The sequence below is a fragment of the Heteronotia binoei genome, chromosome 9 (assembly GCF_032191835.1).
Source record: "Heteronotia binoei isolate CCM8104 ecotype False Entrance Well chromosome 9, APGP_CSIRO_Hbin_v1, whole genome shotgun sequence".
NCBI lineage: Eukaryota > Metazoa > Chordata > Lepidosauria > Squamata > Gekkonidae > Heteronotia > Heteronotia binoei.
Window position 1 is genome coordinate 28,546,195 of NC_083231.1, and position 144,179 is coordinate 28,690,373.

Genomic DNA, 144,179 nt, shown 5'->3' on the forward strand with positions numbered 1-144,179 from the left:
AGGAGATTGGCTTTATATCCCACCCTACATTTGGAGTCTCTTATAATCTCCTTCCCTTCCTCTCTTCACAGATGTAGGTGGGGCTGAGAGCTCTGAGAAAACTGTGACTGACCCAAGGTTGCATGTGGAGGAGTAGGGAATCAAACCCAGTTCTCCCAAATTAGAGTCCGTGCTCTTAACCACTACACCATACTGGCTTGCAACAGCCAATTCATACAATCTTATTTTAGCAAACAAAAAAAATTAAAACATGTTCCTGGGCTACTCCTGGACCAGCAAGCCTTCTAACACAACCTTCGGCGGGGGGTGGGGGGAGTAGAAAAAGAGGAGGTGCAGGAGGAGGAGGAGACTGAATTTATATCCTGCCCTTCACTTACAACAGATACCCTGTGAGGTTGGTGGGGCTGAGAGAGCTCTTTCCAGAACCACTATTGAGAAAGCAGCTCTTTCAAGAACTATGACTGACCCAAGGTCATTCAGCAGGAGCATGTGGAAAAGTGGGGAATCAAACCCAGTTCTCCCAGATTTGAGTCCTTGCACTTAACCACTATACCAAACTGGCTCTTGGACAATGGACTCTCACCCTTCAACTTTCACCCAAGAAGTCATACCTGTGGCCTTGGCCAGGCTTTAATAACTGTTAAGTGCAGGAGAAAACAAACACACCCCTGAAGGAATTCAGCTGCTACTGGCAAACCAACAGGACCTTTCTCCATTTCCTCCCCTGCCCTGATTGCTGATATGGCTTCCTCTACAGTGTTTTGAAAATTCTCCAGCAAATATAGTATATATGAAATACTCCGAACATTTAATAACATTGAAGTCAGGAAATTAAAAAAGCTAATGGTTCACAGTACTGATCTTCTGCTGCTGCCTATTCGTGAACATACCTGATATGTTTACAAGCACATAAAATATGAAAATAGACTTAGCAGTAGTTACATTCCTGAATTTCCTGAGGGCTGCTTGTTTATAGATTCAGTCATCATTTCACAGTAATCTGATTTTTCAGATTTGCATTTCACGATTTTGTGTTGTATTTCTGTGTCATAATCACACAAAGTTATATTCTAGTGTAAAGGGGAGAAATATCCACTGCTGCCTGGCTTGATTGGATACAGGAATTAGGGGACTCACTTTCGGAAAAGGTGTTTTTAAGCTGCTCAAAACAATCGAAAAGCCATACAGAATGGATGTCACACTATGAAACTACCTATTTTCAGCCTTGAAACTACAATAAGGGAGGCATTTTGATATAAATAAACAAACAGCAATTTGATTAATGAGATAGCTTATAAAATTTCTGGGCCTTCCTAGCACAACCATATCTTGCAGTACATACATCACTTCTCCTTCCAAAATGGAGGTAGTATCCCCCCCTCCCCGCATTGATGAAGATACGATCGGCAGAGCAAATTGTATTTTGCAAAACTCACCCAAAGCAAAGTCAAGATATCCACAGGCAGCAAAGTTTGTTATAAAATATATAGGGGGGGGGAGGCGCTGCCGCTAGGCAAACTGGGCAATTTCCTAGGGTGCCAGCCTTCTGGGAGCACCAAATTGAGCACCCTCAAGTGAGTCAGTGATATTATCAGTGTGGGGTGGGGACCAGAAGTTAACCTTGCCTAGAGTGCCAGACATTCTATGGCCAGCCCTGAATATATAGACCCAGAGTTGCTGTCTGGCCAGTGTTTGCTTACCTGACCAACAGAACTGCGTTCTGTCAAGTAGTTAGCATAGAGAAGAAGATAAGAAGATATTGGAGTTATATCCTGCCCTCCACTCCGAAGAGTCTCAGAGCGGCTCACAATCTCCTTTACCTTCCTCCCCCACAACAGACTCCCTGTGAGTTGGGTGGGGCTAGAGAGGGCTCTCACAGCAGCTGTCCTTTCAAGGACAACCTCTGCCAGAGCTATGGCTGACCCAAGGCCATGCCAGCAGATGCAAGTTGAGGAGTGGGGAATAGAGGTCTGAAAAGCTAGTAAACTCTTCTTGAGAAAGTACCAGTCATAACGTGGCCTGCTACATTCTTCAAGGCACTACCTGTCAAAGGTGAGGAAGAATCGCACTGCTACAGCACCAACCCCAAATCAGACTTTTCCCTGCAGCCACTGTGGCCGGATCTGCCTGTCCCTCATTGGTCTTGTCAGCCACCAGTGAGCCTGCAGCAGACGTGGACTACTGCACCCTTCTTAAATCTTCGTTCGCCAAGTCAAGCCGAAAGAGAGAGAGATCTGTCAAAGGCCAAGCAGTGCCCTTATGCTGTCCCTGACTTTTCAGATCCCTTCGACCACTGATTTGTAAGATCTGCCCTGGCTTCACACCTGCACGCGTCTCATGACCTTGCTAGGGAACCAGTATTTGTGGAACAAAACATGAGTAAGTCTCTTTAGCACTGATTTGCATTGATTTATTAATTATTTTATTTATAAAATTTATATCCCACCTTTCTGTCCTAACAAGGGCCCCCAGGACATCTAATACTTTAAAATATACCATTTTAATAAAAAATAATCACCACTCAAACACACATCATAAAAACAATTAAAAACAGCTAGGATACATACAAAACATAAAAACAGCCATTAGAACATTAATTGGTAAGGAGGGATGACTGAGGGAATGTCAATGAAACAAAAGTCTTCACACCCTGGCAGAAAATGGCAACAGAAGAGGACAGATAAGTCTCCCTGGGAAGAAAGTTCCAGAGCTTTGGTGCCATGGTCGAAAAGGCCATCTCACAGGTTGCCATCTAACTGATCTCAGAAAATGGGGGGGCACCTAAAACCAGGCCTCTGCAGATGACCGGAGTAGTCGGGCAGATTCATAACGAACTTGCAGATCCTTCAGGTCTTTCTTTTCCCTGTGCCTTCTTTGGAAAGAAATTCTTCCTTTGTTTTTCCCCAAACAACTGCACTTTCCATGTTGACCTCTCCCAACTTGGCGACATTCAGATTGGAAGAAACCATCCTCTCGATTCCCAAGATACTATATACACTATAAGTGTGTAAGAGAGAGAGAAAGAGTGTTCGTGTGTAGATGAGGCACGTTACCAGATCAGCCCAGACACATTATGTGTGGATCCCATATTATAATTTGGAGTGTGGCCTCATTGAAAGAAATAGTGAGCTATGACCTGGAACTGTACTGGCACAATATGAATGACATCATTAATTATATAGATAACTAATTGCACTGCATTGTGCCAACCTATATTCTTCCTTGTTAAGAGAACAACCATAATAGTACATGGTGGAAATCTTGGGAGGAGCATAGATTGCCAACCTCCAGGTGGTGGCTGGACATCCCACACTATTACAAAGATCTCCAGACAACACAGGCCAGTTCCCCTGGAGAAAATGGCCACATTGGAAGGTTATGACCTTATACCCCACTGAAGTCCCTCCCATCCACAAATCCCAGCCTCCTCACATTTTACCCCCCAAATTTCCAAGTATTTCCTAACCTGGAGCTGGCAACCCTAAGGAGCTAAATCTTGACATACACAAACACAGAGATATTTACAATAAAACATAGTAGACAGGCAGACAAACCATATCAGATTAAAACTGGCCTTGAGCAATGAAAGTGTAGTAGGGAGGTTCACACATGCAAATTTGCCTCTTGATGGGGACAACATGGCCATTTTCCCACTGACCTTACCCCGGAGCGACGTCCCTCTTCACCGCGCAGCGTCTGCGCGGATTTCCCACCAACTGCTGCGCAGAACCAGGAAGTGCCGCGGCTTTTGTGTCGCAGATGTAAACCGCTAAAAACCAGTTTACATCTGCGATGCAAAAGCCACGGCTCTTCCTGGTTATGCGCAGCAATTGGTGGGAAATCCGCGCAGACAGAGGGACGTCGCTCCGGGGTAAGGTCAGTGGGAAAATGGCCCATGACTCTCATTTGGAAAACGGCCATCTCAGATTAAGAATCACAGTGACAGGACTGCTGACGTCATCACCTTAGACACAAGACTTTTAAATGAAGGCTGTTCACATATTCATTTACAAACCACTGAGTGATAGGTTATGGGTTTAGCTTGCCCAAGCATGCAAATCACTCACTTTTTTCTACAGCTGATGGCAGTATCCTTCACAACCGGCTTTCAGTGCTGGATTAAACCCTGTAGAGGCCCCTAGTTAGTCGAAATCTTGGGGGACCCTTGGCAAATTATCTCAGAGTCTGAGTGCCCGCCCCAGCACAGCCCCTGCTGCAGCCTGCAGGCACCTTCTTAAAAGCCCTTTCACTAAGCTGCGAGGGAGAGGCAAACTTGGTGACAACTCCAGGAGCAGCCACACCAGGCAAGTCAGACAAAGAGCAGCTGAGTTGCTGACTGCTCATGCAGGCTGGAAGGGCTGCAAGCAGGGGGGAAACCAGAGGGGGGGGGGAAGCAGCCTGGGGCCTCTAAGGCCATGGGGGTCCATAGGCCAGTGCCTACTTGGCCTAGTTGTTAATCCAGCTCTGCCAGCTATGAGTACGGCCTCCAATAAAAAACATTGTGCTTGAGTTCTTCCTGTGGTGTAGGGTTGCCAGGTCTGTGTTGGAAAATACCTGGAGACTTTGGGGGTGAATCTGGGAGAGGGTTGTGTTTGGGGAAGGGGAGGGCCCTCAGCGTGGTACAATGTCACAGAGTCCACCCCTCAAAGAAGCCATTTTCTCCAGGGGAGTTGATCTCTGCCAGCTGGAGATCAGTTGTAAACACTCTCCTGATATCCAGGCCCCACCTGGAGGTTGGCAACCCTACATGTGGTGTTAAATCTGTGACAGACCATTCACACATACAAGCTGTCATTTGCTGTTGTAATCTTCAAATGCTGTAACCTTCAAATGATAAAATTTAAGGCATATGAACCAGCCAAGCAAATCCGTTGAGGAAAAGTACGTAGTTCCCGCGATCATATTTCCATTTTTTTTTAAAAAAAAATTGAGTTGGACCAGCCTTCTTTTTTGATCCTGTGCAAATCAGCCACCCTGACCTGGATGGCTCAGGCTAAGCTGATCTCATCAGATCTCAGAAGCTAAGCAGGGCAGTCGTGGTTAGTATTTTGATGAAAGATTGCCCAGGAAGTCCAGGTTTGCGATGCAGAGGTAGGCAATGGCCCCGAACCTACTTGGTCACCAGGGGTGGAATTCTAGCAGGAGCTCCTTTGCATATTGGGCCACAGACCCCTGATGTAGCCAATCCTCCGCCAGCTTACAAAAAAGAGCCTTGTAAGCTCTTGGAGGATTGGCTACATCAGAGGTCTGTGGCCTAATATGCAAAGGAGCTCCTGCTAGAATTCCACCCCTGCGGGGGGGGGGGGAGGTCACCATAAATTGGCTGCAACCTTATACCACTTTCCCACCACCAACCCAGCCACAAAGTTCTAAAATTTCCAGCAAGTTGCATGCACATGCAAATTACTTCAACAATCCCCTCCTAGCATTATCAAACAAAGCCACTCTTATTTCTGCAAATGCAGAGCGCTGTTTCACCAATTAAGGTTTTATGTGGAACATCACACAATGCATTCCTTAAGTACATTTTCTACAGGGATTTGAGTGTATGATTTCAAATTTCTCCACGATGGCTGTTTATATGTCAAATATTTCTTCCACTGTATATTCACTGTGGTTTTCTTCTTGCTGGAACATCTACTTTCCCACAAGGAGTACAATGTTTTTTGAAGCTGGCTAGGATATGGCTGGAATTCTTGTTTACTTCACTGATTGGGGAACAAGGAGTCAGTCTGTGGGCTTTTTGTCATAGTAACACTTTATTTCAAAAAAACCCTTGTTACTGTGTCAATAACAAGACTGCGGATCTCCCCTTATTTGCTCTGCCCTGATCCCTGTGGCAATTATTATCCTCGCAGTACAGCAGGAAAAGGCTTTAAAATAATAATAATAATAATAATGGCAACTAACATATCAATATACTATATATTTTGATATGCCAATTGCTACTTTTTGAAAGAAAACTTCAAAATGTTCCATGGCAGTTGGGGAAAGAAATGGTTACCGCAGGGGCAGAGAAAATGGCTGTTGTGTGCGTAGCACTTTGAAAACCCAAACCTTCCTAGACAGATGTTGGCCACTCTGACTTTGTTGTGATCTCTCCCGAAATATTGCAACAGAACAGGTTTAGGAAAGACCACAGAAAAGTTGAGATGGATCAAGACGGTTAGTATGCCTTTAGCAGTAGAAAGAGCAAGAGTCCAGTAGCACCTTAAAGACTAACAAAATTTGTGGCTTTCAAGAGTCATTGCTCACTTCTTCAGATACAGCTAACATGTGAGCCATCTGTCCTGTATATGGGAAAATGCATTGATTTCAGATGCCGAATGGCATTAGCAGGCAAAAGACAATAACAGGTGTAATTGAATTAGGTGCAATACGCAGAAGGGTAATAGACGTGGAGAAATCATCATTGGTGATGAAACAGGAAACTTGTGTCTCTGTTCAGTTCAGGAGGCTGCAATGTCTTGAGCTTCATTATCAGTTGCAATTCAGCAATCTTTCTTTCTAATCTCCCTTTGAAATTCCTTTGTAAGCAAACTGCTACTTTCATGTCTCTTATTTGTAAGAGCATTCTATAGCATTACTGCGTCTACATTAGGCTTCCCAACCCCCCCCCCCCGCCCTGCCGGGGGACCCCTGGATTAGCAGCCTAATCCCCCGCTCTCTAAAAATCTGATAGCGGGGGTGGGGGGGGGTGGAACGGTGCAGTGTCTCTTTCCCTGCCTGGCTTCAGGCTTCTCCCTTCCTCCAAGTCACAAAGACCCGCCAACCGCCGGCCTGCTATTCGCTCCAGTCCGGCCTCCCTTCGCGAGGTGCATGCTGGGACTTGTAGTCCTTGCATCCTCTCTGGCTGCCGGGTGGCATCTCCTCGGGGAGTCTGGACCATATGCGTTTCTACCTCCGGAGGCTTCAGTCGCTGATTGAAAGGCTTCCTCTTGGGATGGTGTGTCTGTGTTACTTTGAAGAAGTTGGCAGCAACTCGTGAGTAGAAAGGCCCATCACCTTCAGAATTGCCAGAAATGGGGGGGGACACGTCTGCTGAGCATTATTCTCTACGTGGAGATTGATTCTCATAGGGTATAATGGGGAATTGACCTGGAGGTTTCAGGGGCTCTGGGGGAGCTGTTTTTTGAGGTAGAGGCACCAAATTTTCAGTATAGTATCTAGTGACTCTCCCCAAAGTATCTCCCAAGTTTCAAAACGATTGGACCAGGTGGTCCCATTCTATGAGCCCCAAAAGAAGGTGCCCCTATCCTTCATTATTTCCTATGGAAGGAAGACATTTAAAAAGGTGTGTGGTTCCTTTAAATATGATGGCCAGAATTCCCTTGGAGTTCAATTATGCTTGTCACACCCTTGTTCCTGGCTCTGCCCCAATGTCTCCTGGCTCCACCCCCAAAGTCTCCTGGCTCCACCCCCAAAGTCCCCAGATATTTCTTGAATTGGACGAGGCAACCCTAGTCTACATATTCATTAAAGCCTTTGATAGAAAAGTAGTATATCATGGTGTAAAACAGGGGTGGGGAACCTCCATCCCGAGGTCACTTGGTGTGGCCCTCGGGGATTGCTGGGCCGAACTCAGCCATGTGGCAGCCTCCCTGGGGCCTAACTGGCCAGCGAGGATCATGGGCCCCAGCTGTGCTATGCAGCAGCCTCCCTGCGGGGCCTGGAAAAGTTACTGTCACAGTTCAATTTGCACTTGATTATCCCAGATGGTGTGGCCTAATATGCTAATGAGTGTGTGACCAAATATGCTAATATTAGGGGATGTGGTCTATAGGGTTGCCAAGTCCAATTCAAGAAATATCTGGGGACTTTGGGGGTGGAGCCAGGAGACTTAGGGGGTAGAGCCAGGGGACATCGGGGCAGAGCCAGGAACAAGGATGTGACAAGCATAATTGAACTCCAAGGGAGTTCTGGCCATCACATTTAAAGGAACAGCACACCTTTTAAAATGTCTTCCTTCCATAGGAAATAATGAAGGATAGGGGCACCTTCTTTTGGGGCTCATAGAATGGGACAACCTGGTGCAATTGTTTTGAAACTTGGGAGATACTTTGGGGAGAGTCACTAGATACTATACTGAAAATTTGGTGCCTCTACCTCAAAAAACAGCTCCCCCAGAGCCCTCGAAACCTCCAGGTCAATTCTCCATTATACCCTATGAGAATCAATCTCCACATAGAGAATAATGCTCAGCAGACGTGTCCTCCCCCATTTCTGCCGACTCTGAAGGGGGATTGGCCTCTCTACTCACGAGTTGCTGCCAACTTCTTCAAAGTAACACAGACACACCATCCCAAGAGGAAGCCTTTCAATCAGCGACTGAAGCCTCCGGAGGTAGAAACGCACATGGTCCTCCGGGGGCGGAGCTCCCCCCCCCTCTGCTGGCCAGACTCCCTGAGGAGACGCCACCCAGCAGCTGAAGAGGATGCAAGGACTACAAGTCCCAGCATGCACCTCGCGAAGGGAGGCCGGACTGGAGCGAATTGCAGGCCGGCGGTGGGCGGGTCTTTGTGACCCAGAGGAAGGGAGAAGCCTGAAGCCAGGCAGGGAAAGAGACACGGCGCCGTTCCACCCCCCCACCCCCACCCCGCTTCCAGATTTTTAGAGAGCGGGGGATTAGGCTGCTAATCCAGGGGTCCCCTGGCAGGGCGGGGGGGGGGGTTGGGAAGCCTAGTGGTCTAATATGCTACTGAGTTCCTGCTGGGGTTTTCCACAAAAAAAGTTCTGGACCTACACATTTACCTACGGTGGTGAACCGTGTGTGCGTGTGCGTGCCAGATTAGGCTCTCCCCACATGACTTCAAATAGAAAAACAATTATTTCATTAATTTTGCTGGGCTGAATCATTCTCCTTGGTGGAGCACTGTTTTTTAAGTTGATAATTTTTTATGGCCCGCGAATGATGTTATAAATATCCATAAGGCCCTTGGCAGAAAAAAGGTTCCCCATCCCTGGTGTAAAATAAAGTCTTTCTATAGAACCCATTTATATTCAGGATATTACCACACACTGAACCCAAATCTCCAGCAATTTCCCAAGGTGGGGTTGGCAAAAGTATCAGCTGCCTTCTCTCTACACACCCAGAGGTCAGCCCAGAGGAAAGAGAGAATAGCAGCTGTGGTGCTGTTGGTGACCATCTGCTTTGAATGATGGTTGGGCATTAGGGTTGCCAACCTCCAAGTGATGGCTGGAGATCTCCTGGGATTACCACTGATTTAGATGAAGGTACCCCTAGTCCAGAGCAAATCTCTGTTCACTTGAATGTGTCATTGAATGGGTTGTTGTGAGTCTTGACAATAAAGCTGTGGCCTAGATTTTTTCCCCTAGCATCATCAAGAGAGGGGGCGAAACTGCATAATTTTCTAGGTATGCTTGTGTGGACAAGGCATGCTTCCTAGCTATGCTTGCCTGGTTTTGATAAACTCTGCTCAGAAGAATTGTCCCAAGAGGGTCCTTTCAAAGCTGTAAACCTTGAGTGCCCCTCCCAGCAACCATGGGCCTGTGTTGTACCCAAACAGCGTTGGGTTTTAAAACATGTTTTCTACTACTTATTTTTACTTTATCTTGGTGTTTTCACTGTACACACCGTATTTAGGAGTGAGGGAAAAAACCCTAAAGAAAGAGATCTTACCATCTGATATATAGATCTGTTTTGGGTTCTGCTTTCACATTGATGAGATATTTGACAGCTTTAGTGCCTTGATATTGCTTAAAAACAGGTCAAGATTATTCATCTCTATGACCCACCAAACGGAATGCAGTTCACTGGCCCTTTTTGTGGCTTACCAAGCGCTTGACAACTCCTGTGTTGTTGCCATTTCAGGCAACATAAACAGGAGATTGATGGGTTATGGCTGAAGGGCTGGGCTGCATTTTGGACACAAGGTATGTGGGCATTTTTCTAAAAGAGCAAGTCTTCAGAATGGTGAGGTGTAGTGATTCCCAAGATCATTTGTATTATGCACAGAGAGACAAAAGAAAAGTACCTGATTGGCTTGACTTCAACAGTACATTCTTATAAAAGTAATGCAGATTTCTGCAAGGAGGAGGAATTCTCTGCTCCCCTGTGATTGTTGCTCTTGCTCAGGGTACAATATTCTAAGGAGGATTCTCAAGTGGTTTCTGCGGATTTTGAATAGGTAATCATAATGTAGGATCAAGGACAAATAGCCACAAAATGCGGGCTTATCATAGCTCTAAAATACACAAAGACAGAGAGAGAGCACCATATACACACTCCTCATTTTGTCATAGCTTTGTGTGCCCCTTCCAGCAGACTGAGCTTGATGTGAAAAGTGTTTCCAATGTATACTATCTGATGAAAATGGGCAGGACTTTTTTTGAGCAGGAATGCACAGGAACACAGTTCCGACTGGCTTGGCATCAGGGGGTGTGGCCTAATATGCAAATGAATTCCTGCTGGGCTTTTTCTACAGAAAAAGTCCTGAAAATGTTGTGGTTTTTTTTAAGCTCTGGTAACTGTGTGCTGCTTTACTGGAAAAATAGATGGTGTTGTGCCACTGCAGAAGAATCCCTTAAGGGAGAGTAGGGAATGGTATCGTCAGGAAACCTTTTCTGAGCTTAGAGTATATTGCCAGATTTTTTTAAAAAGGTAAAGGTAGTCCCCTGTGCAAGCACCAGTCATTTCCAACTCTGGAGTGATGTCGCATCACAACGTCTTCACAGTAGACTTTTTTACGGGGTGGTTTGCCATTGCCTTCCCCAGTCATCTACACTTTCCCCCCAGCAAGCTGGGTACTCATTTTACCGACCTCAGAAGGATGGGAGGCTGAGTCAACCTTGAGCCGGCTACCTGAACCCAACCTGCTGGGATTGAACTCAGGTTGTGAGCAGAGAGCTCAGACTGCAGTACTGCAGCTTTACCACTCTGCGCCACGGGACTCCTACATATTGCCAGATAGCTTCCATCTAAGTGGCTACAAGTCACTCTTAATAAGGGAGTGACAGGTACAAGCCTTTTAGAACCTAACTCAGCATGATGGCCAGGTGATACTCATACTGTGAGACATCATCTAAGCAGGCTATGGAAGAGGAAGCAGTAGAAAGTGGGCTTTATTAGAGACCTGGAGCAGCTGGAAACCTTTGCCACTGTCAGAAGCCCCTGGTGAGGAACCTTCTTTCTGTACATTGTACGTTTGTTTTATTTTCTGCAGTTAAAGTATAGTTGTGTACCTTGCCTTGTTCAGCTTCCTTGAGTCAACCAAATCCATCAGAAAAAGCCCTTGCCTAAGGCAAGAGAACGGCACAACAGATGGATCCACCAGGCAAAAGAGATTCACTGTCAAAGAGGAAAGCAAACAAAGCAACAGCAAGACAGCCATTTTAAACGCACAAAGCAAGACTTCCAGCTTCTGCCAGAGCATATGAGATAACACTGTTAACCCGGGCTTTTTTTTTTAGCAGGAACGCATAAGAATGCAGTTTCAGCTGGCTTGGTGTCAGGGGGTGTGACCTGACACCAATTGCTAGTCGAGGATATGAGCCAAGTGGCCCCTGAGGCCGTGACAGAGCTGATGGGGCTTGGTCATCAACAGCTCTCTAGGGCAGGGGCCCATCTGGGAACTTCCCTGTAAAGTAAATGGCCAATCCATCTATTTTGCACTGATTTATATGGATGACTCCACTGTTCTGACACAGACTATGAGGACAAGATGCCATGAGATTATTCAGGTCTCTGCCCTGTTCACATTTAATGTGGAGGTGGAGTGGGGATGGTGCTGATGTTGGAAGTGAGGTGGGAATAGCAAAACAGACTGGAGCTGCAGGCTAAAGTAACAGTGAATGTGTGTAATTGAAATTTCCATCCCCACTCCTCCACTTGCAGCTGCTGGAACGGCCTTGGGTCAGTCATAGCTCTCGTAAAGGTTGTCCTTGAAAGGGCAGCTACTGTGAGAGCTCTCTCAGCCCCACCCACTTCACAGGGTGTCTGTTGTGGGGGAAGGAGATAAAGGAGATTATAAACCGCTCTGAGACTCTGATTTAGAGAGAAGGGCAGGGTATAAATCTGCAGTCTTCTTCTTCTTTTGCTCTTGGTCCTCTAGTGATATCTTTTCTACCCTGTAAGAGCAGGGTAGACAGGTGTCTGCAAATGAATGGTGTCAGCACACGTACAGTACTGAAAGTCCCATGCTCTTTGAGGACTTTGGCATGTGACATGGAACCATCAGACACGGCTCCACCACATCATGCCGAACTGTGCATGTTTCTATTTAACTCACTTTCTCAGCATGCACATTTGGTGGTCTTGTCAGCTGACAAATGAATTCCTGCCCTCCCACTTTTTAGACGTTATGTGGCTGTTCATCAGGATCACTGATGTCTTTGCCTGATACTCAGGGGTGGAATTCTAGCAGGAGTTCCTTTACATATTAGGCCATATTACACCTGTAATGTAGTTTTCTGTGGATATTCCTTTAAAATTATGGACTTTGTAGATTGGCTGTATAAGCATTTTACTGCATGGTCATTGCAAGAGGCTATACCATTACTAAAAGCTGGATTAATTTGTGTTCTAAAGAGTATAATGGTGCCCATGATGAAGTAATTATTTTTGTGTTAAGGAAATGACCTTTATTATAAAATTTTCATTGTAACATATTATATTGTAAGGCAAAATATGTAATTTTTACTATATTGAATATTGTGGCTTTTTCATAGGTAGACTTAAACAGACTAAGAAGTATTATCACTCTGGATAGTAAGGCATATCATATTCAAGTTGGGTAAGACAAATAGACTTTATTTCATTATGTTTGTGCAAATATATACATTTCATACAATACATTATTGTCCTATAGTTCACTGAAGAAGGGGACTGAAATAAGATAACTATTGCCTGGGATTTCTCATGTGCCTGACAACTGTTTACACACTTGAAGATTATTTATGATTGACATGACTTCTGTATGATATTGAAAATTCTTACTTAGACGGATCCTGTTGAACTAGAGAAGCAGACTCTGGAAATCTTCTTTGGACTTTTGATAACTTTTGTAACATATGGTGAATGTTGCTAATTTTGATATGATTTTTTTTGAACTTGGCACATTTCAGTTACCTTCCACCCTTCAGTCCCAGGACAGACAACGATTGAGCCACTGCTTTGCAGAGGAGAGAGAAAAAGCCTTCCCTCGATTAGCTGTGGGAAGGAGGAGGAGGGAAAGAACCAGAGAAAGCCTTCCCTTGATTGGCTGAAGGAGGAGGCAGAAAAGAGCCAGAGAAAACCTTCCCTCAATTGGCTGAAGGCTCCCTCTCTTCCTTCGGAAGGAAAACAGCCAGAGACAGGGGAAATAATGGTGGCAAACCAGATACAGAGAGAGGGAAATGGAGGAAGAGGGGAGGCAAAACAAGAGAGAGGAACAGAGAGAATTAAGTCCTGTGCTTAAGACCAACAACATTATCGGACAAACAGTGCTGGTCTGAAAGGTATCACTAAAGGCCTTTGCGGGAGAACTCATTGGGGCCAGTCCTGACTAGGGATGCCAGTTCAAGGATGGTGGGAAATTCCTGGAGATTTTGCGATGGAGTTTGAGGACAGCAGGGTTTGGGAAGAGGAGAGGCCTCAGCTGAATATAATGTCATAGAGTCCACCATCCAAAGCAGTTATTTTCTCAAAGTGGGGGAGAGAGATCTGTTGCCTGGAATTCAGTTGTCATACCAGGAGATCTTTAGGCTCCACCTGGAGGCTGGCTACCCTACGCCTGGCTGCTTGCTACTGTTCAGCAGCAGCCCCACTATGACACCCAGTGTGGCATAGGAGTTAGGGCCTCAGAGCAGGGTCTGCCAGACCCAGGTTCTTGCTGGGGAAGTTAACTGAGTGATCTCAGACTAGTCACAGGCTTTCAGCCTAACCTGCCTCACAGGGTTGTTGTGCGGATCAAAGTGGGAAAGGAGAATTATGTAAGCGGCTTTTGTCCTCCCTCCCACTGTGGAGAAAGACTGTGCTTTCCTAGATAGAGGCTGCAGGGAGGGGGGAGCAGATGGAAAGCTGAAGTCAGGGGACAGATAAAGGGAAGGCGATAGGGTTACCACTCCAGGTTGGGAAATTCCTGGATATTTGAGGAGTGGATCCTGGAGAGGGTGGGGTTTGAGGAGAGGTGGGACCTCAGACAGGTACAATGCCATACTCTCCACCTCCAAACCAGCCATTTCCTCCTGTGGAACCACCGTTGCCAATCTTCAGGTGAGGGCTGGAGATCACTCAGAATTACAGCTGCTCTCCAGAAGGCAGAGAGTCATTGCTGAGGTCACTTCTCTCCTGCTTTGGTCCACACTGTGATTTTGGACCAGTCACAGACTTTCAACCTAACCTACCTCACAGGGTTGTTGTGCAGATCAAAAGGGAGAGGGGAGAATGATGTAAGCTGTTTAGGTCCCCACTGTGGAGAAAGAGGCTGCAGGGAGGAGTTGGAAGTCTGAGGTCAGATTAATTCCCATACAGAAAATGGCTGCCTTGGGTAGGTGGGAAGACAATAAGGACGGGGGAACACTTGCCCAGAGCCTCTTTCTAGAGCCCGTTGTATTTTTCCTTGCAACAGGCCTTATTCCTAGCTACAACATAATTTTTTTAGTGTTATAACCTCCAGGTTGTAGCTGGAGATCTACTGGGATTACAACTGATCTTCAGGCAACAGAAATCCCCTGGAAAAAATGGCCACTTTGGAAGGTGGACTCTATGGCATTATACCTTTTTTGAAGCCCCTCTCTCCCCAAAGCCTGCCGTCCTCAGGCTCCTCCTCCAAAATCTGCAGGTATTTCCCAACTCAGAGCTGACAACCCTATCCAGATCCTAGTCTGATCCTCTAAGTACTGCACTGCTCTGCTTAGCTACTGTGTTGGCTAAAGGTAAAGATAGTCCCCTGTGCAAGCACCAATCATTTCCAACTCTGGGGTGACGTCGCATCACAATGTTTTTGCGGCAAACTTTTTACGGGATTTTGCGGCAAACTTTTTGCCATTGCCTTCCCTGATCATCTACACTTTCCCCGCAGCAAGCTGGGTACTCATTTTACCGACCTCGGAAGGATGGAAGGCTGAGTCAAATTGGAGCCAGCTACCTAAACCCAGCTTCCACTGGGATTGAACTCAGGTCATGAGCAGAGAGTTTGACTGCAGTACTGCAGCTTTACCACTGTGCGCCACAGGGCTCTTACTATGTTGGCTGACTACTATTACATACCAGGGTTTTCAGCTCTCCTACCATCAGGAAACCTTTTCTACATAGCTATCTGCTAAAGAATCTCTGCATTGCATAGCGCAGCAGTCCCCAACCTTTTTGGCACCAGGGACCGGTTTTGTGTAAGACAATTTTTCCATGGACTGGGGATGAGGAGAGAGTGATGGTTTTGGGATGATACAATTGTGCACTTTATTTTGGTGTGGTGGTTAAGTGTGCAGATTCTTATCTGGGGGAACCGGGTTTGATTCTGCAGTCATCCACTTGCAGCTGCTGGAATGGCCTTGGGTCAGCCATAGCTCAGAGTTGCCCTTGAAAAGGCAGCTTCTGGGGAGCCCTACCCACTTCACAGGGTTTCTGTTGTGGGGGAGGAAGATAAAGCATATTTTGAGCCACTCTGAGATTCAGAGTGGAGGGCAGGATATAAATCCAGTGTCTTCTTCTTCCTGCTACTACCACTACAACTACTTTGCAATATATAATGAAATAATTCTACAACTCACGGCCCAGTTGCTAACAGGCCACAGACCAGTATTGGTCCAAGGCCCAGGAGTTGGGGACTCGTGGCATAGCGGATCCAAAGTGCTGTGTTTCAGCGTGCCCTCTTGGTTCACATGGAGCACCAACAGACTGTTATGTTAGTGTTAGGCCTGCCTTCCACATTGCACTGAGAATATGTGGTTTGCACTCTTCAGCAGTTGCACTTTACAGGGAAAGATCAGTAATGCTAGACTAAGTGCCTTGGGGAGCTTATTGCTACAGAAATGCTCATAAACCTCTGAACAACACCAGGGATCCTAGGAACACAGTTTGAAAACACTTTAGAAATGATTAGGTGGGTTTATGTACTACACATGCATGCCAAAGGCACAAATCCATTGCTTCAAACAAACAACAGGGAGGGGGGAGATTTAATCTTGCTACAGTTACCGTGAAATATAAAAAAGTAATCAACAAATGATCTTCAAGAGCTCTGCTTTTTAAAAGGGGACAATTTAATCTTAAATCTTCCCCCTCCGCCTTGCCAAAATCGCTCTGTTTATTACATTTCAACACTGCTGAGAGTATTTTGGGACATTCTGAAGAAGGAATCATAGAAGAGGAAACAAGCCTGATTTCTTCTGACTGTGTGTCTGCATTCCGAAGTGTGTGTGTATGTATATGTGTGTGTGTGTGTGTGTATATATATATATATATATATACACACACACACTAGAAAAAGCACCAATCATTCAGCCTTCCGCACTTACCATACTTTTGGAAGCAGCAAAAGTGACCCAATGAGCAAACATCAGATAGCATATAGTCTTTTAATCTATTGAAAAAAAAAAGCTATGTGATGCAGGAGATGTATAGCAGCAAGGCACTGGTGCAGTAAGCATCCAGTGCTTTGGCATGTGGTGCAAAGCTATCCTACATGACTCGGCCATATCATTTCAAACTGCACGTGCATTCATTTGGCTCATTCTTAACATGTCCATTCGGTGGTCTTGTGAACTGGCCACTCTTTTGGAACATACAATGAAAAATAATAGCATCTGTAAATAGTAGGCACAGTCCATTTTAATCCCCACTTGTTTCAGCAGGAGCAAAGCGCATGTTTTTCATTTTCCATTGACATCAGTGAGACAGTGGCGCACCAATGGTTGGTTGGATTGTTCCAAATATGGTTTTCTTCCTTAGGCTCATTACCTCATGCAGACCCAAATGACTTGCCATTAAAAATACTCCTCAATCTTCAAAGAACAACAACAATTATAATAAATGTTGTATTGAAAAATTAAATTAAATTAAAAAATTATAGACTTAGGTAAGATCCAAAGGTGGATGTCATTGTATTAGAGGCACTTTTGCATTCTGTGTTTCCTCTTCCCATAAAATAAAAACTTTAAAATTAAAAACTATTTATTGAGAGGCTTGGGGAAAGTCGGCAAAGAGAAATTGGTTTTTTCCCTCCCCTTTCCAGATTGCTCATATCAAAAAGAAATGCTTTCTCTAACCGCCCATTAAAACCCTTCCAAGGAGAACAACCCACCGCTGCCTCCTCCCCACATCCCCCGCCCTTCTCCCCACAAGCCCCTGGAGTTCGAAGCTCGAATATTGTCTGGCGGAGCCAGTGGAGAAACGGGGGCGTGGCCGGAGGAGGGAGAGGCTGTGTGTGCGCGAGTCGGGCTCCCAGCGTGGAGTGGGGCTTGGCTTGTTTTCTCCCGCTCGCTCTCGTCCAGTTGCACGCCGGGGACGCTTCGCCAGGAAGGTCAGCCTTGAGAGGGAGTCTCCGGCCAAGAGGACCCGACGCCGGGCGAGCCGCGGCACCATGCGAGGTTCTTGGGCGCTGGGAATCGCGTGGCTGGCGCTGCTGTGCGCACCAACAGGTGGGGACCGAGCGAGCGCCTCGGCTGCTGCTCCTCCTGCTGTTTCTCGGGCGGTTTGGGGAGTCCGTTGGCTTCACCTGGAACGCGGAGAAAGGGTTTCCCTCGGGCGAAAGAGGAGAGGGGCGCTCCCGCCATGTGGGGGCGCTCTCCTTTGAGGGTGGCTTCGGGGCTTGTGTTTGGGGGGAGGAGGAGGGTGTCGGTGACTACGAGACCCGTTCCCACCTGAAGCCAGGCAGGGAGCGGGGGTGGGGAGGGGGTGGGGACAGGCGGGGTGGCTTCGCAAGCGACGGTGGTGGAGAATTTCCGTGGACTTAGTGCAAGTTTTGGATGCAGGCAGTTCTGCACCTGGAGACTGGGCTTGGAAGACTTTGGTGCTCTCCCCCTCCCCATTATTCAAAAAGTAATCAACAAATGGTCTTCAGGTGCTCTGCTTTTTAAAGGGGGGGGCAATTTAATCTTAAATCTTCCCCCTCCTCCTCGCCAAAATCTCTCTGCTTGTTACGTTTCAACACTGCTGAGAGTATTTTGGGACATTCTGAAGAAGGGACCATAGAAGAGGAAACAAGCCTGATTTCTTCTGACTGTCTGCACTCCGAAGTGTGTGTGTATGTACATGCATACACACCGAAAAAAGCCCCAATCATTCAACCTTCCTCACTCACCGTTCCTTTGGAAGCAGCCAAAGTGACCCCATGAGCAAACATCAAATAGCATATAGTCTTTTAATCTCTTTAAAAAAAAAAAAAAGCTATGTGATGCAGGAGATGCGTAGCAGCAAGGCATTGGTGCGGTAAGCATCCAGTGCTTTGGCATGTGGTGCAAAGCTATCCTACATGACTCGGCCGTATCATTTCAAACTACACGTGCATTCATTTGGCTCATTCTTAACACGCCCATTCGGTGGTCTTGTGAACTGGCTTATTCAGTGAACTGGCCTTATTCAATTGTGTGTGTGTGTGGGGGGGGGAAGGCCCGTTCGAGCCCTGTGTTAACTTGTGGGGCGTGGATGAACTTTTCATCCCAGCCTTGCAAACCATGGCAGGCTCGGGGTGCGCTCTCTTTTACGCACAGCTCAGACTCGCAGCGCCGTTGAGTTGCGCGGGAGAGGCGCTTGGGACGCGGTTTGCATCCCTGTCCGCTTTACAGCCAAATCCAAAGGATCGCGCCCCGGGCGATTGTAGCAGTAGGGCGAGCTCAGGGTTGTGCTAAATGTTTTGGGGAAAGGGGCTCTTTTGCAAGACGCGCGTCCGCCCCGAATACATTTCAGTGTTAGCTCAGTTTGCAAGCGGTGGGTGTGCAATAGCGATTAGCGAGGCTGCAATAGCGAGGCTGGCTTTCCTTGAGTGGGATTTGCTGCCCAGGAAGCCTGCGGAGGGTTGCTGTCGGAACACAATTGTCGCGTGTGTCACTTTCAAGTGGCATCCTGGGGTTCTGAAACCAGGGTCTGGGGTTTGGCAACTGGGCTAACTTTGGGAAGAGAACATCTCCCCGGAGGACGCTTTGCTGGTTTGTCAGGATGCCAGATGAATCGTGTTGCCTTTGAACATAGAGATCTTAGAAATGCCAATTCACCAGATGAACAGGGCCGAACTCCCTGGTTGGGTGTTTTTGCAAACAGCACCCCTTCCTCCCTCCCCACAGCAGGTGTGCAATCGCCACTTGACTACTTGCTCATGTCCACGTTCAACCAGCCATATGGAATCAGTGCCACGCGGATAGGATCCAGCTTCAGTCGTGCCGTTGCAAAGGTTGCTTTCTGAGTGTCTGGCAACAGTGCCGGAAGCTAAAGTTGCTCCTGCGGGAGGATGTGTACAATTAAGAGCTGGTACATCACAGAATGTGGGGTGTGCGTTCCTGTGGCCACTGTTTGCCGCTGGTCAGAGAGACCCGCTGTTGCTCCTTTGCCCTCAGCTGATATTTCTCAAAGTCTATGTGAGGGGTAGGAAGAATCCAATAGTTACCGGTTGTGGACAAACATATAGGAACAGCTAATCTGCATTTTTTAGCCTCCAGTGTGTGGACTTCATGTCTGGAAAGTGCATGTTCACAGACACATGAAGCCCACGATGAAAGCCTCATTACAATGAGAACCCCGAAAAAGATGCTTCTCTGTTTGTGTGTGTGTGGACCTCTCTGAGATGACTTTGGAGAACTGACCACACCTTCCATAGGGAAGGTTCCTTGATTACGGTCAGTGTGATTAATCTTTATTCATTTGCACCCTGCTTTTCTACCCAGAGGGCCCCCAAAGCAGCTTGCAATATTCTGCTGCTCCATTTTATTCTCACAACAACTCAGTGAAAGTGGGTTAGGCTACGAGAGAGAGAGAGAGAGAGAGAGAGACTGACTCAGGATCACCTAGAGCAGGGGTGGCCAGATTTGCTTAACATAAGAGCCACGTAGAATAAACATCAGATGTTTGAGAGCCGCAAGACAGGCAGGGAGGCAGGCAGGCAAATAAATGAGGGATGGAGAGGGGGGTGGAAAGAAAGCAACTTTAATTTTCAAATGCATTCTCCAAGCCACCAGCTGGCTTGACTTGGAGAAGTGATTTAAAGAGAGAAATGCCTTCTCGAACCTGGCCAACCAGGGCATTGGGGGCTTCAAAAGCCACACAATATGTGTGAAACAGCCACATGTGGCTCCCGAGCCACAGTTTGGCCACCTCTGACCTAGAGAGTTGCCATGGCAGAGGTGGGGGTGTAAACTGGGGCTCCTAGATCCTGGTTAGTATCTAACCACTACGCCGGGGTGGCCAAACTGCGGCTCTTTCACACATATTGTGTGGCTCTTGGAGATCAAGGAGCAACTTAATGTAGGCTTACTCTCAAGTAGTGTGCTTACCATAAGGACCTCAGTCAATCCCTGAGGTGACTATTTCTGCCATGTGTGAAGTGGAGGAGGGAAAATAGGCTTGGAAGCTTTTCTCCTCCACCGCAGAGGTTGCTCGGAGACCTAGAGGAGGGAAAGAGAGTATAAGAGCTGAAGGTACCACTGGAAGGAGGGATGGAATTAAAGAGGATAGTTCAGGGTTCTCCCTTAGTTTCACAGCTCTTGTAGGAGCTATATTTACTAACCTTGGTGTCAAGGCAAAAAATGATGCATAAAGTGGTCAGCGATTTATATAGCATATATATGTGTTTCCTTTTCCCACTGGTGTTAAAAAATGTCCCTAACCTTTCCCTAAGCTGTTCTTATGGGGACTGTTATCCCCCTGTTTTCGTTTTTCAAAAAGTCTTCATCTATCATGGTTGTGTTGTAGAGTGCAAACATGCATATTTGATCTTTCTGTGCAAAGAAAGTATTAAGAGTTTTAATAAAGATGTGTGTGTAATATTTGCTCATGTCTTGTGTCTCTCAAACATCTGATGTTTATTCTATGTGGCCCTTATGTTAAGTAAGTTTGGCCATTTCTGCACTGTACCATGCTGGTTCTGCACTACACCAGTAAGCGCATGCTTGAAATATCCAACTGGTCATATGCTTAAAGTGATTTGCAACAGAGAAACAAAACTTGTGATTATTTTTACAGATCAGTGAAAGTGGTTCCTTGGCAGTAGTTTCTTCTCACCAGGGACGTAGTACTTCCAGAAGTCACTCTGAGCACATACAAATGTGTTTAGGTTCAAGTTGCTAGTCAGCAAAAAAAAAAAAAGGATACTCAAAATTTTACTGGAAAAAAAATGTTTTGGAATACAGTAGTGGAGGAGAAGTTTGCCCAAAGTTAGCAAGGATCCCACTTTAAAACACTCTGGAAAAGAAATTGTTGCATGAGTAGAATATTAGATATTGTACGAAAAAAAGTTCTCTAGATACAAAATCCTTCTAACATGAGAGTTGGGTTAAGAGTATGTTTTAACTGGAAGGCTGGACTTGGAAGCATTTCTGCCATGCAAATAAGTACTCTTGTGCAGGTTTTAAAATAGCTTAATATGTGGAAAGACTTTTGGGTATCCGCATAGTCTGCTGTTTTATGGAAGAGGCTGTGCTACATGCTGAGTAGACTGCAATAACAGCATTTGCCACAGAGAGGAGACGTTAGCAACCATTCACAGTTATCAGACCTGAGCACCTGAAAAACTGCCTATACTAACGTGACTTCTTAAACCTCCTTTTTTAGGTTTGGGATACTTATCTTTCATAGTGAGGGAATGTGGATTTGGGCTCTGCTGTTCTGAGGCTATCTTGTAATCATTACAGAACATCTTTGTGGTTAAAGTGATCGTTTAAAAATATAGAACCAACAAAAGTATGCACGAGATTGAGGCCGTCTAGCTCTTTCCAGCAGAGAGGAAACCAATGCTGTGTGTCTGTTCTTTTTTAATGTACATGGGTTTGTTTATTCTATATTTGCCTGTGAACGGTTATGTGGCTTAGTATACCATTAGGCTTTCCAGCCGAGTATTTCTCCCCTTGTTGATTAAAGCATCCGCGGTGACATTTTGTCCACCTGTAGCTTTGGGTCTTACCTGTTGGTTTCCATGCTTGACCTTGCAATGAACCTCTCTGTGGATTGCCTTTCACTGCATTGTGTTCTGTACCTGCTTGGTGATCTGTCTGCATCTGCATCACCGGTTTACATCCCAATTGTGGAACCATTATCCTGGAGGTAAAGGACCCCTGTGTAGATCCTTTTAATGTGCAGTTCTGTGCAAGTAAAAAAACCACACATAAACAGCATCATCCATGAATGTTGTGCACAGTTATAATTGCACCTTTTGCCACAGGGTGAATACAAGAGAGGGATTCAACACTGAACAGGCCATCACTAACATGTATTTTGCTAGCAAAACCCACAAATGTGCTCTCCATTAATAAGACAACGACAACAATGACTGCAGATTTATACCCCACCCTTCTCTCTGAATCAGAGACTCAGAGCGGTTTATAATCTCCTATGTCTTCTCCCTACACAACAGACCACCCTGTGAGGGGGGTGGGGTTGAGAGGACTCTCACAGCAGCTTTCAAGGACAACTCCTGCAATAACTATGGCTGACCCAAGGCCATTCCAGCAGGTGCAAGTGGAGGAGTGGGGAATCAAACCCGGTTCTCTCAGATAAGAGTCCACACACTTAACCACTACACCAAACTGGCTCTATTCAACAATTGGTTCCAGCAATGCAGGAAGATGTTTCAAAGGATGGGTAGGATTTCAGTTCGTAGCTTGATCCAGAGATCATCTCCAGCAAATGTGTTCGGATTGGCACATATAGAATGTTGTAATTACACTATGTCACAATTCATAGAGTTGGACCGCTGATTAGGGGTGTGCATTCAGTTTGGCCGAACTGAATAGACCGCCGAATGCCCCCTGATTCGGAAGTATATGGCATCATATACTTCCAAATCCAATTAGAAGGCCGAATCAATATTTGGAAGTTTACGGAACTCAATGTAAAAGGCGGGAAAGGAGCTTCTGCAGCCTCAGGGAAGCTGCTTACCTCCTTTCCTGCCTTTGGAAGCCTTTTCCCGCCTCTCCCATAGCCTCCATGGGGTCAGGAAGGGAGGGGGAGGGGGAGAGGAGCCCCAGCAGCCAATCCAAAGCATGCATTTGCAAAATCAATTGCAAACGCATACTTTGCAGGGCTGTTGTGTAGCTGATGGCTGGGCTAATCCCCCAGCCATCAGCAGCATTGTTGTTCTTTTGTTTACTTGGGTATCCAAGTAAACACTGTTCTCTGGCCAATCACAGAGCAGTGGTATTTTTTGAAACTGCTCTGTGTAGGGCCAGAGAACCTTTTTAAGCGAGTCTGCCTGGCTGGACTCCATTCCATTGCTACTGTGTTGGTGTTGGTGTGAGAGAGAGATTGTGCTGCGCTGGCCCTTGGCCTCAGCTGCTGCTGCTCTCTCTCAGCTTTTCCTGGAGAAGACATCTAAGGTAAGACAGTCTTGGGGTTCTTGTTTTTATTTTAGTTAGGATAAAAATAAAAGGGCTTTTTAAGACTCCCTTTATTTATCCAGATTTGGGTGGGTGGGTAGTTTACTTGGGGTTAGGGTTAGGGGGTTCTGCTGGGGGTGGGGGTCTGGGGTAGGGGGGTTGCCAATTTGCCTAAATCTAACTTTAGTGAGAGGACTTTTAAAAGTTCAGTGTCCTTTTACTTTTGTTGATTTGGGTGGCTTGGATTTCTTGGGGTTAGGGTAAAGGTTTTTTTGGGGGGGGGAGGGGTTGGTCAAGTTCCTGTATTGTTAAAAGTCAAGTTTTTTACTGTTTTAAAAGGGGAGGGACGGTGGCTCAGTGGCAGAGCATCTGCTTGGGAAGCATGAAGGTCCCAGGTTCAATCCCCGGCATCTCCATAAAAGGGTCCAGGCAAATAGGTGTGAAAAACCTCAGCTTGAGACCCTGGAGAGCCGCTGCCAGTCTGAGAAGACAATACTGACTTTGATGGACCAAAGGTGTGATTCAGTAGAAAGGCAGCTTCATATGTTCATATGTTCATATATGATTCTGTGGTTGATTTGTTGCTGCTGTGTTGTGCTGCTGTTGTTCCTCTTATCTTTTGGTTCTTGGTGGGGGGGGACTGTTTTTAACAGTTGCGTTTGTTGGCCTTTTCTCAGTTGGATTTGTTTGGATCTGTTGTTGTTGGTTTTGCATCCTGTCCTGTTGTCCCTTTTTCTGGGGTTTTTTTTGTTTTTTTGTTTTTTTGGGGGGGGGGGAGGTGTTGACTGATTTGGCCTGAGGTTTTTTATTGTTAAAAAGTTCGGTTTTTTAACTGTTGAGTTTGTTGGCCTTTTCTCAGTTGGATTTGTTTGGATCTGTTGCTGTTGGTTTTGCATCCTGTCCTGTTGTCCCTTTTCCTGGTTCTGTTTTTTTTTTTTTTTTGGTGTGTGTGTGTGTTAAAAGTTAAGTTTCTCTCTGTCACTTTTTTTTAATTACTTCTGGTTGGTGTGAGAGGGTTGGCATGTGGGCTGTGTGGGGTGGGTCACTTTCATGTTTTTATAGAGCTATTTTCGGAGTCTGAGGGTTCCGTGCAGTTTTGGGGGCTCTCCCTCAAACCCCCTGCCCCCCAGTAGCCTCCGATTATGCCCTATGTTGCCATTGAGTTCAATGGCCCATAGGGTATAATGGTGGGATAGGGGCACCCTCTTTGGGTTCCCCTGGAATGGGAACCCCTGGCCCAATCTTTTTGGGACTTGGGGGGGTTCCTAGGGGAGAGTCCCCTGCAGGTCCCTTGCAAATTTGGGGGCTTTCCCTCAAACCCCCTCCCAGCGGCTTCCATTGATTTCAGTGGCCCACAGGGTATAATTGGGCCATATATTCGGAAATAGTCGTATATCTCCCATATATACAGCTATTCCGAATACCAGTATTTGGAAATATATGGTATTCTGAATATTTTGGCCCCGTATATTTCCGAATCCGATTAATTCTGAATTTATTTATTTTTTTTGCACACCCCTACCGCTGATGCGAGAGAGCCAGGATATTGTGGCTGATTTTACACTGGGCAAAAGATCCAGTAATACTGCACTTTCAAAAGTGATAATCTACATTACAAGAATTCTGTCTTGCTCCAGTGTTTTGACTGTCATTTACATTTAAATTCCTGAATGGGCTCTGACACTGGAGTTGCCCCTGACTTTCCAAGACTACTTTTGAATGACGGTTTTCCAGGAAGTGCATTCCACAGGACCATAAAGATGACAACTTTCCTGGGAAACAGGGCAATAAACTCATTTCTCAAAAAAGAACAAAGGCACTCTTAAACCTGCCCCGCCCCCCCCCCCCCCCAGTAAAGCAAGCAAGTGTGGAGGGGAAATCCAGGATCAAAATTTTGAGTGTAGATTAAAAAAATATACTCCGGATTTCTAGAAGGTGATTTTAGTGCTCAGAAAATCAGACCCAAACATGAATGTAGAATCAGCCTGTGTTGATGCAATAGAGTATTGGCAGGGGGGTTCCATTATTCTCTAAGAATGAGACAAAGTCATTGAAGCCAGGTCTGTTAGTGATTATTAGCCCTGACAGCCAAACGAGAATGCCAGGTTCAGAAACAATTAAAAAAAATCTAAATATTCTGAGGAAGAAAACAATGCCCAGAGAATAACCATCTCCAACATGCTCTGCTGGGAGCTTCTGGAGGTGCCAAGTTTTGGCTACTATTGAGAACAAAATGCTGAGCTGAATATACCTTGGTCTGATCCCACAAGGTGGACCTACTAGCAGCAACCAACAGAGTTGCTTTGTGGCTTAGAAGTCGCCAATTCAGGGCTGGTGGTGGTGGTGGTAGACTCTAGAGTAGAGACAATGTGTGACTCTCGATGGGTTTGGGCCACACTGCCTTCAGCTAGATCACCAGACAAACAGAAGTGTCTGTTGCATTGCAGCAAGGTATTAAAATTGGATTGCAGTTGTCAGGTGGTGGTAGGAGGAGAGAGATTGCACTCCTCTTCCCTTGCATTTCACTGGATGCTGGTAAAACACTGTCTGCACGAGGAGATCCAGAGAAAATCAGGGGTGCTATCCGAAGGATGGTAAATCACAGTTAAACCTCTTGAAATCAGCAAGCAGGGGGCCCTGAATTCATGTTGATCTCAGTAGGGTTTAGTGTGCTTAATATCTGGACTGCGTCCAAGGCTTGCTTTTTTTTTTTTTAAAAGTATTTTCCTGCAAAAGATGCTTGGAAACAACCTTTTAAATAAATGTTGAAGCAAATGTTTTGCTTTTAGATCATGTCAGCAATGCTGTGTTGACACAGGAAACTTAAATAATTGAAACCGGATTGCACACTGATACCTGGGAGGGGAGAAGAAACTCACCCTTTCTTTAAGCATTCATTTGTGCCTCTGTGTGTGTGTGTGTGCTGCTGGAGTTGCTCAATGTATTATGGCAGTGTTTCTACCAGGATCTGCCTTCATCTGCAAAATAACCATGTGGTATTTCGAAGGGCAATTAATTGGCTAAGGTTTTGTTGAGTGTTTCTAAAGTCAAAGGGATCAGGCAGACTGGTTAATCCATAAAATTAGGTTGTTTGTCTAAAACCCCTCTTCTGGCATCCCCCTCTCAGGAATAAGACCCATTGTATATAATTCATTACCTGAAGCATTGCTCAAAATCTGCTGGAACTGCTGGATGTTGCTTGAGGAAGCGTCTGCGTATTGCAAATTGGAGTGAACATATGAAACTGCCTTATACTGAATCAGACCCTCATTCCATTTGCCTGGACCCTTTTTAGTTGGAGATGCTGGGGATTGAACCTGAGACCTGCTTACCAAGCAGATGCTCTACCACTGAGCCACCGTCCCTCCCAAGCTAGTTTTGCTCAAGGAAAACAGCAGTTGTTCTTGACAAGACTGCCATTTGCCCCTATTCTGTGTGGCACCTCCTCTCTCTGTCTCAAGACAGCACCTTGTGGCAGACCGCAGAACACCTACTATGTGATGCTATGGTCTACACTTAAAGAGGAGCAGAGCAGTTTTGCAGGAAGGGGCAGCAGGCAGCTTCCATCTTCACAGGCCTAGCTTGTTATGTGAGCATGGCCCAGATTTGGCTTCTGTTGCCACAGGCAGTTGAGAAGAAATTCAGGCGGGCAGCTGTGTCGGCCTGAAACAGCAGGACGAAGTTTGAGACCAGTGGCACCAAGTTTTATTCAAGGGATAAGCTTTCGCATGCAACTTGGTTGGTCTTAAATGTGCCAGTGGACTCTGTATCTCCACAATGCAGTTGGGCAGAACCAGCCTCATAAGGCTGTTCTCCTGTTACCTCTCTTTGAGGAGTGCTAGCCTACTGTCTTCTGTGGCCCAAAGCAGCAGAAGCAGGGTCCATGTGCTTCAGCAGGGTCCTGCTTTTGATATGGGCAAGTGTGGAGTCATCCACACTGGAAAGTTTATGTCCTGCCTGTCCCTGCTAACCGCCAGGAACTATTATCCTTTGAACACAAGAAAGTGGAGACGCAGAGCTGCCTTCTTTATTATAGTGGCAAGTGATGGGGTGGGAGGGAGAAGCAGGCGCTGGGCAGACAAGTTAATATGTGGGATAGTTAAATGGCCTCTTTAAATCAGGATTTGCAAGCTTTAAGCATTATTCGGAGCAAGGAATCAGCCATTGTTGGTCTGCCACCTTGGCCTCATTCTCTTTCTTACTGGCATTGCTTTTCTGATGTCTATTGTTAATACTGGGTATTTTCCCCCTCAAAACTGTTCCATCTCCATTACTAGCACTAATTTTTTGTTTGAATGTGAATGCTGCCTTTCTGTCTAACACACATTGAAGGCAGCTCAGAGTAATAATGAAAACAAAATCACAGTAGTTGATGTAATCGTTGAAGGTAGTTGTACAGATTCAATAGCGCAGGAGCAAATCTGTGGTGCTATTACAAAGCCAGAGCACAGATCTTTTTTTTTTTTTTTTAAATGAAGGCGTGGGGAGAAATGGCCAGTTACAAAGTTCATGAACAAGCAGCTGGGCTTTGCCCAGTGAGTGCCAAAAGGATGACCAGGTGAAGTCTGTCAGGAAGGGATTCCACTAATGTCCCTGAAGGAATTCCACAGGCACCAAAAAGGGTCTTTGTCTTGTGGGTGCTCATTTACAAAGCCTGATTGAGGACCCCAGTTGCCATGCAGGAGGCAATACAGGCTTTGGGCTGGTCACCTTTTTGAGGTCAGGTAGGAATTTTCCACCTTTCCTTTAATTAGCTTGGAGGGGAAGATGTATGTATGTGTTTTCACCTACCTTACTCTGTTGGTGGATGACAGGTGGTGAGCCCATTATTTAGGTTCAGTCACTTGGCAGGTTAGTGCAGAAAAAGAATAAAGTGGATTCAGAGAGCACCATATAGCAACTTCCCTATGGGGGGGGGGGTCCTCAGGCCCAGCCCTTGGGTTTTGTGGCCCAGGGTGAGGAATGAGGACTGCCTTTGGAATTTCCCTGGCTAGGCTCTGCCTCTGTATGTTACGTGGCTCAGGGTGGGGGTGGGCTACACGGCAGTCCCCTGTTTGCTATGCTGCCTGGTCGCAAGCCAGAGGGATGGCTCGTACCTGGGGCAAAGGTGGCTGTCCCAGTATGTGGCGTGGAGGTGGTTTGGGGCGACCGCTGATCTTAGCCTATTTCCACATTGCAAAAGATGTAAAGAGTGAATAAAGTGGCCCTTAGTCCTTTCTTCCAATGAGGGAGACAAAGAACCTTATATGTGGCTAGTCTATTTTGGACACTCCTGAAGTTTCTGAATAAGGGGCCTGTGGTGAAAGCTAAAGTATAATCCAGCAGATCTGGGCATATATGGCTGCAGATCTTTCCCCAGACATGTGATGTCCCTAGAAATTTCTGTCAGGTCTCCGTAGGATGTTCTTTTCCTCAGGAAAAGCCTGAGAAAACAGGTCAATCTCACCACTCACAAGGCAGGTAATCAAAGCTATTCAGGCATCGATGTACAAGAAGAGCTGGAGTGATTATTTTTGTCTCCCGCTCCTTTGTTTAACTGTATTCGAACGTGGGGCTTGTTCTTTGGAGTCTTGCAGAAGAGGACACTGTTTGTTTTTGCTCTGAGTGACATGTTGGATTAATATTGAGGAGAAGCGCACAGTACAGAAGACACACTGCCCTAATGGATCCCTTCCTGGGTAAACATACGCAGACATTTACATTAGGTTTACTGCGTTTGTTTGTTGTTCTGCTTCGCTCTTTCTAATAGAGGAGAACTGGCACAAAACCTAACATTAAATGTAACCTTCCCTGTGGAAATAGAGCTGTTGCAAGCTTCAACTCTACCATTTCCCTCTTTTGTATATTGCGAGTAGGCTTCTGATCTTCCCATACAGTCTCTTCCTTTCACAGTTTTGGCGGAAGTGCACATAGGATGACTTTCCTTTTTAAGGTTCCTCTTATCCTTCCAAACTGTTTTCTTTGTTTCTAATAAGTATTCTAGAACTTCAGCTGTGGAAACCTTTTTTTTTTTTTTAATCCCCAATTGGCCCTGAATTTGTTTGAGTAACCTTGTGGAAGTCATGGTCTCTCTGCCTTGCATTCCTGGAATAGCTGTTGTGCTGATGAATTTGGATAATCACGATCCCCTTGGATGCAAGGCAGGGGAAATATGATTGCATATTTGCATAGTGATGATAAGAGTAATGATAAGAAAAAAAGGACAAAGCACAAAAGAGATCTAACGGCAGGTCTGCTCCTCTCTGCTACCTGGGGAGGGCCTGCGACTCAGTAGTGGAGCAGACCTGCTGTTAGCATAAAGAAATTTCCAGGTCTGATCTCCAGTTAAAAAAGGATACTGCAAAAGACCGCTGCCAAATTCCTTGGTGAACTCTTACCAGTCAGAGGAGGTAGTCCTGAACTTGAGAGAAAAACGGTCTGAATCAGTATAACGGAGCCTCATGTGATCATTGTGGTACTTTGTCCCCTCAGTTTGATTGAATCAGAATTTTGTTCAGCTTCCCTGCTGACGTTGCATGCGACACTAGTGAAAACTGTGAGGGGGCATTGGTGTTACTGACATAGGAGAGGGGAGAGAGGAACATGAAAAACTTAATACTTACTGCAGTGATCTTTTATAAAACTGAACATGCTTCATCAGATACATGAAACCTCCTGGAATGTTAGCATGATAATATGAGTCCCAGTTGCCTTCTTGCCTTACCTCTTTCCTGCATTTTTATACTGCTTTTCAACAGGAGTTAGCAAAGTCATATAACTACATAAACATACAAGGTTATTCAGTGTAAAGTTATGCAGTAGGTGCTAACCTGCAGAAGTGTATGGCGTAGTAAATTTGCATGTTTTTAAGATGCCACAGGCAAATGGATGTGTAGTGTCACTGTAAAGTAACATCTTCACAGGGTTTTGTTTACCCTCTGCTTCAGCTGCACTGATTCCCTGGTAATCTGTATAGAGTTCTGGGGGAAGTGAGATGCTGATGTTCATGGTGGAATCCAAAGCTCCATGCAGCATCCTGCTTTTTTTGTCTTCTTGCTTTTGCTCCTTTTTAATGTTGTGCCTCATAAAGAGTGTGGTAGGCTTCTTCAGGGATGTGCTTAGAAGTGGTGTCATCTAACAGGACATATTGTTCAATTCAGAGCCTTACAGAATATGTGCAGACAGAAATCTTGAAGTATTCGCTCAGGTGGCATGAATGAATGGAGTTGCTTGTGTCTGTTATTTCCTTTCCTGCCCAAAGCTTGACAATATTTTACATACATGTACACCAGTAAGGATTTTTAAATATGCCAAGGTTATGTAAACATTTTAGTTACAGCCACCAGCATTGAATTTGACATTCCCTCCTTTGCCCTGTCTTTACAGACCTTGTTCCCAGTCTCTTTCCACTTCCCACTTTTGAAGAAGAAGCACGCCCATCCACCTAAGCCTGCTTTCTGTTCATTTTGAATATTGACATATATATATATTTGTGATCATGATGTACAGGTAGGCTTTTAGAAACTGCTCCTTTTGCTCAGTTGTGCACTTCTCTCTAGAGGATTTCCAGCCTATGAGGCTCCTCCTGCATTGTCCAGTTACCCTGACACAATGTATGTGGACAAAAGGAAATAGAAACGGGATACAGGGCAATGGGAAATGAAGCAATGAAAGATGGCACTGCCATGACCCTTGCAAGGCTAACAGTGATCTCACGATGGCGATCTTCTTTGTGCCCATGTAACCCCACCAGATCCCATTCAGGTTTCAGCCATGGCTGAATGGACATGTCTCTTTTCAAAATTCATCTGGTCTGAGTCTTCCAGTGAACTGTAGGGTAACAAGACATATTCCCTCTGCCCAGGGGGAAGAAAGCTGTCTCCACAACACACCCAATACCTGCCAGCCCACAGGGCAAGAGAGCTCAGGTATGCTTTCACTAAATAATCGGTTCAGCCTCATTGTTTACCTTGAGAGCTGTTTCCTCTCTTTCTCTGTTTGTTTTGAAGTTGAGTTGTTGATAATTTTCTCTCTTCCCTTCAGTGTTTGAAGACAGATAAAGTTGTAAACGCCCCCTCCCAAACCACTGTCAGGATTAAAATGCAATAACAAAAGATTGGTAATACTGCAGCCCTCCTGCATAGTGACACGAGGCAATGGCAAAACTGCAACAACACATTATGAGCGTAGTCATATGGCTATGCAGTAACTGTAATGTGGACTTTGTAGGACACTTCCAAAAAGGATGGCCCACCACATTTTGTTTATAATGGAAACTTCTGAAGCAGTGCGGCATAAAAACCAAAACTGCTGTTAGTCACACTGAATCCTTGAAAGAGCTTTTATCATGACCCCTTAGTTGTTATCCTCTACTGTAGCTAAAGCTAAGTATGTGTAACTAAACTGAACTCATATTTTTTTCCTCAGCATTCTCTGGAACCTTCTTTCTTTTCCTGCGCTTTCTCATTTTTGGAGAATTTTCAGTTGTAAGCTTGTCTAGGCAGGGACCTTTTTGCTGTCTGTTTGTAAAATGCAACACATACTGATGGTCTTGTAGTGATCATAAAGCACTTACCTACCTACTATAACAAAAATATTGGGCTAGCTTAATAATGACGAGCATAAAATTCAGTACTTTTTAATCTGTTGTAATATGAGTTCTTTTAAACAGTCCAGAAAGTCAAAATGTTTAAGAAACCCACCTTTAATTTCATCAGATAGTTTAAAATTAGCATGATAAAAGATGAGGAAGTAGTGAAAGGTGGAGTGGAAAAGGCACTAGAAAGTCATCAGCAGATAAACTCGCATGCCGCAAAGTGTGACACTTAATTTATGAGGTACATTTTATAGACATAGCGTTAACTTGGTGCTTTTCTTGTCCTTCTGTCATTTTTACTCTTCCCTAAGAAGCGTCATCCCACATGGTTTTCCTCTTCATATTAGCACACTGTTTTACAGATGTTGTTTTTCTTTGTAGTGTAGTACAAACATCTTCCAGGATTTTGACTCATTTCCTCAAGTCTCCTTCAGCTGTTTTAAAAGGACAAGAGGAAATTAGCTCTAATATCCTGAATGGCATTTTAAAAAATTGTGTGTAATATGAGTCTAGTGAAATCTCAATTTATTTACAGATGTGCTCTCCTCCTCCATGGGTTCCTTTTTTCTTCCAAGCTAAACCGATATGCTTCAGGTTTAGCTTGTTTCCCATTTTTCATTCTTATTGAACTAAACCCTTGTTCATATTCAGCCCAGTTGAGTTTGGTCAAACATGTGCTTTGTATTTGCATTCAAATATAGTTGAATATGATAAACCTGCTCTTAGCTCTGCACATGTCACGCAACTTTTCTGAACATTTTATTTTAACCAAAGATTGAACAAATCTACTGAGTTGTACATGGGCTGCATATAGCTCATGCTCCTAACTGTGTGCTTTGTTTTCATGGGCTTTGATATGCAAATATATATATATTTTCAGAGACATAACTAAATCTTGCACAGGTATTATTTTTGAAAGGAATGTGTGACACTTTCCAGAAGTAAATATTTGTGTGGAAGTTATGTCATGACATAACTTGGATATTATGTCATGACTTTGCTGTGGCCCCTTCCAAATGTGGATCCAGCCCTTAGACAAGTCCTATCTCCAGAAGAGGGAAGAAGCAGCTCACTTTCAGAGAGCCAGTTTGGTGCAGTGGTTAAGTGCACGAATTCTTATCTGGGAGAACCGGGTTTGATTCCCCACTCCTCCACTTACAGCTGCTGGATGGAATGGCCTTGGGTTAGCCATAGCTCTCATAGGGGCAGTTGCTGTAAGGGCTCTCTCACCCTCACCTACCTCACAGGGTGTCTGTTGCAGGGGGAGAATATATAGGAGATTGTAAGCCACTCTGAGTCTCTGATTCAGAGAGAAGGGCGGGGTATAAAGCTGCAGTCGTCTTCCTACACCTCCAAATCAAAGCCCCAGTGTTGTTTTTTCTGTTGTGCCACCTGTCAAACCACGCGAGTGACTGTGTCAGAGGGGTGTGTGTGTGTGTGTCAAACCACACCAGTCACTTCCTCCATGTCCCGAATGATTTTGAGGTCCCTTGGTTTTTCCATGGGTGAATGCTTGGTTTCCTTTGAATGGGCTGGTTCTCTCAGCCCTTCTATGGCTTCATCCTCCACATCTCTTTTAGGCTTCTGATTAAGGCCGTTTACCTCACTGATTCCTAGATCTGATCTTTCTTCCACCTTCACTAGATTGTCAGGATGTTCTTTACACCTCAGGGCCTGTGTGCGTGTCTGACAGTCAAGAGACTCACCCAGACATTCTTTGGTACTTCCTTCTTGCCAGCCAGAGTCACATGGGCATAGCTAATCATGATGTCATCAGAGCCAATGGTGTCAGTTTTGGTAGCCCTGCTCCTCTTGCCGCCAACACTTCTGTTGTGGTCCCTCTGCAGAAATGTTTATGCTTGACTTATTCCTTTAGGCCAATAGTGACATTTGATGTCCAGTTTTTGTCCTATGTAAGTCTACTAAAAATACATGAGTGAACTGACCATGTGAGGCTGACTTCTCACTGCTTTTTTTTAAAGACATGGAGGGAGTTATCTTGTAAGTTAGTCTCATGATGTCTGTAAAAATCATGTGGGGAGGAGTAATCTATTAATGAAATGGGGGGAAAGACACTTGTACTGCTCATTTGCTCTTAGATTCTAAATGTCCTTGTGTTTCCTCTGCACTAGCTGCTTACAGCAATCCTTCCTACAGAATGCTTTTGGGGGCATCACTGTGTTTGTAGAACACACATCTTACTAGGTTATGGCACCTGTGGTCTGTATCAGTTAGCATTTTGTCTTGCAGATATGTTCCGCCCAGAATGAAACAGGCCGTGAAGATGATGCCTATCAATCTGCTATTTATATTCTGAATTTATTTTCAGAGATACCTGGTCTAAATGTTGAGATTGCATGTATGCATTCTGTGGTCCAGAGCCACTAAAAGGCCTGATATTCATGGCTACGATTTCATATGCTTAAGTTCTATTAATTTAATTATACCTTTCCTTTCTTATCTGTGTTCAAGAGTATTCTAATTGTTCTCAGACATTTATGCAAGTGACTTTCACAATACCCTGTAGAGATGTATTCTGTAGATTAATTACGTATTGGATGTATTTTCAGTTAAGCCTTCAGTGTACCAGTTTTCATGGATTGCCCTCCTTTTTTTTGTATTTAAGCAGTAAGTGAGTAGTTTCTCATGCTTGAGGTTTGTATGGTGTTTTCCACGCTGTATGATTCCACCATGCCTTTTCTTTCTTCCAAGTTAAAAAGCCCAAACTATATTTCTTCATATGAAGGGTGATCCAGTTCTCCCCCACACCCCGTATTCTCTATATAGGGATGGATCCATACTAAATATTCCATGCATAGAATGAGTGGGTTAATTTCTACCAGGGCTTTTTTTTTTTTTTTGCAGAAACGCACCGGAACACAGTTCCAGCTGGCTTGGCATCAGGGGTGTGTGTCTAATATGCAAATAAGTTCCTGTGAAACAATGGTGATGTCAGGGGGCATGGCCTAATATGCAGATAAGCTTTTTCTGCAGACCCCAGTGTGCCTCTCATGTCATTTCTGATGGTCCCTCAGGAGCAGCATTTCAAGGAAGTCAGTAAACAGCAGGGAGCAGGGACCATCAGGAAAATCCTGTTCTGCACATGGAAATACCTCTTGTTAGTAGAAAATTTAGTCTTACTCCAACCCATCATTTTGTCAAGATGGAAGTGAGGATTGGACCACAGTTCCAGTTTTCTCCCCCCCCCCCCTTTTTTTTTTTTTGCTGGTAAAGCATAAAGTGGGAATAAATGGTTGACATCTTGATTTTAAGTATACATCTTTTGGAAGTAAGGTCAACTGCAATCACTTTATAACATTCCTGAGAATGATTGTAGCTTCTGAGATGTACCAGAAAAGGCTGTAAAATAGGGCGCAAATCTGAGACCGCCCCCCCAAGCAATTATGTTGATTTGTTATAAATGTTCTTTTGAAAGAAATGTTTTAACTTTTTTTTAGATGCAGGTACAAAGAACATGTAGTTCCCTGCTTAACTTTGTAGTGATTTTACTATAGCGATTTAGATAAACTGATTATGAACGCAACTGATTATGTTCAGTTAGTAACATAATCAGCCGCATGTTTTTGAGTCTGCGTTTTTCCCTGTGATTAGTGTTGCATTTATCACCTGAATACATAATTAATCAGTGTAACTACTAAGAATAAGGGAACTGAAGTTTCGTAGAATGGTTGCTTGTGTTTAGAGCTAGCATGGCATAGTGGTTAAGAGCAGTAAACTCTAATCTGGGGAACCAGGTTTGATTCCCCACTCCTCTTCCGCATGAAGCCTGCTGGGTGACTTTGGGTCAGTCACAGTTCTCTCAGAGCTCTCTCACATGGTTGACTGTTGTGGGTAGTGGAAGGGAAGGTGATTGTAAGCCACTGTAAGGCTCCATAGCGTAGAGGGAAGTGGGGTATAAAATGAACTCTGCTGCTGCTGCTTCTTGGTTTTCAAGGGTTTTTGTGTGCTTTTTAAAATGACCCTGTTATTAAAACTGTCCAACCATTGAAAATCTTCATTAGGCAAACCTCAGAGCCACACTAACACTGAATATTGGAAATTAAAAGAAAGACTGAATACTACTGTTAATTCTGAGTTGTTTGGATGGTGGCTGCTCTGAAATGCAATAATCTAGTTCTGAACCATATCTGCTATGAATAGTTTTCAACAGTGGTGCTATTGGGATGTTTCCCCTTGGAAGCACAACAGATTAATTGCACTAAGTTGGAAGGAGAGATAACAAAGAGGATGTGCATTGCCATTTCTTTTCTACAAGAAGGTGTTTCAGCTCTTCAGAATTCAACAAACTGAGGGTGTGGCTGGGACTGGCTTCCGGGTCAGCAGTCATTATCTGGCACTCACCACCCACCTGCTCTAATTTTGAATTCTGCTCTATTAATGCTGGCCTCTAAATTCTTCACAAGAGCCCCATTGTGCAGAGTGTTAAAGCTGCAGTACTGCAGTCCTAAATTCTGCTCACGACCTGAGTTCAATCCCCAGTGGAAGCTGGGTTTTCAGGTAGCCAGCTCGAGGTTAACTCAGCTTTCCATCCTTCCAAGGTCGGTAAAATGAGTACCCAGCTTGCTGGGGGGAAAGTGTAGATGACTGGGGAAGGCAGTGGAAAACCACCTTGTAAAAAGTCTGCCGTGAAAACGTTGTGAAAGCAACATCACCCCAGAGTTGGAAACGACTGGTGCTTGCACAGGGGACCTTTCCTTTCCTAAATTCTTCTCCGGCTGCACCCAGTGAAAATAGAGCCAGCAAGAAGAAAGAACGTTCTCTTCGCACACCGGGGAAAACAACAACACATATATGTACACCTGAAGACCGTGAGGTCTCTGTGGGCAGGTTGGACACTCTTTAAAACATATAATTGGGTAATTTAAAAATCTTGTTTGAATGCTAGAGTGATGGAGGGAATGCTTTCATGAAATTATGTTTTCTTTCATGAAAAGTGCTTTCATGGAATTTTGTTTGTTATAATATAAATAATTGTGTTTGTATAGTTAAATCATAAAATTCTTTCTTCAATAAAAATATATGTAAAACAAACAAAAAAAGCTCAGCAAACTGAGAATATATCTTTCTAAAGGTGTTAAGTGAGCTTTTGAAAACAAAGGGAAGCTAGAAACATAAAGCCAAAGGGGTAAGACATTGTTCCTAATTGCTGACCGGTTTTAAAGGTGAGCTTGGCTGAGGCAAAAGAATTCATTTGTGAGGATGGCACTTGCACAATATCTGGTTTAAATTGGGCTGTTATCCTCACAAAGCAGCTATGCGCACATAAGGTGCAGTTTAAACCAGGCGCTGTACAAGCATGTCCCACAGGTAACATCTTTTGTCTCAGCCAACCTTATGTTTAAATCAATCCTTAAACATCTTCTGGAAAGCACACTTAGAAGCAGCTTTCCAAAAATATCTTGTCAAGGAAATAAAAAGTTCAGATGAACTAAAATGTAAGTAGAACAATGTTAATTTGGTGGCAAGTGCCATCTAGCTCAGGGGTGTCAGTCCGACCTGCAGGCCAGAACCAGCTGGCCCAGGGCTTTAATCAGGCCTGCAGGGGTCTCCTGCCTCTTCCTGTCCCCACCCTTTGAAGCTCCAAGGTTCTCGGTTCTTTCTGCCTTGTCTTTCCCGACTGCAGCAGAAAGCAAAGGTGCAAGGAAAATGTGAAGCGTGCCCAGAGAGATAGGGCCCAAAGACCTTAATGGAAAATCCATTGCACATTTTCCTTGCACGTTTGTTCATGCTGCAATGTCTTTCATTGGAGTGGAGATCAGTTTCACTTTTCAGTGTTCCTATAGCCTGCTGAAGTTCATGCCTCATGGAGTTGTATCCTTGCAAATACAAGGTTGATGCTTTGAGCCAGCTTGTCTCTGCTGAATGGTCGTGACCTAGTGAGTACTCTAACCTGGGAATCCACAGCCAAAGAAGGAAGTTACACTAGAGAGCCGTTGCCAGTCTGAGTAGATTGCGGGAATGGGGGAGAAACTTGCAATGCCATTTCATTGTTTCCCCAGGCTCAGAGCATTTTATATTTTTGGTTTCTGCTGTGATCCTTGTGCTTTTCCTTGATGCTTTATTTTAAAAATTGCATTGCCAAATCCCACTATTCCCCCACCTTTCCATTTTAAACAAAATATTGCAAGAGTTTTAAGCATGTTTGTATTTTAAGTTTTAAAATAATACCTTTAATTGTGTTTGTGTCTTTTATAAAGTTTATATCTCCGCTACTTCACGTAACATTTTATGACACACATTGCTTGGCCCCACAAAGTCCCATTTGTTTCAGATCCATCCCTCCTAACAAATGAGTTCAACACTCCTGATGCTATTTCAGCACTTAGTGTTGGGGTTTAAGAATTTAGATGGAAATCACAGAATGAATTGAAGGTGAAAGTTAATGCCTTTCACTGTTAATATCTATTGCCTATTCTACTGCCTAGTGAATTCTTCCTCCATGTGCAGTCTTTGTATAGCACAGGTACTTGGGACTTCCTGTCAACTTTAGCTTTGCCTTTAACTTCAAGCATTTGCTTTTAACCCAAACACAGGACTTAATGCTAATAACCTACCAAGGCAGGGGGAGTTTTCCCCCCTTCAATAGGGTATCCAGTTGTTAGTCACATAAGAACTATTTATCTGAAGTACCTTTATGAGGCACCAGAATGGAAATAGCTCTGCTTCAAGTGTCAGGCCATTTGCTGAGGCTACAGAAATTTCATAAGATCAGCAAGAGGTGGAAGGAGCATGTTCAGAACTCTACATATCCCCTAGCCCAGAGCTGGCCAAATGTGCTTAGCGTAAGAGCCACATAGAATAAATGTCAGATGTTTGAGAGCCTCAAGACATGAATATCAGATGTTGGAAGGAAGGAAGGAAGGTGGGGAGGGAGGGAGAGGTGGAAAGAAAGCAACTTGACATGCATTTTCCAAGCCAGCCAACAGGGTGGCGGCAGTTTTGAGAGCCTTACAGCATGTGTGAAAGAGCCACATTTGGCATCCCTAGCTAAACCTAGTAATATCTTAGGGCATTGAGGTTAATTTCCCCCTGGAGTTTCCTGGGTTCTAATGGAAACTGGATCCTTTCTGGAATGAAATCAAGGATTTATTAGATTAGTAGACACCAACCTTTTCTTTAAAGAGAACAGCCTCTGAGTAATGAAATATATTTCAAGCTGCTACTTCCCCACAGCACACTGCTAAGTTTTGTTTTGTCCAGAGAAAGAACATGGACTAGGAAGAGCACCATAAAGGAAGCTATCAGCTGAGCAGCACGAAGAAAAATACAATGAATTAAAAGCTTTTAAAAAGAGCAGCAAGGTAGAGCAGATATTTTCTCAGTGTTTTCTTGGCTACTACCTGTTGGGGACAAATATATCACATCAAATAGTTTCTGGACACATTGGATCATCTCTGGGCATTGCTAAGTGTCTAACTCTCATGTTGTAAGGTCTTTGTGCTTAAAAGTTGGTGATGACAAACTTCACCCATTTTACGTTGGAGATCTGCAGGCCTGGCAAGGGGCCAGTGATTTAATTTATTCTTTACTGCTCTGCAAGCCTTGGGGCATGCAAAAGAGAGAGAGGGGCTTAACTGCGCTACTGCAGATTCCATTATTTCCTTGTGTATTTGGGCAGGGTTGAGTCGAATCATCAGTTTTCTTCTGGCCCTTTGGGGAGGGAAACCAAGCATTTCTACCCACCCTTAATTGAGATCCCTGTATTAATTTGGATTGGTCTCTGCCAGAGGCTGGGGGTGCTAGTTTGGAGACTCTGTGAAAAAATAAAAGCTTGAAAAATGCCTTTTGTATTCACTACCTGCCTAGTGGTTCATTTGTATCACTGCTGCAAGCTGATAAGGCATATCTGGAGATGTTTCTCATGGGGACGTGCCAGATTTACTTTAGTTGAAGCCCATGAAACAGCACTGCCTACAATGTATATATTGTGCAAAGTACTGAGTTACAGTTTGCAGATGTGTAGTGAGGTTGAGAAGGAGACATGAATTACCTTGTCCATTCCCCAAATTAATGACTTACCAGTTTCTGAAACTAGAAGAGTAGCGCCGTTGACTTATGTCACAGGAACAAAGAAATGTCCTCAGTGGGTAGCTTAGAAAAGCATTTAGGTTATATTTTAAATTGTTTGACTTCACAAACAGAATTGGGATTCTGATCTCCATGATAGCAGATAAAATCTGCAGCAAGAGCCTTGAAACGAGTCTGGATCCTGTATATTTGTGCTAATAACATATGGACTGATATCAAGCCCCCTTTTAAAAAAGCTGCATGAGAGACAGAACTGTTTCTAGAGTATAGTGTTTTTTCCCTATAGGTGCAGTGGTGACCCCAGATAATTTAATTTAGCTAAACTAGATTGTAGTATTTTGTCTAAAAATAATAAATTATCTAAACAACATATTACAGTCTAGTTTAGCTAAATTAAATTATCACTTACAGATCTACAAAAGAAATCATAGTGTTTAATAATAATTATGGGTCTATGCAGTCTAGAAGCCTATTAATGAAGTGTTCTGAACTTCTGACCCACTAAGCTGAATGAAGTCTTATCAGCCATGCAGTGCTCCCTCTATGCTGTGGAGTCTTGTGAGCAAAAATTCTACTTCATGAACTACTGGCATTAAAGTTGTGAGCAAGTGTTTTGGCTGCTGCATAAATTAGTTTGCTCTGGGACCATCCTTCCTGAGCTAAGACAGAAAGGTGTGAAACGGAGGCTAAAAAACTGAGTTAACTCACACTAATCATTTTAGAGAGGACACTGCAGCCGTATCTTGTGGATATTCTTTCTCCACTCGTATTTGCAATATCAGTCAAGAACAAGTTGAAGTTCTGGAGGACTGCCATGCATGGGGCAAAGTTGTGTCCCATTTAGAGGGGCACAGGGTGTTCAGGCTTGCTGTTAACAGTACACAGTTCACCAAATATTGGTTATGCTGTAATCTGAATTGTTGATCGTAGAAATAATCCGTAGTAAACTCTGTTGTCCCTGTTTCCTTCAAAATTCAGACGACGATATTTAAAATTCAGTAGGTGTTTAACCAAGGTAGTTCTTTCTCTGATACCGATTCAGTCATAGAGCCACCTCAAACTATCTCTGCTTGGAAAGTCCAGGATGAAATCATTTTGCCAGATATTGTTTCAAGAACCACTGCTGTTGGAACTGGGAATCTTCAGATCTTCACACCATTGGATATGCTGCCCTGGAGTACACATTGAAAGATTCCTCAAACTGTGTTGTCACCTGAGATGCTTGATTAATTTTACTACTCAAACATCCCATTGGTTCCCCATGCCCTGCAAGAACTCTTAAAGTTTCTGGGTCAGGCTTTTCCTGGTTGACTACAGTGGCCTGGCTCACAGTGTTACTGGTTTCCCCTTTGGTCCTGGGATTTGTAACACAAGGAGATAGATGTACGTATTCACAGTCGCCAAGGAATAGTCTTTATCATTGTGATGTTGCTATGTTGTAAACAGTCTAGAGAGCCAGCTTCCTGCTTTTTATCTTGTTGTTCTTTCCTGTAAAACGAATATCACAGTGATGAAAGGTCATTTCTTGGGGATCACGGGTTGAGTCCCATATGTTGTTTCCCCTTATTCTCCCATTCCACTGAAAGACATTAGCATTGCTGAGCAGAAGAGGTCCCCATTGTGGCTTGCCTGTGATCTTCAGTGTTGCTAAATGTGTCTTTTCTGTGAATATGCAGTTCCTAGTTTCCATCCACTCCTGTGCAACTAGCTGCACCTGCTAAAATCCATCACCAGCATTTAATTATGAGGATCATACCCTGCCTTATCTCCTCAGTCTCAAGGTGGTTGACAAAAGAGCAAAAACTGCAAGGACACAAACATTGTAACAGTCTAGCAACAAGTTGAAACTGATAAAATATACTGGTGAAAGCTAGGACCCACAGTTAAAGCTTACCCATCACTAAACACCCTCTGGAATAAAACTGTCTTACACGTCTTCCTGAATGCGACAAATGAAGGTGCCTGCTCATCCACTCTGGCAGGGCATTCAAGAGAATTGGGTGTACCACTGAGAAAGTCCATGACCTGGCCTTTGCCAACTGTATAGTCCCAGCTGAGGGTACCACGAGGTGGAAGCTGAACAAGGAGGCTGTAACTGGCACAAAGGAATATACCAGAAGGTTTAGTTTGAAAGATATCAGGGAACCAGACCTGAAGTGCTTTAAAGGTGATAACCAGTACTTTGAGCTGTGCCTAGACGCATGCAGGCAGCCAGTTCAGGTGATGCCACACAGGTTCCAACAGATGACTCCACTTAAAGCTTCCAAGGTATCTTCAGCACCACATGGAGGGTATTATAGCCAGGGCTTTTTTTGTAGCAGGAACTCCTTTGCATATTAGGTCACCCCACCCCCAATGTAGCCAATCCTCCAAGAGCTCACAGGGCTCTTCTTACAGGGCCTACTGTAAGCTCTTGGAGGATTGGCTACATTTGGGGTGTGTGGCCTAATATGCAAAGGAGTTCCTACTCCAAAAAAAGCCCTGATTACAGCGGTCCAGTGTGGAGGCTGTGGCAGTGTGTATGTGTGACTAGGTCAGCGGAGTCTAAATAGGGGGCCAGTTTACCAGCCAGATGTTGTTGAAAGAAGGTACTCCTAGCAACATACCTACTAAAGACAGGAGTAGCCTAGCCATCTGTTGCATCTGGTCAGCCCATCTGATACCAAGGAGCTTTTTTGGCTTTAGTAGTAGATCCCTCTCTGCGATTGCAAGTTACTGCTGCTATGGAAGAAACCACTGCATTAGCACCCTGTTCGTGCACAGGAACACTCTTTCAGGCCAGCCATTATAAACTTGAGTTGAGATACAGTATTAGCATTCTTTTGTCCTCAAGTTTAGTGGCGTAGATTATTTTAATCTGCATGTTTTATTCATTGTTGCATTTTTGCTGAAATAAGATATTAGAAGGGAGAAAACTCCAGAGATAACAAAATAGCAACAGTAGAATAAATTATCCCATTATTGCTATCCCCCCTCCCTTTCTGTAGCCTTTATTTAGGTGACTATCAGTATATCTTTAATGAAATTTCAATCTCTTGATTGAATTGCTGCCAGACTTTGAAATAATTAGCATTCATATTACCAAGAAAGCTACATTTTCTTATTCAGTTTGGTATTTCAGATTGGAGCATTAGAGAAGAGCACTATGTATATTCCTTGTGCATCTTTTAGTGGGGTTGCTTTCTTTACAGAAATCTAGAAAACATCAGCTCACACCTTCAACTTACCGTATATTACCTAAAATATTTCCTTAAAATGAAACAGGGTAATAAAAAAAAAAAGTAACGTACTTCCAAACATGAGTCCTGGAAGAGTCAGGAAGGGGTTCCTAACCCATTAAGCAGATTGTCCAGTGAAGATTAGCATAAATGAAGGAAAATGAAACACCCAACCTGTTAGAATAATGAATTTTTCCATTAGTGTGTATTTTGATCCATTTTAATTGTTTTGATTTAATTACTTCATATCTGTTATATTTAAATGTATAATGGCTGCCAAAAACAAAAACCTGCAGGGAGAAGTTAGCTGCAGGGAGTAATTAGTTTGTTAAACCAGGAGAATGTGTACATTCTAGAGAGTGGCATTAGGTTAGTGCATTTGTACAAAGTCTACTTAACAAGTATTTTTTATACATTTTTGTTTGAGCAAAGTTTGAAGGGGACAGCCTAAGTTAAATGCTTGTAAAGGCCAGAAATCTTGATAAGAGTTGGTGATCAATGTCAGATTCCCAGTCTTTTAAGCAGCTATGATGAGGCCCGAGTTGGATCTGAGCAGCAGTGCTGGGCAAGGGGAGGATTTATTTCTCCTCTGCCATGCTGGTTCTCAAACTGAAATCTCCCCTCGAAAGAGGGAGAAAAGATAGATATTATCTCTTGCCTTGCTTTAGTTCCCTAGTGTGGGGGTCCCCAACCTCCGGGCCGTGGACCAATACCAGTCCGGGGCCTGTTAGCAACTGGGCCATGAGTTATACAATTATTTCATTATATATTACAATGTAGTAATAATAATAATAAGACGACAACGACATTGGATTTATATCCTGCCCTCCACTCCGAATTTCAGAGTCGGAGAGCAGCTCACAATTTCCTTTATCTTCCTCCCCCAAAACAGACACCCTGTGAGGTGGGTGGTTGCTGAGAAAGCTTTCCCCAGAAGCTGCCCTTTCAAGGACAACTCGGCGAGAGCTATGGCTGACCCAAGGCCATTCCAGCAGCTGCAAGTGGAGGAGTGGAGGATCAAACCTGGTTCTCCCAGATAAGAGTCCACACACTTAAACACCATACCAAACTAATAGAAATAAAGTGCATAGTTGTATCATCCAAAACCATTCCTTCCCTCTCCCCCCTCCCCCCTTCAGTCTGTGGAAAAAGTGTCTTCCACAAAACTGGTCCCTGGTGCCAAAAAGGTTGGGGACCACTGCCCTAGTGGGACTGGAAACAACCTCCAGGGAGCAATTTTGACCAAGGGAATGGCACTAGAGGAAAAGGTTTCAACTCCCCAAATTTGCCTTTCCCCAGTCAGCTGTTGTTGTTGCTGTCAAGTCACAGTTGATTTATGGCAACAGGGTTTTCAAGGCAAGATACTCAGGTGGTTTGCCGTGGCCTGCCTCTGTGTCATATGGTCCTGAGGTTCCTTAGTAGTCTCCCATTAAATACTAGCCAGGGCCAACCCTGCTTAGCCTCTGAGATTTACATCCGTAGATACTAATACCCTGTCTCTCTGCAGCTGCCATTTAAGATTGGAAGAAGAGAACAAACAACTGTGTATTTAAAAAATGAATAAATAATATACAAAATCTATAGTCTATATGTTAATTTCTTATTGCAGTCAGAGATACCACATAGCACAGTATAAAATGAATTCATTCATAAGGAAAAGTAGAAAATAAAGCCGTCTAAGTCCAAGAGTTCATATAAGACATACAGTCTATGCAAATTCTTCAATAATTTCTGCATGGAAACCCATAATTCCCTGAAGAAATCCAGCTCCAAAGGCGAAGGTTCTCCTTACATGTCAGTCGACTCAGGACCACGTTTCGCATTAAAATGCTTTTTCTAGAGCCAATCTGTTCTTTAATATTTTCAGTTTGATGTCAAGCAAAAAAACTTGATGCATCTCCATCAGGCACAAGCTTTTGAATGACCATGCACACGGAACCAAGTATGCCTGTTCAGGTCCATTATCTCTCCCTGTTTCCTGCTTATGTGGGGTGCAAACAAAGAATTCTGGTTAGAAATGTGGCATTCTGTGGTTACCCGTGGCATACAAAGGCAGGTGCATGTGATAACCAAAAGTTTACTCTGTCCCCACCCCCGTAAACTGAGAGTTTTATCCAGGCTTTGAATCTTTGTTTTGGAGGTGGAGGAATTAATGCCAGTTAACTGGTATCATTCCTGCCAGTTAATGCAGTGTCCCTGTATCTGTACAGGAAGGCTAGCTGGAATTAGTTTCTAATCATGATTCCTCCAGCCGAGGAACAAGCAGAGTTGATGTACACATCTTAGCGATATCTGAAAGCAGCCCTGGTGTCATTCCCTCTACTTGGCTATATTTCAGCGTTCAAGGCCTCCTTTTTCCTGCCTGTTTGACTGCTGCAACTACATGGCTGCAGGAACCTACCCCCCCCCCCCCCCACACCACCAGCACACTGATAAACCATGCCCTTGGTTAATGTTTTATTAGTACTTTTTTTTTTTCTTCAAATGTGTGTCCTCTTGGAAGAACCCTCAGTATTTTTGCCTTTACATGTTGGCTTGCTGCTTTTCAGAGTTTTTGAAGATAAAGAGATTAATGCTAAAAGAGAGAGAGAGAGATTATCATTATCACATTAACTTCACAGATGGTGTGAACATCCCGTTTGGTAAACAGTGAAGCCTTTGTTAATCCTGTCCCTTTATCTTCCTTCTGCTTTAGAGCTTCCAAGGAACTGTTATTGATCTCCGAGTGTTTAGGATGGCTGGCTCAGGAACCACAATGGTGAAGGATAATTGACCTGTTTTAATCAGCCCGTGGTGTCGGTTGTGTTTAATTGTGGCAACAAAGCACTTTGTTTTCAGTGAAGAGAAGAGGCTTCTTTGTGAAAAACTTTCAAGGTATATGCCACAGTAAACAGTGAATAGGTACTGCGGTTGTTGTTCTTTCTCCGGTCCTCTGATACTGGGAACCGTTCTGAGAGTGTAAAAGGGAACATCAGGTACCCAGTGTTTCAAAAGTGCCTTATTGGGTTTAAAATGACAAATGCAGGTGATAACTACCTCTGATAACATTGTTCTTGGCTAGTCATGCGTAAAGACATAACAAAATGTAGGGCAGGTGGCTTTCTAATGCAAAGCGAGGATGACAGTATTAAGTTGCAGGATTCATAAATTCTGTTGAATGATACCAGTGCTATTGAACACTACTGGTGTGCTGAGTCACATAACAACTCTATTAGTACATCAATGATAATAACTACATTCAGAAAGTAGTAGAAAAAGAGGAGGAAGAAGAGGAGGAGATTGGATTTATACCCTGCCCTTCATTCAGAGTCTCAGAGCAGCTTGCGATTTCCTTTCTCCTCCCCTCCCCGCAACAGATACCCTGTGAGGTAGGTGGGACTGAGGGAGCTCAGCTCTGAGAGAACTTGTGTGTGACCCAAGGTCACACCAGCAGCTACATGTAGAGGAGTGGGGAATCAAACACGGTTTTCCCAGATTACAGTCCAGTCACTTAACCACTACACCAGACTGGTGTATCAATGTTAGTATCAATGATTTCTGTCTTGGAGGATAGAGTTTGTATGGATTCAGTTCTGCCCCTTGGCCATCACCCTGTTGGGTTCAATGAGGTTCCGTCACATTCTTTGTGCACGTCATATACATAAAACTGCTGTGAAAGTGAGGATTTGAAGAAGAAGAATTGTAGATTTACACCCCGCCTTTCTCCCTGAATCAGAGACTCAATCTCCCATATCTTCTCTCCTCACAACAGACACCCTGTGAGGCGGGTGGGGCTGAGAGGGCTTTCACAGCAGCTGCCCTTTCAAGGACAACCTCTCCAGAGCTATGGCTGACCCAAGGCCATTCCAGCAGTTGCAAGTGGAGGAGTGGGGAATCAAACCTGGTTCTCCCAGAATCAAACCTGGTCCAAACACTTAACCATTACACCAAACTGGCTCTTGAGTTTATTGTCACCAGTATACCTATGACATACAGCTCTATGTTTTTGTCTCATCAAATTCCAGGGAGATGGTGGACATACTTTACAAGTGTCTAGTGGCAAATAAGGAGTAGATTGGGGTGAACAGCTTTTTATGACTTTAGGCTGTTTCACAAGAATCTAGCCCTGACTTCATTAAACATCCTTTGGTAACATCCAGGTTGGACTACTATGGTACCCATTATGTGGAGCTGCCTTTGATAATGGCCTGGAAACTCAAGCAGTTTCAGAATGTGATCATCAGAATGTTGATGAGAAATCTTCAATAAGTATAGAATACATATTTCGTACAAAGTATTCTGGCTAAAACCTTGGTTCTCAGTTCAGTACAAAGTGCTGGTTTGAATCCCAAAATACCTGAAGTGAATTCACCCACCTGTGTATAAATACATCTGTACTATGAGATTGTCCAAGGAAGTACTGTTGCAGAGACCTCCAATTGTGGAGATGTGTTCGATGGTGATCTTCATGGTAGCCTTTGTGGCCACCTCCATTTCTTGCATCTGGAATTCTGTCCTCCAGGAACAGCACATGGTCCCCTCACCGCAGGCCTTGCAGCAGCAGCAGTTGTTTTTATTTTTGGAAGATCTTTTAAAATTAAGATCCCACTCTGTTTTTAAAATCTTGCGTTCAGGGCTTCTTTTTGTAGCAGGAACTCTTTTGCACATTAGGCCACACACCCCTGATGTAGCCAATCCTCCAAGAGCTTACAGTAGGCCTTAGAATAAGAGCCCTGTAAGCTCTTGGAGGATTGGCTACATCGTGGGGGTGTGGCCTAATATGCAAAGGAGTCCCTGCTACAAAAAAGCCCTGCTTGTGTTTATTCTTAGTGCCATTTTTATTGTCATAACTGTGATTATACCTGGGTTGTTGGGGGTTTTTAACTGTTGAGAGCTGCCTGAAGCATCTTCAGTGGAAAAGATGGCATATAAGTGTTGTAAAAAATTCTATGCAGTAAACTTCTTGTTTACGATGGATTTGCAAGCAGAGGAGTCAAGGAACCAGTGTCATTGTTTTCTATGTAAATAGCATCTGAGATCAAGGAATGATGGGAAACAGCCCATCACCAGATTTTGGGTCCGTTGTGAGTGTGTGTGTGTAGGTGGTGTTGTCTTAATCACATAGCGTTTTCCTTCCTGTTAAAATTTGTGCTTCTTAAGAGTTAAAACAAGTCAATGTGCTGTGATTAGTCCTTAAGGCTGCAGAGCTGCATGCAGTTATATACTTTCCAGCTTCATTGACTTTAGTACTATTTAAGCTGCATTGTAGGATTGCAGTCCCATCATTTATTCATTTATCTTTTGTCACATAATTTTAGTTAGGACCCCTCCTGAGAGATGTTGCTAGTCTTCTCCAAACTCTTTCTGGAAGTTTCTTCTAAGCAAAGATTCCTTATGTGCCTCTCAAATTTTCCCTTGAGGAGAAATCCATTGGTAATTGTAACCCAAAACCCACTTCTTCACTGGTACCAGAATCCTAGTAAGCCATTGAGGGAAGGCAAGAGCCAGGTGGTACCCAGTGCATTACTTCATTCCTTTACTGTTTTCTGTTAGGCTCACGGCAAGGATGTGTGGGAGCGCATACTTTTCCTCCAAGAAAACTTCCTGTTCAACCACTGAGGAGTTCAGGGTACCATACATCCTGAGGCTTTCCCCATTTTTATCCTTATGCTGCCCTTTCAAGTAGACTAGTTTGAGATAATGTGATAGGCTCAAGGTCACCTAGCAAACTTAATGAATAGGGTGGAAAATTGTATCTCGGGCTCTCCTTTTGTCCATTGCATTTGTAACGACTCATGGGCTGGTTACAGATGGGTGGCTTAAGCTGCCGCAGGAACTGCAGGTGAATGGATTTTAAAAGTGTGTCCAAGAGTGCACATCTGCCTGCTGTCCCAGTCCCGTATTCACTCTATCCTGATCCAGATGGGAGCCATCTCAGAAAGGTACCATGTCCAAAGTGATACCTAATATCTGAAGTGACTCCAAGGTGCCTCCATGGCCATCTGGATGGCCAGAAAGTGTCTGGGGATTGGCAGGCAGGCACATGAGCACTTCGGCCACTCCCCCCTTATGTAGTCAATCCTCCAAGAGATTACAAGGCTCTTTTTTGTAAGCTCTTGGAAGATTGGCTACATCAGGGGTGTGAGGCCTAATATGCAAAGGAGCTTCTGCTAGAATTCCACCCCTGGTCCCACCTAATGCTCCTTACTACAGGATTGTCCACAGCATGGACTTTTCAGTCATCTCTTTTGGACTCCCTTTTTCAACAGCAGAAAAGTTGACTGAATCCAATTCACTGTGGCCATATCTGCCCCATGTTCTGGCATTACTTCTTCCATGCAGTTGGGATGATAGGGTTGCCCAACTTGGGAGAATTTTAAGCATATGTGTAGATCTGCAAGGAGCAGCAATTTGAATCTAGGTCTCTGTGTATAAGTCCAGCACACTTGCTGTTTATTGATTTGCCTGGCTCTCTGTGGTTTAGCTTGATTTGTCTCTCTGGAGAAACTGATCTTCCCTCTTTGCCTCATCTTGTTTCACTTTTGATTTGTCATTAACTGGAATGTTTACCTGACATAATCTTAATGCAGTTTTGTGCTTCTAAGAGCCACTGAGGTGGGAAGGTAACTAAATTTGAGGCTGCATAATAATCTATGCAAACTTCATTTGTAGACTGAGCCGGTGAGATGGTCTCTAATAGCAAGAGAAACGCCAATTCCAAAAAAGAAATAATTAATTGATATATTATTACCATCTCCATCAGATTAGCGCATTTTAAGCCGAGTCTGGTTGCACTTGCATAATTTTTCATTTCCGTCAGAGTGGTAATTGGTATAAACACAGTATGAGATAATGAGATTGTGATTCACGCAACTGAAGCGTGGACAGTAAATGGACTTGGCTTGTGAGATTTTACTGTCAGGCTACATATGCAAAGCAAACCATAATGTTTAAGCCAGTATGGCTAACATCAGTTTCAGATCCCCTGCAGGGAGCCTGCTGTGGTAACACTCGATAGGTGTTTGAAATCAAAGGATGAGACAGTCAGTTTCAATTGCAGTGAGATTTGGCCATGACTGAGCCACCATGCAGGTCTTGAATAACAGAAGTATGTAGAATTAGGTAGGTCTGCCATCAGAGAGATACTAATAGGCTGCGCTTTTTTTGAGCAGGAATGCACAGGAACGCAATTCCGACTGGCTTGGTGCCAAGGGGTGTAGCCTAATATGCAAATGAGTTCCTGCTGGGCTATTTTGAAGAAAAAGCACTGTGGAACAATGGTGACATCAGGGGGTGTGACCTAATATGCAGATGAGTTCCTTCTGGGCTTTTTCGACAAAAAAAATCCCTAATAGGCCAGGGTTGCCAAAATCTTGGTGAAAACAGAGGCTTAATGTGTGTACAGCTTTTCATTTCATTTTTTTAAAAAATTAATTGGATTGTTGACTGTCCTTCCTGGTAGCTGGGCTCTGGGTGGTTAACAACAAAATTATAAATGACAAACAAATAAAACCAGAATAACTAAGACCATAAAATATTACAGTTTCCAAAAAAGATGGCATCGGAATCCTGGTGGTGCTGCTATCTTGCTGGGGCAAGGGTGGAAGAGAGAGTTCCAAGATGAAACTGTAGCTGCCCTCAGCCAAATGCCTGGTGGGACATCTCTGCCTCACAGGTCCTGCAGAACAGTAATAAGTAATACTACAGAACCTGGGTGGAATTTGGCAGAAAGTTCCACCAGGTTGGGACCAAGGCAGAGAAGGCCCTGGTCGAGGACAACTAGCTGTTTCTCAGGCCAAGGACCTTCATATCATGGAGGTAAATAACATCACCTGGAAAATAACATCTCATCAAGGCTCTCTTAAAGGGGTAGGTCCTTTTTTCTCCTGGCTGTTGGCAGCCCTAAAATGGGTCCATAGGAGTCAAGTGTGTGTGTATGCATGTGGATACATGTGTACTTATGTGTTCACATTGCTCAGAGAGTCTGTGACATGGTCGAAGTGTATACCTGGTTATTTTTTCTTCCTAGCTAGATACCAGAAGATCAGTTTGGAAAAGTGCATTTCTCCATCCTTTATTATTTATTATGAGAGGTGGGGAAATCCTTGTGAGTAATGTAGGGTCGGTGACTCCTCCATATTCACACTAGTCCAAATTGTGAACAGAGGGGTTACAATTCCCAAGGGTTCATATAAGATTGTAATTGTAGGACAAGAAAGTACCTCTAAAGAGGTATCAATGCAGAGATAATTGCCTCTCTAGGTATTATGAGCTAAAACCTTTTCATGCATGCCTCCATTTTATGGCTGGATTTTTAACCACACGATCCCAAAAGAAGGGCAAACTGATTTTTTTCCTTTACAGTTAGATTTCAGGCCTATGTATTAGATTGTCCTGGTGGATGATCTGTGCTGGGAGATAACAGAGGGAGTGTGACTTTGTTGATTTTCCTGGACATCTCAGTAGCTTTTGATACCATCAATCATGCTAACCTTCTGAACTGTCTTTGCAGGGACTCTGAGACCCTATTTTGCAGTGGTGAAATTCAGAAGATGGTACTAGGGAACAGCCCCTTGGTTCATGCCCTGGCTGCATCTAGGTTAGATTACCGCAATGCACTGTGTTTGGGGCTGCCTTTTAAAGTATTCAGAAACTTCATTTGGGGCAGAATTCTGTAACTATGATGTTGACTGGAGTGAGTCATAGGGAACATAAAACTCTAGCCTTGGACCATCTACGCTGGCTCCTGATCTATTTCCAGGCATAATTCAAGGTGCTGTTGTTGACCTTTAAAGCTGTATATTGGCTTGGAACCAGCACACCTGAATGATCATTTAACCCTTATGAACCTACTTGACCACTGAGGTCATCTTCCAAAGCCCTGCTCTCAATGCTCCCCACCTTCTGAGATAAGGTGGCAACCCAGGAGAGAGCCTTCTTGGTTGTATGCCAAAACTATGGGACTTTCTTCCCAGGGAGATTCATCTGTCCGCTTCTGTTGCCATCTTCAACCAGTGGGTGAAGATTGTTTTGTGTGTCATTCTCTCAGTGATGCCTCCCTCTTGCCCTGTGTTTCAATTGGTTTTATGTTTTATGTGTGCACTAGCTAAAGCGCAAAACCATAAGTGCAAGAAAACCATAGCTAGATGGTTTTAATAGTTGTAATGATGTGTTTTTGTTTGGTTTTGCTAGTTTTTAAGATGTATTTTTATTATTTATGTCTTTAATCTGTTAGTCACTTTAGTGAGCTTGATGAGAGCAGAAAGACAGGGTACATACTTTGTAAATACAGGGGTTTTTTGTAGCAGGATCTCCTTTGCATATTAGGCCACACACCCCTGATGCAGCCTACTGTAAGCTCCAGGAGGATTGACTACATCAGGGGAGTGTTGCCTAATATGCAAAGGAGTTCCTGCTACAAAAAAAGCCCTGTGTAAATAAATAATGAATTCATACAACATGCTGGCCAAGAAAATTTAGTTAGCCCGGGAATTGGGAAAATAGTAAAAGAACCCACCTTGGTCCCTAGGTGCTTGGGAGAAGGGTGGGTGCATAAAAATATTTTAAGTAAATACATTTTAAGTATTTACTAGTACAAAAGGAGATGAACACACACTAACCACCAAATTTTATTTTTGGCAGGTGCCACAAAACCTTCTATTAATCCCGCGATATCAACTTTGGTTGTGAATAGTGGGGAAGAATTAAAGTTGTTGTGTAATGACGATGGCCCGGTGACATGGGATTTTCAGAACACGGACCCATCGGGATTGCCAAAGAGTTCAGGAAAAAAGGAGCTATTCATATCTAAGGCAAGAGCCAGAGACACAGGAACATACACATGCAAAAACAGAGAGGGCTTGAACAGCTCCATTTATGTTTTTGTTAAAGGTAAACTTTTGTTTTCTCCCCTTCTTACTTTCAGAGGGCATTCTCTAAATGTAGGGTGGCTTGAGGGTGTGGTTTGTACTTCCTAATTATGTAAAACTTTTTTGAACATTGAGCAACGTATTATGTCAGCATAAAGAGTAACTCTTCAGGTATCAGCTGTAGCCCACCATCTTGGTGGGCATCACAGGATACATATGTTGACTGAGGAGTGCACCGTTTAATGTCACTATCAGTGTGGTGAAATATACGTGTATCCAAGAGTAATGCACATACATAATTTCTTGAGCAATCGCTTTAGATTAATGAAGGTTTGATTGAAGGTGGCGACATTTTCAAGCAACCCCTGTTGACAGCACTCTCAGAAACATTTCATCCCTTTGATTCTTTTTTTAAAAAAACTATACAAGCAGAAGAGAGGTTTGTGGAGCAGCAAATTTTGGGTGGCTTTTAAAGTGGATCATCATTGGGCAAGTCTTCACATTGGAACAATTCTTGAAAGTCCAGTTCTGAGAGAAATATACTAATCTGCTGGAAAATGTAACACATTAAGACTGGTCCACTAGACAAGAGATAGGATAGAAAAAGGCTAATCTTGACCTGCCCATGTCTTTAAGAATCATAAAGGAAAATTCCAAAGAATAGATAGATTCAAGCGGTGAAAGGGCAGCATCACCGTAGTGATAGCAAAAGGCTCTCATAACCAGAAACATGTACAGGCAAAAACATGTACAGGAGTTCCTTCAGCCCAGGCTGGTAATTTATTCCGTAGTTAAGGTCTCCTCTGTTTTAGGAATGGTATTAGGTGAGATAAGTGAAAAAGCTGGCTGCATTCCACCCATAATGTATAACCTGTACATTACAGCATATAATGTACACAAAACTGCCTGCCTCTCTGGGATGCTACAGAAGGAGAAAATTGACTTTGCTTGCATGACTTATCTGTGATTAGGTGTCTTTCCTAACTCCACCTGGTTGGGTGGTTCCCCATCAACCCAGCACAACTGGCTGGAGATTTGGCTTGAGCCATGGTCTGACCACTGTCTGCTCAAGGCAAGGATGAATTTGGTGCTGACACCGTGCAAAGGAGTACCCAGTTAAAATGGTCCACCCACAGAGACCCATGGATCCTTCTGGGTTTGAAAATGCTGTGGCAGATTTTAAAATTCCCAACACACAATTTGCTGAGGGAGCTTGAAAAGTGAAGCTTCTTGAAGCTGTCAACAAAACTGTTCCTTTGTTTCACTCTCCCTCCCTTGGATCAGAAGCAAGCCCTGTGGTTTTCCTTGTAGCTCAGTGACCTAAAGAGGTCTGGAAGACATGTAGAAAGACACTGGTGGAAAATTCATACTGAGTCAGACATAGTGAGCCATAGAATATACTAGAAGACCTATCTGGTGATAATAAGTGGCAAAGAAAAATTATTTCCCTGCAACCATTGCATCAGCTAGGTCATGGCCATCCCAGTTGTTATAGGTATCTCAACACCTGTTACTCCTAATTCTGAGCCATTGTCTCAGGGAACAGCTTTGATACCTTCACTAAGCTTTTTTGTTGATCAACTAATACAAAAACAGTCTGAACTGGATGCCATCCGTAACATAGATCAGGCAGGAGAAATTTCTAATACTTGGTCTGGTCTACTGTGGACCACTTTGACCCAGCTACCATGGTGGTCATAGACAGGATATTGGGATCTGTGAAGGCTACCACTTGTGCACTGAATCATTGCCCTTCCAGGCTTCTGAAATCATGTAAGAACTACATTAATAATCCCTTGATGCTTACCATAAATCAGTTGCTAACTCATGATCCCTTAGAAGTGATTATCCATCCTCTACATAAAAACAACCCACCTGTGCACAAAGTTATGTAGCCAATTATCACCCATTCCTTAATCTAACGTTCCTGGGGAAAATGATTGAGAGAGCAATAGTGGTCTGAGTCCACTTGGATAACTCATGTACTCTGGACCATTTTCAGTTTAGTTTCAGGCTGGGCTGTGGGAAATAGATAGCCCAGGATTGCTGCCTTGGAGAGCAATCCTAAGGTCTATTCAGTGGTGTATACTCCCATGAAAGTGGTCTTAGGATTGTGCTGTTAATTGATTATCTCTGTCTGAATGTAGACAAAATCAATTCTTCCTCATGCAGCCTTTGATACAGTAGATTGTGCTATCCAGTTGAGGCATTTGAAAGCAGAAGATATCAGGCAATGTGCCTTGGACTGGTTTACATTGTACCTCTTGAACCTGACTCAAAAGGACTGGAGACCAACTATTTTCAGTGTGGGAGTTTTGTTGTGGGATTCTACATGGTGCACTCTTATCTCCCACATTGTTCAACCTCTATGTAGTCTTGGATACCATCAATATTGATGACTCCCCAACTCTATATCTTTCTATCCAAATCTCCTGGTTGTACGGGATGGAGTCTCTCAGGGTCTAAGTGCAAGCACTCTCTGTCACCAGGTATCTGCTCTGCACAGCTGTGGTTAAATGGCCCAAACTAAAACTGAACCCAGACACGTTCTGGTTGGAAAGAAAGAAATCTTCGACACTATGCATCTCACTTTTGATGGGGTTTAGCTGACCTTGCTAACTCAGTTAAAATTAGGGATTATACTGGATTCAGCATTGATGGAGAAACAAATCAAAGCAGTGGCAAAAAATGCTTTCTTCCAACCCACTCTAGCCCCCTACCATGAGGCACTTGAACTGGCCTCTTGGTTCCCTGCTATGTTAACATTGAGACTAGACTACTATAAGGGAGTCGACATAGGTCTCCCCTCACAATGAGTTTGGAGGCTCCTGGTGGTGCAGAATGCTGCAACTTGGTTATTATCAGAAGCTCAGTGGAGCAAGTATATTATTCCCATCCTGCAGTCATTCCATGGGTTCTTTCAATTTGTTAATTTCACTATTTTGCCATTGGATTCTAACTTTGTACCGCTTAGCATTCTTAACTGCTGCCCACCAGCTATATGTAGCTCTGCTCACTGCATCCCATCCCGTTGTCTGATAAAGTGTGCATGCATACAAAAGGTTACATTCTGAATAAAAGTTTGTTGGTCTTAAAGGTGCTACTGGACTCCAATTTTGTTCTGTTGCTTCAGACCAACATGGCTGCCCATCTGAGCTCAGTTCAAGTTACTGACAATCACATACAAAGCCTCTCAAATCTGTGGATCCACCTCTTCCCCCTATGCTCCACCACAACAGTTTCACTCATTGGACCAGGACCTACTGCAGGCGATCCTGAAAATGGACATAATCAACTACTGCCCATACATGTGCTTTTCTTTGTTGTAGCCCTCACCTTATGGAATGGCCTGGCTTATGAGGTGAAGAAGGCTCTCAACCTACTTGCTTTCTTCATACTATGCAAAACTGAATTTTTCAAGATGGCTTTTTAGATATACAGGTAGTTAGGGCTGTGCTAGAACAAAATGTTTCTGAAAGTTGTTTTGGTAAAGGTAGAATGGCTGTGGACTATAGTACTGTGTATAGTACTTGCTGTCTGTTGTTAGTATGATCCTACAATGTAATTTCTTCATTGTTTAATATGTTATGTTTATACTTTAGCTTTTGTCTTGGCTTCATTTTCAAATTTCTGCTTGTTTTTGAATTTCTGAAATCCAAATCATATTGCTTTGTTTATTGGATTTCCCATAATGTTGATTTGTATTTGACTGTGTAACCCACCTTGTGTCTCAGGTGGACTATAAATAAATAATGTTCACAATATGCATGTTCGAAACAACTGCTCAGTGAGCTTGAAGGCTCTGACATCCTCAACCTAGAGAGCCAGTTTGGTGTAGTGGTTAAGTGTGTGGACTCTTATTTGGGAGAACTGGGTTTGATTCCCCACTCCTCCATTTGCAGCTCTGGAATGGCCTTGGGTTAGCTATAGCTATTGCAGGAGTTGTCTTCGAAAGGGTAGCTGCTGTGAGAGCCCTCTCAGCCCCACCTACCTCACAGGGTATCTGTTGTGGGGGGAGAAGATATAGGAGATTGTAAGCTGCTCTGTGTCTCTGATAAATCTGCAATTGTTCTTCATGAGGGGTGGTAGTTTGAGCAAGGTCTTAAATGAAGCCTGAAACCTGTTTTGAATGATAGGGCTGAGTTCCAGTGTTTAAGAATTAACCATAAAGTCAGAAGTGCCCCTGAGCACCTTTCATTATTGAACCTGGGTAACCTTAGCCTGCCACTGCATATCTAAGCTTAGAAGCAGAATTCTGAATCAGAGGATAAAGCTTCCAGATAGAGTTGGGCTCCTTGTGCCTTTCTTTTGAAACATTACCTTTGGGACTGGTGTCAGGCAGCATGGCTCTGAAGAAACCCCTCTGAGATGTGAGTGTTCCTATTGCTGGGCTCCCTGAGTAGATAGGAAAGATTCCCACATGAGAACAGAACCTCCCTTGAGAGGTACATGGAATAAAATGGATGGGTTTTTAATGGGTCCTCTGGCAACAAAGATGGGTGTTCAATGGACCTTCTATCATAAAGGGATTTTGGAAGCACTAATAGAAGTGAATTGTATATTTTGCCAGAACGTCCATATTCTTTTGCTGGTAACTCTTTTGGACAAAGTACGCTTGATTTCTCATGACTTCTCAACAGTAAACTATTGCCCGCTGAATGAATTGTCCCCACAGGAAAGTTTTGTTTTGGCACTGTATAGTATGGGAAGGTCTTTTGTGGTGCTTCATTCACATGTCTGTGTTATCGTAATGAACATTGCACATGTGTAGCAGACTTAAGCCTACCAAATAATATTGGTCTATTTTGGCTTGACTGCTGTGATTTCTGGCATTCCATTTCGGCTCACTTGTATGGCTGTTCAGAGGTTGCCTTTTCTGCCATGTGTTCTGATAATCAGTCACGTATTCTCTGTTAAGTCAACTGTTAAGGAGCTGAACTGTTCTCTTAACAGTCAACTGTTAAGGAGCTGAACTGATCCATAAAGCTCCATTCACTTGGTGGTTGTGTTCGAAGTACCTCTTCCAATTTCCCTCAAAGGGAGGAAGGCACTCTGATCTGTTTGGGTTCCTCTTCCAACAGTTCGTAGAGGCAGGAAATTAATTGCAGTTTGCATCTCCGGGAAGAAAAGGAGCACACCTTCAGCCTTCTCCATTAAAGCTTTTGCTGCCTCTTCTTCAATGGCAAGAGTCTCATACATGTGGCTTAGTAAATTGTCCCAAGAATACATGTTACATATACAAATTGGAGAGCGCAGCAGCCTTAATGTCTGAGGCTAGCCTGGACATGATCAAGTTCTCTGCAAGGGTTCCACAGTGGTAGCCAGAAGGCATCTCTGGCTCAACTCCTGGAATGTGGGCTCCTGTTCATGTGGCATCTTGGCCTTTCCTTGGTGGCAAGCTATTTGGGGAGAGCCTAGAGGGCATATTAATTACCAAGAACAAGAAGAAGATCATGCCATTCATCTATAAAAGGGAGGACAGAGTGCAGAAAAATTATGCTTCACAGTCCTTTTGTTCTTACAGGATGCTTCCACAATTTAGATCAGACTCCAAGTGGCAGTTGTGGACCAAATCCAAGCCTAACTTTTGAACCACAGGTCAATACTACGGTTCAGCCCAAGCACCAGCTTCCAGTAATGGAGGAAAACAGCAGCAACAACAAATGTGACATTAGACTAGTTCTGATGGAGGGACAGCTTCAAAAATTCCATCAGCCACCGACAAATGGGTACAAGAAACTGTAACCCATGGCTATTCAATAGAATTTCTCACCCCACCTCACGACAGATTCCTGAGCGCACCAGTTCCTCATTGCTCCATCAAAAGACAGTTTACACAGGACATCTGGTGGAGATCACAGCTATCGAACTGGTGCCATCACCGCAAAGGTTCTCAGGCATCCATTCTGTTTTTTCATAGTTCCAAAAATGGGGACTGGAGGGCTGTCCTTGACCTCAGATTCCTGAACAGGTTTGTGAGGTACAGGAATTTCAAAATGGAGACCTTGAAGACCATTGTGGAAGCCCTGCAGCTGGAAAACTTAATGACTTTCGTCCATTCGACCAAGGCATAACTTTATGTGCTCATAACTCCGTGGGAGAGGCAGTATCTGAGATTCAACTTCAGTTGAAAACACTTCTATGGGTTGACATCAGCACCCCGGATATTCACAAAACTGATCATCTCACTTGTTGCAAGCATGCATCTCAAAGGAATTCATATCCATCCTTATCTTGATGACTTCCTTTTAAGGAAGTCTTCACAAGAGCAGGGACTCAGGAACATTCAAGACACTATCCAGTGCCTCTCTGGGCACAGCTTCCTAATCAACCTCCAGAAGAGCCAGCTAACACCTGTCCAGGTCATCACATGGTTAGATTTAGTGATAGATTCAATCCAGAAAAAAAGTGTTTCTTCCACTAGATAGAGCAGAGAAGGTAGTTCAGACCATGAAACAGGTTTTCTCTGTGAAATCAATAGACTTTATGATCCTAGCGTATCTGCTAGTTTACATTATTATAGTTCCTTACCCTGAAGGTACTTTTCCTGGTAGCTGTTACATCAGCAAGACAGGTCTTTTCATCAGAAAGGACTTGCTCTCCTGCATGCATTCTCTATTACTGTATTGTTTTAAAATTGTATTTCGCTGACCGACTACTTGATTTGTTTGATGAGTATGTGATCTATGTTTGCTTACTGTTACTTTGGCTTGCAGTGTTGAACGAATGATCATTTTTTATTTTAAGTCTTGCTATTTGAATAAAACAAAAAAATATTTTTTTGATGGGGGGAGAAAGGGCTTATGCATCTTCCATAAGGACATGGCAGTTCTGTGCAGAGATTCCCACTTTCATTCCCAAGATCAACACGCCTTTTCACAGCTCACCGGAGACATATTTGCCATCCTTCTGCCCGAAGCCATCTTTATAGGGAGAAGAATTGGCACTCGATTGACCTTTACAGAGCAATTCTCATATCAGAAGTCAGGTTCCCTTTTTGTGGCTTTTCATCCAGCAGTCAAGGGTGAAAGAGTTTCTAAGGCTACACTAAGCAGGTGTCTAAAGGACTGCATCTCCTTGACAATTGAATCTCAGGGCCTTCAAGTCCCAGAGGGAATAACAGTGCATTCAACAAGAAGTGCTTCTACATCAGCAGTGTTCAGCACAAATGCACCCATTGCAGACATCTGCAAGGCCACTACTCAGGGTCATAGCTGGGAAATGTTGAATGGTGGGACAGTTGGGAAAGCTGGAGGGCAGGGGAGAGAGAAGAAGAAGTCCTCCCCCCCCCACCTCTCTGACTGGGCTCAAACTTGATGAGTTTTCTTCCTGCATCTGCAGCTGGCTGCAGAAGTAAAATGACTCCCCCCCCCCTATCTGTCCAAGAGGCTTGGACTCACTGGGGCATGAGCCATGAATTGTGGGGCATGTGACCCTATGTGCCCCACCAAGGCTACATGGCTGTCACTACCTGGGCCTCGGTTTCAGCATTTATTAGGCATTACACAATGGACTCTTATCACTACGGCTGATGCAGCATTTGGGCAGAGCATCCTAAAGCAAATGGTCTCGTCCAACTGTTATCTCTTTGCTTGGCAATCACTTTTCCCTGTCTGGATCAGATGATCTTTGTAATATCCCAAGCATATCAGAGTGTCCTCCTCCCCTCAAGTGAGAATAGAACATTGGACTTACCATGAAGGTTCCTTCTTCTCAAAGGTGAGAAAGACATTCTGGACCCACCTTAATTGGAGAGTCTGTTCCAATCTCCATGTTCATTGTTCTTTCAGTGGTCTAACAGTTTATCTTTTACCTGTATAGTTTGTTTCATTGGGTTCCGTAAGCCTTGTTGTCTGTTTGGCACACATGGTGGACTGTTACCAGTTGTGGAAGTCCAGACTGAGGGTGGGCTCTTCCCCATTGGAGATGGAAAGTGCAGTAAATTTCCTGCCTTCAAGAATTGTGGGAAGAGGAACCCTCAGGGGGGCAGCCTGGGGCGGCAAAACCTTACTGAGATTATTTTAGAGCAGTGGCCGCCAACCTTTTTGGCACCAGAGACCAATTTTGTGGAAGACAATTTTTCCACGGACCAGGGGGTGCGGCAGCACTGGAGGTTTTGCCACCCCAGGCTGCCCCCCTGCCACATTCCTTTCTCCTGGGGGTCTTTAAATGGGGGGGGAGTCTGGGGCTGTTTTTACCTCCCTCTCCCATTTAAAGACCCCCGCCGATAAGCTGATCGGTGGAGGTCTATAAATGAGGTGTAGGCTAAGGTCACAGCAGTGCTGCCCCTTCTGCTGGCCCGGGGCCCAGGGAGATGAAAGAGGTGGTGTGACCTCACTTCAAGCAAGGCCATGCCGCTTCTTTAGTCCAGGGCTGCTCTGCCTCACTCCGTGGCCTGGTTGCTAGCAGGCCACGGACCAGTTCTGGTCTATGGCCCAGTGGTTGGGGACCCCTGTTCTAGAGAAATGCCCTGATCCAGAGATTCCTTTTTAATTGCAGGTATCATACATAATGTCACAATAAAGGGTCTCCTAAGATGACTTTGTCATTTGTGGTGGGGACAGCTTTGCCATGTATGGATATGCTGTGGGTTTACTTTTTGCCATTGGAGAATAGTGCTTTTCCATAAACTGTATGTTCTCATTAGAATGCATTCATGGGTGTGGATTAAAGTGTAGTGTGTTAATAGAATTTTGAAGATAGAATTTTAAGGACTGAAACAGCTCCAGTAAGCCTGTGTTACCAATTAAAAACTTCTATTAAAGTTCTGTTTTGTTAAAGAGGATTAAACAAATGATCACATAACACATTCCAAAAGAATCCTCTTTGGAAAAAAGATGGAGGGAAATTATGACTTGCAGTGAGTTAATATGCAAATCTGATTCTGAAGGCTGCATTTCATACTTAAATTTCAGCAAACAAAAGAAAGTTGAACAAAGTGACAAATTTTTGATGATGTTCTTTCCCTGTTACACTCAGTAGGGTGGACTTGGAAGTGTAAGCGAAGTAATGTCATTTATGTACTTGTATTTTTTTAAAAAAGAAAACCTTTTTTTAGCTATTTGCCTAAACTAAAAATGCCTCATTGGTTTCCTGGAGAGGAAATATACGCTTCTAGTATTTCCTTTAGTGTCAGGTTCTGTATTCATTGAATAACAACTTTAATCTCTTAATAAAAAAATGCCATCATTCCCTTCTGATAGTGTCCTTTATAAATCAGTGTTGTAAGCAATTGGCACTAGAAGTGTGCAAAAAAAAAAAAATCAATATTTTTAGAGTTTGGGTATATTAAACCCCCAAAATATTGGTATTTTCTGATATTCCCTAATCCTAATACTGGTACGGTATTTGGAGTGGGATATTTTGAAAATCCTGGATTTTTTTCTAGTTCCATTATACCCTATGGGGACCATTGTAGTCAATGGTCCTCTTAGGGTACAATGGGGAATTGATCTGAGGATATCTGGGGGGCTTCATGGAAAAAATGTTTGTTTGTTTATTTATGGGATTTCTGTCCCAGCCATCCCACCAAGGCAGGCTCAGGGTGGGTTACAAACACAAATATGATGCAGTAGATAATTAAATACATTAAAATTTCTCAATTAAACAGCGTGCAATATGCAGTTATATTCTTATTTCCCTGAAGCAATCATCTATCTGTCCCTGGGACTGGGAGCACTGAGTTTAGTTGCATTGGACAGGCTGTTCCTTTGACTTAACCCTGGGCCCAGATAACTGACTTGTTTGCAAGAGTAACATGAACATCCTGTGACCTTTACATTTAAATCCAGTAGCACCTTAGAGACCAACTAGGGTTTGGAGGTATCAACTTTCAAAAGACAAGGCTCCTCTCTTCAGGCATGAGTAGGAATGGAGATCTGTGAGTCTTTTTATCCCAATCAGAAGGTAGGAAGGGTGTTGCAAAGAATGCTTGTAAAGGATGCAGAGGTACAATCCATATCGTAATCAGCTTGATTAGAACAGAGGGAGAGTGCTTGGCCCAAAATTAGCATCTGTGGTGAGATAGGAATTGTGTATTCTTGTTCAGCCTCGGAGGGGGATGTCCATTTTCTGAACTTGTGAATTAACTCAAGTTCAAGTTCAGCAATCTCACATTGTAATTCCCTTTGAATTTTTTGTTTGTTTGAGGACTGCCAGCAATGGAAAGACCTAGAAGATTAAAAAGTTGTCCCACTGGTTTTTGAGTGCTGTGTTTTTTAATATTGGATGTTATATTCTTTTTTCTGCATAGGAACTGACCTGATTGTTCAATATAGAGAGCAGAAGAACATTGCTGACATTTGAGGGCATTTATAATGTTGAAAGATGAACAAATGAATGAACCTGAGATGGTATGACTGGTTGGGTCAGGTCTGGTTATTGTGTTTCCAGTATGGCATTTTCTACATGTTGTCAGAATGACATTCTCTCACCCCCTTACTGAGATAAAAAGACTTTGAGATCTCCATTCTCATTCATGTCTGATGAAGGGAGCGTTGACTGTTAGAAGTTTATACCCTGAAACTTTTGTTTGTCTCTCATTCTGGAATATAATGATTCTACTGTAGACCAATACAGCTGCCCTCTGGAACTTCCCTGTAGCATGAGATATGATCACAGAACGGCATCAGGGAGAAAAGTTAAAAACCCCAGAAGACTGCAAGAGAGAAAAGTTGTATTTATTTAATTAGCTATTTATATCTCACTTTTCTGCCCACTGGGGCCCCAGATCATCTTGCAGTATTGTTCTCCTCGCCTCCATTTTATACTCACAACAATAGTTTTGGGAGGTAGGTAAGGCTGTGTGTGTGTGTGACTGGCTCAATATCACCCATCAAACTTCCATGGCAGGATAGAGCTTCATCCTGAGCCTCCCATATCCTGTTCAATACTCCACCCATTGCTTCACTTTGGTTTTCAGCATAGAGAACATTACAGGATGATCTGTAGGAAGACTCATTGAGGCCTAGAGTCTATCCAACTGGTAAGCCATTTGCTAGTCCACTCACAGATTTCTTCCACACTTTTTTCAAGGTACAAATATCCATGGTATGCTTGAAATCGAGTATATAATATTTTGTTGGGAGTCACAAAAAAATCTTTTCCTCCTAGTTTTCAATCAGACAGAGGATTATAATGATGATTAAAAATTGATGAATTGTTTTGTGCTGAGCTCTTAATTGCCTCAATTTAAAAACAAAAAGACCTCTCAGTAGTGTTGTAAAAATTGACACCAGTGGGTGAATAGCGCATTTTCTCTGTTGTATTGAGCTAAATCCATATTTTCACAAATAGCTCATGGAATTATAGTGTTGCAGAGATCCAAAATCCAACCCCTAACAGGAGTATTCTCTAAGAGATTATATAGATCTGAATGATTATGTAGATCTGAATATAGATCTAACAATAACAATAATAAAGATGTGTAAAGAGCAGAAAGACTTGGGAACTGACTGCTGAAAATAAATCATTTTGAGTTTAGCCCTGACTGTGGAAAGGTTAACACTGACTGAGAAGAATTTAGCTCTGACTGAAAACAGTTGCATACTGACTGAGGACTGGGAATGTTGGCAAGAAGGGGTAGATTGAAGACCCCCATTCAGCCCAGGAAAAGGGATAGATCTTCCAAAAGAGAGAGGAGATTCCCTGCCCAGTTGAAAGGGAGATAGCTCTAAAAAGTGGAGTGGTCCCTGGTTTGCTCAGAGAAGGAATATTGGTGCTCAGTAGTGTATCCCTGCTTCTGAAATCTGAAGTCAGTTAAACTCAAGAAAGTATAGTGGTGTGTTTAGGAAACACTGAAACAGAAACCTCTCATCTCAGAGATTCTAGGACTTTGTGAAAAGTTTAAAACTCTCAATTGCTGGAAACATATGAACTATAGTTTGTGAAAATATTAAGTTACCTCAGAGTTCTTATTGACCTACCTCAGACATTTTATCCCTTATTTAATCCCTTCTCTGTATTGACTAAAAGATATTATTTTTGAATGTTCTAAAGCCTCGTGTGCAATATTCAGAAGTTAGAGGTGATCATGTCTCTTCTAGTTCCTGCACTGAGCCAGCAGCAGAATACAATTAAGTGACAATGAGGGACAGCCATAGATCTTCAGAAAAGAACAAAATAGATAAAGGGACTGCTCAGCCAGAAAGGAAGGAAAAAATAGAGGGAATGTCCTGCATCTGAGAGAGGGAATGGGGCTATGTCATCATAGAGGGCTTTTGGGAACTCTTAGGAAATCACAACAGTGAACTCAAGGGTATTCCTAGTTTGCTTCATTTAAACTTGTCTGTGTGGGGGAAGAGATAGAAAATGTACAGAAAAACCAAATGGATTCCTTAACACAGTTTGCAGGACCGGGTTGGATGAAAGCAGAAAGAGAGAGGGAGCAGATTGGGGACAGATAAAAAAAGTCGTTCTAGCCTGTGAAACAGGTTAAAGGATTCTTCACTGCTGCTTCTTGTTCCTTTTTTCCAGACACTAATGTGAATATGGAGACATAAATATAAAAACCTTAAAGAAAATCTTTTCTGTTTTCCTTACAGAGCCACAGAACCTGTTCCTTTTTGAGAGTTTCACCTTTGCAAATGAAGACGATGATGCTCTCATCCCTTGTGCAGTGACTGATCCAGATGTTTTAAACTTCACTTTGAAGACATGTGAAGGAAAACCTGTACCTGAAAATATGGTGATAATTCCGGATCTTAAAAAAGGAATAACAATAAAAAACGTGCAAAGGTCATTTCATGGCTGTTACCAGTGTGCGGCGTTGCAAAATGGAGTTGAGAAAACGACAGAAATAATTTCTCTTGTTGTGAGAGCAGGTAACACACCTTCATCTGGAGCAGTACATGTAGCAAAGTCTTAAGAACTGCCACTGTTGTTGCATTGGAGTTCTGTCACCATCCCTCCCCCCCCAACGCCACTCCCTGTGGCATAGGCAACTAGTATTACTGCAATGTTGTGTAAGTTTGCATATTAACAAGAGTAAAATAATTAGGTAATTATTTTTGCTAATAGTATGTCCAGCTCCCATAACAGAATGTCCATACCATGGGTCATAACCTTACGATCATTGTCATGGAATGAGTTTCCTGCTTGTACTTCCATTGTCGCCCAATTAAATATTGTGCCTGCTTACTTGTGTATGTTAAGCAGTGCCAATAAGTGTTTTTGTGCTTTTAATCAAAGAAATGTACATGGCATCAAACGACAAAACTAATATGTTGCAAAGATTTAAAATACCTCTAGGAGGTCTGATTTTTTGGGGAGGTTAATAACTGTTGATTCCCTCTTCATTTCCCCTCCCCCCCTTGGAGACCCTGCGCATAATGAAAAATAATGCACATCTAAATTGTTTTCCAGTTCACAAATCCCTTCCAGACATCACCTTATCCAAAGGAAACCAGATTCTCAAAAAAGGTGAAGAATTTAAAGTTATGTGTACAATCAGGGATGTAGATAGCACTCTGCAAGCTAATTGGATTTTTCAAGGCAAAGCGGTGAGTTCATTATACACCATCAGTCTTAACTAATGTACTCGAAAGAACAATGGGGGGGGGGGAAAGCTCACAGGATTGCACTAGGCATGTATACTTCATTAGTTGTGACAAAACGGTTCCCCCGAGAAGTGTCGTTATCTAGAGCAGGAGCCTTGGCAAGTCTCAAATGGGTGCCTTGGTGGAGTCTTTTGCTTTCTACCACACGCACTCCTAAGCAGCAGCCTACATGAAATTGCATCAACCACCATTTTCTCCTCTGATTGACAGGCCCTAGTGCATTCCACCCGCATGACTTCTTACCATACTTCCCATGACTCATTTCAATTAACATCGTCATCCTAAGCCTGGAGCAGCTAAGCAGACACTTCAGCCTTCTTTGGTTCTAGGTTTCAGTTTGTCTTCCCTGCGTTATCCTAATTAATCTCCTGCTTTGATTCTCTTTGCTTTGTCCTGACTGTCTCATGATTCTTGTGTTAGTGTTTCCTCATTCATTCATTCGTATTGCTGCTTTTTAAATTTCACCAAGGAATACTAGGGTAGTTATGCAGAGGCACACAATGGCAAAGCACCTCTACTCTTCTCCTGGGCTGAACACGCCTATAACAGTCACTGGCTGGGTACAGATGGGCAGCTTGGGGCAGCAGCCTCCCTGCTCAGAAAAAAAAAAAGCTAGCACAGTGAGGTGCCCCGGGGCGGTCAGATAGCACGCAGCCCGCTGCCAAAAGAGGGACGGACTGTGTTTGCTCATGGAGGAGTGTTCAAACCACTCAAGTGCATGGGAGGCTCTTCCTGGGTGCTCCCCAGCCATTTAAATGTGTGGGGAGTTCCTGTGTCAGCCCAAATAGGCTGTCTGTATCAAGCCACTGTGTAGAAGGAATACACATTAGATCTCACAGGCCAAGACCTGAAAGGAAGGAGTCAATGTATTCAGGGGTGAGGAAGAAATTCCTTACAGGGTGGTCTAGTATGTGAAGAATTGGGAGAGATCTTGAGGGCCTCAGGGAGAAACTGCAGGTCAAGTTGCAATGATAGCCTTGGTGCTGCTGCCTTTTGAGTCCAGGAGTGTTTGTTTGCATTGCTGACTGCATGAGACACTAGTCCAGATGTTCACACACCACAGGCACAAGACTCTTTTTCCAGCATTTATGAACCATAGCTAGGCTCAAATATGGAATCTGAGTTCCCTAGCTAACCATTTTGCCTTAAGAGCTCCAAGTAACCAAGCCAAGATCAGAATGCCAAGAAGCTGTTTGCTCTCCTTGATTTTGGCTCTTCTAAACAGATAACCAGGCATAGAAGCAGGTCAGACAGAAATAAAGGCAGGATTCTTGAACGGAAGTGGACATAGAAAGCTAAACACACTATTTTTTTTTTAAAAAAAAATTGTTTTATTGGATTTATATCCTGCCCTTTCCACAAGTGGACTCAGGTGTCCCAGAGTCAAGATTAGTGTTTCCCAGAACCCTACATCAGCTCCATAACCTGTAAGGGTCGGATTTTCTGTTGCAAGACTGGATTTCTCAGTGGGTTTCTTCAGTAGTCCCAGCAGCCTGTTCTCTTGCAGCTGTTCAGCCAGCAACAGATGAGAGACTGACACTGAGAGGTACGGAGGTACTAAACCAGAGCCAGAAGGATCCAGCCAAGGGATTTGGATGCAACACAGTAGTAGCAGTATGGAGCCCCATCCATGTGAGAACGGCAGCCACGTCCCTGATCCAGTAGTTGAACTGGCTCTGAATCATTGGTGGCTTAGAACTTTGCAGTTGCGTATTTTTTAATTGATGCGCATAGGAAAAACTCCCAATAAGGCTACTCCTAAGCTTGTTGTACACAATTCCACTATTAATTGACAGGTCTTCTGTTGTTAATGGCAGTGTTTAGAATACATAATTAGCAATTCATGTGTGCACAGAGAAAGGAGTTCTATAGCAGTGCAGTGCTAGATAAATCATACCCTCTTGAGCAAATATTTCCTGGGTAATCTCTCTCTGGGGTCCCTGGAGAAACATGCCTTTCCCAGCTAATCCATGGGTAGCAACAGAGCTTCTGCCTCTAAAGTGCTTTTCTGTTGGCAGCCCCCCCTCCCCTTGCCAATGTGAAGCCAGTCTCAAGAGCATGCGGTCAACTCTGGGCCTTGCAGATGGTGCTTTTGGGACCATTCCAAGGTCACACTGATTTTTTTTTTATCTGAAAATTTGTTTACATGCAGGATGTCTGCTCATATTTTTGCGTTGTTTTCCTCAGTGCGTTTTGCACCCTCCTCCCCACACTGGTATGAATAAAAAGCAGCTGAAATACTTTAATCTCTGTTTTTCAAAATCTCATTAGCCAGGCAGTCTGCTAAATTTGAAAACGAGACATGAAAAATATACCTTGCTATAGAACAAAATAGGAGTCGATTGCAACTTTAAGACCAACTTAGTTTTACTCAGAACGTAAGCTTTCGTGTGCATGCACACTTCTTCAGACGAGGAATGAGGTACAGTAAGCACAGCGACATATAGCTGATGGGGTTTGGAATGCCAAGTGGTACAAAGTTAAAATCCAATAGCAGAATAGTAAAATTAGCAAATTCAGAAAACTGACTGAGGACTGACTGGGTTGCATTAGCGTGGGAAACCATAAAACGGTAACATGTCAGAATGCAAGAATGCCTGTTAATTATTCTATTGCTAATAAACCTAGGTCAAAAAGAAGGCATTTCTTTCCCAGAAGTTTTTCCTGCCCAACTAATTTACCTTTTAACATGTAACATAAATATATACGTCATTCTAGTTTGCCATTCGAAAAAAACACATTAAAATATAGTAGAAGATGGGTTTAGTATATTTTGATACACTATTTTCTTCCAACCCGCAGCCCCTTCCCTTCCTGGGAAATTGCCCCCCCACCCCAGCAGCTCATCAGCACTTACACTCACCATAGTTAAGTGAACTGGATGCCCTTAGGCAGGACTTTTTTGGGAGAAGGAACTCCTTTGCATATTAAGTCAATCCTCCAAGAGCTTACAGGGTTCTTAGTACTGGGCCTACTGTAAGCTCCAGGAGGATTGGCTGCATCAGGGGTGTGTAGTCTAATATGCAAAGGAGTTCTTGCTACAAAAAACAAGTCCTGCCTTTAGGCCATATCAATTAAGAAACTCTCAGTAAGTGAAAACTCTTTTCTTGCCCTGTATAGTCCAGGCTAGCTTGATTTTGGAAGCTAAGGAGGGTCAGCTCTGGCTAGTATTTGGATGGGAGACTTCCAAGGAATACCAGGGTTGTGATGAGGAGGCAGGCATTGGCAAACCACCTCTGAACATCTCTTGCCTTAGAAATCCTAGTGGGGCACCATAAGTGAGCTGTGACTTGAGGCCACTTTCCACCACCACCTGTTTTCTTGTCATAAGAATGTAAGAAGCCATGTTGGATCAGGCCAATGGCCTATCCAGTCCAACACTCTGTCACACAGTGGCAAAAAAACCCAGGTGCCATCAGGAGGTCCATCAGTGGGGCCAGAACACTAGAAGCCCTCCCACTGTTGCCCCCCAAGCACCAAGAATAAAGAGCATTACTGCCCCAGACAGAGAGTTCCATCAAGACCACTGATGGACATCTGCTCCATATGTTTATCCAATCCCCTCTTGAAGCTGGCTAAGCTTGTAGCTGGCACCACCTCATGTGGCAGTGATTTCCATGTGTTAATCACCCTTTGAGTGACAAAGTACTTCCTTTTATCAGATCGAACCTGACTGCTCAGCAATTTCATTGAGTGTCCACAAGAAAGGGAGAAAAAGACTTCTTTCTCTACCTTCTCTATCCCATGCATAATCTTGTATCCCATGTATAATCGTGTCATTGTGTTTGGCTAGTTTGAAACTAGAATCCTCCTAACCCTTCAAACAGCACCTTGAAGACCAACAAGATTTCTAGGGTATAAGCTCTATCTGTTGTTGGATGGCTGCCTGGACTCCACCCCAGAGAATTTGGACAGGACATTGGAGTCTATGGTTGCAGCAGAACCAGCTGGAAGCTTCGTCCAGCGAAGACAGAGGTCCTGTACCTGAGTTGGGGCAGGATTGAGTTGGGTCTCAGGCTTCCAACCTTGGCTGGTACATTACTTGTGCCAGCCCAGGAGGTGAAGAGCCTGGGGGTGATCCTGGATGCCTCACTTTCCATGGAGGCCCAGGTCACCACAGTTGCCAGGTCTGCCTTTTATCACCTTTGACAGATGAGGCAACTGGTACCCTGCCTTTCCCCCCAGAACTTGGGTACAGTGATCCATGCGACAGTTGCTTCCAGGCTTGATTACTGTAACTCGCTCTACACAGGCTTGCCCTTGGGGCTGATCTAGAAACTCCAGCTAGTGCAAAATGTGGAAGTGTGCCTGCTGACTGCATTGCCTGTGCAGACTTGCATTTGACCACTGCTATACCAGTTGCAATGCCTACCTAGTGAGTGCTGGATCCATTTCAGGGTGTTGGTAGTGACCTCCAAAGCCCTGCACAGCCTGGGACCAACATATCTGAGGGACCACCTCTTCCCATGTGTGCTCCAAAGAGCTTTATGCTTAGCAAATCAACATCTGCTGGCTGTCTTTGGCCCAAAGGACATCCACTTAGTCCTAACTTGGGCCCAGCCATTTTCTGTCCTGGCCCCAGCCGGGTAGAACATGCAGCTGCTTGAGATCAAGGCCCTTCTACCATTCCACAGGGCCTGTAATGCGGAGCTGTTCCACCAGGCCTTTGGCTGAGGCGGCAGGCTTCCAATTAAGTCGACTTCTCTTGCTGAAGCCCTCTATCCTTAGGCAGCCCAGTCTGAGTAGATTTTATAGGTGCAGTGGTCTCTAGCTTTTGAGATTACTGCTGCTTAACTAACAGTATTACCTGTTTTGCATTTATATTTGTCTTTACTGTTTTCAGGGCTTTTTTTGAGCAGGAACGCAGTTCCGGCTGGCTTGGCACCAGGGGGTGTGGCCTCATATGCAAATGAGTCCCTGCTGGGCTTTTTCTTCAAAGAAAGCCCTGTAAAACAATTGTGCTGTCAGGGGGGGTGTAGCCTAATATGCAGATGAGTTCCTGCTGGGCTTTTTCTACAAAAAAAAGCCCTGACTTTTAAATTACTGGACTGCTCTTTTACTGTTTTACACTTGTGATCCACCCTGAGCCTGCTAGTGGGGAGGATGGAATAAAAATCTAAATAAGTAAATAAGCTTTGGATAGTCAAATCTCCCTTCGTCATTGTAATTTTCTGATGAAGGGAAGGAAGTCCTGTTGCTCCTAAAGGTGCTACTAGGCTCAAATCTAGCTCTTCTATTACACACCAACATTGCTACCCACCTGAGATGTTATCCAGATGTTACCCAATGTTATCTTAGTAGCACACAAGCAGTCATCTTTGCACTTATTCAGTCGAATCAGAAATCTGATACTTTGTGGGAGGAGCCAGTGACATCAGTAATCTGATATCTTGTGGGAGGAGCCATAGTTGCCCTGAGCCCACTTTGGGGAGGGCGGAATATCAATCTAATAAAATAAAAATAAATAAGTTGGGGTTTCCTGTTCTTTGGAGTGGAGGGCAGTGCTGCCATGAAGTTGACCTGCTTAGAAGCCATCTTATTCCTCCTGCATGACCCAAGTCTTCTGATGCAGAAGAGCATCTTCCATGCTGCTGGGGTAATGTAGGAAAAATGCCCTGAAATTCACATCTCTTAATCAAGATATATCTCCTGATTTTCTAGTTAAAGGCAGCAAACCAGGAATGTAGGAGAGTATCCAAAGAAAGGAAATTAGGGAGGGAAAAAAAAACAAGAGGGGAAGTGAGTACAGCTCTGGGAAGGACATTTTCTGAACCGAGCCCTGAGAATATAGTTGTTTTGTATGGAGAGGTTCCAATGACAGGTTCGTCACGATGGCTTATTATTCCGGTTTTAAGTTATGAATATTAATATGGTGAAGTTATAATTACGTCTATTTTTAATTTATCTGAGAAAGATGCTGTGTATACTGTATCTTAGATGTTAATTTTCCCCCTCCTTGCCAACAGAATGTTGAAAGAAAAAGCAGGAATTTTGGTGATTTTGAATATGAACAAAAATTAATTTTAAGTATCCATTCAGTGGGAGTTAATGATTCCGGAGTGTTCCTGTGCCAAGGAAGAAACCATTTTGGAACATCCAATGCCACTATAACCTTGAAAGTAGTAGGTAAATACAGTAATCGTTCACTTGTGTAAGTTTTCACTGTCATGGGGGAGAGCAAATAATATTTACATGAGCTTTGCTTTCTGGTGCAGAAGGGGAGGGATTTGAAATGCATGTAGTAAAGTCAGAATGTTATGCTGAATAATAAAATGACAGTTTTGCAATATGTATAAATTTATCACAAACATCACAAGATGCACAAGAACTTTTATTTGGGTTTTCTGTACATGAAATAACACTGAAATCCATAATAAAGATGATGATCAGGGCTTTTTTTGTAACAGGAACTCCAAACCCCTCTGATATAGCCAATACTCCAAGAGCTTACAGTAAGGCCCTGTAAGAAGAGCTCTGTAAGCTCTTGGAGGATTGGCTACATCAGGGGTCTGTGGCCTAATATGCAAAGCAGATCTTCTTCGTGGTCTCTGTGCACTCACACTTGTGGGATGTACTGCGCCTGCGCTGGTCCCCAGTCGGTATCTGTAAGAAAGCCCGGGAAAGATTTCCGCGGACGGCGCCACTGGGCATGCGCCGGCGTCCCACTGCGCAGGCCCAACGGCGCCACCGCGGCAATCCCACCAGTTCCTTTCTGACCGCTGCGCGAAGAGTTGTGTTTCCTCGTGTTCCCGGTCGGTGAGCTTTGGGTTTTTTCTATCCATTTTTCCCCGAGCCTCCTGTAAATATTAGCCTGTTTATTGTTTTCTGTAGTGTAGTAGTTAGTTAGTTCCATAGTTAGTTAGTTTAAAAAAAAAAAAAAAAAAAAAAAAGCGTTTTTCGTTCGGGTGCGTGTCGCGGTGGGGTTTTCTTGTCCTCCGGGACTTCCCCCCCCCCTCGCCCCTAGTTTTTCCTCCTCTCAGAGGACTCTGAGAGGATTTTTTCCAGCGACCGCTGTCTATGGACAGTCGCTGGGGATTTTTTAAGAGGTGCCAGGCCTGCGGCAAGAAGATCGCCCCTCCCGACGGCCACTCTTTGTGTCTGCTCTGCCTCGGCGAAGGACACCGCGTGGAAGCCTGCCCGCATTGCCTCCGCTTTTCGAAGCAGACCAGAAAGAATAGAGCGGCTAGGCTCTCGGCCGCACTAACTGCCTCGGCACTTCGCCCTCCGAAGCAAACGGCGTCTTCCTCGGCATCGGTACCGAAAATGGCTGCCGCCCAAACCCCGAAGGCCCCATCGGCCGATGCAGCCCCGGTCGACGTTGCCCCGCAGAAGGAGCAGCAGTCGGCGAAACGGCCCCCCGACGAGTCGGTCGAGAGGCCCCAGAAGAAACGACGGGAGGATTCGGGACATGAATCCTCTAAGAAGGCGAAGAGCAAGGAGAAGCGGAAACGGCCACGCTCCCCTCCGCCTCCCCCCGACGTGTCGGCACCGATCGCCACCGACCCAGTGAGAAGGGTTCCCCCCTCTCCTCTCCGCACCCCCGCTACTCCAGGGGCTAGCGCGAGAAGGCAGCGCAGCCCTCCGACACCAAGGGCTAGCGGCCATCGACCACGCAGCCCTCCTACTCCGCGGGCTAGCGGCCATCGACCACGCAGCCCTCCAACTCCACGGGCTAGCGCGCATCGACGTCGTACCTCCCCGACGCCTGGACCCAGCGACCATCGGCTGCAGTCCTCGACACACGACGTGGAGATCGACCTCACCCGTCGGTCTCCATCGGTGGCGTCTCCTCAGCGGAGCTTCGACTCGGCATCGGACGTCGAGTCTCTTCCACCGGTCGACGTGACAACGCCTGCGGCACCCAAGCGCGTGAGGCCAAGGGAGCCTTCGGTCGAGCCACGCCACTACCCATCGATGCCGCATTGGGAGCACCATCGATGGCAGTCGACGTATCCCTGCTGCCCCCAATATCATTGGCATCAGCCACTCGACCACCCGGACTGGGAGCATCAATCTGAGCTATCCTCGCTCTCCAGGACATCGCATCGGTCCAAGCATCCTCAGGGATCGGCCACGACTCCTCGGGACAAACGCGTCACACCGACGGAGCCTCCGCGCCGAACACCGACACCGACCCGGTCGCCGCGAAGGGAGCCATCACCGCGCCTATCGGAGCGCTCGGGCCGAGGAGAGTCCTCCCCGTCGGGGTCGGAAAGCGACGAGGAGAGAACCTGGGAGCCCTCACCGGACCCCAACACGTCAGAGGACCTCCCAGTCTCGCCCTCTGAGGACCTACGCTCCTATGCGGAGATGGTCAAAAGAATGGCAGCGACCATCTCCCTCCCCATCTCTCAACCCAAGCCAACCGTGGACGATAGTGTGTTTGATATCGTCCAGAAGGACACTTCTCCAGCCGTCTCCCTCCCAATGACAAAGGTCATGCTCCAGGCGCTCAAGGATCCGTGGAAGAAGCCATCCTCTGCACCGGTGTCTTCAAGAAAACTGGACCACATGTACAAGGTCCAAGAGGCGGGGGCTGAATTTCTGTTCACACATCCTAGACCAAATTCAGCCATCGTCTCCTCTTCCTCGAGGTCACGTAAGGTGCACTCTACCCCCCCTGACAAGGAGGGGAAGAAACTCGACGCCATGGGGAGGAAGATCTACTCGGCGGGGTCCCTCGGCGCCAAGGTATCGAACTATACGGCCTGTATGGCCAGATACCAATACGCCATGTGGGAGCAGCTGTCCCCCCTCCTGTCCTTCCTACCGGATGACAAGAAAACCACTGCCAAGGCACTGCTGCACGAGGGCCAGAAGGTCGCAAAGCAGCAACTAACAGCAGCCAAGCACCTAGTGGACGTTTCAGCTGCGGCAATCATGTCCGCTGTCTCCATTCGCAGGCACTCCTGGCTGAGATCGACCGCCCTGCAACAAGACACCAGGGCGCTTATCGAGGACCTGCCATTTGAAGGGGACGGACTCTTTAGTTCCACCACGGACACCGCACTGCAGGAACTAGATAAGAACCTTAAGATCTCTAGGAGCCTTGGGGTGCAGCCACTTCCCAGACAACCCAGAGCCAGACAGTGGAGCAGGTCCTGGTCGAGAAAGACTCCGCATAAGCCATCTTCGGACCAACAGTGGCGACCACGCCCTCCACAGCCCGACAAGCAGGCCTACTCGGGCAACAACAGAGGGCGCTACAGTGCCCAGCCATCAGGCAAACCGAAGGGCACCCGCCCCGCCAAGCAGGGGCTTTGACTTTCCTGCACCACGCGTCGTTGCCACCACCCAGCCCACCATCCGCCTTCGCCCTTTCCTGCCTGCCTGGGAGCTGGTCTCCTCAGACAGGTGGGTCCTCTCTGTCATCCAAGAGGGCTACAAAATAGACTTTGCTCAGATTCCAACACAGTCAGTGGTGATCACCACCCCCCCATCCCCACCTCTGCTGGCGGAGGTGGACACCCTCCTACAGAAACAAGCCATAGAGAAATTACCATCGGAAACCAGGACGGGTGGTTTCTACTCCCGCTACTTCCTAGTCCCGAAGAGAGATGGGGGATTAAGGCCCATCATGGACCTCCGGAATCTGAACAAATTCATCCTGTATCGAAAGTTCAGGATGTCCACACTGCAGTCCATCCTGCCCCTCATCAACCAAGGAGACTGGATGGCCACCCTAGACCTCAAGGATGCTTACTTTCACATCAGCATCCACCCAGAGTTCAGAAAGTTTCTCAGGTTTGCAATAGGCTCACAACACCTCCAGTTCACTGCCCTACCCTTCGGGCTCTCCACGGCACCCAGGGTGTTTACAAAGATGATGAGCGTCGTGGCCGCCTACCTGCGACTGCAGGGGGTGATAGTCTTCCCATACATAGACGACTGGCTCCTGGTAGCCAATTCAAGAGAAAGTCTGTCTACCCACATCACAGCCACACTGCACCTTCTCGATGCCCTGGGACTGCAGGTCAATCTAGAAAAGTCAAATCTCACTCCATCAAGGACAGTGCAGTTCATAGGGGCAGTGCTGGACACAAACCTCCATCGAGCTTTCCTCCCCGCCCAAAGGGCAGAGGACATCACCAACTCAGTACAGTTACTCCAGAACCAAGGCTGGGGCACAGTAAAGCAACTTCAGCGAATGCTGGGACTGATGGCAGCAACGACAAGCGTGCTTCTTTACGCGAAACTGAGGATGAGGGACTTACAGCTATGGTTTCTTCGCCAGTTTCGCCCAAACAGAGACTCACCTCGAAAGAGGTTCACTATTCCCCTTATGACGCTCCAATCGCTCCACTGGTGGGGATCCAGAGACAATATCTGCCAGGGAGCTCCCTTCCACCTCCCACCGCCCTCTGTGACCATCACCACCGATGCCTCCCAGTGGGGCTGGGGCGCCCACATGGAAGGCCTGTGTGTGGGGGGCCAGTGGCCTCCCAAGCTGGCTGTGCACCATATCAACTATCTGGAGCTACTAGCGGTTCACTTTGCCCTGCGTTCCTTCCGCCCAAAGTTGACAGGGAGGACAGTGGCACTACTCACAGACAACACCACCGCTTTGGCGTACATCAACAGGCAGGGTGGGACAGTGTCCCGCCGCCTCTGTGCGCTGGCGATAGAATTGTGGACGGAATGCATCCAGCACGACGTCTTCGTGAAGGCCGCACACCTCCCAGGGGTCCTCAACATTCAAGCGGACTCTCTGAGCAGGGGGGGGGCCTCCCCGCACGAGTGGGAACTTCAGTGGCGTTTCCTACAACCAGTTTTCCAGCTCTGGGGGTACCCACAGCTGGATGCCTTCGCCACGGCAGGCAACAAGAAGTGCCCTATGTTTTGCTCCAGAGGGGGTGCAGACCCTGCATCCCTGGGGGACGGGCTCCTCATTCCGTGGGAGGGCCGCTTCCTCTATCTGTTTCCTCCTCTCCCTCTGCTGACCAGGGTAATAAACAAGTTAGCGAGGGAGAGGCCACGCTGTATCCTGGTGACCCCCTGGTGGCCCCGCCAGAACTGGTTCGCCTCCCTACTGACCATGTCGGGGGGGAACTTCTACCACTTTCCAGCGGAACCAGACCTCCTGTCGTCCCAACGGGGGCGGGTGCTACACCACAACGTGCCACACCTGAAACTGACGGCGTGGCGCATAGACCCTTAGAGTTCTCGGGTAGGGTCCAGGAGGTCCTGTTGAATAGCAGGAAGCCCTCCACCAGGGCATCCTATGACAGGAAGTGGAAGAGGTTCTCGGACTTCATGGCTGGCCGGCCAGTCGCACCTAGGGAGGCTGGCCTGCCGGCAGTCTTTGATTTCTTGTTGTCCCTAGTAGACGCGGGCTTGGTGTTTTCCTCCATTAAGGTCTACTTGGCAGCCATTTCTGCTTTTCACGAACCTGTGGCTGGGTACTCTGTTTTCGCCCATCCCCAGTCCAAGAAGTTCATGAAGGGGCTATTTAGACTGCATCCACCGTCCAAACCCCCCACCCCACTGTGGGATTTGTCAATAGTCCTAGACAGACTAACCAGGCGGCCCTTCGAACCCATGGCCTCATGTTCCCTGCAGCTTCTGTCCTGGAAGACTGCCTTCCTAGTGGCCATCACCTCCGCACGCCGGGTGGGGGAACTCACGGCGATGCGTTGTGACTACCCCTACCTAGCCTTTAGAGAGTCGGGCGTCTCCCTGGCCCCTGATATCAACTTCCTTCCTAAGGTGCCCTCCCAATTCCACCTCAACCTGGAAGTGTGGCTCCCCGCCTTCTTCCCTAGCCCCTCCTCGGACGAGGAGCGTCGGCTTCACTCCCTAGACGTCCGGCGTGCCCTGCTTTTCTACCTAAGCCGATCCAAGTCCTTCCGTAAGGGACAGCAGCTATTCGTTTCCTACACCGCACCCAGAATGGGTGACAAGATTTCTTCACAGAGATTCTCGAAGTGGTTGACAGAGACCATCAAGCTCTGCTACCTCCTAGCAAAGAGGCCACTGCCTGGACCCGTACGTGGCCACTCCACACGAGCGATGGCGACATCGGTGGCGTTCCTGAAGGGCGTGCCTCTGGCTGATGTCTGCAAAGCTGCTACCTGGTCGTCCCCGCATGCTTTCATGAAGCACTACGCGTTGGACGTGCATGCTCAGCAGAGGACCCGGTTGGGAACTGCGGTGCTACAATCTGTCATCTCCGGTTGACCGTCTTCCCACCTCCAGGTATGACTTGCTTGCTAATCTCCCACAAGTGTGATGCACAGAGACCACGAAGAAGATAGACAGGTTGCTTACCTGTAACTGTAGATCTTCGAGTGGTCATCTGTGCACTCACACTACCCACCCTCCTTCCCCACTGCTGACGGTCTCCCTTCCTTAGGGGCTTTCAGCGGTCAAGAAGGAACTGGTGGGATTGCCGCGGTGGCGCCGTTGGGCCTGCGCAGTGGGACGCCGGCGCATGCCCAGTGGCGCCGTCCGCGGAAATCTTTCCCGGGCTTTCTTACAGATACCGACTGGGGACCAGCGCAGGCGCAGTACATCCCACAAGTGTGAGTGCACAGATGACCACTCGAAGATCTACAGTTACAGGTAAGCAACCTGTCTTTTCTACTACAAAAAAAGCCCTGATGATCATGCCATATTTATACAATACTTCCAAGGTAAATGCAGCATGCTGTCTCACAGGGTATCCATTTGTGGAGTAACTGCTGCACAGTGCATCTGTATAAATAACCTGTCTAGTTGGCAGGGCCAGTTGTAGGAGACTTTTCAGTAGAATAGTGTCTCACACAGGAAGGTACTGATTCTTGAAGAAATCGTGGATGTTGACATGGAAAATATATGACGTATCAAAGCAGTGGGTGTAGTGGAGACCCCCTGTTGGTTTGCTTGTTGATGAAGACCTGCCCTCCCCCAAAGCTCGGTGACATACATACAGGCAATGCTTGAAAAGAAATAATTTGTAAAAAAAAAACCCACACACACATTAAAACAACAAACAGAATAAAAAACTAACTACATGAACAACAATGAAAAGCCATAAAGATCATCTCACTGGAAAATGTGCCTGTGGTGATATACTATCAAAAGTGACTAAGAATGTATGCTAGTATTCCAAAGGATTACAGAATAGCATTATAAAGAACATACAAAGACATGGTTTGGAGGGCATCTTTTGGAAGGCTAACCCATTAAAATGAGCTGAACAACTGAAAGGCGTTACACATTTTCATGCATTTCCCTCTCCTATGACACACGGAAATTATATGGAATGTATTAGAATCATAGAAACATAGAGCTGGAAGGGACCTCTAGGGTCATCTAGTCCTATTAAATTTGAACTTGGGCAGGGAGGAACAGTTGGGAGAAGCTGCTCCCTAAAATGTGCTGCGTTGAGCCCAAAGGGTTCATTTGGGTATGATTGCTTTAATTTGCAGGTCCCACAGGGATGCTTGTTGCATTGTGTCTCTCGTGCTCTACAGATTAGCTGTGGCAAGAGCCTTCAGAAATGCTTATATTGCTCTGTTTATTAACATGCTTCCCTGGGAAAAAGAAAACCCAGAGTGTTGGATTTCTGTAACACGTAGTACTGTTTAAATATTAAAATTACCATAAGTGCTAAACTGATTAGGAGCATATTCATGTACTGTAATTAGCCAAAGTATTCTGAACATGTCTTTACGCAATTGGGGAAACGGGTGGTTCCCCCCCCCCCCCTCTTTTCCCTGTCGTTCTGCTTTTTAGGTGATACCATTACACATAGGCATGGGATAAAATCGATCTAGCTGCCACACTGCAGCATTTCTTAATTATGTAGATCTGTGAGGACGACACTGACTTGCAGCTGGATCAGGAACTGAGGCTGTGGGGTGGGGGGTATCTCAGAGGAACCTCCCAAGAAAGGTTCAAATCCCTCTGTTGGCCTCAGGTTGGAAGGGAAGGGGGTTGAATTCAACAGTTTCCTCTCTTTTGAGGACGCATCATTTGCTCCATGATCTCTGAACTCACCTGGCAGTGAGAAGCAGTCCCAGTTCTCCTTGGCCCAGGAGATTCTTAGGTTAAAATAAGCCAGGATGGATCTTCCCAGTTCTACCCCACCTCCCCAACTTTCCCTTCCACGAGGCCCAGGACCTTGCAAAATGACCTTCTCTCCTCTGAGCCTGGGGAAGGGGTTATCAGGTGCCCCCTGGAGGGTCAGTGGCCAGGTAGGGCCACTATCCCAGCAAATGGGCATGATGGGCACAGCTGCTCCTGCTGGTTGTAGCTGTGTCTGCTGCTGGGTGAGTGGCAGTGATTGCAGCTTGGAATCTGGAGCCAGGGATGGGTCCCACCTCTGGACTGCATTTATTATCAACCGTAAATACTATGGACAGAGCCCACCAAGTATTATAGAAACACATTTCACTTGGGGGGGGGGGAATCTATTGACTCCTACCTGTCTAATGCAAATCAAGGTTCTAGTTCTTAAATATTTGACCCCCAGAGAGCCTGGATTAATCTGAGGATGCTTCTGCAGAGCTTATTTTAATGCTGACTCTTTGTTTATTGATCCGAGTATTGAATTTTCATGGTGGTTTTTCCATTGTGAACTGCCTTCTGATACAGGCCAGAAAATAGATGGAAATCCAGTGAAGCATCTGCACTTTAAAGTTCCATTTTAATATACATTTTCCTGGAATGAATGCCTAGATTTAGATCCAGTATTCAGTGCAGGATCCCTTTGTGAGCCACAAGAGTTAATGACAAGAGAGGAAGTCCTACAACTGATTGATGAATTAAAAACTAATAAGTCACCAGGTCCGGATGGCATACATCCAAGGGTTCTGAAAGAACTCAAAGGTGAACTTCTGGATCTCCTGACAAAAATATGTAATCTTTCACTGAAATCTGCCTCCGTTCCTGAGGACTGGAAGGTAGCAAATGTCACCCCTATCTTTAAAAAGGGTTCCAGAGGAGATCTGGGAAACTACAGGCCAGTCAGTCTGACTTCAATACCGGGAAAGTTGGTAGAAACCATTATCAAGGACAGAATGAGTAGGCACATTGATGAACACGAGTTATTGAGGAAGACTCAGCATAGGTTCTGTAAGGGAAGATCTTGCCTCGCTAACCTGTTACAGTTCTTTGAGGGGGTGAACAAACATGTGGACAAAGGGGACCCAATAGATGTTGTTTACCTTGACTTCCAGAAAGCTTTAGATAAAGTTCCTCATCAAAGGCTCCTTAGTAACCTCGAGAGTCATGGAGTAAAAGGACAGGTCCTCTTGTGGATCAAAAACTGGCTAATTAATAGGAAGCAGAGAGTGAGTATAAATGGGCAGTCTTCACAGTGGAAGATGGTAAGCAGTGGGGTGCCGCAGGGCTCAGTACTGGGTCCCATGTTCTTTAACTTGTTCATTAATGATTTGGAGTTGGGAGTGAGCAGTGAAGTGGCCAAGTTTGCAGACGACACTAAATTGTTCAGGGTGGTGAGAACCAGAAAGGATTGTGAGGCACTCCAAAGGGATCTGTTGAGGCTGGGCGTCAACATGGCAGATGAGGTTCAATATGGCCAAGTGCAAAGTAATGCACATTGGGGCCAAAAATCCCAGCTACAAATACAAGTTGATGGGGTGTGAACTGGCAGAGACTGACCAAGAGAGAGATCTTAGGGTCATGGTAGATAACTCAGGAAAATGTCAAGACAGTGTGCGATTGCAATAAAAAAGGCCAACACCATGCTGGGAATTATTAGGAAGGGAATTGAAAACAAAGCAGCCAGTATCATAATGCCCCTGTATAAAGTGATATTGCGGTCTCATTTGGAATACTGTGTACAATTTTGGTCACCGCACCTCAAAAAGGATATTATAGCACTGGAAAAAATCCAGAAAAGGGCAACTTGAATGATTAGAGGTCTGGAACACTTTCCCTACGAAGAAAGGTTAAAACGTTTGGGGCTCTTTAGCTTGGAGAGACATCGACTGTGGGGTGACATGATAGAAATTTACAAGATTATGCATGGGATGGAGAAAGTAGAGAAAGAAGTACTTTTCTCCCTTTCTCACAATACAAGAACTCGTGGGCATTCAATGAAATTGCTGAGCAGTCGGGTTAGAACGGATAAAAGGAAGTACTTCTTCACCCAGAGGGTGATTAACATGTGGAATTCACTGCCACAGGGGGTGGTGGTGGCTACAAACTTAGACAGCTTCAGGAGCAGATTGGATAGAAATATGGAGCAGAGGTCCATCAGTGGCTATTAGCCACAGTATTATTGAAACTGTCTGGGGCAGTGATGTTCTGGATTCTTGGTGCTGGGGGGGAGCAAAGTGGAAGGGCTTCTAGACCCACTTGTGAACCTTCTGATGGCACTTGGGTTTGGGGTTTCTTGCCACTGTGTGACACAGAGTGTTGGACTGGATGGGCCATTGGCCTGATCCAACATGGCTTCTCTTACGTTCTTATGCTCACCTCACTCAGTAGAATGTCACTGGGCATTCACAGTTTTTCATTTAACTGATAAAATCAGTTTTCTGCAGGTGGAAATTTATAATCTGCTTTATCAGTAAAGTTTCCTTATCCCATTGACCTTGATTTAATTACGCACACATAATATACACAAAGCTGGAAAGCCTACAGGCAAAATAATGTTACAATTTTTTGTATTTTTACGAACCAGGTGATGGATATGTCAGTTTATCAGCTGCAACAAACACAACGATAAATGTCAATGAGGGAGAAAATCTGGAGTTAGCAGTCATGTATGATGCATATCCAAAACCGGAGGAAGAAGTATGGATGTATGTGAACAAAACTGTTCAAAATTCATCTGACCATTATGTCCGAATCATCAACACAGACAAACACAGGTAATATAGAATTCTGCATGCAAACAAGCTTTTGATATGGCTGTTTTCCAGGGAAATGGGCCAAGGACTATGGCAAGATCTCTCTAACAGTTCCCAGTGTTTTATGCATTTTATTGGCAGATGCCAAGAGGGCAGTGCCGGGTTGCATCCAGATTTCCATTTCTTTTCCACTATCCAGCCATGTTACTAAAGGGAGATATCATAATGCTTTCATCATCTGGAGATAACAGGTTGTGATGTGGCTCCAGCTTAAAGACTTAAGGTGAACCAGAAGTGAGAATGAAAGCTAAGAAACCTCATAACCAAGACAGTGGCTGAAAGCCTACATTACCTCAGACAATATAACAAAAATAAGAAAAGACCATGCTGGAGGCCTTCTGCAGAGTAACAGACGGCAAATTTAATCTAGTGCAGTTGTGCTGAATGCCTGGTGTGAAAGAAAAGAGGAGACTTGGCTAAGTTGTAGTTATATGGAGTGATGGTTGTTTCTGCCCCACTCTGCATTCACAGATTTTATGGTATCATTTTCACCTCTTGACATTCAGAATGTTGGACTGAGACATCTGGGTGTGCAACACTTTGAAGGCCATCTGGAGAGCACTGTATTTTATCCCATCAAGCCCAGGTCTCTAGCCCAGGGCTCAGCCACCTATGACTCCAGAGCAGTGTTCCCTCTAAGCTGAGTTAGCATGAGCTAGCTCACAGATTTTTAGCCTCCAGTTCACACATTGTTATCTTAGCTCAGGAAATATGGCCCCAGAGCTCACAGCTTTAATGCCAGTAGCTTACAAAGTAGGATTTTTGCTCACAAGACTCTGATGCTTAGAGGGAACATTGCTCCAGAGAACCCATTGTGGCTCTTCAAAAATGGGAAATTAATTAATTAATGTATGCCATTGTGTGTAGAATAGCTAGGAAATCCTAAGATTGTCTGGCAGGCAGAATTTCTAGCTCTTTTAGTGTTACGTCAAAACATTTCAGAGGTGGTTTGCCATTACCTGCACACTGTGTCATGCCTCTCGTATTCCTTGGAGGTTGCCCATCCAGATATTAGCCAAGGCCAAATCTACTTAGCTTCTGAGAAGAAGAAGAAGAAGAAGAAGAAGAAGAAGAAGAAGAAGAAGAAGAAGAAGAAGAAGAAGAAGAAGAAGAAGATATTGGATTTATATCCCGCCCTCCACTCCTAAGAGTCTCAGAGCGGCTCACAATCTCCTTTATCTCCCTCCCTCACAACAGACACCCTAAGAGGTGGGTGAGGCTGGAGAGGGCTCTCACAGCAGCTGCCCTTTCAAGGACAACCTCTGCCAGAGCTATGGCTGACCCAAGGCCATTCCAGCAGGTGTAAGTGGAGGAGTAGGGAATCAAACCCAGTTCTCCCAGATAAGAGTCCGCACACTTAACCACTACACCAAACATGGGCAGTACATGAAGAGAATGGCAGGCATAGATTTTTTTATGAAACTAAAGGGCTTCTTCGAGATGCTTTACAGAGATGGAGTTAATTTTGCATAGGATTGTACCGCAAGAGGTCAAATGCCTCTATGTTACATGAACACCTTGCTCAGAGGTAAAGGTTGTGATCACAGGTATTTTGGTAAGCTATGGGGGAAACTGACTGATGCTAAAAAGCAAAAATACTGTGTTTGTAGAATAATAAAGGTGAAGGTATACTAGAAACATTTTTAAGTATAACTATTTTGCTGCAGCTGTTTTTATATCTAAAACGTAAGTTTTAATGCATTAAATATTTATATCCTATTTTCCTTTTTGGATTATTAATTGACCTGTTGGACATCCCTAATGTTAAGTTGTATATTTCCAGTTATGCAAATCAGCTGTCTCATACCGGCATTGTTGATCTCTAGCTCTGAATTTGGCATAAGTTGGACCTTTCGCTCAAAATGGCTGCAGGCCATTTTAACCACCACATCAGCCTGACTCACTGACATTTGGCCGTGGTGGTTGTTGGTGCAGTACAGACTCGGTGTGTAGAAAGAACAGAATTTTAATACAGAATAGTTCACAACAGCTTTCTGTTAATGTGGTGGGGAAAAGAGGTGGTCCACAAAGACTGAGCACATCAGAATAGGACTCCTAAGTGCAGCACAGTTTGATGGTCCTGATCTAGAAGTGTAGATAAATGTCACATTTTCTTGTGAACTATCTCATAGTAGCTTTCTGCATATGCTGTGGATAGCGTGATTAATAGAACTGGATCTCTTCTTATTTTTCTGTAGATATGCCAGCGAGCTTCACCTGACACGACTGAAGGGAACAGAAGCAGGCGTTTACACATTTTTGGCATCTAATTCAGATGCCACCTCATCTATAGCATTTAATGTCTATGTGAACAGTAAGTAGAAGAGAGCAGTCTACAGTGGGGTTTTTTTCGTTATGGACACCGTTGCGTTTTATGAAAGCAGAACGTACATGGAAGTTCTCACAGTGAGTGCCTCATTGGGAACCTCATCAAAATTTAGAAACTGGGAGGGATCTTGAAAATGTGCACTTCTCCCCCTCCCCTTCACTTTCCATCTTGGAGTTATCCATAGCTTAGGGCTCACAAGACAATACCATGTCCCTGAGTACGCAAGGGGACACAGCACAATTGTAGAGCTTTAAAAAAAGCTTTTATAAATGCTGCAGGGGCACAATGCTGTTGGGGACCCCTGTGGTGTTTTGCAAGGATACAGCATTCCTATGGCAGTCTTATGGAGTCTAGTTGGCCTTTGGTGTTACGTTAATACAATATCCCCATTCAAAACCATTTTTACAAATACCTGACTGTGTGCAAGACTTTGATTTATGGGCTATATCTCACTTATCTTTATACTACAAAGTGTACAAGGTTTCCAGGGGGGTTAACACTTCAGAACTCAGAAAACAGCAGCTCCCCCTCACCTCACTATACAGCACTAATTTACAACAGAATAGTATTGGAACTACCTTTTCTCAGTATAAATATAGTACATAATTTGCAAGCCTGTTTTCTTGGCTGAAATAAAATACTGAAGCTAACAATGCAGAACTACCGTGCCAGTTTCACATCTTCAGAGATATACTAGGTTGGATCCGATGAGGGCAAAAGCCTTCTCCATGGTTGCGCCTACCCTCTGGAATGCTCTCCCTGAAGAGACCAGGGCCCTGTGGGATTTACCACAGTTCTGCAGGACCTGTAAGAAATACCTGTTCAGGCAGGCTTTTAATAACTAACTGGAGGTGCTCCTAACATCTATGAGGGTGCGTAGTATCCACTGTCCCACAGCATTAACATAAATTATTTTGAACCAGACCGAACACCACCTGAAATCGTATTTAAAACTGTTTTTAATAGTCAAAAGGATCCAACGCAGCGAAATGTGCCCAATTCAAAAGGTTTTGTAGGTTGCTGTGGTAGTATGACCTGTTCCTGTACAGCTGTGTAGCAGGGCTTAGAAGACATCCTTAAGAGAGGGGAAGATCACTTTAGACACCTATATTAAGCAGGGCTGTCTCCATCACATGAACTTTAATTGATTTCAGTGCCCACACACACAACCACAAATTTATTATTCATCTTTGCAATTGGTTCTTAGCCTTCAAAAGGGTTAGAGGGCATGTAAGTGCAATTATTCCTATTTATATTTACAGTGAGATAAATTAGATTGGGGTGGGCATGAACCGGCTCACAAATTAAAGTTCATGACAATTGTTGGTCAGTTTGCAGTTTGGCAAACTCAAGTTTGTGGCAGGTCAGGTCAACTGGCACAAACTTTCAAGCAGTTTGTGGTGGTATGTTCCAATTTGTGGTTGAATACATTTACAGACAGTCTCTGCTCAATCTGAATGTTTCCCAAACTTCAAAGCAATGGGGAGGTGGGCAGAACTTGGCGGGAATGTAGAAGAGCATCCAGGAGAAGTCACCTGTGACTTTAGTGTCTCCAGCTTGCGCAGGATCTGTTCTATACACTCCTGCACCTATCAAAAAGACCCACTGTCATTTCCCCAGAAAGCACTTTCCTGAGGTCACCTTTGCAGGGCTTGTAACCTGGACCCCATAAATCTAGTCCTCACCAAATTTGGAGGGCAGGTATAGAAGAGTCAGCCAGAGATCTCCTGTTAGTTTGGTGTCTAGGATGCTTGAGGGGGGGGGGGGGCATTCTACCATGTCATGAATCTCTCAAACCGAACCACTTTGTTTGAAAGTTAAAAGTTTGTGATGGTTCATGGTTTGCAAACTGCGCATGCCATGAACCGCAAACCAAACTGCATTTTCCCAATTCATGCCCATCCCTAAATTAGTCCAACAGATAGTGATTGGCTCCAAGATTTTCATATAGCAAGCTTATACATTGGGTGGAGAAAGCGAACATGAAGAACTCACCCCCTTTTTGCTATAATGCTAGAACTCAGTTGCAGCCCTTGAGGGTGGTGGGCAGTAGGTTCAGGACAGACTAAAGGAAATTTTTATTCACTTAGTAATTTAATTGTGGAATTCACTGTCAGTGAACATAGTGATGGCCACTAGCATAGATGGGTTTAAAGTGGGAGTAAAAGGATTCATAGGTGATATTGATGGTTGCAAGACATGATATGGAACCTTCACCTCCAGAGGCATTAAGAATACCAGGACTTTTTGCAGCAGGAACTCCTTTGCATATTAGGCCACACATCCCTGATGTAGCCAATCCTCCAAGAGCTTACAGTAGGCCCTGTACGAAGAGTCCTGTAAGCTATTGGAGGATTGGCTACATCAGGGGTGTGTGGCCCAATATGCAAAGGAGTTCCTGTTACAAAAAAAAGCTTTGCTGAATACCACTGGTTGAAGGTAACATCAGGATTTAGCCTCTGTGTTCTGTTTGTTGGCCACTGTATGAAATACAGTGATGGACTAGGTAGACCACTGATCTGTTTCAGCAGGATACCTATTGTATTCCTGTGTTCATCCATGAGCAGAGTTTTGAGTGTAAGTCTCCCAAGACCAAATCTGTTTATTAAAACCCCTTCCTTCTGCTTCTTCTCCTAGTGACATCTTCATCAGTATTCAGAGGACTGTACAAAATAATTGATTCAAATGTTGCCCAGCGCTAGCTAGCGTGGGTACTTATTCCATTCCAAAACCCCATCCTGGGAGTAGTTTTATAGGGGCCGGCTTGATGTACTCCAGTGTTTTTCATTATGCCCCAAATCAGAAAAACAAGATACTAATGGTTATATATATTGCTCACTGCTCCAGTGACAACAAATTAATTATTGAACGTTTCATTAAGCTGTTTTGCATAGTACCATCCTCTTGTCAATAATCAGCCGCTAAGTGCTTTAAATCTGTAATTTCATTAGTTTTATTAAGTGCTATGGAGCTACTATCAAGACAGATTCCAAGCATGCTTAAAGAGAACCTAAAGAAGATACTTTCCTTCAACATCTCAATGATCTTCACTTTAGCTCTGTGGAGTCAATTTGCATTACTTTTATTACTAGTTTCTTTTCCCTCTTAATTACTAGAGGCAAATAAATATTTAAGAGTAGGTGGCGGTGATACGAATGTTCATCACTAGTGTCCTCAGGAGAGAAGAAGAAGAAGAGATTGGATTTATACCCCACCCTTCGCTACCCAAAGGAGTCTCTTTCCCTTCCCCTCCCCACAACAGACACCCTGTGAGGTAGGTGGGGCTAAGAGAGCTCTCCGAGAACAGCCTTGAGAGAACTTGTGGCAGACCCAAAGTCACATCAGCAGGTGTATGTGGAGGAGTGGGGAATCAAACCCGGTTCTCCCAGATGAGAGTCCACGCACTTAAGCAGTACACCAAACTGGAGAGGAAACCCAGCAACCCAAACCTATGCAGTGCTGTAATTTTAAGTGTATGACTTGAATATATGGGCTAGTTGGGCCAGTGTTACCTCAGCTCACATCACTGTGCCAGAGATACTGAGTTGTTGCATTAAAAGTAGCTGTTGTTTGATGTGAAACAGAAAGGGCATTAAACATTCGTTGGGATTAACTTGGTATAGTTAGGCCAATTCCCACTAGTTAGCAGAGTGCTTAAATAAAGCTACAAATGTAGGAGCATCACTTTACCAGGTTACTGAACTTACAGAGCTACACAGAGCCACAGCAAAAGCTTAAAATAAATACTCTCTTTATTGGAGAAGTATGCTTTGGATAGGAAAGGATAGGTAGAGTTGGGATAGGTTACTAACATGCTAGCTAAGGATGGAAGCAGATGGCAAGAGGGTCTCATGGTGCTGTTTCTGACTGCTGTGACTTTGTCTGGAAGGGACTCAGAATTAGGAGCTCTGTTTTCCAGAAAAGGTCTGTGTTTCTTACAAAGCCAAATGGCTCTAAGAATTGATCCAGAATTTAGTCCAGAGGCCAAAACTTCCTTCCACGACTCTCAGACGATATCATTGCCGTCATTCTTCTCCAAACCATCCCACTCAAAAAAAAGGGGGGGGGGAATGGTACATGCTAGATCTTTTCAGAGCTCTGGGGGCTCTAGAACAGGTGAACAGCATCAGTTTTTAAAACAAGCTCCCACTTCATCTCAGTGAGCCTGCCCAGCAAGGGACAGAAAATGTCTAGAACAGTAATAAGTAAGATTCTGAGGCAGTGTATTTCACATGCTTGCCAAATTAGCAAGCTCCAGATACAATCTTGAATTACAGCTCACTGCATTTGTAGTGCTGCAACTAATGCAGCATTGGATGCTGAAGCTTTTGTTGAGGAAATCTGTAAGGCAACCATGTGGGCATTTTCATCAGACACTAGAAATTAATACCCTTGCCTCAGCTGACACAGCTTTCAGAAGGAGGGCATTACAGCAAATGGCGCATGTGGACTTATTTTCCCACCTGACATGGGATACAAGTACAACTGCTTTTGGAGGCCCCATGTCAAGATGGCCTCCCCCTCAGGGCAAGAAAGGAACAGTAGGGTTCCCTCTGCTCTGAGGAAGGAAGGGCATTTTGTCCTACCCTGATTTAAAGCAGGCAATAATGAGCTTCTTGTTAATACCTTTTCATTTCCCGTCGTAACATGTTTCCTAAAATATTGAATGGGCTAGGTAGTTTCTTAGACTAGATACCAGTTCATCAGTTATGGAACTGAGGAAAGCAGGTGATTCTGCCCAGGAGACGGGATGTCTGGAAGAATTTTAGTCCTTTCTTCTTGACGGACAGATGAAAATCAGCCATGTCAAGATGCCCTCCCGTTCTCAGAGCAGAAGGAACCCTCGTGTAAGTGCCATTGTTCCTTTCCACTTCCAGACAAAGGGTTTTCTTCCCAAACCTATTGATCTGGGTTGACAACCGCTGATTTATTTGCATATTCAGGTAGTGAGTTTGAAGAAGTCTTTTTTTTTTTTTTAACAAACCACTCGACTTTCTGCGTTCACTCCAGGATCAGTGATGATGAAGAGGTGACTGTTCAATAGATGGTTTGAATGTAACATATAAAAATTCTCTTCTACGTTAAAGGAAGACCTTTCCCTGTGAGAAGCCTTCCGGTTCTGTTATGTGATTTAGGTACCTGCTGCCAGATGAATAAATATTAGAAACGGTATCCTGGGAATACATATGCAAAACTCCCATTAACTTCAGTGACAGTTCCATAAACAGAACCGCCAGCACATGGCCTTCGATCGTTATGTAAAGTGCCTCAGGGGATGGCTTTTTTGTAATGTAGCACTGGAAAGTTAAACATGTTACTGGAAATAGCAGAAAATAGTCTTTTCACACGTGTTTGTGGGTGCTTGGTAGATCCCAATGATTGGGAAAAAATAAATATAAAAACAAATTAATTAGAGTTACCATCAACATTCCTTCTAAGCTGTGGAGTCTTCTGAGCAAAAATTCTACTTTGTGTGCTACTGACGTTAAAGTTGCAAGCTATTGCATAAATTAGCATGCTGAGGGGCCATTTTTTCTGAGCTAAGACAAAAATGTGTGAGCTGGAAGCTAAAAAACTGTGACCTAGTTCACACTAACTCAGCTTTGAGAGAACACTGGTTACCATGAATATGAAAAACTTGCAGTGGGTAAAACTACAGTATTGGGCATATCTCACCTTAATTAAGCCAATGTGATGCTGCTTAGAGTGCCAGACTAGATACGGGAGACTGGTTCAGGTCCCCCCTATGCTGTGGAAATTTGCAGGCTCAGCTTGGGCCAGTCAGACACTCTCCACCTCACCAAACCTGGAAGGTAGGTAGAGAAGAATCAGCCAGAGATCCCCTGTGAGTTTGGTGTCCCTAGCATTCAACTGCATCACAAATTGAACTGGTTCTTTTGGTGGCTAAAAGTTTGTGATGGGCCCACCATGAAGCACAAACTGAACCACATATTCCCTGTTTGTACACATCCCTAAGGGAGACAGACTGATCTCCCTGGGGAGGGTGTTCCAAAGTTTTGATGCCACAACCAAAAAAGCCCTTTCTTGGGTTGCCACCTGTCTAGCTTCATTTGACATGGGCAACCAAAGCAAGGCCACCAAAGATGACCAGAGTGGACAGATGCAATGTGGGAGAAGACAGTCAAAGTGTGGGACAGTGTTCAAGTTTGGAATGTCTTGGTCTTTGATACCTCTTGAAAACATCCGCCCGCCCTTTATATGTGAAACATTGGTCAGGAGCTTCATCACACATTGATTAACATTTGATAAGGTCATCCCAGAGCTGGAGAAAAAAGCATTGTTAATCTGGCCCCCAGGCTGCCACTTGGCCATCTTTGGACTAAATAACAGACAACACTTATCAGCGCAGGAATTGTTTATCTGCTCCATTTTTATTGCAGCCTTCTGTTGAAAAGCTCAGGGCAGCATGCATGGTTTTCTTCTCCATTTTTCCCTTACAACTCCCTGTGGTGTATGTTGGACTGAGAGAGAAAATTAAAACTATAATTATTTGGAAGGCCAGTTTTGGTGTTCCAGCCACTGTGAAACAGGAGCAAGTTCTACCTGCTGTCATCCCAGCAAACACTGTTGCTCATAGAAATAGGTGCATTGCCCCTCTTCACACAAAATGGTGACCATGTACATTGGGAGGATCACAGGTAGCTTGCATTCCAGTTATGGGCTGTCAAAAGTGAAGTTCCAGTGAGTTTTGTAGCTGCCTGCAAGTTTACACTTAGTCTCCTTGCTTCACAAGGTTCTCCAATTCCACTTTCTGTCTCCTAGTCTAACTCTGCCTGAGGTGCTTCTAGAACAAAAAAAAGTTGTGATAAAACAGATTGAAGTGGCTTAGCATTCTGCACCCACCCAAAGTTCTGTGCTGTTGTTTGTGTGCTATCAGGAGTATTCACAATTCTTCTCAATATATTTTGTGTCAGTTGTCGGCTTCAGCTTTTTGGGTAGAAGCTTCTGAATTTGTAGCTGTGTAGGATCGGGCAGCAAGAGTCATTGGCTAATCAAAGTACTGTATTTTTCGGACCATAAGACTCACTCCCCCCCCCCAAAAAAAGTGTGTGTGTGGGGGGGTAGTGTGTGCGTCTTATGGTCCGAAGGTACGTACCTTGGGGGGGGGGATCTGCTGCCTCTTCCTCCAATCCGGCGCTTCCCCCACGCTTGCCTGCCTGGCTCCATCTTCTTCAGGCAAGCGCTGGGATCGCTCCACGTGGCCCCACCGCAAACCCAGTGCTTCGCAAGCGCCGGCTGCGGAGGGGGCAGCGTGCTTCCTCCTTGCCTGTGTGCCTGGCTTCAGCTGTGATGTTTAAAGCAAGCGCTGGGATCGGAGCGGGGAGGGAGCGATCCCAGCGCTTGCTTTAAACATCACAGCTGAAGCTAGGCACACAGGCAAGGAGAAAGCACGCTGCCCTCTCCACAGCCAGCGCTCGCAAAGCACTGGGTTTGTGGAGGGGGCGGGTGCTTCCTCCTTGCCTGTGTGCCTAGTTTCAGCTGTGATGTTTAAAGCAAGCGCTGGGATCGCTCCCTCCCCCCTCCGATCCCAGCGCTTGCTTTAAATTGAAGAGCGCCAAACTTGAAACTTTTCACATTTTTAATTTACTGATTTTTAATTCCCCCCCCCCCAAAAAAAAAGTGATATAAAAATGTGAGAATAAGTGCTTGCCGGCCATGTTAGGAAGGAGGGTGGCAGGATAGGATGAGGTGGGAGGCCAAGTCACACATCGGGGAGAGGGGGTGTGGCTTGGCTTTGTTGAGGGCAGCTTGCTGAAGGGAAAGGACAAGGTGACAGTGGTCAGGAGCCAGAGTCATGCGTCAGGGAGGGGGCACCCAGTGGTGCCCCCTAGGCCAGGTGGCACCCTAGGCAACTGCCTACTTTGCCTACTCCCACACACCAGCCCTGCATCTCATCCTGTTTCCACTATGGGTCTCTTTTTTGGGGGGTGCAGGAGGTGCCATCAAGTCACAGCTGACTTACAGTGATCCTATGCGGTTTTCAAGGCAAGAGACATTCAGAGATGGTTTGTTGTTGCCTTCCACCATTGCCATGACCTTGATATTCCTTTGTGGTCTCCCATCCAGATACTGATCAGGTCCTACCCTGCTTAGCTTCCGAGGTCTGACAAGAGTGGCTTAGCCTGGGCTATCTAGGCCAAGGCAATGTTATGCTAGTTCCTTCCGGTTGGATTTTTTTTTTCCTGGGATTTTTTGGTAATTCAGGATTTGGAGTGGTTCCAAATGTCAAGACGTATTTTTTCCAACCTGTCTTGGCTTCCATTCCAAACAGAGCTGTCCAACTCTTCCATTAAATAAATCCTTCCAGGATGTTATGGGAAAGTTTGTCAAAATTCTTTCCTTGGTATACCTGTTCTTCTGAACACTTTTTCAAAGTCAGCTCGAATAAATGTCTGTAAATCCTATTTATTGCTGCTGTCTTCCCTTAGGCTCAGATACTAATCTTAACACACAGCAGTGCTGCAGTTTCTTAAAACAAATGTAATAAAAGAAAGCATAATGTCTCGGAAAAGGAAACAGAATACTAAAATCTTTAATCTGTAAAGATGTGTATTTCAGGCCTGTAACAGAGTCCCCTGTGCAAGCACCAGTTGTTTCCGACTCTGGGGTGATGCTGCTTTCACAACGTTTTCACGGCAGACCTTTTTACAGAGTGGTTTGCCATTGCCTTCCCCAGTTATCACACTTTCCCCCCAGCAAGCTGGGTACTCATTTTACCAACCTTGGAAGGATGGAAGGCTGAGTCAACCTCGAGCCGGCTACCTGAACTAGCTTCCGCTGGGATTGAACTCAGGTCGTGAGCAGAGGGCTCTGACTGCTGTACTGCAGCATTACCACTCTGTGCCACGGGGCAGAGTAGGAAGCCATTAATCGTCTCATCACTTAAAGGAGAACCTCCTTTAAAAAACTGTCTTCATAATTGCCTTGATACTTGTTTTACATTTCCTGAACTCATGCTGCGAGGTGAGCAGCACAAGCAGATCTCGGGGTCCACCTGATCCCTAGTTTTGGTAATTCAAGCAAACAAAAAGTGAACGTAGTATGAGGCTATTCGGAAGGATTATGGATTGCCTTGTATCACTGAGTTCAGCTAAGTGTAGAGCAGGGTGGCCAAACTTGCTTAATGTAAGAGCCACGTAGAATAAATGTCAGATGTTTGAGAGCCACAAAACAAGAATGTCAGATATTTGAGAGCTGCAGGACAGACAGGTAGGAAGGGAGGCACGAAAATGGATGGGGGGGGAGAAGAGGAAAGAAAGCAACTTTAAATGCATTCTCCAAGCTAGCTGACAGGATAGTGGAATGAGCCACATGTGGCTCCCGAGCCACAGTTTGGCCACTCCTGGTGTAGAGCTTTCTACTGGCGCTCATTCTTTTTCCAGTGGAAGGCATCTTGCACCTTGAGCCGACTGAGTGGAATGATACGCTGTAACCTGTAAGTTCAGATTTCTGTTTACTCGGTGGTCTTAATCAAATTACTGTTGTTCAGTCACATCTGTGATATCGGTATAACAATACCAGTCTGTTTTAAGCTGGATCTGCATTTCCACAAGAGCCCCGTGGCACATAGTGGTAAGCTGCAGTTCTGCTCACGACCTGAGTTCGATCCTGGCAGAAGCTGGGTTCAGGTAGCCAGCTCAAGGTTGACTCAGCCTTTCATCCTTCCGAGGTAGCTAAAATGAGTACCCAGCTTGCTGGGGGTAAAGTGTAGATGACTGGGGAAGACCATGGCAAACCAGCTTATTAAAAAGTCTGCCATGAAAATGTGATGATGTCACCCAAGGGTCAGTAATGAGTGGGTGCTTGCACAGGGGATTACCTTTACCTTTACATGTTCCACAGATGTTTCATTTAGTGAGGCCCTGGCCAATGTTCCCTCTAAGCTGCAGGGTCTTATGAGCAACAATTCTACTTAGTTGTGAGCTACTGCATAAATTAGTGTGCTCTGGGGTCGTCCTTCCTGAGCTAAAACAAAATGTGTGAGCTGGAGACTAAAAATCTGTGAGCTAGCTCATGCTAACTCAGCTTAGAGGGCACACTGGCCCTGGCTACCAGCTTTTGTACAAAGAAAGGGTAATTTGCAGCATAAAATTAATAGAAGAGGTGCATCGTCTCTCTCTTGCTATTTTGCCATGCATCTTCTCCTTCCCCACCCCTCTCCTTTTAAAGCAAGAGTTCTAAGCGCAAGCTTGCTTTGTTGTCTAGCTGGAGAAAATCTGAAGCTACTGCAGGGAGAAGCAGCAGAAGGTAGAATGGTGAAGCATCCTCTCCCTTGTTTGATGCTTCTCCTTTACAGATGACTATTTTGCTGAAGAGAGAGAAGCAGCGGTTGGGGTTTCAGTACAGCAAGTGGCTGTGGATTGTGGTTCCAGCTGTAAATGTGCCTTAACAAGATCTGGTGAGGCAAAGTGCGTGAAATGGTTTAGATGTTGGTTCTCAGTTCACTTAAGCAGCTTCCTCCATTCTGGCCCACACGAGTCAATGTGTTTTGATTACCTGGGCTTGAATTAGGAGCAAAGTAGGATTGTGCAGCAATGAACAGACCAGAGGAATGACTATATTCCCTTGCATTTTTTTTTCCAGCCAAACCAGAAATTCTCTCTTTGGACAGGCTGAGCAATGGCATGTTCCACTGCGTAGCAGCCGGGTATCCTGCACCTACAATAGACTGGTACTTCTGCCCACTGGCTGAGCCAAGGTGAGTGGGTGATCTGCTTTTTGGTATGCATTTTAACACTGGGCTAGATGTCAGCTACAATGATGGACAGGATAGAAGTGTGAAATAATAAATAAATAACGATGTTAGTAAAACCAGCCACAAAATGTTCAAGTCGTGTATATATTTTACATCATCTGTAACCCTGGTCAGCAATTAGTTTTCCTTAGGGTTTTTTTTTTTATAGCAGGAACTCCCTTGCATATTTCCCTGATGTGGCCAATCCTCCGAGAGCTTACAGGGCCTACTGTAAGCTCCAGGAGGATTGGCTACATCAGAGAGGTGTGGCCTAATATGCAAATGAGTTCCTGCTACAAAAAAGCCCTGGTTTTCCTGGAAGGCCACTTACAAAGAGGGTGGAGGTGGTGGGCCAGTGTGTCTACTGTCCACCACCTCTCAAATGGCCTGCCTGAAGGTTGGATGCTTCCCCCCCAAACAAACACCATTTTTGCCTGTAGCTGGGCAATGCCTTCGATCTGCGGTGTTGGAGAAGACTCTTGAGAGTCCCTTGGACTGCAAGAAGATCAAATCAGTCAGTCCTAAGGGAAATCAACCCTGACTGTTCCCTGGAAGGTCAGATGCTGAAGCTCAAATACTTTGGCCACCAAATGAGAAGGGAGCACTCACTGGAGAAGATCCTGATGCTGGAAAAGACAGAATGCAAAAGAAGAAGGGGGCGGTAAAAGATGAGATGGCTGGACAGCGTTACTGATGTAACTAACACAAATTTGAGTAGACTTCGGAGGTTGATGGAATACAGGCGGGCCTGGCGTGACTTGGTCCATGGGGTCGCAAAGAGTTGGACTCGATTGTGCGACTGAACAACAAGGGGAATGCCATTTATTTTATTTTATTTTATTTTATTTTATTACACTTATATCCTGCCCTCCCCTGATGGGCTCAGGGTGACCATGGGGCAATTGGATTTCTTCCAGGGGCTAATTTTGTCCAGGGCTTCCAGTTACTTCTGCTGTATAACTAGGCTTTCTTATAGTGGGGTTTTCTGTTTACTTTTTTTTTTTTTTAAAGCAAGCCACTGTAATTTATGACAATTTGGCATTAAGGGCCAAATTGTACTTCAGAAGACTTACACCCACTTACAACCTGTTCTTGGCCCTAATTATCGAACCCTGTAGAATGACAGTTACAGAATAGCTTCTGTGTGTGGCTATTATCTTTTGGATTTATCATGTAATAACACAATTTTCCAGGACACAGAATAATTAGATTCCCATTTATACACACTAGATTACATGGTAAATGTGTCTTGTGAGCTGGGGGAGGGGAATTAGCTACAAAGGTAATTACCAAGTTTCTGAGGAGATTGTATGTCCTTTCATGTAGGTAGAGGATTTGCAAACAAGGAGTGTAAAATACCCACTTATTTTGTCAGCATTCCAGGCATTATTGCGGGAAGATAATACATTTTCCCTCTGAATCATTTTTCAAAAGTTATGTTTCCCTTACGCTTGCTTTTGAAATACACATTTTTCATCAGCAAAGGCAAAATGGCTAAAATTAGAAAATGCACTACCTCCAAAAGTGATTTCAAGCGGTAACGAAATGCATTGAAAATCTAGCACAGAGCCTTATAAAAACGAATCCAAAGATTTGATTGCAGTGGGAACTGCATTTATAAGGGGAGACCAGTCTTGCTGCCCCCTCCCAATTCTAGCGGTTGCTTAAAAGTGTTATTATGGATGATAATAAAGTACAACCAGCTCTTTTTCTCCCTTGCAATTCACTCAGTGTCCTTTTTGCTTATACAACTTAAGGGAAAGGAAACTGCTTTTGAGTATCCTGTGCTGTGGCTCTTAATGACTCCAGCCCCAAATTGTCCCCTTGCATCATGCTGCCATTTTTCTGACACAAACTGCTGCCCTAAGATAACACAGACTCCCTTTGCAACAGAGCAGGGACTCCAGAGTTCAGACAGCTTAGCAACTGGTTCTGTACTTCACTTTCTTTTGTTCCTATGCCATGCAGCCCTTTTAAGCCAGCTGAGTTGTTGCAAAATGTCAATGAGACTTGCTCAGGAAGGAGACCTTCCAGGTGAATTGCACCTACTATTATTTTGGTTGAAAGCAGGACTTGACCCAAACAAAGGGGATGAGGATCGTCCCTGACAGATGCTACGTTGGGGTCTGTCCTTAAGTATAAACATCTTTGGATTGTTGTAAAAAATGAGAATTGTTAGAATAGGCAATAAACATTTTTTGTACCAGTTTTCTCGTTAAGTACTTGTTGGTTAATAACCATGCAATCCTAAGCAGAGTTATGCTCTCAGAATTCCACTGAAATGAATGGACTTGAAGGGTATAACTCTGCTTTCAACTGCAGTATAAAATATTAAAAACAGATATAGGAGAAGTCAGTAAAATCTGATGTCATGCCTTCCCACAAGCTGTACATGAAAAGTTACATTTTTAAATATGGGGTCTATTGTGTAAAAATATTAGAAGATATTGGATTTATTTCCCTCCCTATACTCTGAATCTCAGAGTGGTCACAATCTCCTTTTACTTCCCCCCCACAACAGACACCCTGTGAGGTAGGTGGGGCTGAGAGAGCTCTTGCAGCAGCTGCCCTTTCAAGGACAACTACTCTGAGAGCTATGGCTGACCCAAGGCCATTCTAGCAGCTGCAAGTGGAGGAGTGGAGAATCAAACCCAATTCTCCCAAATAAGAGTCCGCACACTTAACCACTACTCCAGACTGGCTCTTCTGTGCTATGAGATCTGTGAGTAAAGTGGAGCTCATGAAGTGAGACTTCCTTTCATCTCTGGCTGGCTGCAGTCCTCCTCCACCAGTTTGCTCCTGGGGATCCACAGACCACCCCCATAATGAAAAGCATAAGGGACTAATTGGAGGCCTGCAGTGGGGGAGGGGGTATCAGTAGAAATCACTCCCCACTGTACATTAACAGCATAGGAGGTATAAGCCAGTAACCTTAGATGTTGCATAGCTAGTCAGTTGTCCACCAGATGTGGTTTTATCCAAGTGTATTGTGTTTCATCCAGATGTTCAGATTTGGCCAGAGTATCTCCAGTGGATGTGAAGCCCAATCATAGCACTTCCACCCTCCCTTCTTTTGGAAGGATTGTGGTTGCAAGCACCCTGGATGCCAGCCAGTTCAAGAACAACGGCACCATCAAATGTAACGCTACCAATGACATTGCCAGCAGCTCTACTTTTTTCAACTTTGCAATTAAAGGTATGGGTCAGAGTAACCTTTGCAACTGCAGACAGGGCCTTTAATGCTTTGATCCATTCGGTTGTACCATCCAGCTGGCAACGTATTAATCCTGGTTCACCTGCTACAGCTTCCCCACTCCCTGTTGCTTGTTACCTTTCATATTTCATTTGTTGAAATGTATACTGAAAACTCTTTGGGACAGGGCCTGCTGTTTGAAAAGAACCATGTAATTGAATAGAGAAGTAAGTTTGTATAAAGAAATGTATGTTTTACTTTCTTCACCCTGGTGCTTCCTATGTTAGATATTCTCATTTATTTGTATTCATTTATGGCTTGGATCCTGTGAACCACATATGCAAAGAGCCCTTCCATGCCCTTCCTGGCCCTCAGCTAAGGGACTTACCCAGGCGTGGAATTCTATCTGGAGCGCCTTTGCATATTAGGCAACACACCCCTGATGTAGCCAATCCTCCAAGAGCTTACAAAAAAGAGCCTTGTAAGTTCTTGGAGGATTGGCTACATCAGGGGTGTGTGGCCTAACATGCAAAGGAGCTCCTGCTAGAATTCTACCCCTGGACTTACCTCAGTTGGTCATGGGGGAGGGGAAGGGAACAAGCTCACCTTTTCTGCTTTAAGCATGAGCAGCTCCATTCACAGAAGAGAGAGGAAACCATTCCACCGTCTTCCTCCTCTCTGCTGCTGCTACCTGACATTGCACAGCGTATTAATCCTCACAAGTCCCTCAACCCCATTAATAAATTTTTCTGGATTCAGAAAGCAGAAGGTCCAAGGGGAAGCGGAAGGTGGGGAAGATCCACAATCCCTGATCCCTATTCACAACGCAGGATCCAACCCTTTATATTAGGTGTTTTTGTTTTGCTGTTTCTTTTCTGGCTTTCTACAGTTTTATTACCTCAAAGCAGTGTTTAGATAGCTTTGTAAAAGTGCACCGACATCGATAAAAAGGAAATTGAGATTGACATTATGATTTCTACTGCCAGTGGAATATTTTTTTTAATCACTAAATAGCATTTGTGCCCTGTCAGAAGTTGCAACCTCTGACAGAACGTCCGTTCTTTACAGTTCAGTGCTTTAATTTCCAACCAAAATGGCAATAAGAGGGCAGACTGGCTCTAGGATTTTCTTCTGAAGCATTTTACATAGGGCATTTTTTTTGTCTCTCTTTTTCTAGAACAAATCAGCACCCACACCCTTTTCACTCCTTTGTTGATTGGTTTTGGGGTAGCAGCAGGAATAATGTGCCTCACCGTTGTGGTTCTTGTGTACAAATATCTCCAGGTAAGACTCAGGCATTCACTATTGTTGTATTGCTATCCTGCCTTTCTTTCCATGGGAATTCACTCACATAGCAGGCAATGCTCCTGCTAAGTTGTGGAATCTTGTGAGCAAAAATTCTACTTCATGAGCTACTGGCATTAAAGTTGTGAGCAAGTGATTTGGCTGTTGCATAAATTTGCTTGTTCTGGGGCCATCCTTCCTGAGCTAGGACAAAAATGTGTGAGCTGGAGGCTAAAAAATGGTGAGCTAGCTCACACTAACCTAGCCTAGAGGGAACACTGATTGCAGGCTGTATCACGTGCCATTCCGTGATGCACCCACACCCACACACCAGCAGCATCCTTCAGCCGCTGCTTTATTTTGCCCAGTTTTAGCACTCAGAATTGTTTGGCTTGTTTTCCAGAAACCCAAGTATGAAGTTCAGTGGAAAGTGGTTGACGAAATAAATGGAAACAACTACGTTTACATAGACCCTACGCAACTGCCGTATGACGACAAATGGGAGTTTCCGAGAAACCGCTTAAGCTTTGGTTAGTTTACGTACTCTTGAAATGTAAATATAAAAGATTACACTTGTGAAGGACCAGGAATCAACAGGCAGAGTCTCTTGCTTTGCCTGTCTAACCAAGTTCACCATAATATGTTTGAATAATGCATTCTGGTGCCAGAATTTAAGGATCCTGTTTCTGGCAATGTTAAGGCAGTGTCAGGCTAAGCCAGGTTTCTCTGTAGACCAGACAGCCTTTCGCCAGAACTATGTCATCCCCAGACTATTCTTGCATCTTATAGTGCTTTGCTGTTGCTGGCCATGCTTTAGGGGAAAAGGGCAGAAAATCCATGTCGAAAATAACGCTCTTCACCAAACTCTGCCACTCTGGTTACATTCCCATTCTATGGTATGTCCCACAGACCAAGATGCATCACTGTCATGACGTTTAAAAGTAGCAAACAGTACCATGACTTTGTAGATATCTGTAGTATATAACTGCTTATTTAAATGTGATGGATATCAGGTAACCAGGATATGGGGACAGCCAGGGGTCATTTTGTAGAAAAATAGGTGGTGGAGCTCATCCAGGGATTGTTATGCAGCTGCACCTACTATTCAATGGACAATTTGGGGAGGAGGAGGCAGAACGCTCAGAAAGGTTCTATGAGCTTCTGCTGAATCTGAGGCCTGACAGAGTGGTAAGTTGGTGTACAGTGGGAAAAGACTAAAATGGGAGGAGATGTGAGAAATAAATATTCCCTTCCTCTCTCCAGAAAGAGACAGTTTGGTGTGAGAAGCAGTTTGGTGTAGTGGTTAGGAGCGCAGACTTTTATTTGGGAGAACCGGACTTGATTCCTCACTCCTGTACATGCACCTGCTGGAATGATGTTTCGGCCCTGGCCCCAACCTGGTGGTATCAGCTCCCCAAGGAGATACGGGCCCTTCCAGATTTATTGCTATTCTGGATGGCCTGTAAAACAGCAGTTCCGCCAGGCTTTTGGCTGAGGCAGGCAGGCATCCTCACACCAGCTAATTGGCCTCCCTGTACTGACCGCATCCTGTGTTCAATCTGTGAAGGATGTACATAGTTGTACACTGACGCTGCCTTATTTTAATTTATTTTAATGGCTTTAACTGTTTAAATTTAATTGTCCTATGATGTGATTTTAATTATTTATTATGTTGTAATGCGCCCTGAGCCTGACCTGGAAAAGGGTGGACTAGAAATCAGCAAAAATAAATACATTCTCTCAGAGCTGTTCTGCTCAAGAGCAGTTTCTGTCAGAGCGCCCTCAGCCCCACCTACCTCACAGGGTATCTGTTGTGGGGAAGGGAAAGGAAAGGAGATTGTGAGACTTTCTAAGACTCCAAGTGAAGGAAAGGGAAAGGAAAGGTCCCCTGGGGAGGCACCAGTTGTTTCCGACTCTGGGGTGACGTTGCTTTCACAACGTTTTCACAGCAGACTTTTTATGGGGTGGTTTGCCATTGCCTTCCCCAGTCTTTTTACACTTTCCCCCCAGCAAGCTGGGTACTCATTTTATCGACCTCGGAAGGATGGAAGGCTGAGTCAACCTTGGGCTGGCTACCTGAATCCAGCTTCCGCCGGAATCGAACTCAGGTCATGAGCAGAGAGTTCAGACCTCAGTACTGCTTTACCACTCTGAGCCACGGGGCCAAGTGAAGGACAGGGTATTAAATCCAATCTCTTCTTCTGCAGTCTCTCTCCTTCCTTGTCATAAATTGCACAATTTTATTAACCCTCGCATGATAGATGAAATGGTCTCTTGGTGGGTGGGAACCTGCCTGTGGTTCTTACTTTGGTTATCCCAGTTTTAATTATTTTTTTAAAAAAATATTTTCAAATGGACTTGCTAATTCATCCTGTATTGTTAATCACATTGCCAGCCTGTTTTGCTTATTCTTTTTATGCTTTATGGAAATACTTTAGGTAAAATTCTTGGAGCTGGAGCTTTTGGGAAAGTCGTTGAAGCAATTGCCTACGGTCTTTCCAAACCAGATGGGGCAATCAGAGTTGCTGTAAAAATGCTCAAACGTAAGTCCCTGGATTTCTGTTTCGTTTATCGTATTTATTTTAAAAATTTGCTTTTCACGTTGATGTCCAAAGGGGCCCCAGATTAGTTTACAAGTAGATTTTAGAAATTGAACAGTAACATAACAATAAATATAGCAAATCAAAGCCAACTACAGCATAGTTTCTGCAGTCCATCTTAAACAGCTAGCTCCTGTCTGAAAAGTGAGCCAAGCAGGCCTCCTATGGGAGTAAATTGTATTGTGAGGCAGAAATGTCATTGTCAGTTTGCCTCACTCCATGGAACTCTTCAGCAGAGCTTTCTTGGAATAACTTAAAGAAGCTGGAGGTCAGTAGGGAACTGGGGGTTCTGACAGCATCTGACTGTAAGCTAATTGACAGCTTCCTTCTGCTGACTGTTTCAGTCACTATATTCCTACACATTTATACATTTTAGTCTTGCCCTTCCTTCAAGGAGCACTGGGCAAGCATTCCGTGCCATTTTATCCTCAAAAGAACCCTGTGAGGTATGTTAGACTGAGATATTGTGACCAAGCTAAGGTCACCCAATAAACTCCACTGCGGACCTCTTGGGTTCTTATTCAACACTACGCCACCATGACTGTGCTCCCTCTTTCTCTTTCTAGCCAGTGCCCATTTCACTGAAAAAGAAGCCTTGATGTCAGAACTGAAAGTGTTAAGTTATCTTGGCAACCACATCAACATTGTGAATCTGCTTGGAGCTTGCACTGTTGGAGGTACAGTTTTCAGCACATCCCTCAAGCTTAGTGTGCACACTTGTAGAGTCTCTTGTTTTAGAGTATGGCTATGCCTCTGGTTTCAAGGGGTCTTAAGGTCAGCAAGGTCTGTTTCTCACAGGACACTTCCATACTGGCGACTTAGCCATTGGGTAGCCCCAAATCCTTAAGCTCCTCATTAAATGATGCATGCCTGCTTGCTAGTAGAAGGAGTCCAGGCCCTTGCCATAATTCCCTCCTGACATAAATTTAAGTGTATTTTTTTGCTACTAAAAAAAACTGTAGTTACTGAACCACAGGTGAAAAAGCTACCCACATTAAGTAGTACTGGTACGGAATCCTATAATTGAAATACCACGCAGCGTTATTACATATTGAAATGACTTAGAGGCAGCCAGGCATTCAGAAAATGCATATTTGATCTCAAAACATTCGGCTTGATTCCATTTTCAAATTTCACTTTTAATAGTATAAAAAGGTCTTGAGCATCTAGCTTTCTGTCTCAGTAGACCGTTCTGTCTGGATGGTTTTTCCTATTACACCGAGGAGTGTAATATTTTACATCGTTTCCAAAATATTACTGTAAGAGTGAGAAGTCCTACTGTAAACAGGAGTGAATCAAAGGGATTAATGTGAGAAGCTTACATTTGGAACAAATAACTTCCTTCAGGAAGGGTTCCAAAATGAAACAGATGTGCCTGGCTTGCACCATTATCACAAGGCTTTATTTAATTCATGTTTTCCTTTGTTTATAACAGTGCAGTACTATTGGTGTTGCAATAATTAATTGGGAATGACATCGTTTTAATTGGAAGTAGGGCTCAGCTTCTGAATAGGCTGCTGATGTAATTTCACCGTGACTTTTTCAAGCAAAAAACAAAACAAGACACTGCTCTACAGTGCTGTTTGAAATGGCCCCTTTTTGTGCATGTAGCAGAATAATCTTTTTATTTAAAAAAAAATGCCTGAGCCAGGCTTCAAAATTCATCCACTATTTCTGACTTCCTCTCCATCTGCAGGCCCCATTTTGGTCATTACGGAATACTGCTGCTATGGTGACCTTTTGAATTTTCTGAGAAGAAAACGTGATTCCTTTATTTTCCCCAAGCATGAAGAAACAGCTGTTTACAAGAACCTGCTTTATCAAAAAGAACGCATGTGGTAAAGATGTGCCAATGTTTGCTGTTGTTGCCAAGAAATTACAGTACATTTTCTGGATATTTTTGTTATTTTTATAGTTTTGTACTGATTTTGTGAGGGGGAAAAATCCTTTCGTTGATATATTTCCCTCTTCCTTCAAGGAATTCAGAGTTGTATGTCAAGGAATTCAGAGTTGTATGTCAATGTAAGGCTGTCCTTGTGTGAATGTAAGGATCCTTGTGTGGGAGGGAGGGAAGGAAGGAAGGAAGGAAGGAAGGAAGGAAGGAAGGAAGGAAGGAAGGAAGGAAGGAAGGAAGGAAGGAAGGAAGGAAATAGATGGGGGGGAGAGAGAGATGGAAAGAAAGCAACGTTAACTTTAAATGCATTTTCCAAACTGCCAGCAGGTTTGGCTCGGAGAAGTGATTTAAAGAGAGTAATGTATTCTCCAAGCTGCCCGATGAGGCAGTGGGGGCTTCGAGAGCCATACAATATGTGTGAAAGAGCTACAAGTGGCTCCCAAACCTCAGTTCGGCCATCCCTGGATTAGCTTGTCATTAGAAGGAAAGCAAAGGTCCCCTGTGCAAGCACCAGTCGTTTCCGACTCTGGGGTGACGTTGCTTTCACAACATTTTCACAGCAGACTTTTTACAGGGTGGTTTGCCATTGCCTTCCCTAGTCTTTTACACTTTCCCCCCCAGCAAGCTGGGTACTCATTTTACCAACCTTGGAAGGATGGAAGGCTGAGTCAACCTTGGACCAGCCACCCAAATCCAACCTCCGCTGGAATCGAACTCAGGACGTGAGCAGAGAGTTTAGACCACAGTACTGCAGTACTGCTGCTTTACCACTCTGCGCCACAGGGCCGCTGTCATTAGAAAGGACCCTTTAATTAAAGTCATAATTTTATTTAGAAATCCCATAACCAAATAGACATCGATTCCAGTTTACCAGTTCACAAAATTCTGTATTACCCAAGTAACCAGATTATGTGGTTACTTGAGCAATACAGCCTTGGACAATACATGCCCTGAAGCATCCTTCCTCTCAGGCTAGGATGCTTCAGGGCATGTCAGAATTTACTTGTCACTCATTCTCAGAGTGAATAACAATTGGAGATCTGGAGAGATAATTTCTTCTCAGAGGGGGAAAAAAGCAGTTCTAAAGTCTGCTTACCTGCCTACTCAAGACCTTCCTGTCATACCCTAGCAGATGTTAGAACTTTCTAGATTGCAGTGTCCATATATCACTTCAATAAGATGTGATGCTGGATGGTTTCTATCTGCTATGCCCAAGTACTGCAAAAAGAAGTAGAAAATCCATTTGCGATAATCCCAATCCTAAAGCTTTCTCTTAATTTTCTTGAATCTTGTTACATTCTGTTGTGTCCCGTATATTAAGTAACTTCGTAATTCCTCTGCTTCCCTTTAGTGATGGCATCAATGAATACATGGACATGAAACCAGGAGTTTCTCAGATCATTCAAGCCAAAACAACCTCAAGACATCCAGGGAGGCCAGGTAAATTTACATCCCAAAAAATGCTGGTAAGAAGGAAGGAAACGGTATAGAAAATTGTCTATACCAGCCAGACCTAATTTGGTGGGGCAGAACTTTTTATACTGCAGTTTAAAATTATTTTTATTTTTCTGTTGGATAGTTGCCAGATGGTCAATATTACATCATTGAGATAACCGATTATATGTTGGTGTGCATTAATTCAGCACCAGGCTCTTCTAATGGAATATCTGCTAATGGAATATCTTCCCAAACAGCCGTAATTAATCAATTGTGTGTTATTGTTCCCATTTGTGTTGGTTAGGATCATTTGCTAATCAGGATGTCACTGTTGCCATCTTAGAAGATGATGAACTGGCTTTGGATATTGAAGATCTGATAAGTTTTTCTTACCAAGTTGCAACAGGCATGAGCTTCCTTGCCTCTAAAAATGTAAGTTGGAAACCGAAGACGGTGAATGATTTCTTCATAAAGGGTGACATTAACAGTGTAAATCCTTAACAGGTCTACTCAGAATCTTACTCCAAACTATTCAGTGGGGCTTACTTCTGGGAAAGTGTTCTTGGACTGTGCTATGAAATAAAGCCGCAGTTGAAAATGTGATTAGTTTCTAAGCAGACTTGCTTAAGATTACTCTCTAACACGGGGATCCTAAGCAGTTACCCCCTTCTACGTCTGTTGAAGTCAGTGGCAAGGCCGGATTAAACCCTGTGGAGACCCCTAGGCAGTCAAAATCTCGGGGGCCCCCTCACAAATTATCTGAGTTGGAGCGGTCACCCCACCGCCTGTGGCCCCCGCTGCAGTCTGCAGGCACCTCCTCAAAGCCCCTTTGACAAAGCTGCGGGGGAGAGACGGAGAGAGGCAAACTTGGCGATGACACCAGCATCAGCCACACCAGGCAAGTTGGGCAGAGAGCAGCTCAGTTGCTGGCTGCATTTGCAGGGTGGGAGGTCTGCAAACAGGGGGGGAAATGGCGGGGAGCCAGCTCGGGGCATGGGGGCCATAGGCCAGTGCCTACCTGGCCTAATTGTTAATCCAGCCCTGGTCAGTGGGTTTGAAAAGGGTAACTGCATAGAATGACCCTGAAAAACTTGCAGTGGTTGCTTACGAGAAGCAACAGTGGAGTTAGCATAGGAACCATCAGCAAAGACACTTCTTTCAGATTGCTTCCAACTATAAAGAAAACTGTTTATCGGCCTAATAGGTCGCAGTATTTAAATCCATTGTTAAATCTGAGCATTGTCTTGAATCCAGCCAGCTTTTTCACTCAGGGCGTTTTCGCACTGACCTTCAAGTGGTGCGACCACCCTCCTCACGCCGGCGGATCTGCAGGGATTTCGCACCAGAAGCGCCGGCGCACCCAAAAGAGCCGGCGACTTCCGTCGCGAAACCAGCTCAAACGGAAACCGCCAAGAAGCAGGAAAACGTTTGAGCTGGTTTCGCGACGGAAGTCGCCGGCTCTTTTGGGTGCGCCGGCACTTCTGGTGTGAAATCCCTGCAGATCCGCCGGCGTGAGGAGGGTGGTCGCACCACTTGAAGGTGAGTGCGAAAACGCCCTCAGAGTCAGCCTCACCTAATTCCCCTCTTTACTACAGCTGCCTGTCCCGCACAACTTCTGTACATGCAGTTCCCATGAACCCCAGCATAGCCTTTTGGTAGTGAAAGATGAAAAACTGGTCGGATCCAACTCATTGGGTTAACACTTTGTAACAATTTTAATTTTTCAACATTATTATCATACTGCATCATTTCCACATACTGTGTTAAGGTAACCATGGACAAATTAGTTAGATGTCATTTGAATGATAAATAATGTATTCTTCAAAATCCTTACGAAGCTACCTTGGCCCAATCAGCAGGGCTGTCTTTACGCATGGGCCAGATAGGCACTTGCTCGTGGGCCCCACGAGCATAGGGGCCCCATACTAATCTGTGTATGATGCAGTACTAATAACCATTTACATTTTTATTCCTGTGAGTAGTTGTCATAGGGGCCCAGTGCACTGCTTTGCCTGGGGCCCATAATGCTGTTAAGATGGCCCTGCCAATCAGTTCTCATTATCTGGTCACCTATCCTCAGTCTTACCTGCCCTATTATTGGGATTTTGGCAAGTATATCCAGACAAGGTTCCTGTTTTGCAACAGATCCGCAATTCTGCATAACAAGTTTGAAACAACAAAGACACTCAACGATCGTTTTGTATCTTCCTTTATTTTGTGCACGCGTGTGGGTTTGTTTTGTTTTTCAGTGCATTCATAGGGACCTGGCAGCAAGGAACATCCTTCTGACTCATGGTCGCATAACAAAAATCTGTGACTTTGGCCTTGCAAGAGACATCAGGAATGACTCAAATTACGTGGTCAAAGGAAATGTAAGTATGCTGGAGCGCAACGTGCATCTTCTACAGACAGTACAGCTCCTCTTAGCTCTTAACTCCAGTAGATCATGCTGTAACCTTCTGCCCAGTAAGTCATGCCTCAGCTTAGAATGGGGATGGAGGCGAAGAATGGAAACAAAACAGACTGGACTTCCATTTGGAAGGTTACAAGGAAGGGTTCCCTCTGTCATTGCAAACCACTTCCCCTTACATGAACTTCCTTTTGACTGAATTCCTTGATTAAACCTGTAATCCCTTCCTGTGTGCTGGAACATACTAGTCATAGTGTCTTCTTGAGATGATGAAGATCCAAGGCTCAAGCAAAGAAGGCTGCATTCCTTCCTCTTACAGCCTCCACTAGTTTTTTTTCCCTGCATCGCTGAATGTGGAATGCTGACTGCTGAGACGTGAGCAAAGCATGCAGTCAAACTGTGGAATGACTGGAGAGATCTTTATGCCCCTTTTCTCTAAAAGCTCAAAGCAGTTTACAAACAGGGCTCTTTTTGGGGGGAAAGAGGTGCAGAACTCTCAAGAGGGAAATCAAAGAGAAACACATGAGTGCCCCTCATGAACTTTTAAACGTTTTTTGAGAAGTTTGTTTCCACAAAGCTTTTCCGGAACTCTGTTCCACTGTGCTCCCCCAGAAAAAAGCCCTGTTTACAAATAAAAACAAATCACACAGTGTTCAAGAACCATATGAAATTAGATTGACCATAAAACACACAGTATATTAAACTTCGGTTGCTTCTGCACAGGGATAATTCCCCTTGGTGGTGTCCACCATCCAAACCTCGTCTCCTGAGTGCTTTTTTGACGCTTTTTTTTTAAAATCAGTGATAGGTATATTGTTATGGTGCAGTGATAATACAGTGATACACTTATTTACTGTTTTTTTCCCTAAAGAAGCTCATTGGTGGCAGTGGGAAGTGGCAGATACAAGGGGCAGGGGTGGAATTCTAGCAGGAGCTCCTTTGCATATTAAGCCACACACCCCTGATGTAGCCAATCCTCCAAGAACTTACAAGGCTCTTTTTTGTAAGCTCTTGGAGGATTGGCTACCTCAGGGGTGTGTGGCCTAATATGCAAAGGAGCTCCTGCTAGAATTGTACCCCTGACAAAGGGTAATGTTGCCACATATAGATTGGGTAAATGCAGAACTCTGAATGTTCCTGTCCTCTCAGTGGCTAAATGTACCTTTGAATATATTCTTTCTGGAAAGATTATACCAAGAGGGTTTGGGGAAAAGGGCAATCCCTTTATACTGAATCAGACCATTGGTTCATCAAGGTCAATGCTGTCTATTTAGACTGGCAGCAGCTCTCTCTCACATCATCTACCACCAAATTTTTTTGAGCTGGAAGTGGCAGAGATTGAACCTGGGACCTTCTGCAAGCCAAGCAAACCACTGAGCCACAGTCCCTCCTCAAAGATGGACAATTGCACAATGATGTCATCAGGCCCAGCCCTGCCACTAGGCAAACTAGGGCACCAGCCATCTGGGGCACCCCCCACATGACTCAGTGAGGGAGGTCTCCCATCTAAATACTTGGGGGCGCCAGAAGTTAGCCTTGCCTAGGGTGCCAGATGATCTAGAGCTGGCCCTGGATATCATGCAGATTCAAAGGGAAAAAAAAACTGCTGTGGTGTGGGAAGGCGGGGTTGTGAATCCAAAGGTTGGTGTACTGTAGAAGAAGCCCATTGTCTCAGCAAAATGCTCTCCTGCGTATGCATATCAGACCAAAGATGCCACAGCCCTTTACCTGTCTGTGCAGTTCAGTGATAGGTATGCCATAGAAAAAAGCTCTCCTGTGGACTGAAATTTTTCTGACTTCTCTTCAAGAAAGGGTGGAGAGTAAACCATGTCAGAAGGACTGAAGTTCCAAGGACTCTTATAAACTAAGTGGGCAGCTGTGTTGGTCTGAAGCAGTAGAAAAAGTAGGAGTCAAGTGCACCTTTTTAAGACCAAAGTTTTATTCAGAAAGTAAGCTTGGAGCTCACGAAAGATTACACATTCTGAATAAAACTTTGTTGGTCTTAAAGGTGCACTTGACTCCTACTTTGTTCTTATAAATTAGTGCCCAAAAGTCCCTTTTATAGCAACTACTGCACAGGCAAAGGAACAAAAGTGGCAGATCTGTTTTAATTTTTAAGAGCCACGTTTTTAAAGTCAGGACAACAGCTTGCAGGTGGGCAGTAAGTAATTACATGCCATTTGTCTAGATTAGGGGGTTTGGTGTCCTTAGTTGCCTGATGTTGCCTAATCCTCAAAGAGTCAGAAGAGGAATCGACTGCAGCTGTCAGGAACTGAGGGCAAAAGATGTCCCTTAATCGCGTCTGGCATAATCTCAAACCAGATGCTAAGGGAACGCTGAGAGCGCTGGAAAGCGATAGCAAGCTATGACCTCAGTCTATAGCAAGAGCGCTTTGATCACCCTTGGGTGACCAAGATAACAGCAGTTGTAGCATTCTAATTTTGTGGCACGTTCTTAGGTAAAGCAGGAATGCAGACTGCTTCCCTTAACTCAAAACTTCATGTTCTTACTGCATTTTACAGTGGGGTCAAATTTATGATGTAATTGTGTGCCGTGTAGTGAACGTAATTTAGCACAGTTGTCTTGCTGTCAATACCAGCTCTTGAGTATTCACCCAATAGCTACAGAACATGAACTGTATGCTGATCTGATTGGGATCCAGCATGGCTATGGAATGAAGGAGCATATTTAATTATGTCCCTTTGAACTTCTCCACATCAAGGGCAATCTGTCAGATAGGGCTAGTTTAATAGCCCCAGCCTGTTCCTTTGTTTGCTTAAGAAGTGCTCCTGCCACTTCATATGTGGGTAGATCAGAGAATTTTTAAGTCTTCTGACATTCACGGACAACACCGAAGCTACCGTGGAGAACTGGCAGTAAGATAATTGCAGAGTAAGTTGACCAGACACTTAAATGAATCAGACACCGATCTGAAAACTAAACCAGTCATTTAGTAATTATCTGTACAACTATCTATACAACATCTACACAACACTGCATTAGGGTGTTGGGAAGGTCATAACTTTTTTTTTTCCTTTGAAAAGGAAATCTCCATATTATAACACAAGCCATCTTTGAAAGTCTCCTCTGTTTCAGAACTAACCAGTGCTGTTCTCAAAATGTACAAAAAATTAGTAGCCTGTTTCTCTAGATACTTGCCTCATTTGTTTTGATTTTAGTAGGCTTAGAATTGTATTTGAAAGCAGTTCTCCTGCGTGGTTGTCAAAAATGATTAAAAATATGTTAAATACATTCAAACACAAAGGATACAACAAGTGATACGGGATAACGGAGTGCCGGTGTTATTAATATTTCATCTGCTCCTAATTTTTAAGTGTAATAATATGGCTATCCACACAGTGGATTAGATCTAGCACAGAAATTTTGCCAGGAATGCAAGAAATTAGAGGGTGGTAGTCACTTGTGTTTAAGTCAAACTTATTGTATCTTCACTTGTGTTTCTGCTTCTACAAGACTATGTGCAACCATTCTGGGCACCAATGTTCCCTCTAAACTGTGGAGTCTTGTGAGCAAAAATTCTACTTTGTGAGCTCCTGGCATTAAAGTTGTGAGCTACTGCATAAATTAGTTTGCTCTGGGGCCATTTTTCCTGAGCTAAGACAAAAATTTGTGAACCAGAGGCTAAAAATCCATTCGCTAGCTCACACTAGCTCAGCTTAGCAGGAACCCTGCTGGATACTATTATATATAGGGAGGAGAGCACTAGTGTAAAGGCTTGCTCTTTTCTGAGACCTCTTATATGTAACACCAGTAAAGGCACCTCTCTGTAGTGCTCTGAGGTGAGGGGTATTATGCTGCCTCCTTGCCTCCCATAGTGTTTCCTTATTTTCACTGCCACTAAAGACTCTTTCCTTAGAATTTTTAGTTGGGCTCAAAGAACAGAATGGCTTAGTTATGTTTAGTAAAATGGCAGAACAAGGCAGCCTGTGGGGCTGGCTCAGAGGTAAAAGGGGAAACATAAGTTTATTTAGAAGTTAAACAACATAAAGGTTTCTGTAAAGTTCATAATCGCAATGGTTTCAGAGAAGCATAGTTACTCGTCTTCCTCTAAAATTCCTTAAATAGACCTAGCCACAAAGGCTTATTTTCTTACTTGCAGCTTAGGCTAATAACTTCCACGAAGACTTATTTTCATCACTTGCCACTTAGGCTAACGACTTCCACACAAGGTTATTTTTGTCACTTGCCACTTAGGCTGAGAACTTCCATAAAGAACACATAAAGTCCTTTGTAGTGCAAAACTTAGAATTCCACCCTTCTGAGGCCATTGAAGAAATGGGTTAGAAAGGTGTGACTGTTTTAAGATTTCACTGCCAATGACATAGACTGCTCATTGATTTAATGAACTTCAGTTGGGTATGGATTCAGTTAATAAAAAGACACTACTCCTACTAGTCATTTTGTTGTTTTATCAGATACCAATGAACTTTCCTTAGAAGTGCAGCCAAGAAAGCAACTTGCTGTGGAATCAGCTGCAAAAATTTAGTCCTTATCTCGCAGTAGTTGAAAGCCAAACAGTTAATAGTTGAACAATTCCCAAAATTCCCGGTTGCCTCCATCCCAAAGATACTCAGCCAAAACATGTAAAGGAGTTTTGAGCTAGCACTCTTCTAGTATGTGTTGATTATCATCTTGACTATTTCTACCACGATGAATGCCGTGGGAAACAGTAGTGTTTGAAAAACATGTGGAACAGTGGTTTTTAGGATGCTGGATTAACTATTTGGATTTCACTGAGTCTTGAATTGTATTTAGAAACAAACATATTCCTTTGTACCATAATGGGAATTACTTTTTCAGTGGGCTGTACATTAATTAAACCAACTTGATCAGTAGATTAATCAACTAAAGCTTTATTCAGGTAGAGAAGACCACTTTTCATGGGCAAAGCTGCAAACTAAACACTGTTACTGCAATTGAGAATAGAAAAGAAAATATGAAGTAGGGCATTACAGTTTAAATTGTAAATGATCTGATACTGTCTGAAAAAGGCACCTACTTTTGGTAAAATGTAATTCGTTAATGTAATTGATAGATCATCCAAGTGTGGCCCTTCCCAGAGAAAATAGACCTGACCACAGTCATGCATGTCTTGTTAACATTTAGGTTAGAATACTGCTCTACATGAGGCTGCCTTTGAGAACTTCAACTTGTGCAAAATGCAGTGGCCGCTATGTTGACTGATATTCATAACAGCCAGCATATAAGTCCAGTGTTTTCTAGGTTGCACAGTCTCTCTGTTTGCTTCCAGGTTCAGTTGTTTTCAAAATAAACAGGCTCCTGACAGACCCCAGAAATGGACTTATTTCATTTAATTGTTTTTTCCTTCCTTCTCTGCAAAGGCCCGGCTTCCTGTGAAGTGGATGGCACCAGAAAGCATCTTTGAGTGTGTGTATACATTTGAGAGTGACGTCTGGTCCTATGGAATACTGCTCTGGGAACTCTTTTCTCTAGGTAAGATGCATTTGATGATCAAAACAATGCTTCTCACAAAATCGCAGGTTTGCTTGCTTTTCATTTTCTTGTGCGGGGGGGGGGGGAATGATATGATATATTAACAGAGAGCTTCTGCATTCACAGGAAGCAGCCCCTACCCTGGAATGCCTGTGGATTCCAAGTTCTATAAAAGAATTAAAGAAGGCTACAGAATGTTTAGCCCAGAATTTGCACCACCTGAAATGTAAGAGAACAAACCTGGAAAATTCTAACCTAACAGTTTGATTGTTTTTAAAAAAAAGGGGGGGGGGGGAGAATTGGATCTATTGCAACAGTATGGCTTGCACTAAAGCCCTTGTGTAAATGGAAACACGTTTACTTGACAGTAGACTCCAGAGAGATTGGTGGGATTTGAGCTGTTAATTTTGCTTAGTGACCAGCTTGTCAGGTTCAAACAGATCACTGAATGCAACGCAGCTGTGTTGGTTTGAAGCAAGAGAACAAAGGTTGAATCCAGTGGCACCTTTAAGACCTATAAAGTTTAATTCTGGATATAAGCTTTTGTGTGCCTTCAGATGCCCAAAGAAGTGGGCATGCACACTAAAGCTCATACCCAGAATTAAACATTGTTGGTTTTTAAGGTGTCACTGGACTCACACTTCATTCTGTTTGTTAGGGTTGCATATATTCTCTGTGAACTGAACAAAACCAAAACCAAAATTTGACAGCAGAGCAGGGTGACCTGGATCCTGCACTCAAGAGGCATATTTCTGTGTGAAATATGTCTCTTGAGCCTCTTTGCAGATGAATGCAGCAAGCTGCCTTTTACAGTAACAGATATTTGGTCCCCCCAGCTGAGAGTGCTGTTCTCTGGCTGGCAGAACCTCTCTATAGTCTCAAGCCAAGGACTTTGGCAGTTCTGCTTACCTGTCATAGTTTTAACTGGAAATTATCAGATTGAATCTGAAGTTCCATTTGAACTATGCCCCCCCCCATATTTGCATATATTGGTTTGTTAACTTTGGCGATTCCAGAGATTTGAAAATACTTTGGAACGCAAGTACAGGGTTGGAAAGCTTCCGTCTCTGCACTTTGTTCCAACAATTGGAAGCCGTCCTCAGACAGTGAAGCGTACCATTTTTTGAAACACACACATGCTCGATACCCTACCTTTGCAGCCCCATATGGACTAGAAACGTACATCTATTGCCAACTTTTATGCTGCTGCAGATGATGGCAGAATGCGCACATGATTCTGTCTGTCCTGTGTGAAGGAAATCATGATCTCATGCAGAACAAAGAAAGAATAGCTTGATGCCGTTTTATGTTCCGGATCTAGCTGGTTCCAGTTTGACGTTTTCCAAGGTAGATTGGATCTTTGATGGCCATAACCCAATAGCTCTGTATAATAAATAATCACCTGATCTTGATAATTGGGTGTTTGAACCAGATGTTCTCCTAGCGTGTAATTTTTATTTACAGCCAACAGTGTGGTAGGCACCCTGTACACAATCACATAGATGTGGCATTGTCCCTGACCAGCCAGGGACAGATACAAAAGGACAGGATGGGCTTGATAAAACCCTTGAGGGTCGGAGTAAGCTGAGGACCAAATGATCACTAGCTGGCTAAAATCCAAAAATGGGAGGCAATGGTAATCTGCCAGAGGTGGATTTTAAAGTGGGATTTTTTTAAAAAGAAGAAGTATTCTATAGATAAATTTCCATTGATGGAAAAAGTGAGAGGCCTACATGCCCCTGCATCCTTCTTTGTAATAACTTACCACCATGGTTGCAGTTGTACACACCTTTGTACATGTAGCATAAATTTTCTTAGGGAATTGCAGATTTGAAGCACCGGGTTGTAGGGGGGGTGTCACTACATTACACCACCTTTTGTTCTAGGATTCTAGCTGATGTTTGCTAGTCATTCTGACTCACAGGGCTGAGGGCAGATCTCCAGATCCCTCAGCATTTCTCCATGACACCTGAAAAGTTGACCAGAGGGAAAGGAGAGCTTGAGCCGCTGAGCTTTCTCCACCAGTGGAAATGGAGACAGTTGAACAGTACAGCACCTTACTGGGTCCCCTGACCCATGGCATCAGCAGGTTTTTTTGGCAGGGGAAGACTCACCTGTATGAAAGCATTTTGTTTTCATTTCATAACTGCCAGTTCGTGGTTTGTTTGAAAGTGAATGTTGAGAAGGCAGTAAAATAGCACATCTAAATGTCGTAATATCTTGTGTTTTGATACGTTTTATTTCCTAATAACTTCTCAATAACTATATTTGCAGGTATGAGATAATGAAGAGTTGCTGGGATGTGGATCCTGTAAAGAGGCCGACCTTTAAGCAAATTGTACAGCTGATTGAACAGCAGATTTCAGATACCACCAACCATGTAAGCATCGAGCTTTCAGGCTGGCATCCTGAAGAACGGCGGGAGCATTGAGTGTCCTGCATAATGCAGTTGTGAACTATCAGTGTTCCTTTCCAATTCCATCTGCATTACACTTCTTTTCTAGTTGAAACGTTTAAATGAAATGAAGCAATCTTTAAATACAGTTTGGATACATTTCTACCCTACTTCTTGCTGCAGAGATGGATTGTGTCCCAACTTAAGAAACTTTTCTGAATGCACTGTCCCATCGTTACAGATTTGAGTAGAGTGAACATTTGGAATTAAGCGAGGCTTGGAATTAAGCTTGGAAATTAGTGTAATCTAGAGGCAGCCTTTGATTTTTGCATTTTTTAATACTTTTGTGAAAGTTTTTACATGTTGTGTCATTTACTGCGCAAAATGTCGCTTATTTGCGCACATACTGCCCTACGCTTCAGTCCCCCTCCTCTAAAAAAGGCTTGATGATTCCAAAAGGCTTTATTATTCCAAAAACCAGAGGAAGAAGAGGCTATAGTCCTCTGCCTCCCATATGATTTCTGTCCAACTTCTGACTACATCTAATGCAGATAAATTCCACAGTGATCTTGGAGCAGGGAGCCCTGAATGGTGGGTGGGAGGATCTAACTCTTTGCAGTACCTTTTTGGATTCAGCAAAGTAACTGATGCTCATAAACATTTTTTTTCTATGTGGCGATCATTTGTGAGGTACTAAGTAGTTAAGCATTCCCCAGGATGTCTATATTTTTCTTCCCAACCAAGAGGATGTTTACAAGGTGAGTTTACCACATGAAAACTGGGAAGCAGCTCACCTTATTTGACTTTTCTAGAGATGCATCACAGTTTTCGGAAAGGCTATAGACTAGATCCAGCCAGCTTTTCCACTGGTGCCTTTCTGCTACCAGTAAGACTCTATTGAGCATCATGGGACAAAAACTCTCTCTCTCTCTCTCTCTCTCCCCCCCCCCCCACTCGCCCTCCCTCCATCCCTCCCCTGGTGAGTCTTCCTTCCAGCTCCCATGCAGCCCTTTGGCTCACATCTCTGTGCATGCCTGTGGTTCAGCTACTTGTAGCAAAGGAGAAACAAACTCAGCCAGGTCTTACACAGCTAGCAGGATCTTCCTTTAGCACATAACTGCTGTAACAAATGCAAAAGCATTGATAGCTGATTTTGTTGTTGTGTGCAGTTATGCATTATTAACTCTTGGTTATTTCTTTTCCAGACTTATTCAAATATCACAAGTAACCTTTGCAGTCAAGTTCACGACATGGATCACTCAGTGAGAATTAACTCGGTGGGCAGCAGCGCTTCATCGAATCAGCCCCTACTCATGCACGAGGAAGCTTGAAGACCAACTCTGCTAGCCTGAATGGAGAATCTACTGTTACTTTTAAGTGTTTTAACAGACTACTTGTTCTCATTTTATATACTACTCAACCAAGGATAGAAGGAATACTGTAGTACTTTTCTTTCTCTCTGTGTTTTTCTTTTAAATCACATACTGCTTAGAAACAACCCCCACCCCCCAGATTTACCCATCCTAGTTATAGCATCATCGTCGCCCTGTTTGCTAAAATCTGTGTATAGTTGCTGTGTTATATGCATTTGTAGTACGGAACCAGATCTCGGAGGGGGAAGTAACCATAATAAAACTTGAGTGTTGTATTTATGGATTTTTTAATGGGAGCTCTGGAGGCAACTAGACAAGACATGTGAGATCCGTGATTGGACTAAATTTCTCAGCAGCCAGAAGATCCTGTAGATTGGAGCCAAGGTGCTAAGAGAGGTGGGACTTAACTCTTAACACACCATTTTCCAGTTGAAACCCCCCCCCTCATATCTGCTACGTTACACCACTTCCTTGTGTGTGTGTTAGATTGAGGAAAGGCCACAAGGGCAAAGGATTTGCCCCAACATTGCTGTAGCTTCCACTGTTCCCATGGTTGCTTTTATATACAATTCATGACCTGATCGCAGATCTCCCATACCTAATCTAGCTGCAGTCTTGGACTCTTGAAAGCTAATGTTCGTGTTTGGAAATAAATAAATGCAACTAACCAATTTCCTACAGATTACAATTACTTGCCAGCTTTGAAATGTGAGCGTTCCTATTCAGAGAGCAGAACATACCAAAAGAACAGAGAGATCCTGAATAGTATTTCAGTGTGCATCTTGTGACCACCTTGTAGGGGGATTAGATAATATAGCAGTTCTCCCCCTGCTTGCCTATACACCAAAACAGGTTTCAGTGTTTTAATGCTAGGCTGAACAGTTGGGAGATAGTAATGGAAGACAGTTTGAGGCCAACTCTCATGTGGCATTTCTTTTATACAGAGGTTCAAATTCATAAACAATGACCTAGTGCATGTTTTCTGTTATCCACACTGGAAGCCAATCTGTGAATCCATTTCCCAAAGCATGTAGCGGGCTATTTGTTGACGCCATTTCCACACTGCCAAAATACATTCCCACCTGGATCTGTGTGTAATAAAATGCTAACATCTAGTTCTGGAAGAGACAATACGTCTATTTGTATTAAAAACAGACAATCATATCTTCTTTATATAGCTCTTTTACTTTGATCAAATAGACAAATTGTTTCACAGTATGTGACATTCCTTTCAAAGGACAAGTTTGTTTTTCACTTTTTGGGTTTGTTTCTTAAACCAGTCCAGTAGTTTTCTTGTTCTTCCAAAAGCATCTCTTGCATACATTTCCCTGCTCAACTGGTCACAGTTTTTTAGAGAGGGCCTCGCATGCCACATTCTGAGTAGAACTTCATCTCAGGTAACACTGCATGCTGCAGGAAGGGCAACAAGAAAACTCAGTATTTGAAATTTGTGACTGTTAATGTCATAGTCAAGTGGAATACTGGCCAGCCGTGTGGAGATAGGAATGCTGTGTTTTCGTTGTAGCTGTTTTTTTAAAAGGCATCTTCACTGACCCTTAAATACAAAATGATGACAGAAAGTTCTAAAGCTCCTTGATTTTCTAAAAGAAATGTTTGTTTGTTACCCCTTTTTCCATCAGTGAGCAACAAAAAGCATGGGGGTAGAGAGGGGTGATACACTGAAGTATCTGTTTAGTTGCACTGCCCTAGCATTTCAGAGCCTGGTTGTTTAGCCGTAACATTCCACTGAGTTCACAATTTGCTTGTTAGAAGTAATTATAATCTGCTAAAATGCAAATATTGTTAAAAATGTACAGATTGCTAGAGCACTTCCCAAATTACACTGAATTTGCTGTATATCTGATCTAGTGTTATTTTTTCTTTCTTTCCATGTTGTTTGGATTTATAGTTACAGAAGTTTGTTAGGCCAGTCTTTAGAAAGAAGATGCTTGCACTGGAGTTATTTATGCTGTTGCACCTTTCCAAAGTTTGTGTGGGGTTTGAGGCAAACGGTTCTATCTGACACCACATATGACGTTCAGTCCAACCCCACATATGACCGGGGAGGGGGGGTTCCCATTCTCTTCTGTGAAGGGAAATGTTCTATACATGTACCAGATTTTCATATTGCACAATACAGATCATCCTCCTCCTCTGAGAAGGGGGAAGCCCCTTCACATGCTGAGCACTGTGTGCACATCAGACTCACTGTGCATGCACCAAAGCCACTGGATTGAGGTCAGTCTCTTTACATCTGCTCCTCCCCCAGCTATGATCATATAAACACTTCTTGGCTTTTGTAGACTCAACTGTTGTAATAATTGCAGACACCGCGGTACTTCATTGGCACTTGGATGAAAGGTGTTTTTTCCCCTCTTATTCTCAAAAGTTATATTTTTATAATTTTTGGTTGAAAAGTTTGCTTTGCGGCAGCTTAATACTTTCAGATTATTTTATTGTTCATACTGTTGGTTCATGTAAATGCTGAGATGTAGCAATAATGTCTTCTGGACTACTTTGGGTTCTTGAGTCTTAAAATATATTTTTATAAATATACATATATATATATGCTGCAACTGTATGTATAAATATGTGGATGTTCAAAAGTTGCTTTGTTGAGGAAATGAAATAAAAGTGTAAATATTCATAGGTTTTGCCGTTGCATACTTTCATTAGCCATACCTAGTTTTTCTGTTTCCTGGAACCACCACAGAGTTTGCATGGAGATGATAGGAGACAAGCCACTACCTTCCATTGCACAGGTAACATCTGTTCCAAGCCCGTAGCCACGGGAGGGCCAGGCAACTCCACCAAACACCCCTCCAAGTGGCCCGGCTCTCCCAGCTGCTCTGGCAGCCCCCAGGACTCTTTCAAGGCCACTCCCCCCCCCCCCCCCGCCGATCAGTTGATCAGCAGGAAAAGCAGCGATCCGGGGAGGAAGTGGGGAGGAGGCGGGGAGGCTGCCTTGAAAGAGTCCCAGGAGCCAGTGCTTCACTGGGTGGGGTGGAGAGGGGACCACGAAAGCAGTGGGGAGATCGAGGGTCGCAAGAGCGGCAGGTCCCTCCACCTGAAATTTTATTTCCTCCCCCCCCCCCGCTAAAAATTTCTGGCTACGGGTCCAATTTATTCTGAAGTGAGCCTGCCATGCAGGGCTTTTTTTTGTAGAAAAAGCCCAGCAGGAACTCATTTCCCTATTAGGCCACCCCCCAACCACGATACCAAGCCAGCCGGAACTGCGTTCTGTGCATTCCTGCTCAAAAAAAGCCCTGCTGCCGTGTAATTGGGAACTTCTCTGGTGCACCCTGTTTGTATTAGATGCTATTTGTGTTGTGGAAGAGGAGGGGGGACTCTTAAACACTTTTGTGCCTTGCAAATTGAATTCTAGCTCCAGGGAATGTCTCAGTTGAGACTTAGAATGTAGAAGCCAAACTATCTGGATTTACATAGCTAATGAGATTGCTTTCAGTTTTCTTGTATTTCCCCCTTTTCACAGGGGAAGGGTAATCCACTGCAATAGGAACTAGATACTATTATAGAATTATGTCCTCCTGACTATGCACATCTGCAAGAGATGCAACTTGCAAAATGCAGATCTTGCATCCCAGCCCTCCCAAACAATCCGGTGTTTAAATGAGAGGTGTCCAAAGTGAAGCCTGATCAGGAAGCTCTTCATGGTTGGGTTTGTGGTTTAGTTTAACTATGGTGAAATAGTTTCTGAAACCAGGATTTGGCTTACAGAGTATCACTCAAATGCTGACTTTCCTTAATCAGTGCTACTTTCATCACCTTTACACTGGCCAGGTGTCTCTAGCCAAGGTACATGAGAATAATCTGGGATTACAGCTCCAGTTCACCTGGAGAAAATGGCTTCTTTGGAAGGTGGACCCTATGGCGTTACACTCCATTAAAGTTCCTCCCCTCCCCAAATCCCGCCCTCCTCAAGCTCCACCCCCAAAATCTCCAGGTCTTTCCAACCTGGAGCTGGCAACCCGGGATGCTTTTCATGAGCAACTCCTGGGAAGTTCATGCACCCAGGACACTGTGAGCAGCACAGTTTTCTATAATGGGATGGGATGGGAGAATGTCCAAAGGTTCTTAGGTGGAACACCTTTGAGTTTACTCCCTGTGTACTAGATGTGGCCCCTCATTCACTGGTGAGAGGTTATCTGCTGCTAGGGTTGCCAAGTCCAATTCAAGAAATATCTGGGGACTTTGGGGGTGGAGCCAGGAGACATCGAGGCGGAGCCAGGAACAAGGGTGTGACAAGCATAATTGAACTCCAAGGGAGTTCTGGCCATCACATTTAAAGGGACCGCACACCTTTTTAAATGTCTTCCTTCCATAGGAAATAATGAAGGATAGGGGCACCTTCTTTTGGGGCTCATAGAATTGGACTCCACGGTCCAATTGTTTTGAAACCTGGGGATACTTTGGGGAGAATCACTAGATACTATACTGAAAATTTGGTGCCTCTACCTCAAAAAACAGCGCCCCCAGAGCCCTCGAAACCTCCAGATCAATTCCCCATTATACCCTATAAGAATCGATTTCCACATAGAGAATAATGAAGTACTCAGCAGACTTCCCCCCCCCCCCCCATTTCTGGCAACACTGAAGGGGGATTGGCCTCTCTACTCACGAGTTGCTGCCAACTTCTTCAAAGTAACACAGACACCCCATCCCAAGAGGAAGCCTTTCAATCAGCGACTGAAGCTCCGGAGGTAGAAATGCACATGGTCCTCTGGGGGCAGAGCTCCCCTCCCCTCTGCCGGCCAGATTCCCCGAGGAGATGCCTGTGGCAGCTGGAGAGGACGCAAGGACTATGAGTTCCAGCATGCACCTTGCGAAGAGAGGCTGGACTGGAGCGAATAGCAGGCCGGCGGTGGGCAGGTCTTTGTGACCCGGAGGAAGGGAGAAGCCTAAAGCCTGAGAGGGAGGGAGGCAGGCAGGGAAAAAGACACAGTGCCGTTTCCCCACCCCCCTGCTTCCAGATTTTTGGAGAGCGGGGGAGGAGGCTGCTAATCCAGGGGTCCCCCGGCAGGGCGGGGGGGGGTTGGGAAGCCTATCTGCTGCAGTCCCATGTAGGCCAAATGGTGTCATTGAAGGGGGAGGGGAGCTCGAAGGAGTGGGGAAATTATGTTTTATCTTCTGAATTGTCAGTATCTGGTAATGGTGAAGAATGAGGTGCCCCGTTGCACTTTTTGCAGTTATTCTACCCTTGTGATCCTTTCCCAGGCTTTGTAGAAGATGATCCTAATTGAGGCCATAGATGCCTCCAGGCATCTGGAGGTTGAGCAACTTCCCAGCCTACCTCCTCTTTTCCAGAAGCTCTTCAAAGTTGACTCAGCCCAGTACCTCAGCAGAGTGAGACTTGCTTCTCTTTCCCTGACAGACATCAGCTGACATTTGCTGGAGGTGAAGGAGGTTATATCAGCAATCAGACAGAGCGGAGACCAGGATGTGTTTGCTCTTTACTCAGCCGTTCCACTTTCATAGCATCCAAATTTAGCTGGTTGGTTTCTGCTCTCTCAAGTGACTTGTATCAGCCTTTGCAGGTTAATAAAGACTAGGTTGTCCACAATGGCAAAAAGAAAAGTCACGGGATACCTTTCACAAAATTGTGTGCAAACTTTAAAATTATCCAGAATGCACCTTCAGGCAGAATGGTCTACTGTCCACATGAGGAGGGGGGGCACAGGTGGGTAAAAACAGATTTTTCAAGTCATGAGAGAAGAACCAAGTCTGCAGTCTGTAGATTATAAGAATAGGAACCGAGCTGCCTGTTGTCTGGTATGTCCTGTTGCAATTGCAATGATTTTCAAGATTAATTTTTTCAGCCTGTCTAGTTGAACATGAAAATTCTGTGCAACCCGCATTAAGTAAAGCTGTAAAAGTAATTAAGGCTGTATCTGCATGACAATGATTTTCTATGCTGGTTTCACTGCTACAATACAGCATCCACAGGACTGGTTGACCAATGGATTCTGAGACCACTCCAGTGGCCTTGCCATTTCTATCTCTGCAACAGAGAAGACTAGAAGCTTGCTTTTTAAAAAAATGAATGTTGGGAATTCAGAGGAACTAGTACATTGTGGCAATAGCAGGGCTTTTTTTGAGCAGGAATGTACAGGAACGCATTTGCAGTTGACTTGGCATCAGGGGTGTGTGGCCTAATATGCAAATGAGTTCCTGCTGGGCTTTTTCTACAAAAAAAGCTTTGAGCAGTAGATTATTATAACATTATTGTATATAACAATCATGTATTTTTAAAAAAGGCCCTCCATGGGTATGGCTAGGAAAATGGCATTTGTGAGGTTCTGATGGAAGGAGAATGGCACTGACTTGGGTGGGAACTTCAGAAATGTGCACATTCCTGTTTGGGTGGTGTGCAAACACACTTGAGCCATTTTCTGTCAAAAAAAAGATTGCAGCAAAGGAGGCTTGGGAAAAATTGGAGCAAAAATCTGAGAAAAAATAGGAGGAAAGCAAAATAAAGTCTAGAAAGTGGACAGTTAAAGGACGATATGTGCATGCTAAAGGGAAGGAGGCAGAGGGATTTTTTGTAGCAGGAACTCCTTTGCATATTAGGCCACACACCTCTGATGCAGCCAATCTCCTGGAGCTTATAGTAGGCCCTGTACTAAGAGCCCTGTAAGCTCTTGGAGGATTGTCTACATCAGGGGTGTGTGGCCTCATATGAAAAGGAGTTCCTGCTACAAAAAAAGCCCTGGGAGGAGGGCAACAGTTTGGAAACGAAGGCAGAACAAAGCATCCCTTTGGGAGGGAGCCAATGAGACTCTTGGCACCTTAAAAACTAATTTATTTTGGTATAAGTGGAACTGAAGCCCTTTTTTCCAGATCCAGTTTTAAAATAGTTAAATTACGCTCACAATAACTTGAGTTGTACTCTGCTAGAATAACTTCAGATTTGTTTGGAGAAAGAATTGTGCTGTAGTTTAGCTCTGAGTGGTGGCCCAGCCTTACTGAGATCTCTCCTTGCATTTCAAACACAGGTATTGAAAATTCAAGGAAATTCAGAGTGCAACTTTGCTAATTTAATTCCCTGTTAATATCCCAGGCCCACTGGTGGCTATTGCAAGCCATCATTATCACAATTAATTTAGCATGTATTGAGTATTAATCTGCTAAAACTAGGTCAAGCCACTTACCAAGCATGTCAGCTAGACATCAACTTTCAGGTGAAAAGAGGAAACAAGACGTTCGGGTTTTAAAACACTGGTGAAGGAGACAGAAGGCACCACATTAGAAGCAGAAGAAGAGTCAGCAGTGCAATCCTAAACAAAGTTAACACTTTTTTAAGATCACTGATTTTAATGGATTTAGAAGGGCATAACTCTTTTAGGATTGCACCGTAAGAGATTAGCAAAACAAGAAGGGTGGTAAGTGAATATGCCCAGACAATACATAATTTATCAATTCTGCTTAATCTCCGCCTCATCGCTTAATGTGAGGTTTTGCCCAGTCTAAACATGGGCACCTTAATAGGATTTGAATGTCTGTAGAAAACCATATGAGCATCACACTCCTTTGCAGACAGTAGACAGCAAACATGATTCCCACCCCCCACCCCTTTCTGTCTCTTTACATGTTTCCATTGGAATTACAACATAAACATACTGGTAGTTCCTTTGACAATCTATATGGATTCATCCAAATGAGTTTTTGCTTGGAATCAATTGTTTTTTAAATCAGACTTTCAGAGCAACAGTTAAGCAGAAATGTTTAAATCTCACAACTCTGAAAGAAATAGAAAACATGGTGCTATTACGGAAACCCACCAAGATGCTAGAAAGCAATTTCTAGGGGACTTCAACAATTTAAAAGCTACAGAGGTTTTTCCAGATTCAGTTTTGTGCTGGGCAATCTTCAGAAATTATCTCCTAGTTTTGTAAAATCTGTAACTTAAGAACTGTTGTGCACAGAATTGTGTTTGGTTCATGGAATAACTGGAATCAGAACTAGTCACAGATGTGAGTCTGAAATACTATAGAGGGTCAGAGCCAGTTTGGTGTTGTGTTAAGTGCGTGGATTCTTATCTGGAAGAACTGGGTTTGAGTCCCCACTCCTCCACTTGCACCTGCTGGAATGGCCTTGGGTTAGCCACTAGCTCTGGCAGAGGTTGTTCTTGAAAGGGCAACTGCTGTGAGAGCCCTCTCAGCCCCACCTACCTCACAGGATGTCTGTTGTGGGGGGAGAAGATATAGGAGATTGTAAGCCGCTGTGAGTCTCTGATTCAGAGAGAAGGGCACAGTATAAATCTGCAATTCTTCTTCTACCTACTGTATATATGTGATAAACTGAAACACAACATTACAATCAGTTATTTTTATTTGCTTAGTTTAAAACCTTGCCTTTCTCCCCAATTGTGACCCAAAGGAGTGTCCATTGTTCTCCTCTCCTCAATTTTATACACACAACTCCTGTGAGGTAGGTTAGGTAACCCAAGGTCACTGGCTCAAGATCACTCAGCAGGTTTCCATGGGGATCTGAACTTGAGTCTCCCTGTTAGATTTAAGAAAATTCCATATCAGTTTGTGAGTGTCCATGCGGAATGAGGGAGATTGAAGATAACGATCATGTTCTCTTGCATTGTAAATTTTATGATGATCTTCATGTCGGGTTTTTTCCCAAGCCTTTTCTGCAACCTTTAGAGGGTCAGTCTGAAGATCGTAAGATCTTCTTACTTTTAGCCACAAATAAATGCAAAATCATTAAATCTGTAGCAAAATTTCTTTACTATGCCTCTAAAAGGAGATGTTCCTTTGGTCCATAAATTCTATTGCAATCCATTTGGATTTCTGCCAATAAAGGTTGTGTGTGTGTGTGTGATGAATCTCCCAGTTCCCAGTCTGACACTCAAACCATTATGCCACACTGGATCATGCGTTCATATGCACAATGACCTGGAATTCCGTTTTTTGCAGAAACTGGGCATACATGCATATGAATGCATTTGCACACACATGTCACAGGGCCATTTCACGTTTCAGCTTCTGGATGGAGAAAAGCTAATACAAACCTCACTCCAAAACCAGCAGTGCAATTGTGACTGCTGACAACAAAGCTGGACCCATAATCATAGAACTGACCCCATATACTCCACATCACCAGATGCAACCAGGTCCATAGTCTGCAACTAATGCACCTTACTCTCAGCCCGCTCTGAGAGCTTGGATGGAGTCTGTCCTGTGTTGCGCTGCAGCACCACAACTGCAGATGACCAGTCTAGTACTACAGCTATCAGTTGAGCAGGATCAGGTGATCCAAGAAATCAATTGGGTTCCATCTGCTGCTGACTCCTGTCTAGCTTCTTAAGAACATCATTTTCCTTAGAAGCTCATTGATTCATGAATCCTGAGAAGCAAAAGACATTTTTTCCTCTTTTTTTTTTTAATGAAAGTCTAAAAGGACTGTGACAAATATTGGTCGTTTTCGCACTCACCTTAATCAGCAGCGACGACCCTCTTCACCGCGCAGGATCTGTGCGGATTTCGCACTAATTGCTGCGGAGCACCCAGAAGAGCCGGAAAGTCCCGGCGCTTTTGCGGCGCAAACGGAAACTGTTTTTTGGAGGTTTCCGTTTGCACCGTAAAAGCACCGGGACTTTCCGGCTCTTCTGGGTGCTCCGCGGCAATTAGTGCGAAATCCGCGGAGATCCTGCACGGTGAAGAGGGTCGTCGCTGCTGATTGAGGTGAGTGCGAAAACGACCATTGTGATTGCTAGAGCAATCTTAGGATCCTTATCATTGAGCAAAAGAGCCAGGGTTTCTGGAGTATGGGGGGAATGACTGGATGAATAAAGGCTTAATATAGTAATCCCTCATAATCTCAAAAAAACACCTGCATTCGCAGAGCATGAAAGGATATATCAATCCTGTTAAGGTCACAAGGGCAAATTCTGTCAGTGCAGGGCCTAATCAAAATCTCCCTAACAAAACCATTGTAAGTATAATGTTCAGACTTGCAATCTCAGCAACACCATGGGATGATACAATAGTACCTATAGGGGAATTAAGGTTTTTTTGTAAGAAAGACCAAAAAACAGGGATGAGCATACTCTGGTTCAAACTATCATGGTTGATTTCGAGGACTCACTCTCTGATCGGCAGCACATAAACTAAAACGGGAACAATACACAGATCCTATTGATAGTCTGGAAACACTTAGAGCACAGGCCAGTCCTATTTCCCAGAAATATTAGGCATGGGCGGTAGGCCTCCCATTCCCCCACTCAGCATAGAATTACCTGACCCCAACCCACAGCCCCAATCTCCTGCCTCTGAGCAACTGAGGAGCAGGAGGAAAAAGTGGTCTTCACACAGTAGCTCTCTAGAAATTTCCTCACTAGAGCATCATCTAGAAGTAGGGTTACCAGGTTCCCACTGGCCACTGGTAGGGGATAGGGGGTTGCCAGATCCAGGTTGGGAAGCTCCTGGAGATTTGGGGATGGAGCCTGGGGAGGAAAAGGACTTCAGTGGGGTACAGTGCCTTACAATCCGTCTTACAGAGCATCCATCTTCTTCAGGGGAAACTGATTTCTGTAGTCTGGAGATGAGCTGTAATTCCAGGTGATCCTCAGGTCTCACCTGGAGGCTGGCATCCCAACCCATATATGACATCATATCCTCCTAGGATTGCCAAGTCCAATTCAAGAAATATCTGGGGACTTTGGGGGTGGAGCCAGGAGCAAGGTTTTGACAAGTACAATTGAACTTCAAAGGGAGTTATGGCTGTCACATTTAAAGGGACTGCACACCTTTTAAATGCCTTCCCTCCACTGAAATAATGAAGGATAGGGGCACCTTCTTTGGGGTCTCATGGAATTGGATCCCCTCGTCCAATCTTTTTGAACCTTGGTGGGTACTTTGGGGAGAGGCATTGGATGTTATTCTGAAAATTTGGTGCCTCTACCTCAAAAAACAGCTTCCCAGAGCCCCAGATACCCACGGTCTCCATAGGGAATAATGGAGTGCCCAGAAGACATTTCCCTCCCTCCCCCCACTTTCTGATGACCCTGAAGTGGGAGAGGGCCTCCAAACCAGGAGATCCCATATCCCCACCTGGGGATTGGCAACCCTATATCCTCTCCTAACTCTGCCTTCCCCAGGGACCACCTCATAAATCGACTAGCATTTTTCAAGCCAGTGTTGAGAACCCTAGCGGGAAAGGGGTGAAGAGACTTCTGGATCTATCACATCAGGAGAAAGTTCAAAAGAAAGTGGACCGTTCCACCCATTGAAAGGTCCTAGCAGATGGTTCTGCCTGTCCTAGGCCTTAGCGTGCTGAACGATATCTTCTTAGGCATCAATTAGAAGAGGAAACACTGAGGAAAACCACCTGTTAGCTGTTTCCGCACAGGTCTAGTTAAAGATACATGGCATCAGTTTGCAGTGGATCTGGATGTGGAACGATGTATATTCCCTGGAACAGTTTCCCCTGAGTTCTGAAGATGGCCTTAATTTTCACTTTTAGAATTATGTTGCTAATGGCCAGTTCTGAAAAGGATTCCCCTCAAATTGTCAGCATACGTAATATGAAAATAAAGCAAGTGTATAATATTTAACTGGGAATCATTTTTACAGCTTAATTGACTCTTCCTTCTCTTTTTCTCTGCTTCCTCCAAAACGATTCCTTCAGGAAGTGGAGCTTTTAAACACTAACTCCTTTGAAGGACTTGTTAACAAGAGGACCAACTGTGATCATAAGGGGGGGGGGGGGGAGGATCCTGCCAATATTGCTTAGGAGAAGAATAACTGACGCCAGTAAGTGACAGAACATGTGTTTGGGAGGTAGAGGATTTGTTCTTTCAAGAGGGAAAAGCCCTACAGTCAAAAATCAGCTCACATGATTGTCATATGCATAAGGGAGGGAGCATCATTGCTATAATGGTTCAGAAAGTGATGTCAAAGAAAGAATTGTTCCAAATGCGGTTCAGGGAAATGTTAAAGTCTTCCTTGATCATAGACTGCCCTTCTTCACTGTATGGTTTTCAGCCTTCAGCATTCCTTCCTTGGTGGTTGTCTAGAAAGACCATAGCTTCATCTTTTCCCTATGCTCTGCTGCCTGTCAACCTTCTTTCACTGCTCCAGTCTGCTCTTTCCCTTCAAGTTGTCTCCAAGTCACCTGAAGACAAACTCTGTCAGACTTCTTTAGTCTTTCATTTCCCATCCACCCCTGGGGTTGCCGACCTGCAAGGGACGTCTAGAGATTGTCCACTGTTGCAATTAATCTCCAGATAGGGTTGCCAATCCCCAGTTGTGGGCAGGGGATCCCCGGTTTGGGGACTCTCCCCCCACTTCAGGGTCATCAGAAAGTGGGGGAGGGGGAGGGAAATGTCTGCTGGGTACTCCATTATTCCCTTCAGAGACTAGTTCCCATAGGGTATAATGAAGAATCAATCTGGGGCTCTGGAGGCTGTTTTTTGAGATAGAAGAACCAAATTTTCAGCATAACATCGGGTACCTCTCCTCAAAACACCCTCCAAGTTTCAAAAAGATTGGACTAGGGGTCCAATTCTATGAGTCCCCAAAGATGGTGCCCCTATCCTTCATTATTTCCAATAGGAGGAAAGGCATTTAAAAGGTGTGTGGTCCCTTTAAATGTGATGGCCAGAACTCCCTTTGGATTTCATGCTTGTCATACCCTTGCTCCTGGCTCCATCCCCAAAATCCCCAGATATTTCTTGAGTTGGATCTGGCAACCCTATCTCCAGTTGACCAAGATACGTTTTCCTGGAGAAAATGGCTGTTTTGTAGGGTGGACTCTATGGCATACCCAACCCAGAGCTGGAAACCCTTTCCCCCCCACACCCACTTGAAAAGTGTAATTTGGAAAGACTCTTAAACTCAAATATCTCAGTGCTCTCAACAATTAATGCTTTACTGACATTTTCTACTCAATGGAAGGGAAGGGGGATAAACTTGTTCCCAAAGAACAGTCTTGTTTCTTGCAGGAAGATAGATAACTTTTTGTTTGCTAGTTTGTTAGCACATTTGGCATGATACCTAAAGTTTTAGAGCCTCAAACTCAAGACTGTGGGAACCTTGGCTATGTGTCTTACTTAGGGTTGCCAAGTCCAATTAAAGAAAAATCTGGGGACTTTGGGGGCAGACCCAGGAGACTTTGGGGGTGGAGCCAGGAACAAGGATGTGACAAGCATAATTGAACTCCAAAGGAGTTCTGGCCATCACATTTAAAGGGACAGCACACCTTTTTAAATGCCTTTCTTCCATAGGAAATAATTAAGGATAGGGGCACCATCTTTTGGGGCTCATAGAATTGGACCCTCTGGTCCAATCGTTTTGAAACTTGGGAGGTATTTTGGGGAGAGGCACTAGATGCTATACTAAAAATCTGGTGCCTCTACCTCAAAAAATAGCCCCCCAAGAGCCCCCAATACCCACAGATCAATTCCCTATTATTCCCTTTGGGAATCGTTCTCCATAGGGAATAATAGAGTGCCTAGTAGACATTCCCCCCCCCACGCTTTCTAAAGGGGGGGGAGGGCCTCCATACCAGGGAATCCCCCCTCCCTCTCTCTCACACACAAATACTTACTTGGTCTTCTTCCAGCAGAACTTTGCTTGCTGTGAAAACGAAAGCAAGGCTGCACAGGAAAAGAAAGGGAGGGGCCGTTCTCCATGGAAACTGTTACTGACCCTTTCCCATGAAGCTCTTCCTGTTTTCTGTGCAGCCTTAAAGGGGCACACATTTTAAAAACGGATCAGAAGCTCTACAACAACATGATGCCTACAAGTATGTTCCCTCTCCCCCCCGCCCCCCTCTTCCAGATTTTTTGAGAGCGGGGGAAGAGGCTGCAAATTCGGGGGTCCCCCGCCCGGGGAGGGAGGGGGGAGGGAGGGGGGTTGGGAAGCCTAGTCTTACTCCCTGTTCCAATGCAGCCATAGCAGAGGGCCAGAGCAGAGGAAGCTGCAGCACCACTGGAAAGTGACTGTTCTGGGAACTGCTGCCTAGGCTAAGCCAGCAGAAGCATGTGACTGAGAGAGCCAATCAGAGAGAGGCTGAGGCTATATAAGCTCTGTCTGTGTAACTTGGTTCTTCAGTCCTAGCAACTTGCTCAGTGTGAAAGGAACTAGCTCTGCATTTGCTGCTGTGACTACACCAGTTGCCTCTGGCTTCACTGCCTGTTCATTAGACTTGACTTTTTGCCTGGTGCAGCTACACTGCTCAACTCTGATTCCACTGATTGCTTAGAACCTCTTGTTTGCCTTATGACCATTATCTGGCCATTTGGAACCAGTCCTGCCTGACCAGTATTTGTCCCTGCAGGTGACCACTCTCTGAAGGTGAAGGTGACCACTCTCTGAAGCAGAAAAGAGAAGGAAAACTAGGGCATTAGGGTTGCCAGGTCTGTGTTGGAAAAAACCTGGAGACTTTGGGGGGTGGGGCTGGGAGAGGGAAGGGTTTAGGGAGGGAACAGGCCTCAGCATGATACACTGCTACAGAGTCCACCCTTCAAAGCAGCTATTTTCTCCAGGGGAGCTGATCTCTGCTATCTGATCAGTTGTAAAAGCTGGAAATCTCTAGGCCCCACCTGGAGGCTGGCAACCCTACAAAGCTGACCAAATGAAAAGAGGAAGGTCATGTGTCACATGCTGCCCAGTCCCTTGTGGCTTTCTTCCTGAGTAGTTTCAGGAGCTCATGAGCTGTGGGTTTGATCATGCCCGGGCTTGGTCCCTGTTCTTTACTACACATGATCCTTCAGTATTCACTATTAATAGAAATAGCCCAGCATGGAAAAGAAGAGATGCACTGTAACAGTAAAAACAGTAACTTTAATTCAATATTGGGATGGAATGTTCTAATAAGATACCATTAATGGTCTGACACAACCACAATGTCATTTTTTGAATGTCTCAAAATGCTCTCCTTATTTTGGAGCTGCACCACTGAGCTCTTAGAGCTTTAAGCCATAACTGTAGTACCAAGGAGATATTTAAATGTATTGACAAAGCTGAAGTCAGGAGGGCCCCAGAAGACAATCTGCTGGTTGGGTTGTCTTCTCACCCCCTTGACCAGAAGTAGAACTGGAAAGCTCTGTGTGCTTCTTTTTGATAGTACTAGATGTTTATGTCTGGAGTATGTGGATGAATGTCTGTTAGGTTCAGAAGGGTTTAACTACTTCAAGGCATAACCTAATTTCACACATAAACAAAGGAACTTTTATTTTCCCTTGATCATTAAAAATAAATCTTCTTTCCAAAGAAGCAATAGTTGTACTCTTTAAAAAAACAAAACAGAATGGTCTTCTTTATTTTCCTCATGATCAAAACAAAATTCTTCTTGATTTTGTTTTAACTGTACAGTAAATTTCTCTCAGCAAGAAAGCTGTGAAAATTTAAAAGGTCTATTAACAGCTCAGAGGGAGAAGGTGCAACAGTATTCATCCTCTGTCTCTAAAGATCAATGAAAAGAGGTCTCTACCCAGACAGTCCCTAGAACATCCTGTTTTGTGTATACTACTGAAATATTTTATTAATAGAAGCAGGGTTTTCAAAATCAAATCTGATGAACAGGCAGTGGTGCTGCAGATGGTAGATGTAGTCACAGCAGAAAATGCAGAGCCAGGTTTTCCTAAATTGTTCAGCCAATAGGAGGCAGGTTCTCAGGCTTCTCCTATTCCCTTATCCATGGCCCTAAACTATGTTCCATGCCTCTTCCTATCCTGGGAGCCCTCCTTTCTTTTTGAGGCCATCTTTGGTTCATTATGGCTGATAACAGACCAGCACTTTGGGCCAACTTCAAGGCATAACCTAATCTCACACATAAACAAAGGAACTTTGAGACTCAGAGACTCCTCTGAAGTTGGCCCAAAAAATCCCTGCAGACAGCAACATCTGCCTCCCGTCCCCATTCCGCACTCACCCCGTCCTCCAGGCCGATCCAGCCCAAAAAGCTACCACTTCAGAAGTGGTCACAAATTTTTGGGCCAGCTGCCAGTCGCCTCCACATCATCTGGAAGGGGAAGGGTGCACACGAGGCAACTTGGCAGTGTGGAAGCGCCAAGCTGCCCCGAGTAGTTTCCGGCTTTTTTCTCCATGCAGCCCGGTGGGAGCGCATGTGCGCAGGAGCACTCTGCCCCTTTAAAAACACTGAGCAGCGGCTTCTGAGGTGCCTCCTCATGCGGAGGCACCTTGGCGCCGCATGGACAGGATGGAACTGTCTCCCCAATACTGTGGGGAGGCTTCGAGACTGCTCTTTTTGAGCCATCTCGCTTTCGGCCGCCTCCCACTCACCCCAGAATGCCCACCTGCTATCAGCCTATGACTTCCTTTCTTGCGGGAACTCTCTTATCTTCTTGTCTGCTAATAATTCCAGAGGGGTAGCTATCAATGCTCTCTCTAACCAGGGGTGGCCAAACCGCGGCTCAGGAGCCACGTGGCTCTTTCACACATATTGTGTGGCTCTTGAAGCCCCCACTACCCTGTCAACCAGTTTGGAGAAGGCATTTCTCTCTTTAAATTATCTGTCCAAGTCAATCCAGCAGGCATCTTGGAGAATGCATTTAAAGTTAAAGTTCCTTTCTTTCCACATCTCTTTCCCCTCCTTCCTTCCTTCCTTCCTTCCTTCCTTCCTTCCTTCCTTCCTTCCTTCCTTCCTTCCTTCCTTCCTTCCTTCCTTCCTCCCTCCCTCCCTCCCTCAAACATCTGACATTCATGCCTTGCGGCTCTCAAACATCTACATTTATTCTATTTCATTAAGCAAGTTTGGCCACCCATGCTCTAAGCTGTGGAGTCTTGTGAGTAAATGTCCTACTTTGTGAGCTATTGGCATTAAAGTTGTGAGCAAGCAATCTGGCCACTGCATAAATTAGTTTGTTCTGGAGCCATCTTTCCTGAGCTAAGAGAAAAGTGTGTGATCTGAAAGCTAAAAAACCCATCAGCTAGCTCACACTAGCTCAGCTTAGAGGGAACACTAGTAGCTATGATGGTTTGGTGTGGCATAATGAAACCAGAATCTAGGAGCACTTTAAAGAATAGCAAAATTTATTCCTGCATAAGTTTTTGTCACCAAATCAGAGCTCACTTCATATGACGCATAGCAGTGCACATCCAAAGCAGCTTAATTTATACAAGCAACAGAAAAGGGGGAAGGGCCATACAGAGAAATTTAAAAGGCCAGTGTAAAACAAGACTGAATCAATCCACTCAGAGTGGGTGAGAACTATGGTAGATAAAACAGAGCAGGAGTAACATAATATCCAGCTGTGTTGTGCCTCTCAGGATTAAGGAGAAGTTTCCATGACTAAATACATCTAGTGGCAGCAGTGGTAGTATGGCCAAGTACTTGCAGCTTGTTTTCAGCTGTATGTCAGTAACAGGTATAGCTACCACCCTGATGACTGAAGCCTCCACAGAATTCATGATTCATTGGAGCCATTGAGTTCCTTTTGTTTTCTTCCCTACACTTGCCTTTCAATCAATATTTCGTTCCCCTCTGTGTATGCTTATTGATATTTTTTTCTTTTATTATTGTTTTGTGATTTGATTAGGCAGTGAAGCCAATTTTAACAGGTGAATGGAAAATAATTACCACGGTGATTATTGTTTCATTTGTCTTCTAAACAACTGTTTTAATTGTGTGTCTCTTTTATTGTAAGGATGTAGCTAGTCTATGCTTCTCACCATTCTTGCTCAGTCAATTCATTCTGTTAGCCTGTTGCAGCCCACTTCTAACAGCCACTGCATCAGCTTAAATTCTTAGGACAGAATACAAGACATACTGCATCTCGGCAGCATCGTTGCTGGAATGTTCCACAGGTGGTGCAAATCTGCGTCTGGTTGGTGTCCAGCAAGGCAGTACCTGCATGAGTCAAGCCAGGAAGTTACACCCATTATTTATTTACATTAATTATAATCCACCTTTCTCACTTGGACTGGTGGTTTACATAGAGTGAGTCAATGTAGTCAACAGGATTGGGTATTCAATGAAAATACAACAGAACTAGGGCTGTAGTCAGGGGGCTTTTTTAGTAGGAACGCACAGGAATACAGTTCCGTCTGGCTTGGTGTCAGGGGTGTGGCCTAATATGTAAATGAGTTCCTGCTGGGCTTTTTCTGCAACAAAAGCTCAGCTAATCATTAACTTGGTATCTTTACCTGAATTCGTCTTAAATAAAATTAGTTATTGCAGAGAAGCTGACATAACAAAGATACATGGCAAACTAAAGCCTTCCTCCATGGCTTGGCTTGAGTGGGAGAATCAAGTAGTTCTGAGGTAAAATATGGACTTTTATCCTCTTAGCAACATAGTTGTTTTTATGGCACAGTGAAGTCACAACAAATAAAGAAAATATTACGGTACTTCAGCAGGAACAATTCAGTTTGCCAAACATCAATTCCACACAGCACTGATTCCCTGTTGTGCACTCCATGTCACTGTGAAAATATCCACACAGGGATATTACCTACACTTCCCCTCCAATCTTCCATTTCACTGACTCTTTCACCACCAGAGGGTTTTTGCCATCACTAGTAGCTATAACGCTATAGTGACACTATAGTGATAAAACTGCCATGACTTTTTAAAAACCAAACAAAAATCCTGTCTGTGGTATGGGGTGGCATGCTGGAAAGGCAGGTGCCAAGGAGAAATGGCACCAATGTGGTTTGGGAGATTCAAAATCTGCACCTTCCTACCCATATGATGGGCAAACCAGCTTTGACTATGATCTTTCCAGAAAGATTGGACCACAGCAGGGTTTGGAAAGAATGGAGCAAAGCTGCGGAAATGATGAAAGACAACCACTGGATGGCAACTGGGGTTAATGTCATTAAAATGATACGGAAAAAAAGATACAATTTGAGATACAGAATGGAGCAAAACAGCCATGTAAAAGTGATCAAGTATTTTCTTAAAAGATTACACCCCACTTTTCTTTATGCAAATCCAAGTGGAAGGGGAGTTGATAAACTGGGGCCTCTCAAGAAGAGTTGAACCCCCCCCCCTCTCTATTAGCCATCTGTTCCAAACACCCATCTTTGTTTCCTCTTGGTTATAACCCATTAATTTGCAGCATTTGACACTTGTTATCTTTTGCCTGCAAGCTCTGGCTATAATTCATTACTTGTTTGCCTACCCACCACCTTCTCCTTTCCAGCTCAAGTTCCCTTTGAGCAACAGACTTGGAACTATCCTTCATGAAACCAAACCAGCCACTTCCTATACTTAGCATTTTCCTCTATACCACAAAAGCCATTTCTGACTTGAATTACGATGAAGGCTCTTATGTATTCTTAATTACTCATCTACCTTCTAAGCCCTTCAGTGTGGTCCTTTGGATGAGAAGACTTCTAGACATCATTTCCCCTAGGTGTAGAAACTGGTTTCACCCTGCCTTCCCTACTCTTTTAACCCCTGATTGGAAGGGCCCATACCTGGGCTGTGTGATGTGGGGTGTTTGCTGTTCAGAATACTAGAGAAGCAAGTATAATGCTCAATGTACTGCTGGGTGCTCAGTGTGGTGAGTGAAAGGGCTATGAGAAATACTATCTACAAGTGGGACAAGTCCCTTGAGAAAGGAGCAGAAAATCAGACATAGGTGTCAGGCAAGGCTAGCTTGCAACTACCATTCATTGACAGCGTATCCAGAGACACAGAGTTGGATCCAGCCAGCTTTTAAAATCACCTTTGCTGAATTCTCTTCCTTACTGCAGCTCCCATCTCATGTGACATTTGTCCCCATGGATACATAATTCTCCCAAGTAGCCTATTTGAACGATCAAGAAAACTCTTTCTTGTGTAGATAGATCCAAGAGGGCAGCCGTGTTGGTCTGAAGCAGTTGAACAAAGCAGGAGTCAAGTTTCACCTTTAAGACTAGCCAAGTTTTATTGAGAATGTAAGCTTTCGTGTGCTCTCTACGCACACTTCATCAGACGAGGGGGTTAGGTATTGTGGGCTGAAATACATTCAGTTTGTTGTTTAAGAGGGCAAACTGTGGTCACATGATAAAACAGCGTGGCTTGACCATTTGGTCTGGATAGCCATAAAAGGTAATAAAGTTCCCTGCCAATTGGTGTTTTTGCAAATCACAGAAGGATTCTACCATGTCCTTCTGTGATTTGCAAAAACACCAATTGGCAGGGAACTTTATTACCTTTATATGGCTATCCAGACCAAATGGCCAAGCCGCACTGTTTTATCATGTGACCACAGTTTGCACTCTTAAACAACAAACTGAATGTATTTCAGCCCACAATACCTGATCCCCTCATCTGATGAAGTGTGCTTAGAGAGCGCACGAAAGCTTACGTTCTCAATAAAACTTGGCTGGTCTTAAAGGTGCACTTGTCTCCTGATTTGTTCAACTGCTTCAGACCAACACGGCTGCCCTCTTGTGTAAGTAGAATATGTTGTGTATAATTAATCATGTCCCTGCCTGGCCCATTGGAGCCTTTGAGACTGAGCTTGGGGACTCAGGAACAATGGGCAGTAGGATCCAAATCCCTGCTGCCCTGCTCCAATCACAGGGCCCCTGCTGGTTTGAATGATCCAATGGCGTCCTTGCACAGGAACCTTGAAGTGTATATCGCTGGCCCCATTGGCCCAGTTCTTCAGTCTTAGAGTTCAGCCACTGCCATGCTGCACTCAATAAAAGAGCTGTGATCACAGTAAACACGTCTCTTCCTTGCATGGAACCCACTATATTATACTCTTGATCTATTTCACCAGCAGAAGAAGCTGGTCAGATGGATTCAGCCCACAGAATAGCTGAATATATTATATTTGCATTACTTATTCTGATTCACACCAACTATCAGTTCTAAAATAAGTAAATATCATGCACTGAATATTATGTAGAGAAAATAGATCAGAATCATCCAGCATCACATATTGCTGATACCAAACAGATGGTCAAATACTGACAAGTAAAATATCAAAAGCCTGATTGAGGCAGCTCTTCTTGAGGTGGGTTGGGTGGACTATGTCACTGCAAGTGGGACTGTGATGTTTTCAAGGTATAAAACTGACTGCGGGGGGTGGGGGGGGGGAGACGGCGGGACGAAGCACTAGCACACCCAGGAGAAAGACTCAGCCCATTCCCTGTTGCACTAGCATTCTGTGTGCAAGGTGCTTTTTAATACAAGGATCCTCTTGTGAAAAAATGAGAACCCCTACTGTACAGATTCCATTCCACCACCCCACCATCTTTCTACCATTCTCTTGCACATTTAGAGCAGGTCCAAATGCTACCTCCTGAGAGATAGATATTCTTTGTAACAATGGAAAGAAGACGGAGATATTTAAAACCACCCAATCAAAACACACCGAGCATAAGATACATTTCAAGCCCCATCCCCTGTGTCCACTCCCTGCTATGGTGAGGTGGCCATCAACCAGAGACAGGGCTTTTTTCAGTGGTGGCACCTTGCCCTTGGAATGTCTTCTACTTTGAGGCTCTTCTGGCATCTACCCTACTTTCCTCAAGGCGCCATGCTAAAACATTTAATTTTTGCACAGGCTTTTAACTGAGGATTTCCATAATCTTTAGCTATCTTTGTGGTCTGTTTCATTACTATATTCTAATGATGCTGGAAGTTATTTTTATGCTCTGGTGTTCTTTATGCTGTTGTTTTATGGTTTTATTGTATCATTTTACTTTTGAGCCATCTCGAGCAGGTCTCCGGAGAGTGGTACTCAATCTTTAGCTCATGGAGAGCCAAGTTTTCCATTAACATCAAACAAAACAACCATGTGATTCCTGTTTTGCCAGATGTGCCACCAACCACAAACAATGGTATAAGGTTTATAATATTAAATTTGCATTTATAATATTTTAAATCACCAGATTACTTATGAGCATTAGAATTCTCTCTCCTCACCATTGCTGAAATTTAGCCTGGCCTGGTCTTGTTTATGTGGAGGGAGGTGAAAGGCTTTCAAGTCAAGCTTATGACACAAACAGTGAACAGTCTTTCAGGTTCTGTGGAACTGTTTATTAGGGTGGATGCTTAAAACATAGATTCCCTATATCAAAAGCTTCCAAGTTGCTGGGGTAAGAATGCAGAATCTGCAGGGAAGCATGTAGGCTCCTAGCCGGGGGGTGGGGGGAATCTTCTTGCGCATGTGAAGCATGCATGGTGCAATAGAAGTGATATCATTGCACCGGGTACATTGCATAGGGACACTCTAGTGATTTGGGTAAAAACTCTATGGCACCATAGCGTTTTTACTCAAATTACTAGAGTGTGCCCAGTGTGATGACAACACTCAGAAGTGACATCATTGTGACAGGCATGTTGGGCATGATGGAGCTCTTTGGGGGTGGGGATCCCTCCATTGGCCAGCTCTGTGCCAGCGGGTTGGGGGTCTCAAAACCAGGGTAAACTCTGCCTCCCGCAGGAGGCTGGGAAGCCTAGAAATGGGGGGGGGGGTGTTGGAGAGGCCTTCCATCCCTGGCATGAAGCCCATTCCTCAGGGAGACTCACATTTTACTCACCCCCCTTCGCTTCAGTGGTGTCTGTTGCGAGGCAGGAACCAATTGTTAGCCTCAGTCCCCACCACAAAATGGTCTAGCCCTCCTTCCTGAAACATAAGGCAGGAGTTGGGTTGACAGCTCTGGGCTGGAGAATTCCTGGAAATTTTAGGAATGGAGCCTGGAGAAGGCACGGCTTGGGGCATGGAGGGACCCCAGCCATTTTCTCCAGAGGAACTGTTCTCTGTAACCTGGAGACCAGTTGTAATTCCTGGAGATCTCCAGCCATCACCTGGAGACTGGCAACCCTAGGTGCCACAGTGGGCAACAGAGCTCAGAAGAGCCAAAGGTGACATGCCAGAGAGCCATATATGGCTGCCAAGTGACTGAGCCCGTATGGGCACAATTGGTCCCATTCTCATTAAAAGTTTTAAATGTCAATGTTTTTAATGTATTGTAGACCAGATTATATAGATGCATTCAGGGCTTTTTTTGTAGAAAAGGCCCAGCAGGAATGCATTTGCATATTAGGCCACACCTCCTGACACCAAGCTAGCCAGAACTGCGTTTCCTGTGTGTTCCTGCTCAAAAAAAGCCCTGGATGCATTCAAATATGTACCTCCAAAGTTCAAGCACAGTTAAGTCCCACTGGTTTCAACAAACAATGAACAAGCAAGCATATGCTTCATTCTTTTTAAGAACATAAGAGAAGCCATGTTGGATCAGGCCAACGGCCCATCAAGTCCAACACTCTGTGTCACACAGTGGCAAAAAATGTTATATACACACATACACTGTGGCTAATAGCCACTGATGGACCTCTGCTCCATATTTTTATCTAAACCCCTCTTGAAGGTGGCTATACTTGTGGCCGCCACCACCTCTTGTGGCAGTGAATTCCACATGTTAATCACCCTTTGGGTGAAGAAGTACTTCCTTTTATCCGTTTTAACCTGTCTGCTCAGCAATTTCATCGAATGCCCACGAGTTCTTGTATTGTGAGAAAGGGAGAAAAGTACTTCTTTCTCTACTTTCTCCACTCCATTCTCTACTTTCTCCATTCCATGCATTATCTTGTAAACCTCTATCATGTCACCCCGCAGTCGACGTTTCTCCAAGCTAAAGAGTCCCAAGCGTTTCAACCTTTCTTCATAGGGAAAGTGCTCCAGCCCTTTAATCATTCTAGTTGCCCTTCTCTGCACCTTCTCTAAAGCTATAATATCCTTTTTGAGGTGCGGCGACCAGAACTGCACACAGTACTCCAAATGAGACCGCACCATCGATTTATACAGGGGCATTATGATACTGGCTGATTTGTTTTCAATTCCCTTCCTAATAATTCCCAGCATGGCATTGGCCTTTTTTATTGCAAACGCACACTGTCTTGACACTTTCAGTGAGTTATCTATCATGACCCCAAGATCTCTCTCTTGATCAGTCTCTGCCAGTTCACACCCCATCAACTTGTATTTGTAGCTGGGATTCTTAGCCCCAATGTGCATTACTTTGCACTTGGCCACATTGAACCGCATCTGCCACGTTGACGCCCACTCACCCAGCCTCAACAGATCCCTTTGGAGTTCCTCACAATCCTCTCTGGTTCTCACCACCCTGAACAATTTAGTGTCATCCGCAAACTTGACCACTTCACTGCTCACTCCCAACTCGAAATCATTTATGAACAAGTTAAAGATCATGGGACCCAGTACCGAGCCCTGCGGCACCCCACTGCTTACCGTCCTCCACTGTGAAGACTGCCCATTTATACTCACTCTCTGCTTCCTATTACTCAGCCAGTTTTTGATCCACAAGAGGACCTGTCCTTTTACTCCATGACTCTCAAGCTTTCTAAGGAGCCTTTGATGAGGAACTTTATCAAAAGCTTTCTGGAAGTCAAGGTAAACAACATCTATCGGGTCTCCTTTGTCCACATGTTTGTTCACCCCCTCAAAGAAATGCAACAGGTTAGTAAAAATTCAGGGTTCAGGGCTCACTGTGGCTGGGGAAGGATCACCCAGGAAGAGTTAAGTGGTTGGCAGCCATTGCTTCCCGCCCCCCCCCCACTCCTCTTTGAAGCAGGGGGAGAGAAAACAACATATTCAATGGCTTGCAACCTTTAAACTTAACAGGTCAGCTGTGGACCTGCACCATTCAACTGTTAGGTTTAAATGGCCCGAACAGCTGAACCAGACAAACAATCTAGTAAATGTTCGGGGAAGGCGCTTTCCCTGAACATCAGTTTGTGCCGAATTTTGGCTCATGAGCTGATTCATGCCTATCCCTAGCCTAATCCTATGCATATTTACTTTGAAGTAAAACCTCTTGAGTTTAACAGGACTTTCTTCCGATTAAGTGTGTGTAGGAGATAGTTGTCCTAAGCAATTTTCAACTGTACTCAAGCATGGCCTTGCTACATCAAACATAAAGGTGCCCCTACAAGATGAATGTGTGTGATTTTTTTTTTAAGGGATCGGGAAGAAAACAAACGATGTGCTTTATAATTTTTTTTGCCCACATTACTGTTTGATTACAAAGTAGAGGAAATTGTTCCCTTCATCCATGAATGTTACATAGATTTTTCCCAAAGCAATATCAGACCATTTATGCTGTGATTATTTTTAAAGTAAAATTAGGTGCTTGGAAAGGTTTAAAATAATTCTGGTTCTATTAAATGCTGTTTTCTGGAGCATTACAAATAGATGAGCGTCGCCTTCCTGCCCCACGCTCTTCACACACCAAATTATACAAAATGCAGCCAGCATGCAGAAATCAAACATCTCAGAAATGATTCTTTTGGCTACATAATCAAGCAAACAATTATTACATTATCTTCAAATTACGGGTATACATTATTAATACATACTCTGTAGGGAGTGGGGAGGGAAAATAAATGTTTCTGTAATAGCAGCTTTTCTGGCATGTGTGTTGATCCAGGCCGAAGGAGACATGAACATGAGCAAAAACAGATTGCAAAGGGTCAGTTTTCAATGTTCCATTAGGGTTGACCATGA

General features: G+C 44.3%; 1 protein-coding gene across 2 annotated transcripts; it reads left to right on the forward strand.

The window, feature by feature from the left end:
* The first annotated feature begins 17,247 nt into the window (after window positions 1-17,247).
* Window positions 17,248-121,358, forward strand: KIT (KIT proto-oncogene, receptor tyrosine kinase). 2 transcript variants are annotated; one of them, XM_060246353.1, is made up of 21 exons: window positions 17,248-17,577; window positions 52,921-53,169; window positions 65,690-65,968; window positions 66,510-66,646; window positions 72,670-72,829; window positions 83,337-83,526; window positions 85,764-85,879; window positions 96,500-96,614; window positions 99,653-99,846; window positions 101,021-101,127; window positions 101,531-101,657; window positions 103,566-103,670; window positions 104,294-104,404; window positions 105,424-105,565; window positions 106,973-107,061; window positions 107,363-107,490; window positions 109,308-109,430; window positions 114,832-114,943; window positions 115,070-115,169; window positions 117,218-117,323; window positions 118,544-121,358. In XM_060246353.1, the coding sequence occupies exons 1-21, from the start codon at window positions 17,520-17,522 to the stop codon at window positions 118,667-118,669; spliced, it is 2,874 nt and encodes a 957-aa protein (XP_060102336.1). In that variant the 5' UTR covers window positions 17,248-17,519; the 3' UTR covers window positions 118,670-121,358. The 2 variants fall into 2 exon arrangements, with proteins under 2 accessions (XP_060102336.1, XP_060102337.1); XM_060246354.1 differs by lacking the exon at window positions 52,921-53,169 and having other exon boundaries at window positions 17,338-17,577.
* The last annotated feature ends 22,821 nt before the right edge of the window (window positions 121,359-144,179 follow it).

Coding starts and splice junctions, on each gene's coding strand:
- KIT (XM_060246353.1), top strand. CDS start 17,520: ATGCGAGGTTCTTGGGCGCTGGGAATCGCGTGGCTGGCGCTGCTGTGC. Junction 115,170..117,217: donor GAATTTGCACCACCTGAAAT/GTAAGAGAACAA, acceptor CTATATTTGCAG/GTATGAGATAATGAAGAGTT. Junction 117,324..118,543: donor TTTCAGATACCACCAACCAT/GTAAGCATCGAG, acceptor TTTCTTTTCCAG/ACTTATTCAAATATCACAAG.